This window comes from Trachinotus anak, unplaced genomic scaffold, assembly GCF_046630095.1.
Source record: "Trachinotus anak isolate AG129_WGS33_773 ecotype Australia unplaced genomic scaffold, CSIRO_AGI_Tana_v1 ptg000012l, whole genome shotgun sequence".
In the NCBI taxonomy this organism is placed as follows: Eukaryota; Metazoa; Chordata; class Actinopteri; order Carangiformes; family Carangidae; genus Trachinotus; species Trachinotus anak.
The window spans coordinates 1,409,728-1,553,906 of NW_027273863.1; the positions used below are offsets into that span (position 1 = coordinate 1,409,728).

At 42.1% G+C, this 144,179-nt stretch overlaps 1 protein-coding gene and 1 long non-coding RNA gene across 2 annotated transcripts; one reads left to right on the forward strand and one right to left on the reverse strand.

Annotated features, from left to right (window-relative positions):
• The first annotated feature begins 42,382 nt into the window (after window positions 1-42,382).
• On the forward strand, window positions 42,383-116,857 carry cdh6 (cadherin 6). The gene is made up of 12 exons (XM_071491828.1): window positions 42,383-42,500; window positions 66,741-67,069; window positions 84,241-84,535; window positions 84,696-84,815; window positions 87,909-88,082; window positions 98,053-98,240; window positions 99,886-100,136; window positions 103,850-103,986; window positions 105,298-105,419; window positions 110,875-110,992; window positions 111,895-112,146; window positions 115,215-116,857. Exons 2-12 carry the CDS (start codon window positions 66,851-66,853, stop codon window positions 115,760-115,762), a joined length of 2,424 nt encoding a protein of 807 aa, XP_071347929.1. The 5' UTR covers window positions 42,383-42,500; window positions 66,741-66,850; the 3' UTR covers window positions 115,763-116,857.
• Window positions 116,858-121,231: 4,374 nt separating this feature from the next.
• On the reverse strand, window positions 121,232-125,212 carry LOC139629418 (uncharacterized). Its single transcript, XR_011692969.1, has 3 exons — window positions 124,740-125,212; window positions 124,080-124,158; window positions 121,232-121,804 (listed from the first exon to the last, which is right to left on the reverse strand). It is a non-coding gene; the product is annotated as an uncharacterized lncRNA (long non-coding RNA).
• Window positions 125,213-144,179: the final 18,967 nt, after the last annotated feature.

Sequence of the window (144,179 nt, forward strand, 5' to 3'; positions counted from 1 at the left end):
ATAAAGACCTACCTCTAATAAATGTCTGTTAGGTTCTGGAGTTGAGGTAAATAAAGACTAAACTGTTGTGGATCCAGAGGCTGTGCTCCGTGTGTGAGACAAAAGAAGAGACACATTCTGTCTCCTCTGAGTGATCATTTTGAGTAAATATACTTGAAATCAAAGCTCAGGCTTTGTCCTTAATTTGTGTTTGGTGATTTCGTCAGATGACTTCCTGGTTATAAAATCAGGATTTGACCATAGCCAGTCCAGCCAGTAGGTTTTGACCTAAACTTGTTTGATCAAGTTGAAATTAACATTTTATTTACTTGTTGAGATACTCTACAGTCTTACCACAGCCACCTTGGAAACTTCAGAAGTACCCCTGTAACAAGGGCAAAATCTTCAATATCACATTAACTGCTCATTAAATGTGATCTGATCCTCATGCAAAGTATGGAGACACACAGTGTGCTGAAGATAATAATTACTTACAGAATTGGTAGGATGTCTGGTGTGAGCGGCTCTCCTCAGCTCATTCCACAGCTTCTCTACTGGATAAAGGTCTGTGTACTGACTGGACCACTCCAGAAGGTGGATCGTCTTTGTTTGAAGTCATTCTGTAGTAGATTTACTTTGATGTTCAGGATCATTGTCCTGCTGCATCAGTAGCTTCTCCTGAGCTTCACCAGGTGTTCAGCCACCCTGATATTATCCTGGAAGAGGCCTTGATAAACTTGAAGATGTGGAGCTGTCCAGAACCAGAGGCAGCAAAGCCCCAGTCATGGTGCTCCCTCCACTGTATTCCAGCACTAGGATTTTTCACGTTGGTGTGCAGCATTTACACTATACAGAGGGCTGCGTGATCTTCCCAAACAATACAACCTAGTTTCATCAGTCCATAAAACATTTCACCAGTAGCATCATGGAGTGTCAAGATACTAAGATTCAGGTACACAGGGTGTTTTTGGAGAGTGGTGATTTGTGAGTGAAAGCAACATTGAACACTAACCCTGTCATCTCAGCTCAGGGTGCCCATCTGGGATGGAAGCTGGAAGCACTGGCAAAGGACCTTCTACAAAACAATCACCTAATAAGTTTGAAAACAAGTTTGCAGGGCAGGTCTGGCAGACGGGTTGACAAAAAAAAAATTTTTCAGTGTCAGCATTTGTCAACTTTCCAGACAAAGTGCACATGGTCATGTAAGGCCAGTGCAAATTCCATGTTCCAGTGGGCTGATTCAAAACCGCTGGCAAACTTTCCACAGTCTATCACGCTTTTTCAAGCAATAGTGATGCGATCAGTGGGAACTTTGCTGAGTTGCATCTGAGTTGCTTGACAATAAAATTTAAATCCAGCAAAGTGAAGTTTCTCATCACTTTACTGAAATAGTGACTGTAAAATATATTGGCTTTCTTTTGGTGGACATTCTGCTCTGCTGTAACTACAAGTCTTGTAGGAAGAAATCATTTTATTGAACAGCCTCTGAAGTTGCCATGAAAGGCTTTGGTTCATTATTTATGCTCTTAGTGGGAACCAGGCATCTTACTTAAGCTGTGATCAGTAATAAATAGAAAACAGGCACCACCAGCCCTGACATCTAAGATCTGAGAGTTAGATGACAGAGAGCTTTACATTCAATGATTTCAATTAATGTAATGCTCTCTGAATTTAAGCCTGCAAGACAAACAATAAGAATCAGAATCAGAATCAGAATCAGAATCAGAATCAATTTTATTACCAAGTATGTTTCCACATACAAGGAATTTGTGCTGGTGATTGGTGCAATTGGGGATCGGGGGGATCAGTGACAGTGGGGCTCTCTAGCCTTGTTGATAAGGCTGATAGCAGACGGGAAGAAGCTGTTTTTGTGGCGAGAGGTTTTGGTCCTGAAGGACCGCAGCCTCCTGCCAGAGGGGAGTGTCACAAAAAGTTTGTGTCCAGAGTGGGAGGAGTCAGCTACAATCTTCCCTGCACGCCTCAGGGTCCTTGATGGTAGATTGCAGCCAATCACCTTCTCAGCAGTGGATGATACGCTGCAGTCTGCTTTTGTCCTAAGCAAACACTCTGCAAATAGGGGTGGTATGAAAGGTTTGTGTCAATTCAGATGCTTTTCGCTAAAGATGTTTGCAGCCACCTCTGAAAGCTCAGGTGTAAGAGAGTCCTTGAAGGCACCGACAGAAAAATAAAAATTCAAAATGGACCCTCTCCTTTTGAAAATGGCTTGCAGTGATGTATTTTTCACAGTGTGTATTTTTTTTTTTATTCCAAAAGAGGGAAGACAGATGCATGAACTTCAGCAAAACTGGCAACTACAGACAAAGATGCCAGTTTAGTTTTTTGTTTAAAGACAATGTAACTTTAGCTGAACAATGGCAACAGCGGCCTCCGTGGCTACAGGTGGTAGTCGGGGAAGCTGGCAAACTAAATGCTGTTGGGCTCTGAGTCATTTCCAGTATTGAAAGCGTAGCCTGCAAACTACTGATTACTTTATAGTGGAAGAAACTGAACTTCAGCAAAGCCATCCAAGAGAGAAATCTAACTGGATTAACCGAAGCTGCTTGGAAAAACGTAGTGCAAGCTACTTTGTAAAAAAAGTTATCAATGCGCATGTGATACGAAATTATAACAAAATAATACAAAAAAGTCACATTCAAGCAAAAAATGACACTGAATTGAGTTCATTGCAAAAAGTGTCTCCTTGTTCACAGGTCATAACATAACCCCTCAAAAAAAATAAATAAAACCCATTTCATTGGCTATGTTGATGCTGATATTCTGGAGGTTTATCCAGGATGATGATACTGTGTAACCATGGTGATGATGTCACTGTGTAACCATGGTGATGATGTCACTGTGTAACCATCGACCAATGCCCACTAGGGGTGGGAATTGATAAGTTTCTATCAATATCAATGCCATTGTCGATTCTGCCTATCAATACAATTCCTTATCAATTCTCTTAACAATTCCTGAGTAGCTCATTGAGTGGCATTGAGTTCTACACAGTCTTCTGCTCGAAAAGCAACACTTTAATGTTTTCTCATTCAAACATTTTTATGTAGCTCGGATCACAAACTGATCATTACAAACTGCGCATGCTACTTGCATTTGCAAAGCAACAGCGCGCTAATGCAGGATATTTTATGTGAACGTTACGTTACCGTCGTGACCGGAGGAGCTTGTTTGGCACTCAGCAACACCAGCAGCAGCAGCAGGACCCGTCCGCAAACGGTCAAACACATGGCACTCTTGTTTAACACCGTGCTTCATGTACAAATACTTCTGCATGTTGGAGGTATTTGCACCTTTGCACGATATCACTGTCTTGCACTGATTGCATATGGCAGCATTTTCGTCGCGCTTTGTGAAGTACAGCCAGACTTTCGAGCGCTTCTTCCTCTCCATGTTGCCGCTCTGTTTGTCCGTCGCAGAGTATGACGTAAATGTACCGCGATGCGGAAAAAACCGGCATGCTGGAGGTGGGAAATGAGAGAATCGTTAAGAGAATTGATAACGTTTGCAGTGTACGATTCCAATGGAATTGATTAGTTGGAACCGGCGCTGAGTCAAAACCGGTTCTCGATTCCCATCCCTAATGCCCACCCTTGGTTGTGCACATGCATAACTAGGTCATGTGGCTGCCTGATGAAGGCCTTGCCTGGGCATAACTTCGCAGTGGGAAAAGGGGGAGGGGCTGGTCAAAGGGGGTTCAATTACAGTAGAGAAGGACTTATTATATAATATATAAAATTCGTTACATAAATGTATTATAATAAAATAAGAAAATCATCCCTTTCCTTTTATGGCCTAAAGTTGTTTGTGAGTTTCAGTAGTAAACTAAACAAAAATGACAAAAAAAGTAACTGAACTACGTGAATCACTATGCACCTATGAATGCGGCTGAATTACCAGCAAGATACTGCAAATTGTAGTTAAACTACTAGTTTAATGACGTGTAGTTCACTACCCAACACTGGTTATTTCATACACAGATACTGACGAGATAACGAGCTAGGAAGCAACCATATGACTTCAATAATTCATCAAAGAGTTGATGAGGAAAGCCGTCTGGCAATGAGTGTGCTTACTATTAGAGGTAACGTTATGACAAAGATAAACCCGGTCATGCTCGACTGTGAGCTTGTTTGGGTTACTTAGTATGTGCGTATGCTTTTGCTGAATAAACCTCTTAACATTAGTTTACTTTGTAGCAGTCACCCTTCAAACATTAGGCCACAGACAGAAATCAGAGTAACGTGTTAATCCCACACCATACTGCCACTTCAACACATGAAACAATATTTCCTAAAAGCCAGTGTTTGGAGGTGTGTAACAAAAACATTAACAAATAAAATTGTTTTTATCAGTGTATAATATCTGTAAGAATCAGTAAACTTCTTACTTGGCAGACTGTACTTAAAAAAAATCATGAATTCTTTTGTTATAACAGCATGAAAGACATGAAAGGGTTAAATCAGGAACCTTACCAGCCAATGAGAATTTGTTTCTGAGTTTAAACCAGGTGCATACAAGGGGCAATCATCAGGGCAACTTCAAAGGCAACAGACTTTCATGTCCGCGAAGACATGGTGGAGAAACAGCCGTTATGAGACAAGCAGGTTTTAGGACCCTGGAGAAGCGACTGTGAATCTCTGCTCTGAACTGTGAACCTTCCCAGTCAGAGTGATGGCTGTGACTGTAAACTGTCTGTGGGTGCTTTGCAGTTTGGCTCACAGCTACAGACTGCCAGTCTGAGGCAGCCGGTGAGGTGTCTGTCAGAAAGATCATTTTCATCTGTGAAAACACCATTTCACGGAGGAAAGTGGATCCAAAGGAGGCACTCAATCTTAGTGCACACACGGTGTAGAGAGGAAAGTTCTGTCTGCTGACAAGTCCCCAGAAGTCGCTGTCCCTTGATCCGGGTTTCAGCTGTCATTTTGCAAATCAACCGTTTCCATGTCAGCTCCACTTGGAAGAGGAAACACTTGCTGGAATTCGCTGGCTGCTACCTGTTCTGTATCAATGGACAGGAATGGATTTGAGACGAATGCAGCAATAAGTTCTGTGACGTCTAACTCACCACACGCAGATTGAACCCTGCTGCAACTTTGTCCAGGTGAGCACAGGGTGAAAAGCATCTTGGTCTTTGATGGCCTGTGACATTTTCACCAGGCTGAGGATGTGTGTCAGCCCCCCACTCTTTAGACGTGTGGAACAAACACTGAGCTTGGCCTTGAAGGCATTCACTGTGCTTATCATGTGGGGCAGATATCGGTGTTTTCCCTGGAAATAATTGCTGAGTGTGTTTTGCTGCTTGGTCTGTCAGAAACTCCAGGGCCAGTAGCCACGCATCATCTAACAAATCCTCTTGCACCATGTTCCCTGTTGACATAAAAGTCTGTATCTCATGCAACAAGTCAACAAAACCTGCAGTATGGAGAAGTAGGTCTCTGCAAGAGACGTCGAGCTCATCCAAATACACCTTGAATAAGCAGAGCTGAAACATCCATCCATCCATTTTCTATACCGCTTATCCGAAACCGAAAGCTGGTGAATCACATGCTGATAATTGATTGATAATGGAAGTCAGGAAAATTAGGGTCATTACAGCACATTGCTGGTTTAAGAATGGGATGTCATTTTCACTGACATTTCTTTTTTAAACTCATTGTAAATATCCTCATGTCTCATTCTCTCCTTTAAGCGCAAAAGACTGAGAAAAGACTTCCTTCGTTGCAGAATCCTGGAAAACCATTCTGACAAATACAAGCTCGGCTGTGTCCATTACAGCCACTGTAGTGGAAAATATTCACTCATAAATATTCAGTCCTTTTAAACACTTGTCAACCTATGGTCCTCTGACACCACGTACACCACCGAGTGCAGTTTTGATGTCGTAGCTGTTTTTGAAGTGACTGAAAACAGTCTCTGCAGTAATGTTCATTGTTTCCTTGAATAAATCAGCATCTGTTGAAGACGATTTTTACAGATGTTTAGCCAAAGGCGATTTACACAAAATGATGCTTCAGTAGCAATCTGATTTTGAACAGCTGTTTCTTGTGAAAAGCGATTGCTGGGCCTTCAACTCCAATTTGATTGCTTTCCTCTTTCCTCTTTCAGACAGTGCTTGTGTTTGGTGGCACAACATACATACACACACTTGTCTTTTACAAAGGAAAAAAAAAAGTTCTTCCTCCCATTCTGGATGGACATTGTACATTTATGTCTTCTTTTGTGGTGCCCCCACCATGCTAGGTAACAGTTAGCTACCTCGCAGGCTATCTAGCAAGTGCCATATATTTTACATCTGTGTATTTATTTTTCTATTATTATTATTATAAAAATGTATTATTATTTTTCTATTATGTTTGAGAGCTACAGGGAAAGATTCACCAGTTGACTGAGAACTACAACATTAAAATGTTGCTTACAGCAATCTATACTTTTATTTTCCCAATAATATTGCCTAAAGGAAGCATATATAGGGTGAAAAGTATTGGTCCTAGCACAGAACCATGTGGAACTCCATCACTTATTTTTGTTTGCATGGAAGAGTCATTGTTAACGTGAGCAAACTGGAATCTATAAACCAGGCTAATGTGGTTCCTGTTATCCCAATGACATGTTAATAAAATCTTGTGATCAATGGTACCACCAAAACACCGAGGCAGCCATCTGCGGCGCCATTTAAAAAGGAGGAATGGGGAAAAACAAGTGGAGAGGAGAGGAGAAAAAATAACAGAACCCAAACTATACTCCTGGGGGGGAGGGGGGGGGGGTACAGTGTGGGATTCGGGAAAAAAACCTCAGCAACATAGGCATATATAAACAAACACATCTTACAACACAGTGACTCAAGACAATTTGCTCCAGGGGAGGGGGTAGAGGGGGGAGGAGGTGATTCCAGTGCAGACAGGCAGCCAGCCGCAGCCACTGCCATTAAGGCGCAGCTATCGGACCCCGCCCGCCGCGCTGGATGGGAGGAAGCGGCGAAGGCGTGGGATGGGGTTGGGTTGTGAGTTGCATGTGTACATGTAAGAGGTGTCCGTGAATGTGTGTGTGTGCATAGGCCTGGGGAGTCGCTTCGTCTAGTTCACAATCAGTGCCTCAGGTCGCAGGGTGTCATCGCGATAACACAGCAAGTTGCCATGGAGACATCCTTGATCGGTTCCTGGACGGAGTCAACAATCCACAGGTGTCCGTGGAGGAGGGGGGGGGGGTAGGAGTAGAAGCGTCTCACTGCAGCGATCTCGTGGGGGAGTTGTTCCAGCACCGGGGGCCGGAACGCAGATTAGATTATGATTGTTTGGGTTAGGGTGAGCAGTCGTATTTCAATAGACATGGCTTACTCTGTTAGTCCATTCTGGTCATCTTCATCCATTCTCCTTTCCAAAGCTGAAAGCTTCTCCAAGATGTTGCCCATATTGCGATTTATGACCACAGTCTGAGCATTAACAGCTCTATCTGTACCACAGACAGGGTGTTGACAGCTCCTTCCAAGGTGGTTCCCAAGTTGCGGTTCACAATCACAGTCTGAGTGCTTACAGCTTTACTCACTTCATCAATTATGTCGGGCAGCGTGGGGATTTGGACTGCTGTCACCGTCTTCCGAATTTTCCGATACACCAGGGCAATGCCTAATCCAATCAGCAGAAAGCCTGATATCACAGTTCCGAATATATAGAGATCTTCGATGTCCTCAATGGAAAGAATCGCCAGGCACACGACCCTCCACTCCTCCCAGGAGTCCCTCATGTAACCAGCGGCGTACGTTCCGCCAGGGCAGACAGGTTCCCCCGAACCCGGGCTTCTCGTCGAGAAGATCCTGTCAATTGCGTTGAGAAACCAGTTGACCAATTCCATGATTTTAGATTTAGAGAGCAGTGCGGAGAGAGGCTTCCAAGGTTTAGACAAGACAGGACGAGATGTGAGATGCAAAGCAGGGAAAAAAAGGGAGAGGAGAGAGGGGGAAGATGCGTCCGCCTTCGTTGGGAGCCGGAAGAAGAAGATAATATTATTATTGATAACTTTTACCAGAGCTGTTTCTATGCTATGATGGACTCTAAATCCTGGTTGAAACCCTTCAAACAAACCATTCCTGTGCAAATAAACACAAAATTGGTTTGCAACAACTCAGAAATAACTAAGAAATAACAAAGAGGTTGGATACAAGTGTGTAGTTGCTTTAATGTGGTTCATGGTATTGTTTTTGTTTCAGGCTACATCCACACTACTACATTTTCGTTTTAATTTTGTTTTACGAATGGGGAAATCAAAGGCAGTTATAGCATTAACATGAAGAATTTAACTTAACAATAGCTGCTAGTAAGGACAACAAGGTCAGTAACACTTGTAATTCATGTTTTCATTGCTGGTAGTCGAGGCTGATAAGAACCAATCAGGGAGTGCCCTGGTGTGTCTATGTCATTATTTCCAAAGGTCTCCGTTTTTGTCCATCCAGACTACAACGTAGCGCCGGGGTTTCCAAAGTAAAACGGGGCCAGCAGTGTTTCCAAAACACTCCATTTTCACGGCTGGAAAACTCCAGAGTGGTGTGGACTGGAGCTGAAAATGTAGCAAAAGAGATGCGTTTTAAATACGGCTGTCAGCATTAACACGTTAATCGCAATTACTAAGGACCAAGCATAAGACTTTTTTTTTTATCGTGTTAATCTCGTGCCACCAAAGATTCTTTATTTTACATCATCGTGCTACGTTCTAGAATCTTTGGCTGCTGCTATTTTCACCCTTTGATGCACCCTTACTTGTTGTCAAGCTGCCACAGACACTTCCTACAAAGATTTTACATGGCGGAGCAAGATACTTCATGGCAAGTCATGTCTACGGGAGCAAAAGGGGGACGGTCTGTATAAAGGGGCGTGTCAGGAGACCTAAAGTGTTTAAATCCAACGCCTGAATCATCGTTGGTGAAGATCGAATGAGTTGGAAAATAAAAATATAACTTACCCAGAGCTGGTCTACAGATAAATAACTGATCAGACATCTTCATAACAACACGTCAGACATGCTAATGTTAGCTTCTAGTTCAGACAGACTGACAGTTATGTGTTGTCAAGCAAGAGCGTATGTAGCAACAGGCCAGCACACCTGAAATAAACTTGTTTTTAGTAGTAGTAGTAAATCAAAAAATGTCTAAATTTGTCTCAATGAGTCACAATCAAATAAATCCAAACGAAAAGCTCATAAAGTAACTTTCTTTGCATTCATTTGATTCCCAATTAAGATACACGGGTAAGAATTGCTTTACATTGTTAATGTGGACTTCTGTTCTGAAATGCAAAAAGAAATAAAAGAATTTTAATAATGCGAAAAAACATGCCATTAATCACGATTAACTATTGAAATTTAGTGATTAATTTTGAGCCCTTGGACAGCCCTAGTTTTAAAATGAAAACGTAGTAGTGTGGACGTAGCCTCACCCTCACTGCTCTGAAAAATCTCCTGAAAGCCACTCTAAACTGTCTGCCCAGCACCAAACAGCAGATAAAGTTAGAAACTAGCTGGTGAGCATAGTGGAGCATTTAGCACCTGAAGAGCCTGATTCCTCAGGGGTTAATTAGTTGATACTCTTTAAATGAAGTCAAATCCTGCAAAATTTCATTTTCAAATAACAACCCAAATACTATGAAGTTAACATATTGCAACTTGTGTGCATGTTTTTGCCATGTGGTAAGAACACAGCCATCACACTTTGTCTCCCTCAGTCCTGATTACAATAAACTCTGTACCAATCCAGTGTCACGGGTTGTAAAAGTTTTTACTGTTTTGTTATTACAATGACTAGTATAATTAAATATAAGACTCTTTATAGACATCTATACCATTAATATGGTTGATTCCATTGAAATTATTTGACTGTGTGCAGTTTTATTTTTTTTATTTTTATTTTTTTTATATGAAATCAAATGAATCAGTGCACTTCTTTTTGACCAGGATCAGACCACTCAACAGTCTGAGATGTTTAAGAATGTCATAAATCAGACATGAGGATCCACTCCTGACATGTTGACACGTTAGACACAACCATACAAAGTAGATGAGAGAAGACGGAGGAAGTGGGAGGAATGAACAGTGTCAAGGAGGATGAACACTGTCAGTTTGCAGAGTTTTCCTGGAGAGAAAAAACTCAGAAACCAGACAGCGAGAAAGCTAAAAACACACCTCACTTTCTTCCCCTTTTGTTTTCTCACTTTCTCTCTCTCTCTCTCTCTCTCTCTCTCTCTCTCTCTCTCTCTCTCGCTCTCTCTTTTCATTGTTCGGTTTTTCTCTCCTGCCCACCCAGCACAGTCTAGTGACACATCTTTCACATTCTCTTTTCTGCTTCTTATCTGTGACCTTAAACACCCGCCATCCACCCACACATGCAGACACAGGCACACAAATACAATAGGTGTGTTTGAATAAAGGTAGATTGTTCTGCTCTTCATTGTTGTGGCCAAGGTGGGGGGACACGGTAGAACTGTTCTCGTCAATCCACCATCAAAAACAGGGAAAAACTGCATTCATGTTGTTTTTAGGTGGACTTTCATTCAGCCATTGACTGATTAAGCTAAAAATGGCAGGTTGACTCTTCTTGATAATGAATAGTGATGAAATGATAAAGTAATCTTTCTAAACAATGTGACAAAATGCTTAAACAAAGAACCAAAAGAGGCAGTAATGGTCTGCCAAGGGGGATGAAGCGTTTTTCGACCAACCCAGGAGTTAGCATCACCTTGGTTCCCTTGACAGAAAGCCAGTGGGATTTTTACACCATCTTTGTTTTACTGCAGAAAATAAACTCTGTGACAAACAACAGGACTTGAACCTGACAGGTTTTGTTCAGCAGGATGATCTTCACTAATGCAGACCAGTTCATGATGTTTGAAGCCTAAATACAATCAGCAGAGGTAAAAAGCTAATGTCAGGCTATGAACCAACTACACCACAACTCCACAAACTCTGAAGAATTCACTTCAGCAGTCCTCTTGGCTATGACATCATGGGTCTGCAAGTGGGGAAGAAACAGCCTGCTAAAACTAAAAACTAAACAAACTGCATCACATTTTAGCAGTGGTGTGTGGTGACTTTTATAGATAGAAAAGCAAGCAGAACCAGGCAGCCAAAACAATAGGTACAACTGCTGGGAGGCAAGCCAGCTTGCAGGGACAGTAGTATGCTGCCACCACATGATGAATGCAAACAGGCATCAAATCATTTATGGGACAGATACTGTATATAAAAAGGACAGAAAGCTTTTCTGAGATCTGATGTAAGGAGAGATATCACTTCAACTTCTGTATCGTTCTCACTAATGTACTTCTTTAGCTTTGCTCGCCCTGATGGCACACCACTGCATTTTAGCTTTGCCTAGCATCAAGACTGCTGAAAGTGGTGAAGAAGGAGGAGGAGGTGTGTGTGTGTGTGTGTGTGTGTGTGTGTGTGTGTGTGTGTGTGTGTGTGTGTGTGTGTGTGTGTGTGTGTGTGTGTATGTGTGTGCGTGATACAGTGATCCTAAGACCTCAATACACTGCAACTGAAGAAAGCACAGGTAATTAGACAAAACACAAATTCAGGAAACATCTTCATCAGTTCGACGACATATGTGCTGCTAATACTCACAACACCACCAAGTACACATGCACACTGCAAATACTGACAACACAACAGAAGTGTCTCCAGCAGACAACAAAAAAGTGATGAGGGAGTCGTCCCTGTGGCTCATTTGGTGTAGGGGGTCCTAACTGCAGTGGCTCTTTGCTGTAGGTCATCATCACTTTATAACGTACCCTGGACACACTTTTGTGCTGTTGTGAGTATTTGCAGCAAATGTGTTGCCAAACTGATGGAAGATGTTTTTCTGAATTTGCTTATGTTTTGTCCATTTGCACGTGTTTTCTTAAGTTGCAGTGTGAGCTCTCGGGGTCACTGTAGTGCGGAGACTGGAACATTGTCAGAAAGGAAGAACTCACACACCTCCCTGCAATTACACAAGATTAATGAGAAGAAATGCTCCCCCTTGTTTCAGCCTGGGCAAGAACCCCGGCAAGTCTCCTGCCAACATTTTCTTTCCCTTGATTTGATGATCTCAAGGAAACATGGGGTGTGGCAGTTCAAGGACTCAAAGAAGTTTCGTTCAAGGTTTTCACTTGCCACAACTCTGAATTCTTCAAAAAACAGAACACAAACACAGCAACATTTTGTATGAAGTTACTGTAAGAGATGACCACAATTCACTTCCATTTCGGTATCATTCTAAGGGATGTCTGCGTTTGACTTTAACTGGTCAAGTACTGCTTGCCTTGCCCTGAAAACACGCCACTGGGTTAGACAGACTGATCAGACTAAGTTGTGCATGACCAAAGACTTTACCACCAGATTGCTGCATCTAGTTAAAATAAAAGCTTAACATTAACACTGAGAATGAGCGTTCTGATTAAAAGCTGTATATTATTTATTAGACTTGCCAGCACCACCATTGTGAATTGAGCTCATAGAAGATTTCTGGTCAGATGTCACTGGTTGGAATATTTACTCACAAACACACAATGAGTATTTTAGCTGCTGTGCTGTTGGGGGGGCAGATTTAAAAGGGCCTGGATAACATCCTGCTGACAGTCTGACTCCTCTTCATCGCACTTCATGCTGCCTACAGTGAACTTACATCTCTCTCAGTTTGCCTCTGTCCATTGAATTTGCATATAATCAGCCAAACAGAGAGTTGTTTATGCATTCTGTCAGAGAACAGGGTAAAAGGGCATCATATACGAGCCAGCATACAAAGACTTAACTAGAAAGTCCTGCTGTGTGTCAAAGCTGTTGCCAACAGAGATGCTGCTTTTCAGACTGTTGCACCGATTCCAGTGATGAAACCTGTTTCAATATTTTCTTTTCTATCAGGGCGTCTCCTGTATCTGTTGTATTTATCCTCTCCTGCTAGCTGTATTACACACTGACAGCTAAGCTTTACTGATGCTTGTGCGGTAATATGAAACACTGAAAGATATCAGTTCAATTAACAGTCCTCAGAAATATATATATTTTAAAAAACAATAAAAAAAACCAATCTACAGTAGTGTTGTGGTGTTAATTTTGTTGGTCCGTCCGTCAGTCCATCACATTTTTGTACATCTTGGACCTTCATGGTTCCCTGAGGATGAATCATTATGACGTCAGTGATCCCCTCACCACACTGAGGTTGTCAGTGAGATATTTCAGCAAGTGTCAGATCAAATGCCCTAAATGTTGTACATACAGTAAGATTCCTAAGGTGACCCTGGAATAGGAAAAAGGAATAGTTTGACATTTTGAGAAATTTGTTTCTTTGCTTTTTTTTTTTTTTTTTTTGCCCTGCTTCAGACATTCAGACTCAGAGCGCTCCAACTTAGCATATCCAATTTATAAAACTTAATATCATCATCATCATCAGAGTGAAAAGCAGCTGTGATGGTGTGTGAACCAGTGACAAGTCACATCTCATTTGTTGGTGTATACGTTTGGATTTAATGATGACCATGTGAGGCAGTTGTGTGTAACTACGCCACTTTGGTTGTGCAATAATGAAACTTTCCTATCAGTCCAAACCACTTGGATTTGCCTCTGTCCCTCAGTCACCTTGAACGAGTATGACCAGTATTTCCCCTTCCTGCTCCCAACATCCTGTCTGCTTGTCTTTACTGCCGCACCCTGTCACTCATCCTTTCTGAGCGCACACTGTGTTCTCACAAAACAACACACTTGGGGGGGGGGTATATGTGGGTTGCCTTCACATAAACCACCACCTTAAAACCACAAATATACCTTCTTATGGATATCATAACTTCAAAAAAACACACAAAGAGTCAAATATGGGGCCTTTAAATTCATTAGTAGTTTCAGTTTCAGGGCCCTGGTGTTGTTCATACTGGCTCGCTGTCACGCTGTCATGACTTACTGGGACACTTGCTTTTACTTGTTATATTTTTTACATCTGTCTTTTTCCTACCGTGACAAGTCAAAATGCCTGCAGGGAAAAGAGCAACCACACAGTCATTTTCAGTTTCCTGTCTTTTACACTAGAATCAGTTTGTATAAGTTTTGACTGGAAACGTCTTTCTAGGTCTTGACTGAGACTCAGACTTAAGTGTTTACAAAGTTTCCTCCACCCCATGTGTTTGTGTACTGTCTTTTTTTCCCCCTGGTGCACTATGGTGGATGGGGATGGCTAAAATCAATGAATCAATACGTAAAATCAATGCTTTCCTCTTGGTGTGTACCTCAGGTAGTATAAACTTGGCTGGAAACATGTTTTTGCCCAGTAAATTTCGGGTATAACCCACTGAGACTGACATTTCTGACTGGTGAAGACAGTATGGTTGGGCGCTGTCCTCCCAGCTCATTGGGAGCTGTGTGGCTGACAGGACAGCTACTTCTGAGGACAGTGTTTGCCGAACAGAGGTCAGAATTGATGTGGATCGTGGATTCAGTTGCACTGTGGACCAAGAGTCTACAGCCATGCTCTTTGAGTGGCTCTTGGACACTATCAGCAAGCATAGCCACGCACTGAGCTAAATGCTAATGTGCAGATTAGGTAGCAGGTATAATTTTTACCTTGTTCACCGCCTTAGTTTAGCTTTGGCTTGGAATATCAAATAAAATGGAATAAACTACACACTCACTGCACTCAGGAGAAAAGACCATAGAGAGGACTGAGGCCTGTACTACAAAGCAGGATTTGGAGTCAGCGGGCTAAGTTCAGGTTTAACTCTGGGTTTTCAGGATTCCCACTGGTGGTTCACTTTTGGTTTCAGCTGCACATCTAACCTCGTCCAGAGCAGATTATGTTTGAGATACCAGATCAACATGTAGAAAAAAGCACTGCCTACTGACCAATCAGTTCTCTTGGAAAATCAACATTCGTATCTCGTGGAGCTTGGTGCATGGATCATGTTCAGAGACCAGCAAACGCTGACGATTTCTTTTATATGAGTAACCCTCATCCTTGCAGAGGGCCAGCTCCTCAACAGGAGCACACCATACGAATTCATCTACGCAACATATGAATTTAATGGAATACACAAATAGAATCTGATCTGCTTGTGTTCTGATGACGGAGCAGTGATACTATAAGCCACTAACTTACACATTCAGCCAGCTGTAGCCTGGATTACGAGTTCATATTTGTCTAATATTATAGTTTGCTCTTCATTTGCTGCCATGTGCATGTTTGCAAATAACCTTATATGTCAAATGCTCAGGAAGACCTGGGTCGACTGACTGGGTTGATAACCACAGTCATGTGGCTGCTCGGCGTGATTGCAGTTGTTAGGCTTAGTGAGGCCAGATAAGGAGAAGATATCCTGGGTTTGTTGAACTTGCTTCATCACAGAGGCCCCAGCTCAACCGATGTGCAACTGGTGAATGAACTCAGGACACTCAATGCACCATTTGTGAAGCGCTTTGTAACTTTTTGCTTGTGTCATGTGCCCAATTAGCACAACTGGGCCTGCTTCCTGGGAGTGTGCTGTTGTGCCCCCAGTCCATCAGTCATGTGACCTCCACTTCCAATACTAGTCTATATAAGGCCTCACAGATGACAAACCATATCAGAGCAAAAACCAACCAATGAGGAAGAAGGAACTGCCTACAAAGCTCAGAGACAGGCTCAGAGATGGGGCAGGCTACAAACACATTTCTGCTGCATAGAAAGTTCTTAAGAGCGCAGTGGCCTCCATAACTTAAGGTTATTTACTGTAAAAACTTGCAAAGTTGGCAGAGGCTGGGTTGGTGGGGATGAGGGGCTGAAGGCAGAGATCAGGCAGGTGGAGTGGGCCGAGCAGCTGGCGGAGAAAACAGCAGTCCAAACCTGGCAGACAGATAAGAACGTGGCTGGACCTGACAGGCAACAGGAGATGACTGAGTGGGGACAAACATACCACATAAGGGGAAACAGCAAGAAAACATGGGGAGTGGAGGGAGATAACAATGTGACCCTAGCACCACACAATTCATCTGAGCAACTGGGGAGGAAGGGCCTTGGTATGAGAGGTGACTAGGAACCTAATGGGTACCTACACTGAGATCCTGTGTGGAGATGGCAGAAACTTACAAACGCCTTAAAGAAATGAGATTCTCAGTTCTGAGGAAACCAAGATCATCTGTTTGGCCTCAGTCCTCAGTGTCATGTTTGAGAGAACCAGGTGCTGCTCGTCACCTGCCCCACAACATCCGTGTGTGGGAGGGATTTTCAGTGGCAGGGACAGGGATGCTGGTCAGGGATTTCCATTAATGAAAACCTTGTGCAGAGTAGTCAGGACCTCAGACCGGGCTGTAGCTTCACCTTCCAACATGTCAGTGACCCTGAGCACATAGCCAAGACAACACAGGAGTGAACAATTCTGGAAATATCCCGAAAACATCTGTCCACAGATGGTCCCCACCCAACCTGACTGAGTCTGAGAGGATCTGAAGAAAATGCCAAAAACAGGCATGCAAAGTTTGTCAAGTCAGACCCACAATAACTCAAGGGTGTAATTGCTGCCAGTGCTGGGTACTGAGTACAGAAACTGAATACTTATTCAATGTGAAAGTTCAGTTTTGATTAAATTTGTTAAAATTTCTAAAATTCTGTTTCCACTTTGTCATTATGGGGTACTGTTGGGGGGGCAACATAACATGTGAAAAACTGAAGGTGTCTTATACTTTCTGAATACATTGTAACAACATTCTTAAAATATTTGATCCCTGCCTTGATTTCTTTCGGCAAAACCGTTAAATATCCAAAAGATACAATAGATTACATTGTCCAGTGGCTCTTTTATTGTTTAGAGTTGATAAATAGAATAAATAAAAGCACTCAGCCACTTTAAGGGCTGTGTCACAGTGCTGTCAGTGTGGTGACTCATGTTAATTTCCTCTGTCCTGTGTCTGCTAATTGTGTGGCCTGCTGTGATACTGAGTGCACTACAGGGAGGTATCAGTGCAAAATGGACAGTGCAGTGCAATTATGATTCTAATGTGATCAAGACAGAAGCTCTGTCCCAGTTAAATTCCACTCAGTGTGGACAATGTACTACAGTATGTATTACTGCAGTAATACGCTCATTTTGCAGTTAGCATATCAGAAATCAGTGTATCTAACCATTTTCTAGCAAATCCACTGCCAATTAAACTTCACAAAGAGAATTAATTTTAACAACATTGGTATTAGATAATAATAAGACACCAGTTCAATTCAATTCAATTCAATTTTATTTGTATAGCGCCAAATCATAATATACATTATCTCAAGGCACTTTACAGGGAAAGGTCAAGACTTTACTTTGTTACAGAGAAAAACCCAACAGTTCCCACAACCAAGCAAGCGCTTGGCGACAGGGGGGAGGAAAAACTCCTTTTAATAGTGTAACGGAGGACTGCTGTGTCTGCTCTGCGGGGCGAAATATGCTGCCGGGGGATTGTCCGAAAATCAAGCAGGAGGAGGGAGCTGACAAACCAGATCGTTATGGTGCTGCTGAGGCTTGGAGAGCGGCGGAGCACAGAGAGCAGGTGAGAGAGATGACTGTCAAAATGGCCGGTTTTGGATGCTCTAACCGCTCTGACAACAAACGTGTCGCCTGTGAGGAAACGGCAGCGGCCAGGATTACAGTTATTAAGCCCCACGGTGAAATGGGACCGCCCTCAATAAAGACTCCCAGGTACGATGGCAAGGCTGACTGGGAGGCATTTTATGCCCAGTTTGAGCTGTTAGCTCAGGCCAGCAAGTGGCCTACTGAAGTGAAAGTCCTCCAGCTAGCAATGTGCCTTACTGGTGATGCTCTGTCAAGCCTGCTGCTACTAAGCCCTGACGATAGGAGTGACTATGATGCTTTAGGGGGGGGCGCTTAAGAGGCGGTTTGGACAATGTTCAGCGGCTAGCCTGCTCAGGTCCGAGTTGTGCAGCTGACAGCGACGAGCGGGTGAGCCGCTGAGGGATCTGGCTAATGACATTGAGGGGCTAGTTCAGTGCTCATATGCTCACATGCCCCCCGCCATTCAGAGTGAATTAGCCCAGGACCATTTCCTCCAGGCATTGCTACCGGCCGACCTGCGTATCCAGACGCTGCTGGCCCATCCCAGGTCTCTCCTGGAAGCTTTGGAGTTAGCGACAGAGAGAGAGATGTTGTGCGCTGGTCTCTGGGGGCCCCTGTTGGACAGTTCACCAAAGGTGAGGGCTGAAAGTGGGACTGATCTGGATGCAGCAGCACCTGCCTGGGCGGAGGAACTGACACAGCTTGTGCGCGCTGCCTCACTTCGGGAGGAGCAGCGGGCCAGGCCGCGCTCAAGGACCTGCTGGGGATGTGGACAGCCTGGCCACCTGGTACGGCAGTGCCCCAATGCCCCCACGGAACAGGGAAAAGGAACGGGGACCGCATAATCAGGACGATGCGGATCCCTGGGGTGGCGTCCCGACTCTGCACAGGCGGGGATGCAGCACAGCACAAGCAGATGAGGGCGGCACAACCAGCAGAAAAGGTAGATGGCCAGCTTGAGTGACTTGTGATACTAGGCCAAACTTGGATAGGGGACTGCTGTTACGCCCTAGTGACTATCGGGGGGACACGCTGCTTTGCACTGGTGGACACAGGCTCTTCAGCAACCCTGGTGAAACCCGATGTGGTGAACAAAGAGACGACGGTTTTCCCCACCATAGTGAGACTTCAGACAGTTACTGGAGAGCGGGCCCCCATGGTGGGAGAGGCATTGGTGACCCTGGGGGTAGGGAAAAAGATAATTCGCTGCCCGGTGTGGGTCGCGAATCTGGAGGACTGGGACTGGATGTTCTTGGGGCATTGGACTGTGTCATTAACACCAGGAGAGGAACACTCACTTTTCCAGGGGGGCACCGTGCCCCACACCATTACAGTGCCAGCAGCCGAGACAACAACCGACATGGCCGCCCAATACATCTCCCCCAATGAACCACCTGCACCGCCCTCCACCCTACCTGCCGCTGGTCCACAGCCACATCCAACTCTTCCAGCTACCTGCTGCACCCCTGCCAACGAACTACCTGCTCTACCCTCCACCCTGTCCACCGAGGGCCTACAACCCCACCCCGTGTACGCTGCGCTGCCTGACCTGGAAAAGAGAGTTGTGGCCATGAGGGAGGTCTGGCAGAGAAACTGCGATGGTCTGACTCCCAGCAAACAGGGCCTGCTCTGGCAGCTCCTACTGGAGTTCAAGGACTGTTTTTCACTGTCAGAAGATGACGTTGGCCAGACAGATCTCATCCAACACAACATCGAAACTGGGAATGCAACACCCATCAGGATGAGACCTCAACGTCTCCCACTGGCCAGGCAGGCAGCGGCAGACAAAGCCCTACAGGAGATGCAACAGGCTGGACTCATTGAGCCTTCCACCAGCTCCTGGGCCTCCCCAGTCGTCATGGTCCCCAAAAAGTTAAAACATGACTGGCGGTTCTGTGTGGACTTCACGCCCCTCAACAAGGTGACCAAAAAGGACCCATACCCTCTTCCGCGCATCGATGAAGCCCTGGACACAGTGGCGGGGTCTTCCTGGTTCTCTTCCCTGGACCTACGCAGCGGATACTGGCAGGTTCCCCTTGCCCCAGAGGCCAGACCCAAGACTGCCTTCATCACCAGCGGGGGCTTGTGGCAGTTCAAGGTCCTCCCTTTTGGCCTCTGTAATGCCCCCGCCACATTTGAGAGACTGATGGATAGGGTGCTGGCTGGCATCCCCCACCAAGAATGTGTTGTGTATCTGGACGACATTCTTGTTCATGGTGGGTCCTTCGAGTTGGCCTTCAAGGCCCTCAGGTGGGTGCTGGAGAGGGTGGCAGCAGCAGGACTGAAACTGCACCCCCAGAAATGCTGCTTTTTGAGGCGGGAGGTCACGTTCCTGGTTAGCACCATGGACGTCAAGGTGCAGGCTGTAAAGGACTGGCCCATCCCCAGCTCTGTGCAGGATCTGAAGAGCTTCCTGGGCCTGTCATCCTACTACAGGAGGTTCGTGAGGGGGTTCTCCTGCATAGCTGCACCCTTGTTCCACTTGCTGCAGAAAGGGGAGACGTTTGTGTGGTCAGAGGAGTGTCAGACAGCATTCACCACACTACAGAGAGCCCTCGTGGAGGCCCCAGTCCTGTCATGGCCTGACCCCGCCCTGCCTTTTGTCCTCGACACTGACGCCAGCAGCGTCGGCTCAGGGGCTGTGCTGGCCCAGGTGACATCCGGAGGGGAGAGAGTGGTGGCATATCACAGCAAGACATTCAGCAAAGCCGAACGTCGCTACTGTGTCACCAGGTGGGAGCTGCTCGCGGTGATCAGTGCCATCCAGCAGTTTAAATATTACCTCGGGGGTCTCCACTTCACGGTCAGGACTGATCACTCAGCCCTGCAGTGGCTCATGTCATTCAGAGAGCCGGAGGGCCAGCTGGCACGCTGGATCGAAGAGATGCAGGCATATGACTTCACCGTGGTCCACAGGCCAGGCACAGAACATAGAAATGCGGATGCACTGTCCCGCCGACCCTGCGCCGCTGATGACTGCCGCTACTGTGAGAGGAAAGAGGCACAGGAGGCTGAGCAGCTGCAAACGGAGGTGAAGTGTGCAGCCGTGGGGCCAGAGGGGCAGCTGGCTGAGCACGAACTAACAGCCGTGGACGCAGCAGAGTGGAAACACCAACAGGAGGAGGACGTCGACATCAGGCCAGTGATCAGGTGGGTGGCAACGCAGTTCCGACCGGCATGGGAAGAGGTCGGAATGTGCTCTCAAGCCACAGAAGGACTCTGGTCAATGTTTGAAGCTTTGCGCCTGTGCGACGGGGTCCTGCAGAGGGGGTGGAAAGAACCAGCTACAGGAAAGACACGTTGGCAGGTGGTGGTGCTCCAGGCGGTGCATGGAGCCCCAGGATCTGGTCACTTTGGAGTCGGCAAAACGCTCCACCGCCTCCGTCAGGGATTCTACTGGGGCCAACATAAACGAGACGTGGAGGACTATTGCCGCCGCTGTGACAGCTGCATGGCCCGTAAAGGGCCCACAGACAAATCTCATGCCCCACTCCAGCAGTTTCCAGCAGGGTGCCCGATGGAGAGAGTGGGGATTGATGTCCTTGGTCCGTTTCCACACACAGAGGGAGGTAACCGCTACATCCTCACTGCCATGGACTAGTTCACTAAGTGGCCCGAGGCATACTGCCTGCCGGATCAGGAAGCAGAGACCATAGTGGAGGCGCTGGTGGAGGGAATGCTCAGCAGGTTTGGTGTGCCCGAAATCATTCACACTGATCAGGGCAGGAACTTTGAGTCCTGTGTGTTTGCACCCATATGTGAAAAACTGGGCTCTCACAAGACACGCACCACACCCCTCCACCCTCAGAGCGATGGGCTGGTCGAGAGATTTAACCGTACGCTGGCACAACAGCTGGCCATTGTGACAGCTAAACACCAACGGGACTGGAATACCCATTTGCCCCTTGTGCTAATGGTGTACTGGTCTGCTGCTCAGGACTCCCCCTCCTGCTCCCCCGCCCTTCTCATGCTTGGCAGGGAGATTCGGACTCCGGCTGAGATGATGGTGGGTAAACCACCCGACACCCAGGGGGATCCTCCTGGGCCCGACTATGCCAGGAAGCTCCAGGACCGCTTGGAGTCCGCTCACGAACTCGCCAGAGACCAGCTACGGAGCGCAGGGGCAAAACAAAAGAGGAACTACGACGTGCGGACCAGAGGACGGCATTTCAAGGCCGGGGAGTTACAGACTGTCAGTGAACATGTTGTTGTCAGCTTAGACGCTGTGAAGCCTGTCCATCATGTGAGCTACCTGTAACAGTGATCAGCGGGAGATAGCACACCTGTAATTGGCTAGAAGTGAGGGGGGGTGGTCCTTGTCTTCCTGCTTTGGCGCTCAGCAGTTAGTTGATTTTCGAGAGGCTAAGTGAGAGGCTAGTATACAATTTACGGCAACTCTGTCTGTTATTTTGGCGTTGGCTACGGCCCACAGTAGCCTGTGTTATTGGGTGCAATAAAGTTACAGCAGAAACCGACTAACGTCTCATCGTCTGCTTAACGAGGGACGTTACAATAGGAAGAAACCTCCAACAGAACCGGGCTCAGGGTGGGCGGCTGTCTGTCTCGACCGGTTGGGTTTAGGAGGAGATAAAACAGGGGGGGAGGGGGGAGGAGAGAGGAGAAAAGAGAGAGAGAAAGACTAGGAACAGCTGTGTAGGTAATGGTGTTATCAATAATAATGACAGGTAACAGTGGTTAATAGTAAAGATGAGTAGTGGTGGATCTGGATCCTGCTGCTCCAGAGGCAGAGATACCTGCAGAATGAGGACAGAGAGAGGGAGAGAGAGGAGAAGCACAAACTGTTGTTATGTTTATGTTATGAAAAGTTTTGCTAAATTGTCCAATTGAAACATTGTTGGCTCTAGTGATTTTGTTTGGTCAGTCAGTATCTCCACTTTGATCCACTCTGAAATATGTCCACAGTTACTGGATATTGCTGGTTAATATATGTTGTCATGCTAACTAAACTCAGTTGGTAAACATTATATTTGCTAAAGGCAGCATTTAGACCTTCTTCACCTGTGCATCCCTCTCATTCATTTGAATAGAATCAGTCCATCGCTGAGTGCTCCAGCAAAACAATGTTGGATTGTTGGCAAAAAAAGTTGAAACGGGCTCAGGTTTTGCTGCAGCATATTGCAACATTCACAGTCCAGGGGTACTACTTCCTAATGGGAACAAATTGTTTCCACTATTTACCATTTGAGTGTCTGCGTTACCACACAGATATTAGCATTCAGCTCAAAGCACCACTTTGTCTGGGCACAGCTTCACAGAGCATAGCTGTAGATGGTTAGGGTGGATTTGTGTCATGTATGTTGAGTTTTCTTAAATCAGATTTACAGTATGAGAACCACTCTCTAAACTAATGTTTAGAAAGTGGCTCAGAATGGAGACAAAGCATCTAAGCCTCTCAAAGCCAAAGGCCCCGTTCAGACCTGGTATTAACACCCGCCCTGGGTGATCCTATCACAGGTGGACAGAAGTGAACAGAAGTGAACAGAAGGCCGCATTTAGGATGCATTTGAGATCCGATCATAGAGCTGTGCGCAGGGCATTGATTCGCTCAACCCCTCATTTTGCTTGCTCTCTCACCCACTCGCACAGACACTCACACATACACAGAAGCACATTGACAATGGACCCGTCCATCTGATCGGCTAAAAACCACAACACATACCTGTTTATTTGCATAATAAGAGGGGAAGTGAGATCCGATCACAAGAGGTCACTGGAAACGCATTTCTCAGGACGCTTGTTAATAAAAGGTCTGAACAGGGCCAAAGTCTCTCACTGGAAATATTAAAGAAAATCACAAGTGGTTGAACTGGTTAGAATCATGTGATGGTGAATCACTGGACTTCCCAGGATCAGAATGAGGTCAGCATGAGCAGGGCTTTAACCTTTTCTAACCTCATCAGCATGGCTGGGAGTGTTAATATGTCTGTTGGGCTTCCCTGTTAGGGTCTTTAAAAAAGATGTGGTAAGTATTCCTGTCGCTCCCCAGTCTGTCCAGTGACACAGTGACCAAAGAATGGGAAGAAAGGGGTAAAAGCAGGAAGGGAATCAGTAGGAGGGCAGCTGGGGAGAGGGATGACTGGAGGGCATCACAGAGGGGGCAGAAAAGTGGGGAAAGCTCTGGTGAGGGAAGAGGAAAGGAAATGAGGGCTGGAGGAAAAAGAAGGTAGTTAATGGCAGGGTCTGAAAAGGGGATTAACCCCCTGCAGACCCACAAACACACACATACTGGATTAAGGCTGCACACCTGAATGGCTCCACATAAGACAAACTGTTAACGACACACACCGCTGTTCTCGTGCTCCCTCTGTACTTTCAGGAATCTATTCTTTACTATATTCACTATATTACATGTCATAAATCGAATCCCATGCTTGTCTGTGTGAGAGGATTTTCCAAAGATGGACAAGGAAGAGAAATAGAGAGGATTCTCCTCAGTCCCTCATCAACTGGCAGTCATGGAAATGGTGGCAGGCAGCTCCGTGTTTGGTGACAAGCATGACTGGATTTTCATTCTTTCTGTGTTTTTTTTTTTCCCTCAGTGCTTTTTGTTTTTAAGACATGTCCAAGGTAATCTGTCCTTGGCGGGGCTGAGCGCCCAGAGATTATTAGCTGAAGCCCAGATATTGGACAGTCTCTCTACTGCCAAAAATACTAAATACCAGAGAATGAAATTACTGGTCAACAAAATGTAACAAACTGTAATATCTATAATGATGAGAATCTGGATGATGTAATAAAAGACTGGGTAGCATGCAGGATGTGGTTACTTCTTTGATTTTTTTTTTCTGTGTAGCTGCCAGAACTGTAATGATAATAATTTTAATGTATTAATTAAAATTATTATCCAAATCATCTAGAAAATGTTATCTGAAAGTGATTCAGAAATATTCAGCAGTCAGCCAGTGGCTGCTCAGACAAAGAACAGAAGGTAAAAGAAATGAAATATGCTGCTGCTGTAATCAGGCCACACTGAATGAAAAATGTGTTCACATTAAACCATTACTGATGCTGTAACCTTTTACATAGACTTGCTTCTTGATAGATTCAGGTGCATTCATTCTCTGACTACACTGTGCACAGTCCCTGTCCCATGACAAAATACTCCAGCTGAAGCTAAGATGAGGCTTCAGCTGTCTGAAGATAGCATACACGAGTCCTACATGTGACCTCTTGGACAGACATGATTAGCTGAGACCTGAAACCTCATGTTAGCTTCAGCTTTCATTTTTTAAGAGGACTCACTCCCCATCTCTTCATGACCAGTAACAAAGTGAAGACCAAAACCTTCTGGACACATTGCACAACTGGCGAAATGGCTTCAGGTTGTGTAACCAAGTCAGGAACACACACTGGTGGGCTTGGGTATGGAGGGGCTAACATGGGGTGACTGTTCTGTAACAGTTAGTATAATGTTACTGTATAGTTAAAGGAGAATTGCCATTGTGCTTCATATCAGGTATAAACACAACAGGGACATTTAATTAATGCAGGGCCTATCTGCCTATATTCGCACGCAAACAATGCATTGTACACAATGTTTGTGTGTTAACTGACAAAAGATGCACTTGTACCCTTGTAAAGCAGCAGGTATAAGCAGGTTTTTTATATGCAGGTAAACCTGCTAATAAAAGTCAATCGACCCCTTTTCCACTAACAGTTGAGTTTGTCTTTCTGCTCAACTGAGGAAACACACAACTGCAAGGAGCGATGTCATCACGTGAACTTAGAGCACACACACAGAAGCAGTGGAGGGAGAGTGAGCTGCTAGCCGCCCTGCAAACTGGTGAAAGCCTGATTAAGCATCGGAGCCTCTGTATGAGATGTTTCCATTGGTGATTGTGTGTTTTTAAAACTTTCAGAGCTGCAGCTCTCTCATGTATTTCCAAGGTCAGTGTGGCTGCAGAGTTTCTGGTGTAACAGCACTGACCTGGACAAGTGACAGGCCTGTGTCTGTGTGCTCAGTCATTGACCCTGTGTGAATGTAGATTAAACCCCTTTCCATTGCAAAAGCCCAATATTAGCAGGTCTGAACAGGGTTTTTTTGACCAGTGGTAAAAGGGGCTTTGGTGTCATGATTGCAAAGACTGCTGACACATACACAATCAACTGCAAATGTACAATCAGTTAACAAACTAACTGTCATGTTTATTTTGCTTTTGTTGTCACAGCTTTCTTATGTGAAGCAAATGACCAAGTGTCAAAACATTTCAATTTGTTTCAGTAAATTTACTGTGAGGGTTTATATCAAATATGCCACCACGCTCGTTTTGATAATATTTAACTGTTATTTGATAAAATTGCATTAGTCAGTCACAGTTTATTCTCAAAATACTACCTCCATATTTTGAGCTTAATATTCTATAATATTTATGAAATAATACAAACTCATCCATATTGACCTGACTGCAGATCTGATCTATCAGCTGCACATTCATGCTGCCAATCTCCTGCTCTATCACAAGGTCTACTGGATCCAGGTCTGGAGACTGAACTGGACTCACTGTCATGTTGATGAAACCAGTTTGTGACATGGAGCATTATCCTGCAGGGAGTAGCCATTAGAAGATGGTGAACTGTGGCCATGAAGGATGAACATGGTCAGCAACAACACTCAGATAGACTGAGACATCCAGACCAGGACTGGCTGGTTCTCAGACCCAAAGTGAGTCCAGAAAAACATCCCCACACCATCACACCACCACCACCACCACCTGGACAGGTTGGGTCCATGGAGCCAGACTCTGATTCTACCATCTGCTGCCTCAGCAGAAATCCAGATCCATCAGACCTGGTCTTCATCAGTCCAGTGTTGGTGAACCTGTGTCCACTGCAGCCTCAGGTTTCTGGTCTTGCTGTCAGGAAGTGGAACCTGATGTGGTCTCTGCTGTTGCAGTCTGTGCACCTCAGGGTTGGACATGTTGTTCACTCTGAAGCTTCTCTGCTCACCACAGTCATAAAGAGTGGTTATCTGAGTGACCGTAATAGTAGACAGTAGCAGTATTTAAACCCCAACTCTTCACTCCAGTTTTCATCACATCTGCTTCATCCACCTTTGCTGCTCCCCTGACATCTCCTGGTTGAGTTCCCATCTCTGCTAATGCAGGAGTCAGGAGCTTGCTAGCCTGTGAGTCAGATGTATCGACATCTTCCAGGAGCTAACGTCTCTGCACTGCTTGAAGGCTGCTGAATGAGTCCGGCCTGAAGCCTTTGACAGCACATCACCATGTTAACATATGTCTTGAAGGATATTTCAGCGACAGTTGAGGGTGGGTAGAACTTTGATTTTGGTAAAGAATTTGATGGAAATGAAAAACACGGCCAATGTTTATTTTTAAAAGTTAAGATGACGAATAGGACAATTTATCTAAAATGTGATTTATTCCATAAATTCAGAATTAAAATAACATTTATTGACAAAGAGGTATTTTTTTCCCACTGGATAGCAGCTGTAATGTGGCCATACTACAGACCACTGTGGAGTGCTTTACAACTCTACTTTATGGACAAAAAGAGTAGTGTGTGATCTGAGAGGAATTTAATGGCAGGGGGGTGGCACCATCCATCTGTGGAGTCAGAGGGGGGTCTCTAATCTCTGTCTGTGAACCCCCTGCACCACAGCAGAGATGGACAGAGGAAATACTGTAAAATGGGAAGAATAGAGGGGGCTATTATACTCCAGCAGAGAGGCTGTTTTGATGGCTCAGAGTTTTTATGAGGGCTTAAGGATCAGGGTGGGGGTGTTTCTGGATGTCTGGCTGGTGTGCAGAGAACAGAATATTATAGTTCTATTATGGTTTTCTTTTAGGCTGGATTTTTTTTTCTACTTTTACGATTTACTTTTACTTTTATATTTCTGTCACTTTCTCAAGAAATAATGTTTGGATCTTGATGTAAAAAGATCAGACATGTTGAGATTTATGAGTTTGTACAGTTTGGGTGCAGAGCTGGACACACATGTGGGGTTGTTTGGCCTTGGAGGAGGCACTGTATGTGCTCTGCTGGGTGCCACGCCAGTTCTCACTTTATTCTGGCACCATCCTGGCAATGCATGCTGGGAGGAATAGTTGTATTAAGTTCTAACACTTTATCATTTTATCATTTACATTCTGATCAACATGAAGATGCAAAAAACTTTTTTTTTTCACTTATTCACACTTGTTTGCATGACATGTATTTTATAACAATCATCATGAGTCTAATTTACAACAGTAACAAACTTCCAGCTGTGCGCAGCGTGATCAAGTCATCTATAAATAGCTGTATCCAACATGAAATGCTATGCAAGTTAATGAATATATGCCAGACTGTCAGTAGAAAGTAAATACCTACTGTGCATTTGTAGTTCCATACACATGATTAGAGCTTCACATAAAGCTGTCTGCATGTCTTCTTGTGAAAACAATTTGCATCCGTGTTAGTATTTTCAGGTCATTTCTACAGAGACCTCTGTCCACAGTGAAATACCCGAGCCACAGGGAAAATGACAAAACCTCTTCTTCATGCTGCGAACAACAAAACTGCATCGCCTGGTGTGGAGTGGGAGAGACAGCTCAGCAAAACAAAGTCATTATTTCATCGTCTGGTCAGATAAACATAAATACAGGTTAGCGACAGCAGTGCTGTATCATAGGTTATATCAACCTTTAAAATGCGTGATTGTTAGAGAAAACAAAACTTCTCAACTTGCCACACAGCTGAGTACACACCTCCTGCTCTTCATGATCACATATGATGTTACTGTGCACTTTGTTGCTACCAAATTCACAATGTGGTCATTCCTGATTCATATCTATTTTGTTTCTGTTGGTGAGGTACAGTGTGGTTGCTTCTTGCTTTATTTATGTGATAAAAACTGTGCAGATATTAGCTGCAATAGCTAGCAGGCGTCCTACACACTGACTGTGTGTTGAGTGTGCGTGTGTTTGCGTGACACCTCCGTACTGAATGAACTAAGACGTCGTCTCGGAATACATTTCTCATAAAGCTTTGGGGTCGTTGCAATTCCTTTGCTCAAGTTGGAACATCTTCAGCTCCTGCAGGTGAGTGTTTTTTCACGCTGCACGGAGCAAATATAAGTCTGTACACACCCTCTCACATTATTGCATTGACTTCACACCACCTCTGAAATTTTTGGCGTGGTCAGTTTGAACAACAGTGGCATAAGCAGAGAAGAGTCACGAAGACAGCAGCCTGACTCATGCTTTCAGTGCTTTTCCATCTGTGAGCGATGGGTAAAAATGTCTTACGGGACTACGAGCTGGAAACAAACAAACATGTCTTCTGGTGGCAGAGTGTGTTTTAAATTTTGTTTATCCAAAAACTATTGAAATATTTAACTCTGGCTGTGTGTTATTACGTGTCATGTTACCATGTTACCTCAAACTAGGCCCTCTCTGCTCGAGAGGTGTCAGTTAATCTGGAGTCTGAGACCACGTTCCTATTATCTCACTGTACAGTAACACCGTGCACAGTACATGGAGAAGGACAAAGGATATATTGCTAATCAGCAGTTGGGCCAAATAAGTGTGTACTTTAAATTTTGATGAGATGCAAAAACATAATTTCCCATGAAACCCCAAACTACGGTGCATTTCCATTGAGAAAAGCAGTTTGAAGGGTGAGACATTAAACCTGTTGTATCATTCAACCATCGGAGTGTAAACACTCATGTATTTAAACTGTTTTCTCTCAGGAGAAACAGAGATGAGGCTTGAAGCACAACACAAAGGAGTTTCTCTCTTCTTCTTCTCCCATGGCCTCAGGCAGCTCAGCTCCACTGGACTCCGTGTGTGTGTGTGTGTGTGTGTGTGTGTGTGCCAGTGCCTGTGTGTGTTTGCTGGAAATCTCTCAGGACATCACAGGGCTCCAAGATGCTCCACTCAGTGATTAGCTGTGCTCAGCAAGCTCCACAGAGAGCTACTCAGACACACTCAGTCTCCCACATACACACACACACACACACACACACACACAAACACAAACACACAAACACATTCAATATAGTTTATCAGGCAGACTGGTGGGCCCACTTGTCACTGGCTAAGCTGGTGAACTGACAAGTGTGTATGTGTGGTGTGTATGAGAGCGGGTGGATGCATTTTTTTGTCTCCACTATATATGTTTTATGTATGTACATATTTCAGTGTGTGCATCTGACTGCGTGGATAATGGTGTATTTGCATGCATTTAAGTGTGTGTGTCTGTGTGTCTGTGTGGACATAAACAACAGGAGTCTGGTGTTGACTAAGCCGTAGCCTCAGCAGCATCTCAGTGTGATGACTGATGCTGACAGACAGACCGAGGACATGATGAAAGTCTCAGTATCACAGTCCAACATTTCGACATGAATATTCTGTCACAGGACCAGCACAAGCCTTTTCAGAGTCCTAAACAGGATTTGATGTGAGTGACCCCCTTTACCCATCCCCCACCCCCCTGAAAAACATATCAGTGACATGCTCTCAGAGCTGGGTGAATCCTTCTCTTGTTGCAGGAGTCATCAAAAAGCTTGCTGCTGTATTTTCTGTAATTTCAGCAGATGACAAACATCAAAGGAATTAAACTGCCAGTATTCAACATAAAATCACTCTTTATGTTGACATCGTCTTACTCTCTTTGCAAAGGCCCTTATAAATCCCTGCAAGAGGATATTAAACTTACCAACACAATCTCCACTCTTCCAAGAAATCACAGACTACACATGGCTCCTCCAGAGGAACCTCGAGGTATTTAAAATACTCCCACCAAAGCTGTTGGATCCTGGCTCGATATTCACAGTGACACAAACTGTTTTAGGCCCTGTTCACACCCTGCATTATCGTGCAGCTTGGGTAATCTAATCACAAATGGTCACCTCTCAATATGTCAGTTCTCACCTGGCATTATAACGTCACAAATGACCACACATGTCTCTTTGAAAACACCATAGGCACTGTTGTTTTTAGCTCATGTGAGGCAGAAAAGCACTTCCTGTAACTGTGTCTGGCCAGAAATTAAAAGAAGAAAAGACAAAACATAGTGGATGTATTTCTTGGCGCGTTCCAAGCAAAACAAATCACCCAAGGTGTTTGATGCACTCGTAATATGAGCTTTTCAAAATATTCAGACGTTGCAGATGTAGCCAGCCTATGGGATTGGTGTACATGCACAACATGGTTTGCCATGAAAACATTCATGGTCCACAGAAAGTGAATCCTAAAGACTTTGGAGGTCCTCTGACTTTAAGCGCCACCAGCACTTAAGAGTTTTTAATTATCCAATGAAATAGTTCAGCATCTATGGATTCTCACAATACTGTACAGACCGTTATGGTTTCCAGAGGATGTAGTCTGATGTTGGTTGTTAGCACTGTATGTGCTAAATGTTATCATGTTTATGTTGTCATTGTAAGCATGTTAACATGCTGACATTAGCATTAGCATTAGCAACCTCACAGAGCTACTAGCAAACTGGCCCACACATTATACCAAATGATAAACCACGTGCTACTTTGTGTGGATTCACATTATTAATGACCATGTTAGACTGAGAGTTCATAACAATGTGGACTTCCAGCACATGTCGACACTTAAACTATTAATGTTTTAGTTTTTACTGGGTTTATTTTGCCCTGAATAAGAACCAAATCCAAATTAGAAGGTGGTGGAGTGTTTTGTTGTTTTTTTACTTCACATTAGAAACTGTACACTGCTTCGTACCTACATGTCATTCTTGTTTTTGACAGTCACTACACAAGAATGAAATGCATGAAATGAAACGCTCCGGGGGTTGAAGGGAAGTTAATTTTGCAATATTTTTGAAAAAAAATACATGTGTATGAAGAATGAGAATACAAGTGCGGATGCTTTGTGAATAATGCTTGAATAGTCAAACTCTAGATGACAAGGTGTCTCTGCGTGTCCACTGTGAAAACAAAGACAAATGACTGTGAAGGGACTCATGACCATAAATCACACAAGCACGAGCAGTGTGTGTGGAAAAAGACGGTAGATTATATCTGCACAACAACCTCCAAAGAGTCAGATGCCTAGAAGAAAACTTTATAGTTACTTATTGATTAAGTAGTCTGCAATTAAATATGCCCACAATTTGAATAGAACAGAAAATCAGCATAAAATTTGCATTTGACATTTTGTGAGTGAGACAAAAATAGCCTAAAAAGAAAAACATCACTGCCCAGCTGCCAAATGATTGGCGCTTGTTTTCCAGTCTGTCTTGAACAGTGGAATGAAAAGTCCCACCGGGCAGGTGACAATATTAAGAATGATTTAAGTGTTGGTGTTGGAAACGTCAGTGCAGAGACTATGAATTCATTTCTGCCCGGTAATAAGATATGAGCTGTTTCCTGATAGCTCACCTGGATAAGGGAAATCACTTTTCCAACACATATCCACAGCTGCATGCAGTCAAGACTCCAGTCAAACAAAAATCTAAATGAATGCCAACGTTGCTCTTTTTCTGCTCCAAGTTTGAAAAGGCCACTGTTTGCTAACACGTTGGCCACTTCATATAGTCAACATACAGTATATCAATACAGTGGCCAGAAAAATCAATTATAAAGGGGTTTTAGGGGCCGTTCAGATGTAGCACATTTTGCAAAACCAAATTCATTATTTTCTATACAGACGCACAAAGCGCCCTCACAACCAAAAGTGACACTGTTGCAACCCGCATTCGTTACATCAGGCCTGTTTTTTTCTGGTGCAACCGCAGCACACAGAGAGGAAAAAATCTCAACTTTTTCAAATGCAGCGAGCACACTGCAGGTCACGTGACAAGAATCAACCAATCAGCACCACAGGACTTGCTTCGTTCTTTCTGTCCATGAAGTTCACAACATGAAAAGTTTTGTCTGTTTAGTAACAGCTAGCAAATGGATAGTTTGCAAAACATGCACCCAACTTCTTGATATAGAATTATATATTGTATATAATGTCATATATATTTTATATATATATAAAATGCATGCAGTCAAGACTCCAGTCAAACAAGAATCTAAATGAATGCCAACGTTGCTCTTTTTCTGCTCCAAGTTTGAAAACGCCATATTTTATATATATATAAAATATATATGTTGTGTCAGAAAACAAGGTCCTAAAAGCAGCACTGGGCTGTGAAGCAACTTTGGTAGTTGCTTCACAGCCCAGTGCTGTATTGCAGGAGAACATGAGACATTGGCCCAAAAAGACTTTTCCCATAGTCTTTAGAACAAGAGCGGCTTTAAAATGGCAAGTCATTTGTCAGAGCATTACAAACCCAACAAAATGTTTCCAGTGTTATCAGAATTGATCCATGGTTCAGTCAAATTAGGAAAGTATAGAGCTGTATCATACTACTCAACTCCTGACACAAGCTGTGGTCATCTCAAAACTAGGCTACTGTAATGCCCTCCTGACGGGCCTCCCAGCCCGCACAGTGCAACCACTTCGGATGATCCAGAACGCGGCGGCGCGCCTGGTCTACAACCAACCCAAAAGGTCACATGTCACCCCGCTGCTCATCGAGCTCCACTGGCTACCTGTTGCAGCCTGCATTAAGTTCAAATCTCTAATGCTTGCCTACAAAGTTGTCTCTGGTACTGCACCTACCTACTTGAACGCCCTGGTACAGGAATATGCTTCCTCGCGACCATTGTGCTCCTCTAACGAACGACGCCTGGCTCTGCCACCCATCCGTCCAAGGCAATCCAAACTCTTCTCTCACGTTGTCCCCCGTTGGTGGAACGCACTACCACTTCCTACCAGAGCAGGGGCGTCCCTCTCTACCTTTAAAAGACTCCTGAAGACCCAGCTCTTCAGAGAGCACCTTCTCTCCTAGCACTACATGACAAATCTACAAATCTACACTTAAAGAATCGTCACTAGCACTTATTGCTGCGCTAACACTTCTTATCGCACTTAACCTTGATTGTTCCCCTTTCTGTAAGTCGCTTTGGATAAAAGCATCTGCTAAATGACTAAATGAAATGAAATGAAATAATTTGATGCCATTCATGAGTGGAGAGAGCTGACCAGCAGTCAGCTGGCTCAGCCTTAGGTCAGGTCTGGAACATGCACACTCTCAACTGGCCTGGCGGGAGAGCAACGCTAGTGAACATACTCAATGGCACAAAAATGCAGAAGCCTGTGGAGATTTTTTCAATGTATGTGCCCACTGAGCTTTCATAGGATTGAATCTGGCATCATCTTGGAACATGGGATCCAGATTTTCTTAACAGTCAAAACAATCAGAGGCATATGACCATTGGAGGTGGCTGTGTCAGCGCCAGTTCAAGCAGCTTTCTCCACTGGCTCTGATTTTTGTTTGGTTTGGTGTGGTTTGGTTTTACTGACAATGTACTGATGCATTTAAAATACAACATATATCAGACCCTTTCAGGGATATAATGTTAAGGTTCCGAACTTACTGCCATTCTTGTCCCTGATGTTTTCACAACGTAATCTAGCGAAGCTACTAAAACGAAGCTTATACTCTTTTTACACCAAAATTGGCATGTATAAGTGTTTTTGGTTTTTTTTATGCATTTTTTAATCTCATCCATGGTTTGGTGCTCAGTGTTGCAGCCTCCACGTGAGGCACAGCTCACTCTCAGTGGAAGGTGTAGCCACGGTGCTTCAGGTGTAACAGCACCATGCTGGGCAGGTGACAGGTCTGTTTACAGTGTTTGTTTGATGAGGGGCAAAAATCACCATGGTCGCCCAGGTGTCTTGTTTACATCACTGCCAATCAGTGCTGGAGCAGATAAATACTAGTGACTACAGCAGAGTCATGTGACCCAGGAGTAAATGCTGATAGTTCCCCTTTACACTGATGACAAAAGCCAGATGTTACCAAGTGTTAGTAGGTTTTTCTTGTGCAGTGTTAAAGGAGCTTTACAGAGGGTCACCACATGTGACCCATGCACGCCATAGCAATCCTTGCATAGCAGTATCCCACACTGCTCTCCTTGACCTGAGACATAATATGTCTCTCAGTATGCAACTTCCAATCACAACACCAACAAAATTGGTAACCCTTTAAAATACAGGCCATTAATTATATAGTAATTTGAAGAAATTACCAAGAAATAACTTCAACTCAAATCGGTAAAATGACAAATTGTAGTAGTGTAATTACTGGGAATTAGTGTAAAATACTGGGTAATTACAGAGTGAACCTGAAGCAGAATTAAAAGTTGGTCTGTAATAATATGAGAATGAATCGTTATGGTAAGTAGTATAGCCCTAATACAGGGTAGGACAGGAGGGTCCTTTCTCTATAGGCTACCATTGATATCTATAGCATTAATAACCCTTGCTGCATTGTGAAGACAGGCTGTTAGCAGGTAATACCAGGTACCCATCAGCATGTCAACATTGTTGTCACCCAAAATAAACACAGCAGCCAGTTTCGTCCATATAGCCAAGTGCTTTCAGTGTAAATTCTCTGGACCTCAGTGAGGTGTGAGGAAGGTATTTCATCATTTTACCGACTTCCTTTTCCAAACTCCAACAATAATCGGCCCATCTGCCCATGCACTAGATTGCTCCAGTAGAGGAGAATGTGAACTCCAACAATGTTCCTGATTAAATAAGGATGGGTATTGATGGATACCAACAGTAACGCAATTCTCAATGTCATTTTTAAGAAAAAAAAAGATTTACTGAATTTGCCATGCTGTGGAAAATGTCCACCCCCGTGTTTATGTAGCCACAGAAAGAGCCTAAATGAAAAGCTAATTTCCCTGCTTCCATCCCAGCATCTTGATTCAGTCAGAGCTCCAGTTTTTCACTTTGTCTTGGCAAGGCAAAGTAAACAGCACTGCCAGAGCCAGTCAGCCAATATGGTGTAACTGATTTAAGGCGGATTAGAGATTCCTGTGCTAAGCCTGAGAGAATCCTCTCAAATATTCACAGACGAACTGAATTAGTGAAAGAAACAATAGCCATTTTCAATGCATCTTATGTAAAATGTTTGCATCCTGTGATACTTGCAGCCATCGTAGGTGGCTGGCTTTAAGTCTCAAGAACATGTGACATGATTATATTCTAAAGCCACTCAAAGCCTGACATTTCATATTGTTTTAACAGGGACAGAATTTTAAAATATACATCACAAAAAAATAATAATAATACTAAAGTAAAAACAAAAAGAAAATCCCCACTGTTTTCCTCAAGTCTGAAGTTGTTTTTTGGGTTTGTTCTTGGTTGCCCCCTGACTGTGACTTCAACTAATTCCAGGAAAAGCTTATTATACAGAAGACAAATGCTGGTCATCTCTGAAAGCAATATGCAGTTGCTTGTAATTGAGAGAGATGAGTAAAGAAGAAATAAGAAGAAATTAAAAATATCCTATATTTTTACTGCATCAGTGAATCAATCACATACATCAATCCACATACTTCATTGAACACACTGAATTCATTAACATGAGCAACAAGAACAGACTCTGAGGGAACCAGAGGAAAAGCCGTATCTTGAATATATCTCTAATAAACCACAGTGACAACTGTGATTTCCAGGAATTCCCTTGCTTCATGTTGTAGAATGAAACCACAGAAGGAAAACAAGACTCACTGACAAAACGAGCATTTGAACTTGAACTAAGTGCATTTACCATCAAGCTCCCATTCTGTTGTGTTGATTCCACACATCCCAGTGTTGTCTGCTGCCACAGACCTGGACAGGATATCCCTGAAGAAGCCAGGTGACTGTTTACTGTACATCAGTCCTAAAGGATACCTTTTCTTGACATGATGGACTTTCTTCAGAGGAGTTAAGGCAAGTTTGTACTTTCCATTTCCACAAACAGAGAGGTTCACTGCAATGTGTGAAAAATAATTTTGACTATTTAAAAAAGTTTTCACTGTTGATCATGTACCTCAGGTGTAGCAGGTCCTGAGAAGTTTCCACACATGGAGCAGAGCCATGGGGAGCAGAAGGCACACAGAAGGTAGCATGAGCAGGAGCAGCAGCTCTGGTACAGCAGCTCTGGTGCATGTCTGCACAGGCTGCATTCAGGCACAGTATTATGTTGCAGGTCTCAAAAGGTATTAATATGGATTATTAATTATTAGTTTTTGTGGAGCCCAAGTAAAATATGAGCCATTACACAGTCTGTGTTGACAGCTGGGTTGATTTAAAATAGGAGTGTGTCTGTTCAGACACATGTGCATCAAGAAAACACACAGCACCGCAGCATGTCGCACAACATGCATCGAGTGCCGCCTCTAGCACCAATAGGAATCGTCACGCTGCAGTGCGCCAACACAAACACTGATCATATTATATTGATAAAATGTGTGCCATAAAAATGTTCTCAACAACGTGCAGACTTTAACTTAAAATCATGTGCAGACACCCACCACTTCATTTTTGTGCCTCGGTGCTGGCAACAGCCAGAGCCGGAAGCTTGTTGTTTTCAGGGTGTCTGTGCGTCTGTCCCATTCTCATGGACGCCACATCTCAGCAACACCTTGACGGAACTTCATCAAATTTGGCACAAACATTCACTTGGACCCAAGGTAGAACTGATCAGATTTTGGTGGTCAAAGGTACCTCAGAAATACATTATCTGATAGTATAGTTATTCCAGATGTCATTACCTGAGCCTCCAGTGCTACAGTAAGAAACCCTGGAGTCATTTTTGACCAGGACATGTTTTTTACCTCACACATAAAACAAGATTATATCTGTTGTGACCAGTGCAGGCTTTTCAGATGGTTTCTTACAGCGTTGTGCAGTAATTTCTCTGTAAGCCTACTGACTGTCCATGCATACATCTTTTAAGCAACAATATTACATTAAAGAAAATACTGTGAATCTTCCATGAGGACCATAGTGAACTAATTCATCAATCCATGACTGAATTCCATCAAACAATATACTGCACCATGCTTAATCCACCAAAGCATGGTGCACTAGAACATAATTATGTTTTTATGATCTGGTTTTGCTGGACTTGCACTGAAACCCACGCTGGTCTGCACTTTGCTGTATGTGTGTCAAAACATCAAAACAGTTAACATCCTTCTATGCATAATCATATGCACGCCCGCTGTCCGCACAGGCTTCTACTGCTATCCACATCTACTGCTGTGCACATCTGTCTGTAGCTGTATGGGAAAGCACCTTATTCTCAGGACCGCAAAGTGCCAAAGTCTGCTCCTCCTGTTCACAATAAATCTAATTTTACTTCAAATTTCTTATTCTCTTTCATTCTCTCCTGACTGAAATAATTCAGAAGATACTGAAGGTACTGTTTTGAATCCAGGTTGTTTCAGTGTTTTAGTATTTCTTAGAGTCAAAGCTGGGCAGAATTAATGTTCATTCAGACATATTCAGATAAATTCAGATGCTCAGTACATACTCACAAAGACAGTTTCAGGAATAAATTTTTGACGGACATACCATGGCAACAGGAACGTGACGGTCCTCATGAGAGCAGATGTGTGCCACCTGATGCATCACACAGGTGGAGAGGACTTTAACATATAGCATCGTGTTCATAGTGTCTCAGTGAGGCTGTCTGCACCTTCTCCAGGCCAACAGTGGGAGCTAACGGTGTCAAGGAAATTTCTATTTTTGAAGGTTCATTTAGATCACTTGGGTTTCATAAATGCTCTTTTAAAGGTTGAAATGGTAGAGGTGCAAAAGCTAGCTGACAGGTGAACTTTGAAAAGCTCAAAGGTTCACTCACTAGTTTCTGGAACATTTTACCACATCTCATAATCTGCTAAAAGAGAACTGTAAATAAAAGCTGGAAAGATGACAATGAGATGTGTTTGGAAGCTCTAAAAGCTTTGGAACTTTGATATCATATTCTTTTGTTACATACAATATACTATTCCTAAAGAAAGAACTCCCATGCTCAAATTCTACAAAACTTTTTTCTACAAATATTATTTTATTCCCACTGGACTGTAATTATTAAACTAATACTGTCAAGGATCTTATCAGTCCATTTCCCAACAGAATTATAAGTGATTATGTTTATTCCCCCCCCCCCCCCCCAGTGTCGTTGTTTGATGTTGTTTTATTCCCAAATTTTCTGTGCTATTGTTCACAACCCAGCAGCCCTTTAGGACTCAATAAATGTTAACCTGAATAATTGGTCTTATTCACAAACATTGTCTCTCAGAATATTCTTCACAAAAATTGAAAGAGAAAAAAAGGAAACTTCAGCAGCTTGAGCCCACCTCTGATTTTGCCATACCTAAATAAAAGCTATGTACATTTTGTGAATCAGGATTGTCCATAATTTAAAAGTTTCTTTCAGTTTGACTGTCATTTGCATAAGCAGTTGCCTGAGAAGTCCCTCATAAGGGCGGCAATATCACATTAGTGAACAGACTGAGTAGCTGAACACCCTAACAGGGATACCAAGAAAAAAATAAGACAGTCCTGTAAAAAGCCCATAGGTCATCTGAGCCGCAGGTTATCATGACCTGCTAGGCGACATCTAGTGGCCATAGTAATGATGACAGGAGCAAAGAGAAAAGTGCGGTGACGTAGTTTATATAGCAACAAAGTCCCCATCAGGAGGAGGTTGGGGTGGATGGATGGATGGATATGACGCAGGAAAGCCGTGTTTGATTCCCATGTGGAAGTAGCAGTTTATGTTGCTTCTCTTATCCCTGACCGTTTGTTATTGTTGAAACCATGATGACAAAGATCATTTAATGTTGAGGAAGTACTTAATTTAACCCAAATCACCACCTTTTCCTAAACCAAGTTATGACTGTTATCATAGTAACCATGGCAATGACGGTAAGTTAGTCGCTCTCAGTACAGTCGATGTGTATTATTATAACCATGGCAACCAAGGTCCAGTACACCTGCCTATTCCAGGAGACACTCCTACGGGTCGAATCAGAGGGTGGAAAAATACGACCTATATGGTTGTTCAGGTTGGAGGACTGGTTGAGAAAAAATTACCACAACATGTATATTGTAGGTAGACTGAACTGTAGTAGAAGTATTTTCAGCTTTGCAATTCCAGTGGAAGGAAACTGAAATACTTAACAAGGGGCTTCAAGAGGAACTGATTTGCAATTAAGTCACACAACCTAAAGGATTTAAGTACAACTGGATTAATATCAAGTTCATTTTAATTACAAAATGATCTCAACGTGTCTTCAAGGGCTGATGAGTGTATCAGGGATAAAGGAGGACAGACAGCTGCTAGAGAGCTGCAGTGGAAGAGACCACTCGATCCTTACCTGGAGAGTTTGTTGGTTCAGTTGTGCAGTCTCAAGTTACCCTACACAGTGAACAGGATAACTCATCCAGAAACTCCACACAGGACTGCTGCAGCAATCAGCCTCAAAATCATCATCTCTGTCATTTTCTGTGAAGCATGTTAATCTGTTGAATTTATGGTAGCTGTTTTACACCATGAGACATCTTCATAAGCACATGTCAAACAGATAAAGTAGCATCTAGGTTTGATTTCAAGTAGCTTGCCTGATACAGCGCCTTTAACTTTAATGTTTATTTCCAGCACAAAAGGTTAGTGACACTTTCAGAGGCAGCTGATGCTCGCTGACTCAAGAGGCTGATTAAGAGCAAATACTCACATAAAACTTTATTATAACTTAATATTATTTCAGACCAATGAAACAGTTCACTGCAGGCTTGTAACATAATGGAAAAGAAACACAGTGGAATTCCACGCGCCTGTGCAGAAGAATTTATACATAAAATTCACCTCATGAAGGTGGCACATCGTGCAAACTGTTGAACAAACTAAATTACACTCACCAGCAGGGACTTTGTCTAAAGAGGCTACACTTAAACTATAGTGTAAACCCTATAAACTTAATGGTCCACTTGGTCATTTTGTTGTTAGTGTCAAGGATCAGGCTTGCAGGGAAATGTTGTTAAAGGCTGACTCTGATGATTTAACGTTGCTCCAAAAAGTCTCATAAGAGAAGGTTTTAAAAGGAATTGCCAAATTCCAATAAGCAAAGGCAGAGATCTCCTGATGTTCAGTCCCTAACATCGGATCCTACACATCCTACAGTGCAATGCTACGGTATCTTTTCCTGGACCCTCAGTGGTTGGCAAAAGTCTTTCAAATGCAGCTACTTTTTTAACAGTGGCTTTCTGTTACAAATGTGTGGCCTCCAAACTTAAGCTGAGAAAACCCTGATGGCATCATTAGGGTTAATTTCTGAGACTGACTCTTCAAAATCCACAGAAGAAATCACACCAGTGGCGTGCCATTAGGGCAAGCAGTACAAGCAATGCTAAAGCTAAAAATAGACATCAATTAGAACACTACCAAAGTGGAAGTTATATCTCTCCTTACATCTGATCTCAGAACAGCTTTATGTCCCATTAAAGATCTGTTGCCTGTTTGCATTCATCATGTAATTTACTGCCCACTTGTGCTGGCAGCAGACTATTGTCCCTGCAAGCTAGCTTGCCTCTCAGCCCATTGTACCTGTTGTTTCTGTCATTTTCGTAGGTGTGACTGTTTCCTGTTGACAGAAGCAGGAGCTTGGCAAGCAGAGAGGACAGCAGCTTCATTTGGAGGTTTGTGCAGTCAGGACAATCCTGGAGTCTTTGATTGATGATTAGTGCTTTTGGTGCTTGTCAACCTTCACTCAGCTTCTACTGTTCATCATGTGTATGCGCAGACATGTGTGGAAACTAAACCTGTGCATTCAGCATTGAGGGGCAGCCATGGCAAGAAAAACAAGCAATTTACACTAATTTATCATCTCTGTGCAAGATCTGCAGGAAGTTTAAGAAGTATGAGACAGAATATTGTTACAGGAGCAGAGCAGCTCCTTTCAGGAATAGCTCAGTACGTCGGCTGTGTACTGTACATAGTGGGCAAGAGAGAGAGAGAGAGAGAGCGAGAGAGAGGGAGAGGTGATGTCAGCGACCACAGGAGAATGTTAGCAAGTTATTTAGCAGTTAGCAGTGTAACTGTGAATGTTTGTCAGTACATAAATGCCAAGATGACCTGCTTCAACTGCAGTCCAGATGATGGTTAATGGTATGGTAACTTCGTCAAAGTCAAAGTCAGCTTTATTGTCAATTATGCTACACATACAGGACATACAGCACAATTAAAATTGCGGTCCTCTCAGACCCATGGTGCAAACAAAAATATAAAATATTCTGTAAATGTAAACAAAAACACATTGAAGATAACCACTCTCCCAGCACTGTATGTATCCCAGCCGATATATATGTATATATATATATATATATATGTATATATATATATATATATATATGGCTTTGTTTATTAGTCACATTCAATTGTGTTATATTATATATATATATATATATATATATATATATATATATATATATATATATATATATATATATATATATATAATATTGATTTGTGCGGCTTTAAGTTTCTAAATTCCAACAGTGAGCTTAGGGGATATTTGGAGATTTGTTGGCGACTTAATCAGGTAGTACAAAAACATGCTGTGCATCTAGAATACCTTGCCACCTTTTAGAGTGCCATCCAGAATAGCCGCATTCAGTGTGTCATCTGCCAGCTACTGCTTATGAAAGCCCAGTCAGAAACAACACATGCCACTTCATGTGTTCTTGTTGCTGAAAGGTCTCCTCCCTTAAGGAAGCAGACCGTTGGCCTTTCGGAAACACGGGCTCAGGGAAATGTGGCTCCTCAGCCCCCCGTGCGTGTGAGCGTGCGTGTGTCCCTTTAATCGGCACTGTAATGACCCAGCAGCAGCAGCCATTTCAACTCCTCAATTTGCTGATTTGGTGAGGGGGGGGCTGTGGGACAGGCGGTTGGTCGAGCGAGGTAGGGACTACACGGGAGAGAGAGAGAGAGAGAGAGAGAGCGGTAGAGAGTGAGAGGGAGGCAGAGGGAGGCAGAGGGAGGACAGGATAGAGGGGACAGAGAGCAGCGATCAGTCTCCCGTGCATTCAGCGTGGGTCGCCGTGGGTACAGCACGGTCCTCGGCACACGGCGGTAAGTGGACCCTGCTTCAGACATTCATTTACACTGTCACTCTCATGTTGTTGGGTCATTAGAAGTTTGAAGATGTTCTTGTTGGATTTGCGTTTTTTTTTACTTCATTTTTTATTTAGTTATGAGCAGCCGGTCACTGGCACCGTGGTGATGGGGGGGGGGGGGGGGGGGGGCGCGGACAGTGATTTCGTCTATAAATGGTAAAAGTGAGGGAATAATTTTGCACTAAGATAGTTAACATCTGAAATCAAATAAAGCTTTATTGATCAGTTTCTTGGAAACACATAAAAACCTGTGTTTTTTGGTTTTTTTCTTGAAAGTATTCCGTTTTCATCCTTACTCACAGTGGGTGGAAGTTGGAATCTCGTTATAACGTGGAGTGCAAAATGATAACTTGTATTGAAGTTATCATGTGTGATATATGAATTACAAAAAAAAACCAAAAAACGTTGTGACATTTTTTATGAATTACTTGCTTGTGGTAAAACGCGCGTCCAGGGGCCGCCCACACCCGCGGCCCCTGCTCCGGCGGAGGGGACAGAAGACCTGCGCCACGCCGCAAACGCGACTCTGCCTCCTGAACGTGCTGCGCGTTGTTGGCGCAGTGTTTCTGCTCAGCGGTCAGAGGAGTCAGAGGCGGGCAAGCGCAGGGGCTGCAAAAGTAGATGTGGGCTGACTGAAGGACATGTTATAGCTCTGGGGGGACCAGATTTTAGAGTTTATCGCTGAGAAAGAGCCTGAAACACGAATTACACGGCGCTAGTTTCGTGTGTGGGTCACTGTGGTTTGTTCAGTGGGCGACAGAGAAAGTGAGAGAGTCGGAGAGACGGAGACTGGAGTGATGCTGATGCGCTCCGACTCATTTTCTTTTCTCCCTCTCTCTCCCTCTCTCTCTCTCTGACTCCATCTTGGTCCTTCCATCGTGACGTTAGTATCTAATTAGAAGCTGTAGTTTTAAAAGAGATTTTTTTAATTATTATTTTACATCTGCGTCATCATTCAGATGAAATATCTTTTTCATTTTCTGAAACCACATCACATTGAAATGGTAAAACATTCAGTGGCTGCCTCTCTGCGTTGTCTTGTGTCTAACTGTTCTTTGATGTGCTTGGCCTTGTTGACTCACTGTGTTAAGTGGCTGGTGATGAGAGTGTCAGTGAGACTGGGTTACATTCAGCTGTTAAATGTGTGAGCTCCCTCAGACTGGACAGCTTAAATGGTCATGGTTGCAGGTTTAGGGCAAACGGTGGCAGCAGATCAGGCGTGTTGGATTTAACCTGCTTGAAGAGCCAGATGGGTGGGGTTTGTAATGTCTGGAATAGCTGTGGCAGTAGCGTTGATTATAAAATTAGTGTAATAAATGTAATCTAACTGCATGGATTTGTGGAATTTTGGCTTTGAACCAGCTGAAATCTGGTTTTCCATGTTTGTGTTTGACTGTGACCATTTGAAAGCTTGATAGATAATAAAAGTCTCCGCTGAAAGACACTAATGAAATAGTTCAGGTGAGGTAGTTGAGTCAGAAGCTTTTAAAGCAGAATGGAGCAGGTTTTCGTTTTACAGCTGAGTCCAAACAGTCAAAAAATATATATTTTATGACTCAACTGACTTTTCATAAAACACCAAAATTAGCCAGCTATATTTGCAAACTGGTACGGGAAGATTTTTGTTGTTAAATTGTTCGTATTCATTCTGTAAAACAGTTGTAATATAGGGAAATTTACGTCTCAGTTAAACTGTGGAAACCCTGGACAGACCGCTGGAATTCCCAGCTCTGCTTGGTCATTCAGACCCCTCACTGAGATCCATTGATTTAGACTTTATAGGAATTTGGGGGTGTCCCAGCATGCACCCAAGTCTGGAGGTGCCTGGAGAAATGCACTGACATCCTTCGTCCTGTAAGTGGCCTGAGTCAGTCCTCACATTAGACATTCCTCAGTGACTCACATGACCTCCACGCAACCTAACGGCCCATCACTTACATTTTTCAAAGAACGAGAGCCAGAAGTGGGCACATAATGAGTTCACTATTACTATTAGCCTGACTGACGACTCAGAGGTTAGGTATGCACCCAATCCACTGAGCTAGATGAATTTTTTTTCCAATTGTGTTTTACTCCTCCGCCACCTGTGGACTTTTCCAGACAGCAGCGACCAGTGTGAATTTATTCTATAAAATTATAACTGAATAAAAAAAACTGGGGTGGATACACTGTAAAACAATATACGACTGTGTAGTGTAGGAATCAACTGACCTTTTCTCATGAACTTAGATCAAGTTAATTCAACGTAGAATATGTTGTTTACAGCTGATGAACATGAGATGTTCTAATTTAAGGTCTTGAATTAAAGATTTTCTGATAGTTCACTGAACTCATTAAATTAAGTTTTTAAAGAACCAGCGGATCAGACTTCCCAGGGTGCATTGTTGCATTTTTTAAAGTTTAAAGAATTGGGTTGTTGTGTTTTTATTGACTCTGGTAAAAAAAAAAAAAAAAAAAAAAAAAAAAAATATGGCTTGAACAGGCAAGCCTCAAGTTTTTTCATGTCAAATGAAGAACTGAACCTTAAAATGTCAACTTCATGTCTTAAGTTTCTTGAATTTGTTTTCTCAAGTCCAGTTACTTAATTTTACATTTTCATAAAACTCACATTTTTAAGGCAGCAGGGGAACGAAGTTAAAATGATTTACAGTGTAGTATGTGTTCTACATTTATCACAAGACACCAAAAAGCGACCAGTGTGAATTTATTCTATAAAATTATAACTGAATAAAAAAAAACTGGGGTGGATACACTGTAAAACAGTGTAGTAACAAATAACAAATAAGTAAACAGGAAATACAGAATATTAGTAGATTATTTTCCTGCTGGACATCCAGTCAGTGTAAGTCATCTGTGTGGTCCAGGGAAAGCACTAGATGACATTGACATATACTGGGAGACATGCTCAGAAAGCCTGCCGGCACAGTACCTGCATGTACCAAGATGTATTTCTGTGACCATAATGGACGACTCTCAAAAGCACAATGGGGGACATTGTTCTGTGAAGCTTATCCTCTAAGGCAAAACTGCTTTTCACACTGGATGGAAATCCCAGGGAGGTCCTGACTCTAACCTTAATCATAACGTGACACCGTTTACAGTTGAACAAGATGCCAAAAACAATATCAGAGCAGGAGAAAAACAGCAGAACTAAGAAAACCAAAATAAATATCATAAAATATCTTTTGGAAACTTGGGACATGAAATAATAAAGCAAACAGTTAAAATAAGTGGGTTCTAAAGCAATTCACCGTAAAATTGGTTCTGCTTTTTATTCATGTTTGTGTGCAAATTTATCAGTTCAAACATGCTTCATCTATTTAATTAGTGAGCAAAAAAAAGTTCACTTTGACCTTGGAAATAGTTTGACAAAAAAAATCTTAAATTAAGGTTCATTTTCTGTACTTGAATTACACACTGTTTTCATCAGAAGATGAAGAGGCAACCATTTTCACTGCTTTAATAAGAGAAACAAAAGAGCAACAGGATGAATACAGGGTGCAGTGATAAAAATAATATAGCCAATGAAAAAACAGCAGGAGGACAAAATAAAGTAGTATAAAAGGTAACTCAAATAACAAATAAGTAAACAGGAAATACAGATTAATTCAAGTGTCAGAACACGCTTGATGGAGGAAGATAGCGACACTGCCGGTCTCTGCTGTCGAGGCGTGCTGCCTCCGAGCCACAGAGCCATGATGGCAGAAGCTCAGTCACCCTCAGTCTTTAGCCTGAGAGCCACAGTCAGGTCAGTCATGCAGTATGGAGCCTGTTAAGCAGTCAAAAGTTCAGCGAGATAACCCGGAGCCAGGCCAGGAAAACATTTGCACATAATCACCACAAAAATCAGTGAAGCCATCAGTGAGGAGAGGGAGATATTTGGCCCCTCTCTTTGTCGAAGGGAAAAGCCCTGCTTCAGCACTCTCGCCACTGCAGCAGTGAAGGCAAGAGAAGATAAAAGCACATAAACCTATGTGTTGCTGAAGCTCAGCATGGATCTAAGTATAGCAATGCTCCTGAGATGACCAGAAAAAGCCTCAATGAACAAGTATTTTAGTGTGTCATTTCAAATTAGGGCTTGGAAGCTGGCCTAATGTGTTTATTAAGCAGACTGAGGGCAGCTTCAGTTTGGCTGCAAACACAGATATTTATTCTTTTTTTTTTTTGGAAGAGTTTATTCTTGGGTTTCTCAGCTATGCAGAGAGGACAGTTTATTAAGCTGACTCGACAGGACCAGCTGGGTCCCTGCAGTCACCTAATTTCTTAAATGTCATGTAAACACTCATATGAATGTCTCCACATTCCAACAGGTTTTTTTTTTCTTTTGGTGGACACTTAAGATAGGAAAAGGTCAGTTTCTACAGCTGAAGGGTTGAACTGTTAATGCCGTTGTTATTCAGATTCCTTTGACTGACCAAAAAAAAAAATCAGAAACTATGGAGAGAATATGGGAGATGTATCAGTGAACAACAGTCTCAGCTTGTCCCTAACAAGCACTTGCACTGTAATTTGGTGTGTGCTGTATAAGAGGCTGAGCACTGGCAGGAGGAGACAGTTTGCTGGTAAGATCATGTAAACTGATCAATATAATGATGGGATAAGAAAGTGCAGTGATGGGATGAGCTTGATTTTATCAGCAGTCAACTTTCCAGAAGACAGAGGCTCTGTCCACATGACTACATTTCAGTTTTAAAACTCATCTCTCCAGCTACATTTCCTCCTCCGTCCACCCTGCTCCAGAGTCTTCAGCCCCTAAAACAGAGACTTTCAGAAACGCTGCTGGACCCATTTTAGTTTGAAAACTTCAGGGTTGTGTTGTAGTCGTCGTTGTAGAAACTATGACATATGGTCGCTTCCTGACTGGGTCTTATCAGCCTTGACTACAGTGGTGAAAACAACATGGATAATGAACTATAAAGCTCCTTTTCCACTGGTCAAAAAAAACTGCTAAGACAGGTTAACATCAGGCTTTTGTCAGCAATGGAAAAGGGTTCAATCGGCATTCACACCTGACTGAATGCCGATTGAACCCTTTTCCATTACTGATAAAACCCTAATGTTAGCAGGTCTTACCGGGTTTTTTTGACCAGTGGAAACGGGCCTTACAGAGCTAGTTGTCTATGCTAGCAGCTGTTGTTCACTTAAATTCTGAATTTTAACTCTACAGCTGTCTTTGCTGTTCTGTGTTTGTATTATTTTCTGCAACTAATCAACTGCAGAGGAGACAATCTGCGTCCTGTTTACACAGGCCCCTGAGCAGCTTAATCCAGCAGTTTTATCATACAATACATTGTATTTGAGGGAAAAGTGAAGAAAGTAAGAGCTTATGGCCAGTGAGGCTGTCAGGCTGATTTATAAAACTGATGGAGCAGATAATAACATTCAACCTTTGACTGTGAGCTTCTTCCCTCAAGGCTTCGAGTGTAAATTGTATTCAGCGTCGTACAGAAAAGCTGGTTGCTTAGGAGAACTGCCAGTTGGCCCTGATCACTTACCGTATGCAAGATCATGAGGGGAGTTCAGCAGACAGAGCTGCTGTCAGAGCCACCAACAGAGAAACGCTGCTATCAGATATCAGATGTAATGGAGAGTCTTATTAAAGCGATGCGGATTAAAAACACTGAGTACATGATGTCATCTGACAGAGGAGCCACTCACACACATTTAATTATAGAAGCTGTGCATTCTAATGAAGCCTGGAAACTGCTCTGTGTGCTAATTCACACTGACGGCTAATAACTGCCCTGACAATGGTCTTTGTGCTCTGTATGCGTGTGTGTGTGTGTGTATGTGTGTGTGTAAAAGGTGATAACACTGATTCGGTTCAGGTGCATCCTCAAGTACATTAAGTGGATTAAGTAGCAGAGGTGTGGCTGGAGTAAAGGTGTGTGTGTGTGTGTGTGTGTGTGTGTGTGTGTGTGTGTGTGTGTGTGTGTTCCTTTGATCATTTTCCATGGGAAGCACGCTTCCCATCCACCTTTTCCGAGACAATTAGCTGATTCAAACAGGGCTCACAGTTGTGATATTAAGGCAACCAGCTTCCTCCCTCCCTCCTGTCCACAACATGAGTGGCGTGCATGTGAATGGCAGTAGCCTCTAACACACTGCAGAGAGCGTTCACATCACAGGAACAGTTTTCCTCTGACAGGTGTTGAACTGCGTCTGTCTGGAAGAGAGACGCTATATAGTTTGAAGACGATGTCAGCCTTCCTCTCGACCAGCCTTGACAGCTCCAATTACAGCTCTCTAGGCCCAGTGTGTTGTGCAAATACACTGCATTGCTGTGTATCAAAGCCGGGTCAGAATGAAGGAGAAGACGTGGCATCGTGTCAGAATTCTTACAGCTGCTTTGCTGTTTTGACTGCGATTGGACGAGACGCTTGTTTTAATCCTGCTAGCAACCTGCAATCTACCTAATTAGCGTCTGTTACCTGAGGTAGCGCAGAGGAGAAATTTGTGAAACATCGAAAATAGAACAGAGAACATACACAACAAAATGTGTAATCTCACTCCGGAGCTTTGCCAAGGTAGTCCCTGGCTCAAAGGCTGTTTTCACACTGACACATACACCACACCACTGAAGTGAGGGCAGCAAACCTCTGAGAGTAACTGGAAAACCATTGCAAGTGGCTTCAAAACTGGGATTTTAATTTTAATTTTATTTTGTAACTGCAGTGCGGTGCACTTTGTTGAAACAGAGAGTAGCAGACTAGCATGTCTGTTGATGATGTTACTTATAGCTGTGTCATTACCACCTGCAACAGTGTGCGGATGGCAGTGTTTTCATCTCGTGAGTCTGTGTTTGTGGCAAAATGTGGTGCTGGAGAAACCTCCTTTAACAGGAACTCTCATCGTTAACTTTGTCAGGTGTGAATATGTTTGTGTGGCTGTGGAGAGATTTTATCACTGTGATCACATCACAACCTGTAAGATGCAGTTACTTTACACAACTGCTGTGGCTGGGATCAAAGTGGGCGTGGTCCGACCCATGAGTCCTGAACAAAAATGTACTAATGATTAGTAGTTGTGGTCTTGGGTTGGAACTTTAGAAGACGGTCTGTAGTTTTCAGTGTGTTCATTATGTGCCTTAGTCCAGAAATCGCTAAGTATCAGAAACTTGTCACTTGAAAGGTGAAACCTTCGGTTCACCTCTGATGGGTTAGGGTTGGTCAGGTTAGCTCAGTCGCTCCACAGAGGAGGGAGGCATTTCAGGCCCACAAGTGGTGAGGATATGTAACTCAAATGATAGATTTTGTGTGGTTTTCCTTGAAAGTCTTGTCATGTTTATGTGATAAGTCACCCTCACGTCTTAAAATCACAGTACATCACAGCTGTTAGAGAAAAATGAAAAAATGGCAGTCTCTGTCCAGCGTCACTGTCGTTCTCCATCACCAGTCTCTGCTTCCATCACAGTTCATTTAATATAGAGGCTGAAGTATAGCCAGTAAAGCTGGAGGTGTGAGAACCTGACATCACACCTGGGATAGCTTCTGGACGGTGGAAAGCTAAAAAGAGGTGCTTAGTACTCGCAGAAACACAACATACATAACATGGAGGAGAATGTAGAGCCTCTTGAAACATGTTTACCGACATGTTGTTTCACAGGCTGTAAAAAGCACAAAGGCAAACACACTTGGAAACACTCTCTTTTCATGTGAGGGCCTCGTGTGTTTGGTGTGAAGTGCTGGTCATCACCAGGCTTTGTCTGCTTTAACTGGAGGTGAAAGTAGAAGCAGAAGCAAGTGAGACGCAGCAGATTCGTTGGCTACAAGTACTTTGAAACGGAATCGTTAATAAACTTCCTCTCAAAACAGCCCCAGCTGTTGATAACTGTATTTCCCCAGTATCTGTCTTCAGGGGGCTGTGGAGAACAGCTGGACGGTGTAAGAGCAGAAAGACAGAGGTTATGTCGTTCAATTTTATTCCTTTTGATTATGGCTGACTTTCATTGGATTGGACTGGACAGGACATGCTGCTGCAGTAAAACAGTATAATAAAACCGGCTGTATTTCAAAGAGCTTTTATTGCTGATGGACTGTCACTGTCCGTTTTTTTTTTTTTTTTTTTTTTTTACGTTTTCTGGTTCAGTTTTTATCTTTGGTGTATTTCTTTGTGTCATTCTTTAAATAGAAGATATTACATATTAGGTAGAAAATGAACCATGAACCTTATTCATGTGTCAGCATTACGCTTGGGCTGATATGTGATAATATTGAATAACATCGAAATTCATAGTATTTCCTGCAATATGCAATATTTCAAACCTCTTTTTTTGCAGTTTTACAGTCTGCCATGCTGCAGAGTCCCCCCCTCACCTAACTGCTTTGCTTATTGTACACTGTACTTTGGCACATGACAAGTAAAACTTTGATTTAGTATATAGTTTATAGTATAGTATAGTTTATAGTTTAGTGGCAGCATCACTTATGCCAGAAAGATAAAATACAATCGTGTAATTATATATTATTAGAAAATCTGAAACATAATAATATTACAGTAATATACAATATAATTCTGAAAAGAAACAAATCCCCCCACCCCCCAAATATCATGATATTTGAGCTGCATTGAGATATTAAATCTTGGATATTGCCTAGTCAGTAATATGTTAATTACTCATTAGATGGATATGGTTAAAGTGATAGTTTGGTTATTTGATGTGGGGTTGTATGAGGTACTTATCCATGGTCAGTGTATTGACTGTAGTACGTCACAGTCGGCAGAAGTACCCGTGATGCACTGCTACTGCGAGCCACTTAAAAGCCAATATCAGTGTTTGCTATATCCTGAATCTTTTCACCTCTGTATCTTGCACGACAGTCAGGCTGAGTGAATCACGAGGCTTTAATCCCTGAGGACAGTCGACCACCACAGAGAGTCAAGTGCTCTCCACTTGCCAAGGCCTTGTACGAAATATGTTCTGCACCTCTCCATGATATAATATCCTGTAAATTATACTCTTCTTTTAGCTACTGCCCACATCCAAGGCAGTGAACTGCTCACGCACTGATTTTCAATTCATCCATCCATTTTCCCCACCTATGACTTACATGGCTGCAGGAGCTTGTCCCAGCATGGCTCGGGGAAGGGGTGGGGTACACGCCGTACAGGAAGCCGGGGAGCACTTGATTTCTTAAGAGCTCAAACCTGTCTATGACTTGATACAGCTCTGTTCTGAAATATGTGAACGACAAGAGGAGTCACAAAATTTTATCTCACTCAAAGAACCATAGAGATAAAACCTCACTGAGGACGGCGGGTGTGGCTCCCATAACCAGTCATGAGTTGAATTTTTCAGGCGATCTTTTTCTTGTGAAAATTCATAAAGCCAGCACACACTAAACCCTAACCTAATACAGTTGAGCCACAAGCTATCGCCTCCATATTGTCAGCAAGTTGAATAAGCGCCTCTCAAACACTCTTTCAACAGATTCTTGAACCTGCACGACAGCATGAGTTTAGCTGTTTGCATTTCTCTGGTGCTCTGTAGTTAAAGGTTAGTTGGTGAATAGGGACCAACAGTCCCTCCATTGTTATCAGCTGGTGCTGAGCCTGACTGGTCACCGGTGGGGGCCTAATATCTGTCATTTTTGGACGTGATATAGAAACGAGCCAGCTGAATATGAATATTTGATTGTGATTTCTGGAACAAGTCGATTTTTTCTCACTAGCCCTCTAAACTGCCTCCAAATTGGATTCATCCCATGTCAAAGAGATTAAGATAAGAGGGAAGCGCGCTGATCTCCGCGGCAAGAGGAAGGGTGTAATGTATAGAAAAAACCTGCGATGGGATAGTTGCATGTTACTGCTGAAGTTGGGGGAATTAAGTGCGTGACTGGACCTCATATAATAGATGTTCATCTCATTCTTTCTTTAAACTGAGCCGAGTCTGTCTGTAGGTTTTTACTCTTAAACATATCTTTGCTCCTTGCACACTCATGTAAACACACACAGTGGTTTACAAGCTCATTTGCATAGTAATGGTCTGCTGCATTCCACAGGAGAGTGACAAAAGCATTGTCTCTGTGTATGTGTGTGTGTGTGTCCCTGCTGTTTCCTGACTCTGTGGCAGCCATAAAACAAGGTTCTCATGATAAAATGTCCTGGTGGATGAATGAAGTGCAAACAAAGCGCCACTACAGACCCTCGTAAACACAGTCACACACAAAGCATGCTTTTATACTATCAGACAAAGTCAGACCAAAGCCTTCTACCTGTCTACCTGCAGCCACCTTAACAAGTAAATGTTAGTTTTCCTTAGGAAAATCTTTGCTCCTCGTCTTCTCCAGCAGTAAGAGTGCCCCCTCCATCTCCAGTTCAGTTTCCAAAACTTCACTCTGAGCTGGAAGGAAATTCTATTTATTTACTGTCACTGAAACAAAATCAGCAAGTGTGTCTAATGATCCCTGCTGCAGTCAGCTCCTACTAGTAGTGTGGGACTAAAGCCAGGGAAAAGTAATAAGAATAAGGCTTACATAAACATTATGTAAACACAACCAACAGTTGCAACAGCAGAGCATGTGAAGTGTAGCTGGAAGAGACTTGTATGAGTGGCAAGGACAGTCTGAGCAGCTCCTCCGCCTCTGAGCTGCAGCACATTCAGTTTGATATCAGCTTTACATCAGTGCAGAAAGAACTGTGGGACATACGCTACAGCCTTTTAACATATAGTGCCCACTGTCACACAGCTTGTTTATTCCACCTCACTGTTCTGTATAAATGGTGCACAGGATGGGGGGGGTCTGGCATTAACATACATCCCCACACGTCTCCAGTGTCCACTTGTGTCATACTATGACAGACAGATTCATTGTCAATGTGTTTATGAGAGAGAGAGAGATGCCAATGAAGAACTGGACGTGCTCTGATGCAAAATAACTAATATTCACCTGTTTGAACAGCCATGAAATATCAGGGCGCCGCCACCCGACACACTGCTGCTGAAAACACAGTCACTGACAAGTGTGTGTGTGTGTGTGGTCATGAGAGCAGTTTTTATTCTTTAAAATGTCCTTTTCACAAATCTGTCAGAACCAAATTCACAGGATTCTTATCAGAAATGTTTGTGAATGTTTTTTTTTCTGTAAAAATAGAATATAGCCCAGTGTTTCATTATTAAATAGTTTTCATTTTCAAATACAGGCGTCTGCCTCCATGATCCACCATCAGGTGAACTTAAGCAGCAGCACTGCACTCATCTGGTAGAGGTGATTTCATTGAAATGAAAAGATTTCACTCTGAACTTTTATTGGTATCATTGCCGTCGTGAATTATGATTTCAAGGTTTCTTGTATCAACAAGCATTTACAGGCAAGCTCTTCATGTAGATTTTCACCCACTGCCACTGTTTGTGGTTGATTTTACCCGGTTTGTCTCATTAAAGTCTGGCATTGGTTTGACCCCTGTTCTGGGAGTAAAATCTAGTGCCACAGCAATTGCTTGTTCTGGTTCCACTGGAAAAAATACCAAATATTTACTGCTTGTCTTTGTTTCATCTGTTTGTAAATTCCACATCTTTGGGTTTTAGGCTGTCGTTCAGGTAAAACAATCACAATGACGCTGTCAGGACAGTAGAAATCTTTGAGCAAGCCAAAGGTCGTCCCCTCGACAAATTTTAATTAGACTTTTTAGACAAAAATATTACATATCATCGATAAATGGAAACAATAATGAACAGATGAATCAATAATAAAGGTCATGGTTAGCAGTTGTAGCACTGGTGCACTCCACCCCAGCAGAGGAACACACTGTGATGTCACCTCACAGGATTTCAGGTCAATGATTTTCCATTCTGTCCCCCTGCTGTGTTTGGGGTCTGCTGGTGTGTGATAAAGGCTGTTCGCGATGTGTCAGGTCTCTCATCTTCATCATTTCTGCTGACCCCCCCCCCCCCCCCCCCCCCCGCTAAATATCCCCTCCCAGGCCCCCTCCCCAGGCCTGCACTGTGGTTATGTAACACTGTAAATCCTGAAGTACCATATGGCACCAACAACACTATCCATCACTAATTGTTGTTGATGCACATGGCAGCAGTCATCAGAGCTCTCACAACACACACACACACACACACACACACACACACACACATACACACACACTCCCTTATACACACACTCCAATATATCCCTTTGAGGACCCTGCTGCTTATAGGTTTAATCCAAAGATACAAACTGTAACACTGTTCACTCTGCAAAGGTGTAAAACATGGACTGGGTCTTGGATGGATAGCAAAACCATTCAAACACACACACACACACACACACACACACACACACACATACATTTCAACATCTATTATCTCCCCTTTGCTAAGATTAAAGCAGCTCAGGTTGCATGGGGGATTAGGTTGGTTGGGACTTTGTAATTGCTGGGAAAGGGTCACCCAGAGAGTGCGTTTGTGTGTATGTGTGTGTGTGTTGGGGTCAAGCACAGGGGGCAGGGATTACATGACCATCAATTTGCACGTGCTTTGTCAGTTCCTGTGAAACCGTTGCACTCCACTAAAAGCTGACTTTAGATCAGATGTTTACGTCCCGCTCTCATCACAGCCTTTTTTAGTTTACATGCGATAAAGATCTCAATGTCCATTCACTTTTTATTGTCCAAAGTACCACACTAAATACCACATATGTAGGTCATTTTATGGATGCACGCGGCTCAAAGCTTTTGAATGTACAGCCCCTCCCCCACACACCCGCTACATGTTTGCACCAGAGGGGGACGATACAGAAGACGGAGGGTCTGCAGGTTCCTAAGAAGATGCTAATAGTGCCATGCTGTGTGCTTTGGGTAGAGACACTAATTACAAACAGCGCTAAATAAAACCACATTCAGTCTCATCCCAGTAGCTGCTTTTGAAACAAGGTATAAGTGCCAGTTGACTGACTCCGGTCACTGACCCCGCTGTCACATTGTGAGAAACCCCATCAACAATTTCATTGATCTCCTAAAACACTGAGTGACCTCAAAACTGGGGCCTGAACTCGTCATGGTGATGTGGTTTTTGTGGAACGGTGGTTTTATCTGGCATGAGCCAAATGAATGAGTTGTGCGTTGAAGCCGTTCAAAGACAAGCTATGTTTACACCTGCCGTCCACTCTCCCCCAGAGTCTTCGAGTGTCTTCTTTCAGAAACACTGCTGGACCCGTTTTAGTCTGAAAACTCCAGGATTGTGTTAAAGTCTGGACAGACACAAACAGAGACCTTTGGATACAATGATGTAGACACCCACGGTGGCTCCTGATTGGCTCTCATCAGCCTGGATTACCAGTGGTGAAACAACATGGATAATGAATTAAAGTGTTAGTGACCTTGTTGTCTTTGCAGCAGCTGTTGTTCAGTTCAGTTCAGCCCCATCACTGTTTGCACACTCTATTGTGTTTCCGGTTTGATTTCAAATGGATGAAATTGCCATTTTGCTCATCAGTCTACCCTCATTGGCATCACAACAAAGCAAAAACTTGTTTTTATAGAATCTTTTTTTTTTTTTTTTTTTTTTTGCAAATGTATTAAAATCACTCATTTACAAAAGTATTCAGACCCTTTGCTGCGGTACACAAAAGAAGCACAATAACAGTGAAATGGAAGACACTTGTTTGTGAGGTGTGGAAGCATTGAAATGAAAGAGCAGTTTGGCTGTGAGGACTTTACAAATGACTATTTTACTACTAGAAATGTGTCCTGGCTTAAGAATCGAGCTGTCCCCTCAGCTTACACAGTGCTGGATTCTGGCCTCTGGACAGTGAGCTGGAGCTGAGTATGAGCTACCATGAACTCAATGTCAAGGTAATGTCAGAGGAAAGAGGAATATAGTGTTGCAGCATTCAGCTTTTTGAAGTACTTTGAACAATCTGAATCTGGAATAAGCCATGCGCGTTTAATAACATGATGACACCAGAATCACCGTCACTGACTTGAACACGGAGGCAGAGGATTCAAATTAGTTTCAGTGTTTCTACTTGTACAACAGAAACCCATTCATTCGAATAAATATTGCAGTGAACAGTCAGTGACAGTGGTCAAAGCAGAGCCACATCATAAAAAGTCAGTGAGTATAGATAACCAGTAGTATGCCTTTTACAGGACTGTCTGTGTGCAGTGACGCTTTAATGACTTCACTGATGGTCTGTGCTAAAGACAATGAAGCAGTTTTCTCTTTCTCTCTGTTCTTCAGTAACATCAAGTACATGAATCCAGTTTCAGCGTTCTTCTTTGTGACTTTTTAAGTGATATTTTAGTGATTCTGGGTCATTCACCAAAGTTGTTCTCACATATAAACACTGTTTTCTTGGAGATAACTGAAGTAACAGTGGTCATTTCTGAGGAGCGTCCAATGATACATCCAGCCTGTATTAGCACTTCAGACCTGAGCAGAAAACACCTTCAGGTGAAAAGCAACAGTGCGGCAGAAATGAGACATCTACACCTTCTAGATGTTACTTTGAAGTAGGCAATTGTGTTTTTCAGTGTGGAGGTGTTTTTTCTCTTTGCCTACTCTGATGTGCCAGAATGAATCAATGATGAAGTTAGGCTGTGATTTGCACAATTAGTGGAAATATGATCAAAATCACAATATCCAAATCGCAGGAGCTGCAACATTTTGAGAAAGATAAAATATATCTCAGCATAAATAAAGCAAAGAAGCTGAGTGGATGTGCTGCTGTGGACGGGACCATCAGCGAAAATGTATATAGTATGTCTGCAGTCAGTGTATTACCTTTGGAAGATTCAGATCAGCTCAACTGTTTCTCAACTGTTGAACTACTTTATTCCTACACACAAACGCTTGGCTCTGTCTGACTCAGTAGTCGATGGGCGGAGCAACACAGTGCACACTGTAGTTGCGCTTGTGTGTACTAATACTGTACCACAGCTCACAACTTGTAGTTCCACAGGAAGCTGTTCCACGGCAAAATAAAGCAGTGAAAATATTCAAAATAAAGCATACACTTCAGCTGGTATTGGTTTTTTATCTGTGGGCATGTGTGGATAAAACACTTTTTTTGCTGATGGTCCCGTCCACAGCAGCACATCCACTCAGCTCCTGCCGCTTCTCTAAACTGGTACCTCACACAACCCCATGTAACCACTATCACTCTGGGGCTGAGGTTCAATGTGAGCAGTTTGAAGGTTGTCTGCCTGTGTCTTTTCCTGCTCTACCTCTTTGGTAAAACAGTGTGAAGGAGTCATACTCCCGGCTAGAAGAGGTATTTCTGTCAGTTTCGTGGACGCATCATGTTATTTCCATTCGAAACCTCCTTGTTCTCCCACAAAACGCAGTGGGACTGCGCTGCTGAAAATAATGTGGACTCATGAGAGGTGCAGTTCTGTGCTTGAGAACTTTTGCACTGCTCTTCACAGCTTATTAAACCTGGTGTTCTTTTTTAACAAAAGAACTGATGTGTTGATTTAGTCTTCTTTGTATTTTGAACGGCAGAAAGGTGGCTGATGATGATCACAGCAGGAGACTTGTGAACCGAGTCAGGATAAAAAGTGATGGCCTGAGGACCACACACTGTCTACACACTAGTTGCCCTTCAAACGCAAAGATCATTGCTACTGTGTGTGCATGTATGTGTGTGTGTGTGTGTGTGTGTGTGTATAATATGTCTCTATATTGATGTGTTGGTGTTATTGATCTGTGCTTTGTAACAAAAGGACTGTAAAGCCTGTATGGGCAGCTGATGAGCTGACTACCTGGACACAGTGAATGCTGAATCTCATGATTTCATTATCTAGGGTTAGGGTTACTGGCACATTTTAAGGTGGGATGTTTTCTTGTCTGTCCCTCAGCTAATGTAAATCAATCAGTACACCTTAAATGTCAACTTGACCATTCCATGTATTTTTATTTGCCCTCTTACATGATGTACACTTTAGCGATGATTGGATCGTCACACAATTTCATGTCTTAGTGTACATGAATTTCAACTAGGTTACACAACTTATATTTTATTTCCTCATTTGGAGAAAAAAGAGGGAAAAAAATTGTCAGTCTATCTTTACAGTGTAGGTACAATCACTAACTATGAGAGAAAATTCATCCCCATAGTCCGTTCCTGCCCTCTACACAGGACATGTTTCTCTCAGTAGAAACAGTGGCAGTTACACAGGATACAGGAGGCAAAAGCTGGAAGACGCTTTGCTGCCAAAGTGACTTGTTTTAAATGAGAGTTTTCTGGGTTCCTCATAATCATAACCCAGTTATGATGTTTACATACTGCAAGCCAAAATAAATCTGGGTTACTGAGTTTTCTCTGCCTGTTCCCTCACGCTGAATATCTAACAAGATGAGTGACTGACAGACTGACTGGTGGATTAGAGAGACATACATGTTTTAACTGTGAACTGACCACCAGACTGACTGAGCAGCTTAACGTCCTAGTAGACATTACAGAGAATGCTTCATGGCGTTCAGTGTCATATGGATCACAGAAAAGTTGCTGGAAAAGTTCACTCTTTAAAAACTTGTAGTCAAGTGTCTAAAGTCAAGGTGCAGCTCGTTTATGGTTTATTCATAATGAGACTTCACACCCCCAACTACCAGGGACTGGACTATCTGACGGCTCTGTGAATGTGTTTGTCAGCGTGTGTGTGTGTGTGTGTGTGTGTGTGTGTGTGTGTGTGTCTGAGGGAGAGACAGCGAGAGAGTGTGTGAGTTAAAACTGGACAGGCGGTGTGGATGCTGTTGGCTGCCTTCAGATGGCTGGTGTATTCTGATGGAAAGGGGTGGCTGGGTTTGTACTTGTCACACACACACAGACACACACACACACAAAAGCTGCTCGCTGGCTGACATTCACCTTTTTTCACCTCTAATTGGTCCTCTGGGAGTTGTCAGAGGTCTCAGTGGCTGTCTGCAAGGTGGCAACACACACACACACGCACACATACACACACACACACACACACACACACACACACACACACACGCACACACACACACACATTCACGCACACACACACAAACACAGCCATGCATCAGTAGAAGTAGGAGATGGAGGCGACAGAGCAGGAGAGGCGCTGTGATTGTCACCTGAAGGTCACAAACATTTATCACTGCGTGTAAAGACAAAGAAGGAGAGATTAGAGAGGAAATATCACTTGGGCCTGGACCGCTGTTCTAAACTGGGTAAGAGTGTTGCAGGAGCCCTGACTGGCTTAATAATAGCCTCACTGTGGTTTTGGGGCGTATCAGCTCATATATGCCACCAAATAATGAGCCTGCTTAGTTGAACAGGCCGTGGAGGTCTGACTGTATTGTGTTGTTTGTGCTGTGTCTCTGTGATTCAGTGACTGCTGTTCTAATTGTAAAGCCTGAGTCTCAGCGTAATTGAACAGACTGAGGAGCTCATTCCTGTGCTGCACCTGAAGTGGAGGTCACCATGTCATCCCGTGGTGATTGTTGTGGAAAGGCTCAGTAGATATTTCCTCTGGGCAGATGCCATTTAAAGTAGGTTGTAGATTTATGACTCACAGCGCTCCCTGATACTCAGTCTCAGACTAGTTTGCCCAGACTCCAACAGTTTGGGCAAATGCATCGCTTGCATGGCAGAATGTGGCAGTGTTTCTGGGATGCTAAGCTATTCATGCTGCTGTTGTGCAGTGCAGCGCAGCAGCAGGTGGTTGTACTCTTAAGCTACACACCAACATCAGTGTCTGAATAAATTTCAGGTACAAACAAGGCCATGCAAACATGTGATATATGTTCGCATCAACCAGATGTTCCCAAGCGTTTTCCCTCTGGACCCCTGCTTGCCTGGTATTTAAAATAAAAAAACACTGCTGGGAGAATTTTAATGAAGACTTTTTTATCTAGAGTTGCTGCTGTGTTGCTGGATATTCTGAACTTTCTAGATCAGATTTCATGTCTCGTTGGTATCTTAAAGCCCCAGACAGTGCAGGGCTGTTTTCAGAGTGGTGAAGCTCAATACGATACCACTGACGCTGATATCATCAGGTGTGAGGATGGTTGTGATTAATGGAAGTACATGTTTTGAAGTGTGCACGACCGCCTTTTAATACTCTCTGGCTCCAAACTTCAACTTCTCGTAGCATTAGCTAAATCAACATAAATCACATGAATGTGTAGGCAAGGTTCATGAAGTTCAAGGGTCATGTTGATTAGGGGAGGGCGATCTGACTATCCCATGACGTGGATGACTTTTCAGATGAATCATACACATCGCCTCATTAATAGCTGCTATATTCAGATATTTCATTTTAAAGAGTTCAGTCACTGCAGACATGGATAAATAGCAGTGCTGTCCAAACGAATACTCCATATGCACTCAGCAAAAAGTGTGATTGGTTGTGACACAATTTATAAAGAGAAATCATTGAGGACAAAGGGCGAAAAAAAAGCAGGGAGCGGACAAACACCGGAAAGAAGAATCAAAGGACTTTCACAATTAGAGTGGAAACAGGATGCAGATTATAATTCTACCCAGAGCATTGTTGCCGGATAGAATCAGTGTCAGAAACGGAAACAGGTTTATTGCCAAGTAGGTTTTCGTATACAAAGAACTAGCTTGAGGTTTTTTTTTGGTACTTAACTATAAACACAGTAAGTGGAAAAGATACAAAATTATATGGTGGAGCTACTCTGAATTTTCCAACATATATAAGCCCGAATACTTTTCTTTAGGTGAAGGTTAGACATGTACATATTCATCATCCTGTGTAGCATATGATGGATACATGAGAAAATGGCAGTAACAGTGTGCTGGACCTAGGTCACTGCTACTATTTACTACTTTTCTAGTAGATTTTCATACCCTTCTAAAAGTATTTGAAGTCCTTGGATGCCTGAAAAGACACTCTCAATTCTGAGTACACTGAGCAGTGGTCTGCAATGAAGCAAAATACATCAGATTTTTAGTAACTCAGCCGAAACTTGAAGAAAATAACGATGCAGTCCTTTACAATGGTCAGCTGCTGGAATGATTCTGTGAGGCTGTATGTCGAGGCTTTCTCTTTACGGACGCTGCAGACAGCAGCTGGAGCTCCTCCCTCCCACATAAAAAACATGGAAAAGGGGGGGGTTCAAGTTGGTTTGCATCAGTAATGATACATTTTGATGAAGAATACGTTACAAATATTCATTACAGATGAGAGAGAGACCCCAATGTTTGCATCAGATAAGAGAGAGACCACCGTGATCCTCACAGCTTCCACAACCTGTGTCCACTGCTCTAAAGTTGTGTGATAGATTCTGTTGTGCATTTGAAAATGATAAGTATCCTCAATATGAAATGGTGAAAATTCACCTGCTGTTTGCTACAGGAAGGGGCCCTCTTCAATATTAACTGCTACTCTGTTATTTGGCTGCTGAAAATTAAACACACAAACAACCAAGACATTAGAAAGAGCAGAGCGTCACCGGTGAGTTTCACTGATGAGCAGACAATAAAGTATCTGCCGACATGAGAGGTAATCTGCTGTGATTCTGGAGGGCTTGGACTCAGGCCAGTATAGCAGTGCTTTTCAGGAGCATTTTGGTGACTTGACACACACTCAGACACACACTAGAATAACGGGGTGAAGGAGGAAAATCCCTTTGAAACCAGAAAACTTGACGGCTCCAGTCTCTTTCACAGTGATAATGGAGCAGCGAGGCTCGTTAAAAACAGAGGGAAGGCGTCCAGCCAGAATCAATTAGTCTCCTGTGTGGTCTTCATCTGATTCAATTAAAGCCTTTTTCATAAAGCACCGACTTAATGGGACTAATGCTGCACAGACACGGAGCAGGATGGAGATGAGGAAGGGCAAGAGACAGGGGGAGAATGAGCAGCGATGAGCTTTGTAATTCATTAGAAGCTCAAAGAACGGCAATGACTTACTTAAATATCTAGTAGGTGATTTATTGTTGGGGCATGTGTTAATGTGATGATTCTGTTCAATGCAACCGCAGAGATTTGGTGACACTGTTGCCATGTTTGTTTGTTAGTTTTGTTTGGATCTGTTTTAGCCTCACTGGGCTGTTCCTTCACACCCATGTTGAAAACCACTGTTGCATGTCAGGGCTGCACCCTAGTGCTGAAAATGTGAACTGATGTGGTGGATTATGCCTCAAATGAAGCGCTGCAGGCCCAGTGCACAATAAGCCCAATTATTTGATTAGTCAATTAGTCCCTTTAATCAGTCTGCTCAGGATCAGGTCTGTGTTCCAGCTCCTCCCCCAAGTCTTTCTGAATCCTGAACATGTGACAGATCTGCTGTGAACTAAGTGTTGCCATGTCTGTCAACAGAATGAAGTAGCTTACATTTGTATGGAAAGTAGCTCAGATAAAAAAAAAAAAAAAAAAAAAACACAATTTTTTGCTTGTTGTAGCAAGACAGTGACAGAGCTCTGCATGGGAAGATAAAAGCACGTTTCCCCTCAGTGTTGTAATTGCTGTGTAAGCGTTTTTTCCATATCCATCAACATGAATGTGTATGGCTTTATTGATCCAGTGCAGTTTTTAAGTGCACAAAGGGAGAATCTGGATGTTATTTTTTCAGGTGTTACAACCATTAAGTCAGTGGACAATTTGATTTGTTTATTTAGACCCCAAAAAAATGATGCAAGCAGGAGAGAGAAGAAAACGTGTCCAAACGTGCAGAGCGAAGGATCTGTGTTGTTGAATATTTTACATGAACCTCTATATAATATATCTAATATTTACATTAACCTTAACTACTGTTGTCAGGCCTGTGTGTATTCCTCACAACTGCAGACAGCCTCTGCACAGCAGTATGCAGATGACCTGCAGAAAGCTCTGCTCTGTTCCACTGACATCGACCTCCGTCATGAAGGAGAGGTGAAAGAGAACGCTCTGTGAGGCTAAAACCTCTCTGGAAAAATCAGTAATGATTAAACATTTAAATCCGAATTGAATCCAAACCAAAGAAAACTTAACGACAGACACTTTAAACTGAGACTTCGATGTGTCTGTTGAGGTTGAGCCAGAGATTACAGCTTTCATCAGTCCCTACATTTACCAAGAACTGAAAATTCAGCCAGTCCCTTCTACGTCTGCAAAAATCCAAACTTTTTAAACTCCAAACTTAAAGCATCTAAAACTGTTCTCTAGTTTCACTAATCAATGTAATTATCTGCATTTAAAAATATAACTCACAAGCACATTCATGAGCACAATCAATTCTCTGTATTTGACGATGAAGAGGCCATCGTTACTCAGGAAGTAAATAATGTTGGTACTGTATAACCTTCCACCTGAAACTTTGGTTTATGGACCTTTATCGCAGTCACATGACCAGTGCGTATAAATATGACCAGTATAGTATAAATATTCCTTGTCAGGGAGATAGAAGTCGTACAGTTTCATGTCCCCGTGTTACTGCTTCTGTCTGGGACACAAAAACAAAACAATGAGCTAAAACAAGTGAAGTGGCTCTGGAGCCTTACGCCCAGGACACACTGCCTGCGTTGCATTGCGCTGCATTGCGTTATGTTGCGTTGCATTGTGTTACGTTGCATTGCATTACGTTGCTTTGCGTTACGTTGCTTTGCGTTACGTTGCTTTGCATTGCGTTGCATGTGCATTTCAGCGTTCATTTCGGTGCTAATGTAAACACGCAGCCTGTGTGAGCCTTATGGCTGAAGCTCATAAAGAGCGATTGAGGAGAAAGTCAGGGAGAGCTTGAACAACAAGGTTTAGGTCCTCAGACAGCAGAGACGGTGCAGTAAGGAGGGATTCATTATTATCTTCATCTTTATATGTAACAACGGTGAAAGAGCTTCCATTCAGGAAGGGCTCTCTCCTCTCACTGTGTAAACACGTCTTAATAAAAGGCCTTTTCAAACCTGAGCCTTCAGTGGTAACAGATAGTGAAGATTAGATGCCACTTACTTATCTTTCATGGTTTTTAACCTTGCCAGGATCTTCTCACTTGCTTCAGTGATGCCCAGTGTCTCCACTGTTACTCTAGCCTCTCTGTGGCCTTTTCAGTGGATTTCTGCCTTTGTTGTGTTAATGTGAAATGATTGGGCTTTTTTTTTTTTTTTTTTTTTCTCATCTTTCTCATCTCTGTGTGGCTGCGCGGTGGGAGTGTTGATTGCATTTATGTGTCATCCTCTTTACGCCAGGGAAAGATATATCTTGTTTTCAGAGACACAGCCGAGGTGAATGAGAAGAGAAGGTTCAGCCACGTGCATTGCAGTCTTTTCTACTGCAATGTATACCGCAATATGAAAAATCTCACCAGATACATGCAGCGTTTTATTCATGTACATACAAGCTTACAACATTTGCATACTTTACAAGTCTATCCCATTATAACAACATAAGCCCCCCCTCCTTCTTGGACCCCACCTGGTTCAGCCCTCTGCCACCCCTCCAGAAATCAGCTTGGTCTCCTCCACTTTCAATTTCACATTTACAACTGACACCAGAATAGGTGAAAAGAGAACAGGTGGAGAGATATTTGGGAAACATGCAGGTTTCCTAATAAGCGTGCATATCACAGTTGTGCTATTTACGTGTAATCGACCATTTCTAACAATGTTCAAATGTCAGCTCAATCTGCGAGGTGGAAACAGGAAACAGATTTATCTATATGCCAGACTGATGTAGACACAGATGCTGGAGGTGTGTGTGTGTGTGTGTGCGTGTGTTCTTGTGTGTGTGTTTTAAGCATTTCTGACATTACAGGGACAGTAAGTTTTAAACTTTTAACCAGCACCAGGTGCTGCTGATACTCAGAGGCCTCCTGGCATCACTGAACACCTGCCTCTGAGCAACTGCTGTTGAAATCAGTTCCTTATGTGCTCTGGTGCAGGGGGGGCACTTGATCCATTTATCAAACAACCACAGGTAGTGCACATTTTCAGGAGGTGGTAGGCGACTAGTGGGGCCTGCTTCGCTTGTTTGATAAACTGATGAAGTGCAGCCCTTCACCAGGGCACGCTGGGGACAGATCAAACTGTGTACCCAAGAACCCTAAACCTTTTTTTAGGATAGTTCTTCCAAGGTGCTTAGGCTGTTTGATTTACTGTAATTGTCTGGGATCAAATTATATCCGGACTAGAGATGTCCCGACCATACTGCCGCTGATAACGGTCACATGAGTGAGATCAGCTGATTCACAGCCAATACGCATCATTTTTTGTATGTGATACTTAATTAATTATATGTGTTAATTTATGTGAATTGACACAATTATTAACAAACTGAAAAAAATTATTATGAAACCTATTCAAACATAGTGCAAATAAAATAAATAAAAGGCTTAGTTGCATTCTGCAAACTAAAGAATAACAGGATTTCAAGTCAAGTACAGGCTGCATTCAAACTGTGACAAAGAAAATAAAGATACATTGCAGACAGCGTACGTTTTATATGTCTTGCACACTTTGTAAAAGTTCCACACGGCCTCCCAAGGTGGGAGGCGGGACCACACTACACTGCTTTACACAGCACACAGCACAGCAGGCACCAGAGTGTTACCCACAGGTGATCGGTTTGAAGGTGATCGGTGACTAGAACGATTCAATCCGATCTGCTGGTCGTTTATTTTTAATGAAAATCAGCCGATCGTGATTAGTGGCCAATCAGTTGGGGCGTCATTACACATGTGTCATTTCCCCCTGAAATGCTAATTACACAGAAATGAAAGAGAAATGATTAAATAATATCAATGTGTTCAAACACATGTGTGAATGCAAAGATGTTAAACAGAGCTGGTCAGAAAATAACAGCTCTCATCTTGTGAACCTTTATAAATAAACATAATCCAACAGCAATCAGCAACACTTACCTATTTTTTATATATATATATTTCTATCACACACAAGGAGAAGGGCACATAAACAACCCCATAGGTTGTTTGTGAAAGTAACCATGACGACAAACTTCCTCTAACCTTAAAGAGGTGCTTATTTTAACCAAGGTCAAAGATCTTCCTGATCTTTACTGTAGCAGTGTCACATCACACAGTGGACGGTTTGTTGCGTTTTCCAGCAGTTTGTCTGCAGCATCTCTCTGCTGCTGTAGTGGCTCTACTTCAGGAAATACTCTGGGTCACATCAAACATCTGTATGGTCATTTAGACTTTTGTTTCTGCAGTGTTTCTATTCACCACAGCTTGATTTGTCCACCTCTACAAATCAATAAGACGAAAATTCTGAAACCCATAAACTGCCCTCACAATGCAATCTCATTAAACCTGGACCTCATCTCTTTTTCTCTTACAGCCACTTTCTCCAGTCAGTCAAAACCTGAAGGACTATGACCGGTACATCCACCTCCCAGCTGGGAAGATAGAACGTGTGTGACCTACAGATCCTACACCTCCACCAGGAAAATGAGGACTACCTTGCTGGGCGTGGTATGGCTCTGTCTCGGCCTGTCCCTGGATGCATTTTCTTTGAGTGGACCGAGGATAGAGACAGTGGATGGGGAGGGAAGTCAGGCAGCGATCACAGGACAGAAGCTGCTCAAACGAGTGAGACGAGGCTGGATGTGGAACCAGTTTTTCCTGCAGGAGGAGTTTACAGGCAGTGAATATCAGTACATCGGCAAGGTAGGAGCCGTCCTGGTTTCTGGTTACCCATGAATGTTGATGTAGTCCCAAATGTCATAAAATCAAATTCCCTTGATTAGCTGGAAAGACTCTCATCAGTTTGCTCTTCTTTCTTAAAACTACTAGCTTTATTAATATGAATTTATGCAAAGGTTAATTACTATTTGCACATTTTGCTCATGACCTCTTTGTCTGCAAGCATAATGAATTGCCCCTGCTGATGATCATTACAAGGGTATTAAAGAGTTGGGGCGCATTTACCATTTAATATCCTTTTTCATATGAAGATTTACACACAAACAATAAACTGGTGGGTTTTAGGCAAATACAAAAACAAATAAAAACAGAAAGAAAGACTATTTAAAGTGAGATAACGTCACTTTTGTCTGTCTCTTACACATGAAACGTTGAATTCTTAAGCAATAAAAAAAAAATCCCCTTGCTTGATTGACAACCCTCAGGGGTTTTGTTAGCCAACATTAGCAAAATTTAGATAGATACTATGTTGTAATGGACGTCACAGATTTGGTTTGCTTTGTGATTCCTCCCTACTTGTGCTGTTGGTTGGATGTTTTAGCATTAACATTAGCATTACACCACTTGCACAGCTAATGAATAGTTTATATGAACAGTCAGGTAGTGTTGCTTGTCAAGTCCAAAGTCCAAGGTGATCCCAAAAAAAAAAAGTCATACAGCTTTCAAATTTGATTCCCCCCACCGCGTCCCTGTTAGAGCATGGCTGCAAAAACAAGCGCTCCTGCTGGCCGTCCACGGCTTGTCAACACCACCATGAATTATTTATTTTATTTAATTACCATTGTTTGCACCAAGGGAGCAGCGCTCAAATTTCGTTGTACTATGTATAATGACAATAAAGGCAATTCTGATTCTGATTCTGATTCTGATGAAATATGGCAGTATTTCACTTACATAGACAACGGTCAGGGCGAGCCCGCAGACACCTCAAAGATGTTTTAAACCTACACAGACCAAAAGGAGCCAGGAGCCAGTGAAGGATCTTGTTGACAGGTTAGCAAATGTGACAGATAACATGACATCACATGACATCATGTCGAGTTTCACAAGGTCATGAAGGGCAATGATTTAATTTGGCTTCATCTTTTTGACTCAATGTTGCAGATTTTTCTACACAAACACAACATTCACACTTGTAACAGTAACTTTACCATATGCAACAAGCTGCCAGATATCAGATCAACACCAGTTATAAATAATCAGTATCTGGTTGTAAATATAAAGTTAACTATCGAAGAGATCTCATGAACTCAGGTACAGAAGACATCAGATCACAGCCTGCCATGCAAAAAGCTTGAATGACATTTACAATAATCTAAATTATTAATGTTATAAATGAGGGCTGTCAGCATTAATGCGTTAATCGCAATGAGATCATGGACCGAGCGTAATCCGTTTTTTTTTTTTTTTTTAAATCATGTCAATCGTGTGCCACCAAAGATTCTTTATTTTACACCGTCACTGGTGCTGGTGCTGATGCTGCTGCTATTTTCACCCTTTGATGCACCCTTACTTGTTGTCAAGCTGCCACAGACACTTCCTACAAAGATTTTACATGGCGGAGCAAGATACTTCATGGCAAGTCATGTCTACGGGAGCAAAAGGGGGACGGTCTGTATAAAGGGGCGTGTCAGGAGACCTAAAGTGTTTAAATCCAACGCCTGAATCATCGTTGGTGAAGATCGAATAAGCTGGAAAATAAAAATATAACTTATCCAGAGCTCGTCTACGGATAAATAACTGATCAGACATTTTCATAACAACACGTCAGACATGCTAATGTTAGCTTCTAGTTCAGACAGACTATGTGTTGTCAAGCAAGAGAAAACAGTTCTTTAATGCAAAATAAGAGAATTTTAATAATGTGATTAAACATGCGATTAATCGTGATTAACTATTGAAGTTCAGCGATTAATCACAATTGTTTGACAGCCCTGTTATAAAGGTATTAATTTGTTGTCACATGTATAAAAACTAATAAGCAAGAAAACACTTAACAGCACATGAACTACAATTTGACTGGGCATGAAACTTAAATCTGCCTTGTCTATGCTCTACTGAGCTCATTTCATAGCTTTGTATTTCATCAAATTAGATTTAAAAATGACAACTAACAAGAACAGCCCCTCTTTCAAAAGTAGTTCTCAAGCTACATGCTGTCAAACTGAAGAGAGAAGCATTCAAGCACTGACACATCAGCACAAAGAGTTTCCACTTCCATGTTCTGTCATCTATTATTATTATGATTGGCGTGGTATCATTTCAGTATGGCAGACATTTAGGCAGGTGTCATATCGAAGTCATAGATTAGATGTGGTGACAACACCATTGTAGCACAGAGGAGACTGAGCACAGAACACAAACTCACTGTGGAGCAGGTATTTTAGGGGACTGTGAACGTGCGTCAGAGCTGCTGTGGAGCAGTGAAGGCACTGCAGCAGCTGCTGCAGCCCTGTTTCCCAGACTGTCACTGTAAGAGGCTTTCACAGCACAAATAATGGATCTCTAAAACTCAAACAGTGTCATATTTCTGCTCATCCAAACCGTGAAGACTTGTGTTGATGTTTGCCCAGCGACTGTACTTTGCAAAGGCAGGGAGGGCGACAAGAGGAAAACAGCGGGAGAGGCGTGAAGCTGGGATGTGCAGAGTGGAGTGAATACATCAGGAGGGTGTAGAGTTCTCTTCACCTCTGTCCACTCCTGCACTGGATGTGTTAATGTCAGTGCCCTCAGTATCCTCACACCCCTTCACTTCTTCCACGTTGTGTTGCAGCCTCATGCTAAAAATCGATTTAATTAATTTTCTCATCAGAGTTTTTCATTTTTGAATTTAGTTTCGACTGATGAGGAAAACAATGAGTTTAAACAATAAATGTGAAAAAAGTGAACGGATCTGAACACTTTGTGAATGTACTGTGTATATATATATATATATATATATATATATATATATATATATATATATATATATATATATGCGTGTGTGTGTGTATGTGTGTGGGTGTGTAGTATATACCCGTGTATTTATAGACAGAAAAGAAGCTCCTTGGCGTTGATCCTCTGAACTCTAGTGGAGGGATGAACAACATTCTTCCTAAACACTGATGGTGGTGGAGAGTGAGTGTCTGACATGTCAGTCCAAAATCTGCCATAGGTGTTCAAGTGGATTGAGGTCTGGTTACTGTGGTTACCACAGCATATGATTCACATCATTTTCATTCTCATCAAACCGTTCAGTGACCCCCCTCATCAAGTGTAGATGGAGGCAGTGTCATCTCGTTTCTCCAGTCATTTTTCAGGTTCTTCCTTTCATAATCATTTTTTAAAAATGATACATTTGGCCCCAAGATAATAGTTTCATCGTCATGTGATCAGTTTGTGATGTTTTGAGGAAATTATCAGCCTATAACCTGGTTTTTTTTAAGAATCTGTTGAAGCTTGGTCCTAGTTTCAGGTGTTTCCGCTTTATTTTTACAAATCTCAACATTGAACGTTAACATAATAAAGAAAAAAAAAAAAAAAAGAAGAGAAAGGAGAAGAAATGCCACAGAGTTTGTTTGTTTACATGAACACAAGCAAAAACTGACCCTGGGTGTGCCTCATGTTTTCTTAAGTCCCTGAAGTGGAAGAGTGAAGGAGTTCATGCAGCTCCAGCGTGTGTGGCTGTGCACGTGTTCCCCACAGTGACCAACAGGGCTGCAGTAAACGAGAGGAGAGACATAAAAGATTCAGATGCCTCCACACAGGGCCCGAGGTCTGACTGGCTCAACACCTCACTGAGACGTCTCTGTTGGCTTCTCATTTTATTTGTGTCTGTATTTCTTGCAACATATTAGTAGGTTTTACACTATTGTAAGAAAAGTACTTTTTGTACATGCTGTGCATAAACAATAAGTGACTGTTCTGCAAAATTATTATCTAGACCTTTTTTTTTTTTGCTTGTCAGATTGTAAACGTGGATGTTCTGCTTTACTGAATGTAAATCGGAGACAGCGGTGTGATATGATTACCGGCGACGACAATGAATGTCTGGCATCTGTCAACATACACAAGTGAATGAACACAACGTACTTCATGCAAAGTGTATGAAGAAAAAAAACCAAAAGAACACCAGTGTTGTTTAAGACCCTCAGGGCCAAGAAGGATTTCATCTATTCATTCATAAGTAAGACCCTCTGTGAGTCTGTACATGAAACGTACTGTTTGATGATGTGTTATTGCACTTTTAATGAGGTGTGTAATGTTCACTCACCTTGTGCAGAGATAGCAGGGTTATGTAGGGATTTTCCATCTAACTGGCTGCTGTGTTTAACATCCAGAGGAGACTCTCGCTCGTAGGCCCATTAGTGAAATTAGAACACAGTAATGATAGTTGGTGCTGTGCTGTTTGATCAGTAGCCAGATGCCGGGAGGTGTTGTGCTGCTCTGTATGGAGCCTGCCGTCTGATAGCACAAAAACAAAGTCAGTGTTGAAACAAAGGCGAGTTCACCGTGATTGAGGTAAACACAGAAAGAAGCGGAATAGAGTCAGCAGAGCTCCAGCTGAGTGTCTGGGAGCTAAACCCCAGTACTCATCACTGGGGTACATGTGGTCAGATAAGGATGATGCTGCTCTGTGACAGTATGGGTCTTATTTTCATAGTTTCGTCCATAGTTCCTGTGGGTAATTATTTACATTGTACTCATCCAGTTAATTACTGCCTCTGGGTTAGCCACACTAACTTCCATCAGAGTTTACAGACTGACTTCCTGCTTCACCTTCCTGCACACACACACACAAACACACACACACAATTTTCCAGTGCAATGAGGGATCATTACTACATTATACCTCCATTATTACCGTTATTACCTCCAATAAACCTATTTACATAACCTGGGTAAACTGTCAGATCATCTGACTGCTCATGTTTCTCGACCTGTTGCTGGCTCACAGATCTCAACAGTCAGATTTGTGAGTACGGTGTTGTCATGCAAACAATGGCCTGGAATTGTCCTTTAACCAGTGTTTGCTTAAATTGAATGTGATCATAAGCTATGTCAATTAAATCTAATGAAATAACACCTGGAAAACAAACTAAATAAATAAATGAATAAATGAGCAGTCATGCTCAAATTTGGCATTATGAGTAATTTGCGAAACAATAAAATTATGATGAAAAGATGAAAACGAAATCTTTTTTTAAAAGATTCCTTTTTTGATCTTTAAAAATGTTTCATTGCATCTGTTTTATAATCAGATTACAATTTTTAAATATTTTATTAACATAACTTTCTTGTCTATCATCCCATAATTCCAGTGCATGTCCTGCAGCCCTCAGACAGACAGGTCTTCATTCTTACTTCTTAAGTGAGATGTCATTGTCATTTAGTCATTTAGCAGACGCTTTTATCCAAAGCGACTTACAGAGGTGGGGAGAGGGCCGCGGGATTCAAATCGGGGCTGCCTGCAGTGAGGACTATAGCCTCAACAGATGGGGCGGGGGCTCTACCCACTGAGCTAAACACCCCACCCGAGATGTTTGGTTTATGTCTATTTATGGATGTTGTTGTTATTGTTGTTTTTGATTGTGTAAGAAGAACATTACCCACTTTGACAAAAATATTTTCAATACACAAAGACTCCTGAATGGGTTTTTTCGATAAAGTTTGAAATAGCAATACGCAGAAAAAAAAATCTCTGTGTGGCACCTAATAAATGTGGCACCATTGTCAGCATGAATACGAAATGTGGAAAAAGCAGGAGAGATGGTGGAGATATGGTAGCGGAGACAGTGATCTGGGACACGTTAGGACTCCAGAAAGCATACTCTGCTCTGAGAATGTGCTGTAGTGAAATGTCCGCAGGCTTCGTCAGCTCGTGTTAGGTGAAAGCACGGAGGTGTTGCAGTCCTGCAGACTGACAGATCAAATCAGACTGAACACTGCTGGAGAGAAAAGGCGGTAAGGATCAAAAGGAGAGAGGCAGGCAGAGAGAGAAAGAAGGTCAGAGAGGAGGGTGGGGGGCAGAGGAAATGGGGAAAGAGGAGAAGAAACAGGGGGAAAGGTGGGTTTTGTAATGTGGGAGAAATTCACCAGAAAAAAAAGGTGATGTTGAAAGAAAACTTGAGCAGATGAGGACAGGTGAAACAAAGGAAGAACAGGAAAGAAACAGAAAAATTCAGGCGATGAGCAGCAGAAAGGAAAAGTGGAACAGTGCAGGTCCAATGTGGAAGTTTAGCTGCTGCTCACAGCGAAATACAAACAGCAACATTCAGTAGTTTCCTCTGTGCTGGACTCGTTTTAACAGCAGAATGTGTGCGAGACTAAAACAATGGATGTGACAGTGAATAGTGATGTAGAATCAATAAATGCTGAATGAACTGTTCACTTTGTGCAGTCACTGAATAGCTGTTATGTGAAATGTTGTCTGTGATATATCAGAGCAGCATAACCTCAAATCAAGGACAAACTGTGGAGTGGGTCATTTGGATAAAATACTCTCCTCTATTGCAACTCTCTGTTTACCACTCTATTATCTATATATATATATATATATATATATATATATTTTTTTTTTTTTAAACTGCACATTATAGTGAACTTTTATTGTGACCAGCCCCAGACACACCAGTGCAGTAATCATGCTGTGTAATCAGCATCTGCATATGGCACATCTGTCAGGTGGATGGAAGGATCTTGGCAAAGGAAGAAATGGTCACAGATTTAAATGTAACTGCACAAAGACTTTGAGAGAAAGAACCTTTTTGTGTGCTCAGAAGAAATCTTTTAATTTCAACTCGTGAAAAATGGGAGCAAAAACAAAAGTGCTGTAATTTTCTGAACTTTCTACTTTCTACTTTCTAAAATTTCTACTGTTTCCAAGGTCAAGAATGAACTGTGATGCTTATCATGGATGCTGGTTTTATGTAGTTTGTCTCCACTGTATTTAGCAACGGAGCTATGACGGTACAGAGAAGTAGGAAAGTAGTAATGTAGCAACTCCAGTATAACAGTACACAGTATAAGCAGTATGAACAGAGTAAATATTGCAGTTGTGCAAGTAAATACAACGTCTTTATAAAACCCCAGTGTGGGTAAATGTGAATGTATTGTTCCTGTACACTGAGGTCATTAATCACAGCTGAACCATAGTTATGGATAAGAGCACAATACCCAAGCCAGCACTCAGTGTAGCTCATATGGTGGCATAGGGCAGTGTTTGTGTATGTGAGGTCAGCTGTGTCAGACACTTAGGGGGGTAATTGGACAGATTATGGGGGGCACTTGGTGGACTGATTCAAAGCAGCTACAGCTCTGGGGAAAAGGCTGTTTCTCAGTGTGGATGTGGCCTTGTAACGTCTGCAGAAGGCAGGGGGGGGTAAACCGATGATGTCCCGGGTGTGTGCGGTCCTCTCAGGTGTTGGTAGCTTTCCTGGGGCAGTGTGAGCTGTACATGTCCTCCAGAGCTGGAAGCTGTATCCTAATGATCTTCAGTGCACTGGGGGCGACCCTCCGAAGAGCTTTCCTGTGTGCTGCTGTGCAGCTGAGACACCTCGTAGAGAGGCAGCATGTTTGTGTGCTCTCTGTGGTGCAGCGGTAGAAAGTCACCAGCATCTGTTGGGGCAGACCAGCTTTCCTCAGTGTCCTCAGGAAAAATAGCAATTACGTCATATTCAGGGCATTTACAGGCAGTGCTGCCAACTTAGATTTACCGATTCACCCTGTCGTGACCTCTTCTCAAAGAAGCACTAAGCAACTAATCAAGTGACTTTTTGGACAAACCTTAGATACATTCTGTAGAAGACAGTTGCCAGTTATGCCCCGTGAGCTGGAGGTCAGGCTTTTCCTCCAGAGGCACTCTTCTAATTCACGTCTCATTCAACTGACCACAGAACGTGCAATTAATGCAATTAAATATTTTAATCGACTGACAGCTCTTAAGACATGAGGCACTGTTTTCTTTCTTCCTTCCAATAAGGACTCGTTTCATTAGGATTTGAATAACATATTGTCTGTAAGAGACTCAGCAGGTCTCACGTTCACCAGTGACCAGCTGCTGAGCCAGCAGGGGCCTCTACACCGGGTGATGCTTTGATCGTACAGGCTACATGTGGACCACTGTAATGAAGCTCCACACTCACCGAGCAGAGAGAGGAGCCGAGGCTACCTGACACTCACAGACAAGCCAACGTTATGAGACACTGTTACAGCAAAGGTCGGCTTACAGGGAAGTGGCTTTTGAACGAATCAAAAACAAAGATAAATCTGTTAGGCATCGCCAATTGTACTCGTGAAAAATGGGAGCAAAAACAAAAGTGCTGTAATTTTCTGAACTTTCTACTTTCTACTTTCTAAAATTTCTACTGTTTCCAAGGTCAAGAATGAACTGTGATGCTTATCATGGATGCTGGTTTTATGTAGTTTGTCTCCACTGTATTTAGCAACGGAGCTATGACGGTACAGAGAAGTAGGAAAGTAGTAATGTAGCAACTCCAGTATAACAGTACACAGTATAAGCAGTATGAACAGAGTAAATATTGCAGTTGTGCAAGTAAATACAACGTCTTTATAAAACCCCAGTGTGGGTAAATGTGAATGTATTGTTCCTGTACACTGAGGTCATTAATCACAGCTGAACCATAGTTATGGATAAGAGCACAATACCCAAGCCAGCACTCAGTGTAGCTCATATGGTGGCATAGGGCAGTGTTTGTGTATGTGAGGTCAGCTGTGTCAGACACTTAGGGGGGTAATTGGACAGATTATGGGGGGCACTTGGTGGACTGATTCAAAGCAGCTACAGCTCTGGGGAAAAGGCTGTTTCTCAGTGTGGATGTGGCCTTGTAACGTCTGCAGAAGGCAGGGGGGGGTAAACCGATGATGTCCCGGGTGTGTGCGGTCCTCTCAGGTGTTGGTAGCTTTCCTGGGGCAGTGTGAGCTGTACATGTCCTCCAGAGCTGGAAGCTGTATCCTAATGATCTTCAGTGCACTGGGGGCGACCCTCCGAAGAGCTTTCCTGTGTGCTGCTGTGCAGCTGAGACACCTCGTAGAGAGGCAGCATGTTTGTGTGCTCTCTGTGGTGCAGCGGTAGAAAGTCACCAGCATCTGTTGGGGCAGACCAGCTTTCCTCAGTGTCCTCAGGAAAAATAGCAATTACGTCATATTCAGGGCATTTACAGGCAGTGCTGCCAACTTAGATTTACCGATTCACCCTGTCGTGACCTCTTCTCAAAGAAGCACTAAGCAACTAATCAAGTGACTTTTTGGACAAACCTTAGATACATTCTGTAGAAGACAGTTGCCAGTTATGCCCCGTGAGCTGGAGGTCAGGCTTTTCCTCCAGAGGCACTCTTCTAATTCACGTCTCATTCAACTGACCACAGAACGTGCAATTAATGCAATTAAATATTTTAATCGACTGACAGCTCTTAAGACATGAGGCACTGTTTTCTTTCTTCCTTCCAATAAGGACTCGTTTCATTAGGATTTGAATAACATATTGTCTGTAAGAGACTCAGCAGGTCTCACGTTCACCAGTGACCAGCTGCTGAGCCAGCAGGGGCCTCTACACCGGGTGATGCTTTGATCGTACAGGCTACATGTGGACCACTGTAATGAAGCTCCACACTCACCGAGCAGAGAGAGGAGCCGAGGCTACCTGACACTCACAGACAAGCCAACGTTATGAGACACTGTTACAGCAAAGGTCGGCTTACAGGGAAGTGGCTTTTGAACGAATCAAAAACAAAGATAAATCTGTTAGGCATCGCCAATTGTACTGGGCAGCCATCAATATACCTGGGCAGCCACACACACACACACATACATACTTGGTTTTGGCCTTGTCTTGTTTTCTTACTAAGTCCCAGGGATCCTGTATCTTCCCTTGCAGACAGTTTTGGTTTCATGTGCAAAGCTTTTTTGAAGAAATACAGTATAGTATAGTATAGTACAGTATAGTGTGGTCCAAAAGCCTGGGACCACTTTAGACCACACTATATGTATCTTAGTTTTTCTGATGGCACCCAGTACAAAGGAAATTTAGATGTGCTCAAAGCATCAAAAAATGACTTTTAACAAACTCCACAACAACATTTCTTTCCATCTCTATCCAGAGTAACTGGGATAATGCACAGAATGAAATAAGTTTGATCTCTAACCAGGACATTGTTTCCAGAATGACACTATTTTGGCTCTGTGCTTTGCTTCATATAAAAACCACATGCTGGTTTCAAACACCTGGTTAAATATGTTCAGTTTTGAGAAAGCTGAAAAATCTACCTGAAATACTTCAGTAGAAACTGGGTTACAGGGCGTCCTGGTGGTCCCATTATCTGTGAACTCTCCCTCGACTACTGTCCAGTAAAGGTAAAATGCCCCCAGAATACTTCTCTTTCTCATATTGGTCCTCCATCACATTTCTGTCTGATCTGATTGAGATAAATGTCATATCATATTAATCACAAAAAATGTCTTCCTTCTCCTTTTGGAGCGTGGATTGTCTCAACTGAATCATTTACTGAACTAATTTGATTATCTGAACTATTCACTGGGATTCTGGTGTGTCTGCTGATGTTTTTTGTTTTCTTTCTTATATATTTTCTTTTGTGTTTAACATGTTCAAAATAAATCAAATCAATCAAAAATAAAAAAAAATAAATAAAAAAAGACGCTAAACCCAGCAGAGTGAGTCCACACAGCCAGAGGAGGAAACTCAGCTGGTAAACAATGACACTGATTTAAAATAACATGAGATTCACTGAATCTGGAGGAGACAAAGACACACCTGCACCACCACAGACGTTCAGGAAGTATTATTAGAATCATGTATTCGGAGATCTGAATAAACAGGTTTGGCTGCTCCGTGTGAAACATGTCCTGAATATGACACTCCTTTCACCTCTGATGTAGTGGTGGCTCACCAAAGTCTTCAAAGACTGAAAAACTGAGACTCTGAGCAGTGAGAATGTCTTTGCATTGATGCTTTAACTGAAAGCCAATACCTGAGAGCTGGGGCAATAAGGAGAGAAGTAAAGAGGGAATACGAATTTTAAAAATGATGTTGGCAACATCGGGCTCTATCGTACATAAAGCACAACACAAGTGTCTTTGCTAGTTTCTGACTGGCGCAGTTTCATTTCCCCTTCCAGTGTCCACGTTCTTTAAACAGCAAATACACTTGTCCCCAAGGGTGTGTTGGTCTTAAAATGAGGTGTGGTCAGGTGCATTGATATCTTGAGACAGTAGGAAAGTGACTGACCAACAATAACCTGGCCTGAAGTCAATGATGCAGTATTTCACTGTTATTTTCAGGATGCATTAGCAAGAGAGTAATACGCGCCCGCACAGGTGGGCACACAACTCACATACACATAAATGTGGTGCATAAGTGTGGCGCAAATGCACGTGCGCCACATGCTTTAGACCGTGCGCTTTGGACTGTTAAGATAGAGCCCATTATCACCTTTGTCCTTATTGCTAAAGTTAAAGTTTTCACGGGAAACTCACCTTCCATTTCTGCTGCATCTGCTCAACAATCAGTTGAACAACAGACTCGGGAAAATATAACATCTAAAGTTTCTATAATAATAAAATACTGCACAGAGCGGGAGTAGCTGGAACTAAGTGAAGTGTGTTTTCATTGCACATCACTGGTTTGTGAAGACACAGAGGATTATCTGTATGTTTGACTCTTCTTCCTGTTCAAACACCAGGACCAGGCAGATAAAGCGTGACCCATCCGTCCACACAACTGATTTGCAGTGTTGTCTTGTTTGTGTGTGTGTGTGTGTGGTTAAGTGGGGGGGTTATCGGCAGTGAACCAAGAAGACCCTGAGGGGAAGAGTAGCTTTTTGTTGTCTTTGAAAAGTAGTGTAATTGTAGGAGAATCTAATTAACCCCACAGTCTGGGGCTGAACAGTTCATGGAAGTATCATCAAAATCTCAACATCTCCAAGTGCAACATCCAAATCCCAGGAGCCGCAGTTTTTTTTGATAAAGGTAAAATGTGTCGACATTCTAAATCATATTCAAACATCAAAATAATCACAACATGATTGTTTTTTTTCATTCATCCTCAGTCTCATCAGAGTTGTGCAGAATTCTGTTTAGGTGGTTAAATCATCCATCATCCACCAAAACAGCATATCCACCCCAACCAGAGACTTAAGTTCTATTAAAGGAATCATTTTAATTCAGTTTAGAGCAGCAGCCCAATATTTGTTTTATACATGTAATTATAAGCACTCCATTCACATAGGATTTTAATGCTTGAGAAGAAGGTTCTTTGGCCACTGCTGCTGAAATCTGCTGTCGTTTCTGTAATAGCAGAAAAGAATGGAGAGTAGTGGAAGTGAACAGGGTGCTTGAACAAACCAATGGGCGGGGAGTTTTTGAACCACATCTGTAAGGATGCTTTAAAACAAATTAAATTGCGACTATGTAATTTTAGTTGAAAAGCAATGCTGCTGCAGCCACAAGTGATAATTATGGGATAATACAAAATAATAAAATCGTACTTTTAGTCCACTGTCCTCATTTTGTAGGCCCACACTAACACTCCAAGAAGAACAGGTCATCAAGGCCTCATATTGTTGGATAATGGTTAATTAATTAGTTTCTAGTATAACCGATAGGCCCTGTTCAGACCTGGTATTAACGTCCATCTCAGGTGACAAGTGGACAGCTCTATGTTCAGGTGTGAACACACCCAAAACGCATTGAGGACGCGTTTGAGATCCACATTAGGAGGTGGTCTGAGCCACGTGTGGCCACACTCTTTGAGCAGAGTGACTGCAGATGTGTCCTGGGCCACACTGAAGGACCGCCTCCTCTACTGACGTCCTGTCAGTCCCAACACAGTTTCATAATGAACAGAAAATATTATACTATTTCAAATGGCTGAGACCTTATTTCACTGTGGAGCTGATTCGCTCAACTCCTCCATGCCCCGCTCTTTCTCTCTCTCTCACTCACTCACACACACATGCATAGGCTACAGATAAGCACATTGACAACAGACCCATCTGTCGCATTGATTAAAGACAACAATGCATAAGTGTTTATTTGCATATAAAGCGGCGAAGCGAGCTCCAATCACAAGTGGTCACTGGAGATACACAGAGATACCCCCCCCCCAATACAGCTCAACCAGTGACTGTTTTAAACTGCATTAGATGTTCCCCACCACTGCAGTGCTACATATACAAAATATAAATTAATAATACATAAATTAATGTTTGCGTCTTTTTCATGATACATCTTTTGTCTTTGTCACTGGCTGATGGCTCCTGCAAAGCTCTGATTGGCTCAGACTTTTTTTTTTTTTCAAACACAGAAACAGAACATCACCAGAGCTATTTATATTGCTGAAAAAAACTGGACATATGGATAGCTTTACAGAGACCAGGACCCTTGCCGCGTGGAATAAATGCTAAGCTGTACTGAAGCATGTGGTGCCCAACATCTCTGACATTCTGTTGGTTTCAACTTTTATTTGTTACCCATCTGCTGGGCACTTGGGCATAAACCAATTAAAATCAATGTCAGCCCAAGCAGAAGAACCTGCAGAACAGCAAGGCCCAAACTACTGAAATTCAACACCCAGAAAGGTGAAGAGGGGCAAGACCCTCAGTATGTTTGGATAGATCATATATTAAGCTCAGCTTTTCTAAGAAAGGTGGAATTTGGCTACATTTCAGAGTATTGCATTGTAGGACACATCAATAGCTTAAGCAGACCTTGGACATTTTTTTTTCCTCGCTTCAGAGGCATAGGACTTCTGTGGGGACAGAGATATTAAGTTGAAAGGAAAATCCTCTCATTGACAACCCAGCAAAACTCCAACAGGCCAAGTCTGCAGATTTTGATTTTATTTTATTTATTTTTTTTTATGAGTCAGCACTCTTGTTTCCCATCAAGGTTCATTGGTATGGGCAGGAAAGTGAGTTCTGAAGGCCAGAAAGCACAGGAGCAGACCCAGCCATTGAGTTAGTGGTTGTGATAACACCCCATGCCATGAGGGCAGAGCAGAGCTCACTTATTTCTCTTTTTAACAGTCTCACATAATGAACTGCAGATTGCTCCACATGTAAAGCCAGTGGAAGAATGAAACATGAGTCTGGTAGTTTTTGTTGCGTTAGCGGATGATGATCGTGCAATCCATGACAACTGACAAATCTATGATCTCTTGTGTTTTAGTGATTACTGATTCCAAATACAACCAACCACTATCACAGGATGGTGTAGAGCTACAGTATTGGCCAAGTCTCTGTACACATACAGAACTATAGAGCTGTAGTGTTTTGCCAGCTTGATGCTGCTGAATGATGTCTATTGTTAAGGTTTTGTAGAACAGACAAGTCCTCTGCTGCCTCTTCCTGCAGAGGTGAATCCTCTTTGTCATAATCATTGTGTTAAAGGAGAATTTCAACATGTGCCTTAAGATGTCCATCAAAATCACAGGCAGAAAATAATTTACATCTATGTGTCTATACATGTCTATACAGAAAATATATGTCTATATTTTTTAGTTAAAATATTAGGTTTAAGGTCCGTGCACAGGTTTGAGAAGGTTGCAATAAAAAGGGTACGGCTGTGGCCCTGGTAGTTCACTAAGCATCCTCCAGTCTGCATGTCAAAGTGTCCTTGGGCTGCTCTCCAAACTCCCCAGGTGTATGGATGTGATGTGTATGAATGGGTGAATGTGGCTTTGAGCGGTCTCTGAGATTAGTTTACCAATATTGAAGCAGATAAATTGAAGCAGATAAATTGAAGCAGATAAATACAGGATTCTGCACTCACTCAGTTAACAGTAAACATTTTGGTATGATTACAAAATGTCAAATGCTTTGGATTTGGAATAGACCTGTGAAAATGTCTGACCAGAGATTCCCTATGAAGATGTTTAATTGGGACACTTAGCATGGCCATCCCTAGGCTAATGTGTTAAAATGCTTAATTTAATCATTTATTTTCATAACAGGTTACTTTGTGATTTAGGAGATTAGAAGCAGGTGTTTCTCATGTGTAGAGAAGAATGGTTTGTTGATATATGGTATAAACAGAATATTTTGTTTAGGACTGAGCAGTAAAATATCCTGTAGTTCTGTAATGTAACATTTGACCACTGCGACTGTACTTTCAGTGTTTTTTTTAAACCCATGAAGGTTGGACACTTTGTGTTCATGACACTAAAATAAAATAAAGTACAAATACATAACATAGAAGTGATATCTTTTTAGATATTTGTTCTCTATACTGCACATTTGATATGTTTACTTCAAGTTGAAAAGAATAATCCTAATTCTTCTTCAACCAGGAAGGAGTGCAGAAAGGTAGTGATGTCCTTCGCTCTGCTCGCTTATATGTAAAAGTCACTGCACACCACTGAGTTACAGTACATGTTACTGTATATGTTGTTACCTGTTTGGCTATTATGGCTCTCACACACAAATAATCAAAGGTGTCAGCCCAGCACCTGACCTGAAGGAGTAAAGCGGGGATGAAGGGATGAAAGGTGAACAGTGAACCACTTGAGGTTGAGGGATACAGACAAAGACGAGAGCGAGAGAGAGAGAACCAGGTTATTGCTGCAGGTGTCAGAGTAAAAGCAGCAGATCTCATAGCAGATCCAATAGATGTTTACTCCCTCAGGCACAACACAAACTCTGGCTCTCTGCCACTCTCTCTTCATTCCCAACCACTGTTTTGCCTTCAGAAGATCCTTTTTTTATTTATACTTATATAAACTGTCACTATCATCCACTGACTTTTTCTTTCTCCTTTCCCTCCATCCATGTACCAGCAATAAGCACTCTCTCTTCATAAAAGGAAGGAAATTATTTTGGAGAGTTTCACAGGACAGGAAACTGAAATGTTCATAGATATTTCTAATGAGCATTGGCTCATCTCACTGCATTAATTATTTTCATTCCAATGAGGAAGTACAATGCAATCAAAGTACTCTGAGCAGCAGTGGTTATATAATGTGTATCATAAAGTGGGACGTAACATATGGTGCAGAGCAGCCACACATTCAGTAACATTTATTAAGTCATTGCCTTCCAAAGCAACTGGTCTGAGTGCTAGAGACAACTCTATTAGCAAGAGGATAAGGCTGTTAATATTCCATTATGCTATTGGACTCAAATCCCATAATAACAACTCAGAAAGCAACAATGTGTCACTCCAACTCTCAATACTGTCTGACTTCACTACCCTGTCTGTGGCACAGTCCCAAAACCCCGGGGGGCCCCCCTGACATGAGTCATCTCACAAATATATAGTTTTATTTTAAAAGAAAAGGCTCAGTAATTGCCTTAAACAGGAGGAAGTAGTTTGTTGGGGACTATTCAATCTATATTTGGTGTTATTGTGAGTATTTGTGGGACGGTGTACTAGTTAGTAGGACATATAGGAGAATATCATCCTTATGCTTTAAGGTCAAGAAAAGATCTCGGCCAAGTTACCAACATTAACTGTAAGAGTGAAACATGAAACAAAACCACAGTTTCTGTTCAACCAGCAAAAACTATTTCTGCTTTTGCAATAGCAAGAGCAAAAAGAGGACACTTGTTGGTGCCTGTTGGAGGCCCATAAATACTGTGAGGGAAACCTTTTCAAGAATAAATGCTTATATTGATTAAGTCACAATTTTGAAGGGAAAAAAATAATAAAATAGTATAACTTTTTCTCATAAAATTGCAATTTTAAAATCTTCCTTTCCCAACGGTGTTCCTTTTACTCATACATAAGTGACATGGCAACAGTAATTAATAAGTATATGTGCAATAATAATAATAATGAATGGGCACAGGTAAATCTAAATAAATTGACATTATACTGCATCATTACGCTGCAGTCTTTTGCCCCAGCCATTATTGGATGCAATTGAATTTTTTTTCTGTTAAAACTGGGAAGCTTAAAAACAGACTGGGAGTATAACTTCCACATAATTGACATACTGTAGACTAAATCTTGGGATGTATAATTACCTTTGAATTAGGTGGAAATGAGGTTCAGAGATTGCAGGACTGAAGTCTTTGAAGTAATAAATAGTATGCTGAAGCTCTGAAATTCTGAGGTCTGTTATGTAACAGTCACTCAGTGGATGATAATGAGGCACTTAAATATGTGTGTGTGTCACTCTGCAGCTCCAGTCAGACCAAGACCACGGCAATGGCTTAGTCAAATACGTTCTGTCTGGTGAAGGGGCCGGCACAATCTTTGTCATCGACGAGAATAACGGTGACCTGCATGCCACCCGCCGCCTGGATCGTGAAGAAAAGGCTTTTTATATCCTCAGAGCCACAGTGGTCAACAAACGGACGGGTCAAAAGCTGGAACCAGAGACCGAGTTCATCATCAAACTCCATGACATCAACGACAACGAGCCTCAGTTCAGTAAAGAGGTCTACACTGGGAGCGTACCTGAGAGGTCTGATATTGGTAGGGGCTCCGACTGGACATTTTTATGAATTGGATGTCTTTACTTTGTGTTCTTCTAACTGGAAAATAATGTCATCTTCTAAATTGTTGAACCATCAGAGGAGTGGACCAGATCTTGTGATGTTTGTCAATCATAATCCTGTAAATGTGTATCTCTCAGGTACATCAGTCATCCAGGTGACAGCTACAGATGCTGATGACAGTATGTATGGGAACAGTGCCAAACTGGTCTACAGCATCAGCCAGGGACACCCATACTTCTCTGTGGACCCAAACACAGGTATTTTAACCATCCTTTAAATCCCAACCTTGGTGTTGTATTTAATGTGTTTGTACAGTATTTGATAAATAGCAAAAAACATCCTAGTACCAGATATTGATCCAGATGAACAAAGGTATAAAGTTTCCGCACTGGTACTAAAGTGATTATTTTTTATTCTTATACTGACCTTGATTTTGAGGAATAAATATGTTAGCAGTTGGATGCTAACCTCAAGTCAACACTTCCTTTAGCTGCCTCAAAGTAAACCAGCAACAAAAGGGTCAACTAATACTCTGACCACAACCTACATTAAGCATGAGCTACAGGAACTACAAAGCTGAAAAAAAAGGTGAAGCACTAACATTCAGACACTGTGTCTCATTTACAGCTGGATTGCTGACTTTAAATTCCACCTTTCTCTTATTACTGCCATTTTTTGATCTCACTCCTTCACATTCATTTCATCGGATCAGACATAGCAGATCCTCCATGGAGGATATTTTCCAGCAGTATTTGTACCAACAGCAGAATTTAATTTTAATGGGTAAAAAGTGTGTATCAGGTAGCAGGAATAGGATGCTCTTGTTGCAGCCCCATATCTCATTTTAAGTCAATACACCTGTTACACACACTTAGTGCATCTTCACCCTGCACATTTATGCTTGTACCACACTGAAAAAAGCAAGGAAAAACAGAGAATAGGTTTGTTGTAATGTCTCCTATCATAAAATAGAAATACAACTCAGCTCAGCCCTTTGCTGATCTTATGTACTTTCGCTGTAAATAAAAAAAGTCAGCCATCCATTTAGATAATCAGCACACTAATCTCCCTGTCTCTGCTCATCTGTTTGTTTCTAACAAATAGAGGAGTCAGGGCCATGGTCAGATTACTGCTGGCTGTGGATTAAGCTGATAGACCATGTTCTCTGATGCAAAAAGTGTAAAGGCAAACAAAAATGTTGAAGCAAACAGCAAATCTGTGGCTCAGCTGCGAGCTCTTGAAGCACTCCTTTAACATACTCCTGCTAGCTCTCCTTTTCTTGCTTAGTGAGAGCAACATCAAAAGACTGATACAAATCTCATGTTTATGCATGAAAGATTTTCTCCTTAAATGACCTATTTGTAAGTTTTGCTATTGCTACGTAGCCAGCATTAGCATTAACAGCTTTTTACTTACCCATCGAGACAACAATCAAGCAAGAAAAGTTCAGCATCAAACTTCATTCCTTTACTCACACAAGAGCTGTCTCCGGTGGTGAAAAGCAAGCCCCCTGTTTTGCTTCTATTTCTTCCACTGAAGTTAGCATGCTAACCCGCTAGCCCCTGTCCAGTCAGGCCATCTTTTCACTTTTTGATAGCAAGTCACTATAGGGTCCAGTCTGCCCTGAGGAAGTAGCACCTCTCAACCTCTTGTATTGTAAATGGCTGTAAGTAAACACCTGTTAATGCTAACGTTGGCTATGTAGCAATAGGAAAACTTATGAATTGCTCCTTTAAAATTTCAGTCCCAATTGATTGGGCAGCCTCCATGGTTATCCAGATATCACCAAGTGGGATTTAATACTACAGCATACACTTTTTTAGCAGATACTTTGTAATTAATCCAACAGAAGAACAAGGGACAAATCTACTTTAGCACAGCCAAACAAACTCATATACAGCACTCAGTCTGTAATAATTACAACCTTAATCTGATTTAATACTGCAAACAGTGTGGGTACTTTTCCATACAGCAGCACAGCGCACAGGACACAGTCGGGTTGGTTACCCCACTGAAGAGTTGGAGGGGTGTAGCCTGTGACCTCCAGCTCTTCGTCTAACAGCTCACTGTGGATGCTCCTGTCTCTTATTTTTCTCCCTGACATGTTTAAAACTCACCAACAAAAAAATGCAGAAAATAGATGCTGTTGTGTTGTATACAGGGCTATTTCTGATTAACACTAACACCTACTGCAGTTACAAAAACAATCTTTTTCCTCTTGCTTCTTCAAAATAAAAGCCACCCTATGTTTTCCCAGTTAAACACTTTTAATGCTAAACAACAGTAGTGTGAGATTGGCATGCATCATTGCCTCGTAATCTCCTGTGTGTGTGTGTGTGTGTGTGTGTGTGTGTGTGTGTGTGTGTGTGTGTGTGTGTGTGTGTGTGTGTGTGGATGTGCGTGCGTGTGCGTGTGTGTGTGTGTGTGTGTGTGTGTGTGTGTGTGTGTGAACGCAATGTGAATCCAGCATGGTGGTGGAGTAGTGGATCATAAATACTATGCTAATTTCATGAAAATCTGAAGGATTTAAATTTAAAGTAGGGAAGTATACTGAATAATCACCTTAACAGGAAAAAATTAATCTTAGTTTTGATTAACTGAGAATGTAATATGTGTGTCAGTCATTGCTTGCTGAATGCCAGGCTTGGTCAGGTTCAAGAGGGGCCAATTCATTCCAATAGAGCCAAACCTTTCATTGAGAAACCACACAAATGATCCAAATTGTCATAAGTCACCCAAAACAAAAAGATTTTACCCACCCAAACATAAAAAGTAACCCAGGCTAGCACATAATTTAATTTTGATAAAACTGCAAATTGTTTTTAATGAATGGGTTAAATGACATCCAGTGTGTTAATCCGTGAGCTTTATAGGTGTTTGTAGTCAAATTTTTTTACTTTGGAGAGTGCCAACTTAAGCTGTTTGTCCATGTTTCCACTCTTTATGCTAAGCTAAGATAAACATGTCCAAAATCTGGCTCTGTACTTAACCCAGGAATCCTTTTGGCAGCCTTAGCAGTTGATTTGGAACACCATTGTAGATGTGCCTGACTTTATCTGCAGAACAAGAGTGTAACAAGCTCTGTATTGATTGAGGAAAAATATCAGTATAACAGATGGCAGGTTCTTCTCTGAACCTCCCACAAAAGGTGGTTTACTAGAGAAAGACAGGTTCATCTCACCTGAAGAAATACATTCTGTTTGGAAACAGCAAAACTGTGATTCTTCTAGAGTGTGTGAGCTTTAGCATAATGTGGGATTCTTGTAAAAGGGGGCTGAAGATGAAGACAGAGCGACACGAGAAGAGAAACTGAAGCGCAAAACAAAAGCATGTTTGTTATTTTTGTTCAGGTGTGATCCGGACAGCCCTGGGTCCTGGTGATATGGACCGCGAGCAGAGGGAGCACTATCAGGTGGTGATCGAAGCCAAAGATATGGCCGGACAGAGAGGAGGGCTGACTGGGACCACGGTGGTTAACATCACCCTCACCGATGTCAATGACAACCCTCCCCGCTTCACTCAGAGTAAGTCAATGACAAAGCACCAAGTCACACACACACAGATTAATTATGAACTTCAGATTCAAAAATAAGGAATGATAACTGTGATGTCTTTCCATACCTTTGTTGAATCTGAACAATTTTCATTTTTTTTGTCTGTAATCAAGCCTGATAAAGTTTCTGTCTTCACCTCTAACATCGATTGTTAACTTTAAATTGAACAGCACTTACTTGGCTGCAAAAAGAACACACAGAATGTGGAAACCCAAGTCACAGAACGAAATGTCACAGAGTTTGTATCCACACATCAAATCTCTCCCCGAGAATCAATAAGGTGCTGCATTCAAATGGCTGCACAGGCTTCATTATATTAAAAATGCGCACTAGAGGCAAAGCCACAAAAACACCTCAACACAACAGGCCACCCCTGAAAACATTCGATATCTTAATATTTAATGAGAAAAAAACACGATTCTATGGATCTTTCGAGAGCAGCACAATTTGTGAACTGTAATGGAAATCTCAGTGACTGAAGGAGAAGCAGCAGCTGTAACAAGGGACAGTCACACGCTGCTATGTAAGTGGAACAAACGTTGTTAAGATAACGGTCCATAAGGGAAAAGCATCAGGTGACTCTTTACCCCTGGCTAGCGATGACACTGGCTCTCATTTGCCTGAAAGGGTTAAGGGTTGAGAGGCTTCAGACAGTGACCGGTTGCCAGTCGGCAGCAGCAGTAAGGAGACAGGGGGTGGCCACTATTTGCCAATAAATATATTTTTTTAATATTAATATGTTTTAACAAAAGTTACTATATTAATTTTGTCATATTGTTAACCAGCAACAAGGTGTGTGATAAAGTGTCAGAGTCAGTACAGCCCTTGGTGTCTGAAAGTACATTTAGGGTTAGGTTACAGATTCTCTATGCTGGGGTGGGAAAAGCTGTTGCGATGAAGGTGGTTAAGGTTAGGCATTGAGGATGAATGGCTGGGGTTGGGATAACCTGTTGGTCAAGGGAAAAGGATCCAGAGGTGCTGAAGTAGTGTGAAGGTGAAAGAGTTGAAAAGGCACTGAGCTTCTCAAGAAACTGTCAGACAGCTTTCCTGATGTGTAGTTCCTGGTTAGGAAGGTCCAAATAATGAACTGTTCACAGTGACTGCTCACAGCATCGCTGTGCATCGGTAAATCACTGTGCTCAGCTCATACGTCAGAAATTGCTGTGAAATACACATAGCAGCAGACTAATGAAGTTTCCAACTAGCTCCGTAACTCCTGTCCATCACAGCGGGGGCACCCCTCCCTCCCAGCATGTTAATCCATTCAAAGTCCAGCCCTTTCTGCTGGTGAAATGAAACACCTCTTCTCTGGGAAATGATTTCACCAGCTGTGTGTTTCCTCCCAGGGAAATTAGTCCAAGTAACATTAATTCTCCTTGAAAGCCTTCCTAATTAATTAAACTTAATTAATCCTTAATCACAGGAACGTTCTCACTGTAAACATGTGGGCTTTGTACCAGGGAGCCCAAACTCTCCTAAGACCCCTGTTGTAGTGTGTTAGTTAGAGACGGACATGATCTATTAATAATAGGCTCTCCAAATCTGGCTTCAAATTAAAGTTTGGACTGTTCCAGTTTAGGGCTGCAAGTCGCATGTATTTTCATTATTGCTTAATCTGTAGATTATGGTCTAGAATAATCATCCAATCATTTCGTCTATAACATATAGTCTATAATAAATAGCAAAAGATTACTGTCCCAGTTCAGTCCAAAGCTCAAAGATATTCAGTTTACAGTCATATAACACAAAGAGCAAAACACAGGTTTACTAACAGAATGGCTTTATCTTGCTGGATGCTGTGCCAGGTAACTTTACCTTCCTTGTTTTCTCAGCTACAACCCCCAGTCTTTTCTTCTGTCACTGTAGTTTGGTAAAAAATCAACACAACTAACTCTTACTCGGCCATGAAGGATTAACCAACTGGATCCCAACCTACCCCAAGGTTCATGGTGTGCCAGTAATGAAAATCATATGGCACGTCTTCATAGGCCGCGTCCTCCGAAGGATGCGGCCCGTGAACTGAGACACGGTTAGAGCATCCATAAGACACTCTGGACTCAGCCATTGTGTTGCCGCCTTGCCAGTGTGTGTCCATGAGGGTTAGGGTTAGGGGTTAGGGTTAGGGGGTGGAGTCTGGGGGTGGAGCTTCTGAAGGAGCACAGAAGGGAGGGGGCTTATTTTTTTCTGTTGAGTTCAAATATCAATGTCTCTCTCCAGCATTGCTTACTCCACATTTAAATTGGGGATCTTGATTAAAAAAGAAGTCAAAGCAGCACAGGGTGGGGTATAATGACCTTTAACCTCTAGTAAAGGTCATACCCAAAAAACACTGCATCCTACATTTCCATAAAGGTATCTTGATATCTTTCAGTGGTCTATCTGGTAAGTGCCTGCACTTATCACATTTATTCTAATGCAGCCTGTTTATAATCAGGTGAGACAACCCTGGTCACATCATCAGGGAATCTTTCTCAGTGCACTACATAAGACATTCTACAGCTGTTTTCAAAGGCTGATGGGTAATCATCATGACTAGTGCACTGAACTTGATGTACAATGTCTTAACAATAAATTAACTGTGCCATCCTCCCCTCACCTGTGAGAGACATTTCTCAAGGAGACTAGAAACAGCTCCAGGGATGGAGAGACTAATCATTTGAATACCAATTCTGCCGCTGATTCCCATGGCAACAGATCCACTGTGGTCAGAGCTAGTATGTAAATAATTGATACATTTATGAACCTGTACCTGTGCTAAGAGTTCAAGCAGATTAGTCTGTCCAGTTTTAAAATCTAATTTTCATGATTTGAACTTTGCTAAACGTAGGATTCATTGTTAAGGCCAAGTACAAGGAAAAAGTCAGTTTTATTAAGTGAGCAACAGCTACACCAATAAAGCTGATACAATGCTGCACACAGTAGGATTGTCAATGGTGGGCAACTGTCAAGATGTAGAATGTCACTTCATCCCGGTCAACAGTGTTTTCTCCAAATAATGAAATAGTGAATTTCACCAAAAATCACAAATGTCTTTACGGACTGTACCTCCATAGTTTTGGTTGTGCTTGGTTCAGAATAATCCTGACCTTGCGGAAACAAGTTTCAGTGAAACTTCTTCCAGCTGAAGAGGCAGAGGTTCTGTGGATTATCCAGAGTAACAGGACTCAGGAAAAAGATGTTGCTGCTGAATTTTGTAAATGTCACTGTTCAGTGCTGTGTGCAAAGACAGGATCAGGGCAGAGCAGGCAGCTGCCCAGAGGGCCCCAGACCCTCTGGGGTTCCAAAAGTTCACTGTGTAGTATATGCTCTTCGAAAGCACAATATAACCTGAAGTGACAGGGACCCTAAGGCTAGACCTGCATTTTTAAATAATGTTAAGGGTATGTCTAGTTATAATACTTTTATTACTACAGTTATTATTCAGTTGCATAAAAAAACTATTTCTTTTGATTATGTGTTAATCATATTACCACATCTCACTGGTCCAGAATATATGGTCCCAGTCTGGACCAGTCCCAGCCTGGTCAGATGCGAGCATGAACTGATGAAGCCTCTTGGATGAGAGGTGAAACGTTTTCCTAGACAAATAACCAAGTCCAGTTGTTTTTGCTTTAAAATTCCTTTGAGATACTATGATCTGAACAAATGAGAATATTCACAGCCATATTACCACATATTGTACCATGGCCCCTAGCAGATCTCAGGTTTGACTGGCTGGTAAGTGTATAAGGTTCTATAAATATAACCACGCAGTATAAGCAGTGCAACCTCACACCTCTGACCTCTGAGTTTGCCCAGTTGTCAAGGAATTGCTGATGTTCAAGTTTCCACTTTTTTCCAAACATGTCTCATCACTGTCAGTTTACAGACTAAGGTCCAAAGTTAATGTTGATTATGTACTGATGAATATCATGTGATGGGACTGAAAGCTCTACAACACTGTGGTGAAATTGCTCTAAGATGCTGTTTCTGAGATTAGGAATGAACCCTGGACCTCAGCTGTTTAATTTAACAAGCAGAATATATGTCTTTAAACTGCTCAGAAAAAAATGAAATGGCGTTGCCATTGTTCCTAGTTGTCAAGGCAACAGCATTTTAATGGCTGTTTTACATTACTCAGCAGCGCAGAGATTACATCTGTCGGAACTAGTTTGTGTGATGCAGTTTACTTTAACTTAGCAGCAGCTGGTGTAAATGTGGCAGCTTTTCATCAAGAGGATGCACTCCACGTGTGTGTGTGTGTGTGTGTGTGTGTGTGTGTGTGTGTGTGTGTGTGTGTGTGTGTGTGTGTGTGTGTGTGTGTGTGTGTGTGTGTGTGTGCGTATCCATCCATCAGCTGTGTTGTAGTGTAAAAGAAATGAGGAAATTGCTGTTCTGTTGACCATGATCACATCATTCTCTCGTCTAATCCCCAAGAACGGACACGAAGGCAGAACTTCCCCCTTCTTTCTCTGGATCTCTTTTCTAATTGTTTTCCCTCTCTCTCTCTCTCTCTCTCTCTCTCTCTCTCTCTCTCTCTCTCTCTCTCTCTCTAGCTACCTCTGCCTTGGTAGCTTGGTCAATCACAGTCACTATATCAGTGCATCAGTATTTCCCTGCTCCTCTCCACCAAGCACTAGCACCCATTCAGCCACTGCTTCCTACTCCAGTGCAGGGTGCAGAACGAGATCACCCTTGAATCTGCTGAACAGATTGCATGTGGCATTATCATTCTGTTTAAGTAACCACATTTAGCACACACACACACACACAGACACACACAAACACACACACACTTGTATTTCTATCAATGTGAGGAACATCCACTGATTACTATATATGATGCTGTATATTTACTGTCTGCTTAGCTAAAACCCTGTCCTCAGTCTAAAGGTCAGAAACTGGTTCTCACAAAGGTAGAACACGCTCACAGGCATACACACACATACACACATACACACATGCATGTCAATTCATTTCACTTCACACCATGACTCCAATCAGTGTTGTCGGCATCAGAGCCAAGAGGCAACACAATCTCCAATCAGCCAGAAAGAAAACTGAGTGGAGATGAATTCTGCTTCTTCTCTTGTTACCTTTGAGCTCTCCGTGGTCTCACCAGGCTCCCACTTGTTTGTCGTTGTATTTTTGCTAAGACATGGTTAGATAGATAGACTACCAAAGGTATTGGAATAGTTAAGTCAAATTGTTTTTGTGGTTATAGTGTTTCAGTATGAGAATGTATGTTTGCAGGGTCTAAATATGTCATGTTGCATGTGCAACATATGCAACATATGCTGGCCAGTAATAACATCTGGCCCGTCTAATTATTTTGACAATCTGATTTTTAATTTTTTTTTTTCAAAATCATTACCTCTTAGTGATTTTACTTACAAAATAAAAGCATGAGAAAGTTATTTTTTTTCAGCAATTCTTTAGTTCAAGCTATTGTGAGTTTTTATTCTGAAAAGTTCTGACAGGAAGTTCCAAAGGTTCTGTTGCTTGCCTGACAAACCTCTGAATTAGCAGACATATAATGCGTGATATGAAAAAAATTACATCAGTTCAGTAAATCAGTCAAACAGATGAGACTGTGAACAGTAACAAAGTAAATTCCACTCTGATTTTTATCAGTCAGTTTCTTAAAAAAGAACAAAAACTGACCCGAGGCCAAACTTTCTTGCCAACCACTGGTCTATAGTCTTTTTGCTTGTCTATTATATGCATATATATAACCATCCCATATATCATCCTACATGAATCAGCCATCTATTTCATGTTGCACGAGAGTGAAATCCCTCAGTCCTTCCTTATCAGTCCTTTTCCTATTGATGTGGTAATTTTGGTCATAGTTATTCAGTTATTGATAGTATCAATTTGAAAATGAATCAGTGAGATGGCTATGCTGTCCCTGTTGAGTGTGGTGCCCCAGGGAACTAATTAATATAAGTTATTACTATTACTTATTAGCTTTTTTATATATATGTTTGTTTATTATTTACTTTATTATTTAGATTAAATAATTTACAATGAATTTAAATATAAAATATATTAAATAAGATTTTATCAGTTTGATATTTAGTATAGACATTTTATTTGAGCTTCTCTTTTAAAAGCAGTTAGGACAAAACACTCTGTGTATTTATTCTTAGTGTACCACTTCTTACCACACCATTACACTGAAACACAGTTTTCATGAGGCCACCGTTGCTGTGCTTTAGTTTGTCACTGTGGGCAGTCAGCTGGACACCTGGCCTCATTCAGACGTGTGGAATGAAGGTTATGAAATCAGCCTTTGTGAAATAAGTGGATGTTGGCAGCTGTAGCCATGGCAGTGTGTGGGCCCCCTCTCCTGATAATGTGTGTGAACAGTGCATAAACATGAGTATATCCTTTATCTCATTCTTCTTCGGCCACCCACACACACACGCACACACACACACACATACTTGTACTTCTATCTTTGTGAGGACGCTCATTGACATAATGCATTCCCTAGCCCCTTACCCTAACCTTAACCATCACACCTGAGTGCCTAACCCTAACCCTGACCCTAACCTTAACCTAAACCTAATTCTAACCATAACTCTAAAACCAAGTCTTAACCCTCAAAATGTGATCTGAAGGTGTCTCAAAAAGTGAGGACCGGCCAAAATGTCCTCACTCTGTTAGTAAAATACTTTTTTTGGTCATTACTATGTAGTAAGCACAAGTATACACACACACACACACACACACACACACACACACACACACACACACACATACACACACATACACACACACAGCCTCAGTAAAAGACGTAAGCTGACGTGAAACTGCCTCCGTTTCATGAAGTACAGTGACATCTCATTTTCGTGCATTTAGGTGTGTTTGTGTGTTCACACCCTGCTCAGTGACTCAGACGAGCAGCCTTTTTAATACAGTAACATAGGCACATGGTGAGGGCACCTGGGGTCTAAGAACAAAAACAGACTGACCAGGATTACAGACATGGCCACTAAAATAATTGGGAAAGAGCAGAAACAACTGGAGTGTACGTACAGAATGCAGGTGAAACAGAGAGCTCGACAAATTGTGTCTGTCACAAAATTGCCTTTGGGAAGACGCTATAGAGCTGCAACAGCAACCAAGAATATTTACAGGAAGTCCTTCATACCAAACACAATAACTTTGTTGAACTCGTAAACATCATTCACACTGAACCATGTTCGTTCTTGTTCTTTGTACTGTGCATGTTGTGCTAATTTTATCATTGTATTTATTGTTTGTGAGTCACAATGATGTGTTGTAACCAGCCTGCAAAGCCAAAGGCAAATTTCCACATCTGTGGCCAATAAAGATTATTATTATCATTATTATTATTATTATACAGGCTGAGGCTGTTTTTGTTTTACAATGTGGAGGAGAAAGCTTAGTCTCAGTCTGCTCTCCTCATCGACAAACTGATGGCGAAAGACAGTGGTAGCACTTGTTCCAGAGAACAAAAGGATGCACCACACTCACGAAAAATACATTGAAATGCTTTTTTTAATGATTGTCAGCAGTCTGGCAGAGAGACATTGTTCCAGCACCCGGCTTCCATCAGCATTTATACTACTTTTTCTGGACCGAGAATGCTTCTTTTGTTCCTGCCGTCTACCTGTCTAACCTTCTTTATGAAGTTCGAAGACAACAGAGAGATGTTTCTCCGCTCAGCATTTATGCTATCATATGATTTTTTTTTTTTTAAGGAGAGACAAACTTTCTCAATGTCTTTTGTTTGAGTATACGTGGTGTTTCTATTTTCTTGTCACTGGTATTATTCCACCTTAACAGTGTCAGACTGTGTCAGTGGCTCACACCATATGAAAGGGTGGATTAATAGGGTTCTTTGTCAATACCAGTCATCTATTTAATTACTCAGGTGGTGATGTTCTGGCTGTCATGTTAAGTCAGGTTTATTTATGCAGCTCTTAATCCCAGTTACAGTCTGAAAGGGCCTCACAGGGCCACATTAGGCACAAGAAACACAAACACCTGCCGAAGTGGACAACAGCAAAAATCCCCCCGAAAATCCCCAAAGGGAAAAATGAAAGAAGCCTTGAGAGGGATTACATAAAACAAAACTCCTTTCCAGGGTTAAAATATAACAGTGAGCAAATGACAAAGTGGTGGATCATTGATAAAATTACATATTGTAATACAGCACAAATATAAAATCTGCTATGTGTAAGAACAAAAGTCTGAAAGGGGGAAAAGACTCACACCTCAACAGCAACCCAGGAGTAAGTCTAATGGAAGATGCTCCCTGTAGGTGCGTTTCCATTAACCTGCTTAATGGAAACGAGTAATGGAGATGTGAATTTCGGGAAAAAAAACTCTCAAATGTTGTAAAAAATGCATATGCTTGCATGAGGTGTTTTTTCAACGAAGCAATATTTTTGCAAAAGTGAAATGGCAGCACTTTATTGCATTCAAGTGGTGGCGCCTGCTCTGTGAGGCCCCAGGGAGCTAGTTCCAACTGAGAGGCAGACTGCTGGAAATCTGTTGTCATGCTTAATTGGAACAACACCACGAGAGAAGAGAACCCAGCTTTATTCACATTACATCACTCAATGGAAACACAGACTGGTCGCAACTGTGTTTTGTCGACTTCTCTAAAAAAACATTGCTTCTGTTTAGTGCAAAGCTACAATGGAAACCTGGCTTGTTTCTTTTTCTTTGTCATGATCAAGACTTCCACACATAATATAATATTCCTGTTACTTTGCTCCCATCTAACAGGAATAAAGGAGACTCTTAATGTAGACTCAAATTCAGAGGACTGCTTTAGAGATTTAGCATCAGATCAGATTAACTATATTTGAGCTTCTGTTTGTAGCTGTAACAGCAGGACAGCCGCTGGTTCAGCAGAGCCGCTAACATCCCTGCCACTGATATTGTGTCCTGACTTTTTGGGGTCGACATCTGTCCGTCTTGTTGGAAGACTTTTATTGCATTTAACATAACGAGCTGACAACCTGTCTCTCCTCTAGGGCTAAGGGTGAAAGCACACACACACAGTGAAAGTGTGTGGTAGGAAGGTTATGAAATGATCCTTTGTTAAACAGGATAGTGGATGTAGCCATGGCAGTGCGTTTCCCCCTCCCCTGATGATATGCGTGCACTGCATATATACACGAACACATCCTGCTCGGGAGCAACTGCTGTGAAATAGCTTTTGAAAAGGTATTCATTAGATATTAGTATCTCATATGGCTCAGTTGAGTCTCCATTTAGAAGCGCTGCTTCCCCCACCTCTATACATGAAGTTTATACACTACTGACAGAGTTTAATTCTGCAAATTACACTGAGAGCTTGCCACTCAAATCAGCAGCCACAAAATCTGAATATGAAAACAAAGCAAGTGCTTGTGCACCAGCTTTGTCAGCCAGTAGTGTCATGACAGACAGCTCATTCAAACATCTGATCCAGCAGCTCAAAAGAATCTGAAGCTGCACCATACACTTGATCGGTGTATCCACATTGTAGCCAGTCATCATGTCATCATAACTGATGCACCTCTTATTGATAGACAGTTCACTAAGACCATACATGTGTTCTTATCTGGGAGGGGGGGCTGGTTCAGATCAATTCCCAAATAAAGAACTGTATCAAGAAGCTTCTCCCTTCAGTGATTGACATTAATGAATCATGTGACTCTCTCACTGATCCAAACTGTCACACAGAATTTGACACCCTATGTCATAATAAAGGACTAAGTGCACTGATTGGGTGAGTGAAGTCTTAACCCAAACAATTTTTTTATTTCTAAAGAAAACGCTCATGAAATGTGTGATGAAAAACTGTGGTTTTGATGATTTGTTATATCTATGTATATACAGTGTTGAAATTAAAAACCACCTCAGTTACACTTCGTCCAGTGGATGTAGGAAATATGGCCGATATCACGCAGCTGACTGTCAGTGTTGTTTTCAGGTATTTACCAGTTCAGAGTTCCTGAGTCCGCCAAGTCTGGCACTCCGGTCGGGAGAATTCAAGCCACTGACAGAGACGTCGGGAAGAACGCTGAGATGTATTTCACCATCGTGAGTGGAGACGGCATGGACATGTTTGAGATTTCCACAGACAAAGACACCCAGGAGGGGGTCATCACTGTGAGCAAGGTGAGAGGCAGCAGGACTGACCTGTGATCTCAGAGTGCTAATCACATCTGTAGCACTAATCCGAAAACCAGATTTACAAACGACTTTGAATGTAACACAATGCATTAATAATATAAAAAAAGCTGGTGAAATAAACAGCAGAGTAGATTTCAGTAGCTGAACACATCAGAGGATGAAACGCACAAGTCTGCATCTGTTGTTGATAACGTGAAATCCATTGCTGTCCTGATGCTCACGTTCCAATGAGGCTGGCTTTTAATTATCTTGATATTTTTCTCACAGCATCAGTTAAATCAAATTAATTCTAAAGCAGTGATTCAGCAGATCCCACACTTTCCACTCATACGGATCCTGCCCACGTAGTCGGTTTTACACGTACTGTTAAATATGCAAAGCCTGGGCATGCTTGACAGATGAAAGAAACCAAATTAAACTTATTCATCTTCACTTTCACAACCCTCAGCAGCCACTAATGCAGTGGACTGGAGCTTTTTATGCTGCTGAATTTCTTTGATTCGGTGTCCTCAAAGTGTGTGTTTACTGATGTACAATCAAAATTGATATTTAGACATTCTTTTGTTCCTCTTGCTGACACAACCTAAGAAAGTCTGCAAGGCTTCAACAAAGAGGTAATGATACTCTGTCAGCACGATACGAGATGAGGAACAATATCCAGGATTTCTTGAAGAGAGGCAAAGGCAAATCAAGTAAATCTGCTGCAAACCACAACCACGCAGCATTGTCACAGCTGATGTTAAGGAACAGATTTCATCAACATTATTTGCGCTTTTGAAAAACTGTTATCATTTGTCTTCAGATCGAATGTGTCAGCTGCTTCATATCACAGTTTTATTAATGTCAGATTTTCCACTGGAGCAGCTTCTGCTGTTCTTTTCTTGCTTTCCAGCCAGCGATGTAAGAACAGGCATGTTTATTCATCTCCCATAATGCTGCCTCTGGTGCTCAGCTACTCAGCTATCAAATTAAATAATAGATTTTCCGTACAAGTGAATGTGGTGTTCCAAGTGGTATCTATTACCATGACTATGTATCGTATAAAAACTCTTCTCCTACGTAAGAAATATAAATAATATAATAGGGTTCCAGTCTAGTCTGGTTCATTGTTTAACATGTTTTATCATAAAACCACAAAAAATCTGTTCTATTGTACATCCCATGAATCAGGTCCAAAATGACCTCATCAAGTGGAAAATGCAGCAGCATTTGCATTTACTGGCTAAAGCTCAATATGGGTCAATGATATTTAAAGCTGCACTAATCAATAATTTTAATAATATATTTAATATTTTTTTTTACTAACACATCAGAGTTATGTGTTGTTCTGCTGCCCCCAAGTGGCCAGAAAGTCACTTAATGCAGTTCACTGGCTGGGATAGCTTGTGCCAAACTACAGATTTCTTATGAATAATGATATATATATATATATATATATATATATATATATATATATATATATATATATATATATATAATGTCAAAGGCATACAAGCTTTCAACCCTTAATATACTGTATATACAATAAGTTCAACCTTGCCATGTTACCTTGATACCATTACTGTACCAACAGAATCTGTCCTCCTAAATCCCCCCTGTGTTTCCGATGTTTCACCCTATCCCTCTGCAGCCCCTGGATTATGAGAAGAAGCCGTCGTACACGGTAGAGATCCAGGTCCAGAACACCCAGGTGGACCCTCGCTACATGTCCGCAGGCTCCAAAGACATGGCCACAGTCCGGATTGGTGTGGAGGACGTGGATGAGCCACCGCTGTTTGACAAAGCCAGCTATCTGATGGAGGTGAAAGAAGATGCTGAGGTGGGCGTGGCCGTCGGCTCTGTCAGCGCCATGGACCCTGATGGAGTTCGCAGCATGGTCAAGTAAGGCCAAACCTCAGTCTAATTAGTTCAATTTTTTAAAATAATCTTAAAATAGGTAATAAACTTTCCACTGAAAGACTACAGTCTGACAACTTCTAACATCTGAAGGCAACATGTCATACTATAAGAGACAGAGAGCAGGATTCATTTAGAGAAACTGTGAGGACAGACACTCGGGAACTGAAGTTGGTACAAGAACTAACTGGAACATAGCTTTACTGACTGTAGCAGATCTGGCTTGATTATTGTGAGGAGATGCAGCTGGAGGAGCACAGCACACATACATACACACACACACACAAATCCACAGAGAGAGAGAGAGAGAGGAGGACAGAGGAGAGAGTCACTCAGGGAGTGGTCAAGGATTAGCAGGAGGCAGAGTAGGAGGAGGATGTCCTGCCATGCAACTGACATCAGGATCTAGATAAATCTGGACCAATAAGGCGACTCCATGGTGTGTTAGTTTGTCAGGATGGGACTTTGCCACTGTAAAATCCAACTGAAAATAAATGGTATGGTAATTTTTTTTTTTTTTGCTAGAGCCTACACATCTGCTCAGTAAACAACATGTTTTGTGCTCTGCTTAAGTGTCTCCAGATGGACAACTGTTTTAGCCTATAGCCAATCAAATCTTTTCATTTTAAACTGAATTTGCATAAAGCTGTAAGTGTTCTGTCATAGGCAGATGGTCAGAATGACCAACAGCAGCCTGAGACTCAGAGCTGAACAGCCTCCATTAGCTTTTTAATTAATGCCTCCCTCTTATCTACATCGTGTCCTGGGCCTTAGCTCGTTGAACAAGCTTCCAAAGAAACATCCACCAGGTAAAGCTGAGCGTCAACACGCTGCCAATGAACTTTAATACACTGAACATCTTCAAAACTTACCAGCAAACGTCAGCATCAGTCAGCATTTTCTTAAGTAATTCTGCAAACAGAATGCAGTCTGGAAAGCTTGTTTCTTCATTTCAACAACAAGACATTACATCTGAAAACATCTGAAAATCCCTTTTTGAATAAGTGTGTTGCAGTCGGATTTTAAAGCGATCACTCTTCATATCAGTGAAAACAGGAGGCGTGCTTCTGCAGCGCAGAGCTGTCATATTGAAAAGTTTGCATATCTGTCCTTCCTACTCCGCTGTTTTATAAATCTCTGCAAAACTACACTGAAGTTGGATGAAGTCTGACTTCAAATGGACCTCGGTTCTCTGAAGGCCTGCGAGGAGTTCTGATCAGAGTCTGAAAAGAGGGGCAACAGAAGAGAAATATGAAGTAGGTTAAAAGATAGTTGGTGTAACGATCAGTGTTCAGATTATATACCCAGCTGTCTGCGGACTGTACAGCTGTGTGTGAAAGCTGCTGAGTGCATACACAACAGAAACCTGCACCTACAGGCTATGTTGAAACCCCACTGCCTCACTCACAGTCCTGTTCATTATTGATGCTTGCGATGGGGATGGTTTGAGCTCTGTTGCTCTCCTGTTAGTGATTGTCCATTACTCACACGGCATCAGTACATCCTGGGAATTTTCTGATGTTTACAAAATAAAATGCCTTAATCCCTCAGTAATTTGCTCTGTTGCAGTGGCTGTTGATCAGGAGTTACAAGACTGTGGAGATACGTTGAAACTTTCCTCATCTCGGAAGGAAATTTGAGTAACATGACACAGACGTGGAAGTCTGACTTCAGAGAGGAGGATGAGTTAGGATTAAACAATCAGAGTGGAGGACAGTGTCGAGTAGTGTTGTGCAGGATGAGTCAAAAAGAAATCATCATGAGTTAAAGTGGCAGGAGATGAGCTGTGGCAGACAGGACAGAGCACAGCTGGAGACTGGAACTGAGTCTTTATTTCTCTCCACTTAAAGCAGGTGAACTGATGAGGAACTTATTCCAATTAAAACAAGCAAGGGACCATGGAGTGCTCTTAAAATGATGTGTCACAAGGGGGCACACACACACACACACACACACACTCAGGCACAATTCCAATTATTCCTGTGTTTGTGCATTTGTGTGTGTGTGTATCATCTGTTCACACTGTGTCGGTGAACTATTATTTTACTGTTGAGTGCTTTCTAATTACAATCAAGCCTTGATGTACTGAGGCAATGTTTTCTTTTTAGACTCATACATCTCTTTATTGAAAACAAGAACTGAGATTAAATGGTGAACAATAAACAGCTGATAGCAGTTTGATGCTATGTTTTTGAGTGGATAGCAAAACTAGCCTTGATCCAGGCACTGACGATGTTCACATCCAGTACAATGTGCAGTTCCTGTTCACAGAGCGCTTCGCCTCCACTTTGACAGGCAGTGGAAAAAGACAGAAGCAAAGGCATCTCAGTTCTATTATCTGTGGAGTGCTGTGAAGCTGTGAATAGCCGTATTCAGCAACTACTTAAAAAATAGCAAATGCTCTGTGAGCAATCTGCAGACATTGGCAGGAGATCTTCAAGTAGCTGTGATGTTTTGAACTGGCTATGGTGAGATTAAACCGGAGGAGAGGACAGAATGCAGCAGCTTCCAGTGCAACACCATTGTTCCAGCTGTTAGAATATCAAGGTTGGCTACACAGTCTGCAGTTGACTGCAGACTGTACAGATCAAAGTTTGTGCATCAATATTCACTTGAGAGCTGAAAAAGTGTAGAAATTCTAGTAGGGGTATGAGGAAAATATCGATACGCTTGCAGTATTATGTGTTGTGATACTGTATTGATTCTGAAAATTGATAGAAAAACTATCAATTTTTGTTTACATGCAAAGATTGTAATGTAAACAGGACAGGAAGTAGTGTAAGAGTGCACCGCTAGCGTTAGCATTAACAAACCCAGCTGACTGGTAACATTACCACTGATGTAGGGTGACCAGGCGTCCGGCTTTAGGCCGGACAGTCCGGATTTTCAATGCCCTGTCCGGCCGCTGTGTGTTTGTGTAGCGTATTCAGCGACACAAACATCATCTTTAAACCACTCACAATTGTACTATAAATGAGAGTATACTAGAGTCCTATGTACACCATAGTAATTTACTGATATGCCGCATAATGTCCTCCTTTTTGGTGTTATGGAAATGGTCACCCTACACTGATGGCTGAATCTGAAAGCGTTAGACTGGCTTCCATGGCATACACTTCCACACTAATGAAGGCACTGAGGAGATCAACAAAATGTGCTGTGCCAAAACCAAATATTATGCTGATACTCTGAGAGCACACTTAGCAAGACACTGGGCTGATCCCTCTCATCTCGCTCTGCACAAAGTTCACACACCAAAGTTACCACAGACCTCAGTCAACACTTTATTTCATTTGCAAAGACAGCTTTTCCCATACATGAGCTCTACTTGGGAGAGCAGAGAACAGGGACTTCCAGAGACTGAGATCAGGAGCTCAATCTCATGTCTAAAGCAGGAGCCAGGGGAGCTAGCCAGCTAACCATGAAGACTGAACGCAGGGGGACCAGGGAGCCTGGCTCTGATGAATGTACAAAATTCACCTGAGGAGTGGTTGTTTCCACACTACTGTTAGTTTACAGGTTAAATAAATGTGACCATGTGTTAACCAGCTTGGTAGGTTGGTGTATTTTTGAACTAGTTTTGGTTATTCTTCTTACTTTGGTGACTTCCTGGTGGCTCCAAAACTTTCTTGTAGCTGATCCCACCCACCGGCTCAACTTAACCCTGTCTCATCTTCTCGCTCTCTCGCTTGTTACAGATACTCGATCGACCGTCGCACTGACATGGACCGTCTGTTCAACATCCATCCGGGGAATGGGTCGGTGTTTCTGCTCAAAAGAATGGACAGAGAGGAGACTGCCTGGCATAATATTTCAGTCATTGCCACTGAGTTCAGTAAGTCCAGCAGCTGTTGATGTGGAGTACAAATGCATGAAGCCGGGCAGAGTGTCTGGTGCCACAGTGCATCAGTCACAGTCACTTATCAGGGAGGGAAGTCAGCGACACAGTGGCACCCCACCACCACCAGGACAGGCTGAAACAGTAAAGAATCTGTTCACCTTCAGTTACAAAAACTCATGTGGCCAACTCACGTGTTTTAGTCCAGGTTCTGAAACATCCTCCTGCAAGATTTCTGCTGCCTGTCCGAAAAATGGGAGTAATGGGATTCCACCCCACTCCTCAGAGAAACTGGAAATGATTTTTAAAGCTGCTCGCCTTCTACAAACAGTGCCCTGGTTACTGTAGATAATCTGCACACCTGAGCATTTGTTAAAGTAATTTTTTTGGGGTGGGGGGGGGCAGATTGCCTTCAATGTGATAGATACAGTGAAAGGAAAGTTTGGGGATGACGTGCAGTAAAGGCCCGAGGCTGGATCTGAACCCAGCCCGCAGCAGTAAGGTCTGAGCCTCTGTGGTACATGAGCTCTACCAGATGAGCCACCGGAGCACCTCAGCATGTACAGTTTTCTCTGGAACTAATTTCTACAGATGAAATAATTACTATTAAATCAAGCAGGGGCACTGCTCTGGAAAAGACACTTTCCTGTCAGGTTTAACAAAAGTCACTTTTCAGTGATGTCAGGAGCAGAAACAAAATTCCAATTTAAAGAAAAAAAACAAAACAAAAAAAGCAAATCTGTTGAAACTGATGAAGCCATGTAATTTTCAGTCATGCTGTGCTGCTAAGTACTGAATCATTGTTGCACACTGAATTTCTGGTAATTAATGAGAAAACATTAAGCCTTTAATAATATAAATTAATTAATTAAATTTAAAAAAGGAAGCCCTCAGAAAATTGTTTTGCTCAGTTTTTATTGTATTAAGACTTTTTCCAGTTTCAGGTTTCATTAACATCAAATAACCTCAACTTCCACAAACAATCTGACTCAGGCTCGAGTGTGAAATAGAAGCCTGATTGGTTTCTGAGCTTGAGCTGAGGCATGCTGTGAAAATTACAGGACTCTATGAACTAACCGCTCGGACACGGGCTCAAAAACATGGGCATTATTTTATGCACTCTATCTCGAGAACATTTTAGTTTTCTTTCTTTTCTTCATTTTTCATCTTTAATGTTTATGCGTGCATCAGCAGAACAGCTGAGGTTGTGCTGGAGAGCCGGCAGTGTGAATGTGTGGAGGTGGGAGAGAGTGGGGCAGGGTGTTCAGTTTCCCCAAGCTTTCAGCCTCTCCTTGTGTCTGCCCTCAGATAACCCCCGTCAGAGCAGCCACGTTCCCGTCTACATCCGCCTGCTGGACATCAACGACAACGCTCCCACCTTTGCCACCGTTTATGAAACCTTCGTCTGTGAGAGAACCAAGGCTGGCCAGGTACTACAGCTTCATCACTTCACATTCATGGAGAGAAAAAATACCGCATTAGTTCGACAGTAGCAGTGATGTTTGGATTGAAGTTGACTGGGATGAAGCAGCATCAGGCTCAGTTGTCCTTTGGGTAATCAAAGCCTGGACTTCCAGTTGTAGAGCATTGTGTTGGCTAAAAAGGTGGATGCACTTCCTTGTTGAGGGGTAACCTAATTAATTTAATTCACACCAGCTACAACCTGAAAATGAGCTGAGAAGCCGAGGATATTAAGTGTTGATTAGCAGCCGACTAACTTCAGCACATCTCATTTTTACATGAGATTCTTGCTCCAAACAAACTATGAAGTTGATCATCTTGAATTAATAATGTGGTGCACATGAAGGTTTAACTGGAGGATTCTGACTCCTGCAGATGACAAGAAGCAAACAGCCTTCACCGGAGAAAAGTCTCCACTCCGTCCGTTTTGCAGAGCTGCAAGATCGCGCAGGACACTCACGATCACGGAGAGTGTGGGAGAGCGGTGCTACTTCGTCTTGCTCACAGAGAGCACGTTAACCAAGCAGCAGCGTTTCAATTTCATGAGGCTACTCGCAGAATTAACATTAATTAGTGACATCTGATGTGACCTGTCATTAAAAACTGGCTGTCCTCAGAGCATAGCAAATCCAAGCATTATACCTAGAACTGAGCCGAAGCAGATCAGACATGTCGTTTCCTCAGCAGTTACCTGATTAATGTTGCAGTGGCTGCTGAGGGTTTGTGGAGAAGCTGCTGATTTTTACCTCGGCTCAACCAGCAGGGGTTCTCTGTGGGGAGAAATGACAGGCAGGCACAGAGAGCAACAGGACAGGACTGCACTGTCTGGAAAAAGTATATTAGATCTTAAATGAACATAACGATGCCGTACAAGAAACACTGACACGGACTTAAAGACCCTAAAATAGCTTCCAGCTCTATAAGCCCTGCGCTGCTGTAAGTCTGGATGTAGGGACGCACTTGTTTTAGGCAGTTTCCATTTGAGGGTGTTCCCTGCTATTTAATTAAACTTGTCCTTCATAGCAACTATCATGTACAGACAGTGGCAAGAAAAAGTAGTTCATCAATTTCATTCATCCACAAGACATTTTCCCAGAAGCGTTAAGTGTCAAGTTGCTCCATGACTCTGCGTACGGGAGAATCATGACCAGAGATGTTTAAGCCTTTCGCTGTTTCTCCTCGGTTCTCTTTGATTATCCTGCACCGTGCTTTTGGACTGTTCTTAGCTGGTTGCTACGACTTGTCAGGAGTCTATCCACAGAGCTAAACCATCTCCATTTATTACCGATAAAGACTGAGACGACTCTGTGACCCTTTCAGCTTGATGCAAATCAACATTTCTGGATCCTAATTCCTCTGAGATCGTGGTTCACATCAGCAGACGCCTCTCGTGAATAACAAACCTAAAATGTTTGGGTGGTTGTTTTTGTTATTAGTTTAAGTGGAATGTTTGTTCATGATTGTAATTTGGAAACACCTCTTTACATGAACACTTGCTCTTTCTTGTCACTACAGGGGTACTGGGGTATTTTATTTGTCACATGCCAAGTGTAGTTACAAAGCAGTGAAGTCAGAGTCGGACTCGGCAGCAGGGCAGACTGTGCAAAACTGCAAAAAAAACGTATATATTTTTTTTAATATACTGATATTTTGAAAAATATCTCACATGTTGAAAAATGTCACAATATTCAATATCATCAAATCTAAGTCCAAAAAAAGTGAGAAAAGAAAGAGAGAATGGATAAACTGTTTCAGATTTTGATGTAATAATGTTCAGTGAATACAGTGTTATTGTAACTGATGTAACCGATGGATAGAACATTGAGAATGACACCTAAGTTGCAGGTTCATGGTCTGGAGTTTAGAAAAACTGACAACATGAGTCCCTCAAAACATCCACCACCACCTTAGAAAACACATAGAAGTCTCTGCATCTTTTCACTTATTTCAATTTTTTGTATTTTATTTGTTCAGTTAAGTGATCGGCCGTCATGTTTTCCTAGTATGACTAAATTTAATTCATTTATTATTATTTTATAGTCACAGAATGAGTCAAATGTGACTGTATTGAGTCTATATATACTGGAACGTATAGGTTTTTATTTGCAGGATGTAAACATCCATCAGGTTCCTAAAATGCTCAAATTTGCCAAGAAAACTAAACTATAAATTGAAATACAAATGGAGGAGCTGAGCTCAGTCATAGCAACAAGGAAGAGGACAGTTCTCTGCACTCCTCATGAACACACAAATCCAGTACACACACACACACACACACACAGTGGTGACCTGCTGTTTACTACTGATTCATAAGGGGTTTCTTCTTCTGCAGCATTATTTCAGTGAGGAGCAGTGAACCCGAACGACTCGACAGCCTGCTCATAGCAGGTGGTACTGTAGTTATTGTGCTGTGATGCTTTTATGAATCACTTATGGGATGTGCTGAGTCCAAGAGGCTAAACTGAGCTGGTAATCCCCTCTTGTGAACAGAAAAACACAGCGTTAGCCTGGAATCATCCTGACACTGACCCTGGTGCCAGGTCTGATGAATATAGGCCAACATGCATCCTGCTTTTATTTGTCACATTAAAAACATAAAAGTGAATCACTGCAATCTGTTTTTCTAACCTTAACCAAACTGCTTCATGAATCAGAAATTATTTCTGGGTTGTTTTTTTAATATATATTTTTGACACAAGTGACTTTTATATCCAGCTTTTTTTTTTTTATTTCACAGCCAATTAACCAATTAAAATCCTGACATATAGCAAATCATTTTTAATTAGCTTCCCCTCCAGCTTCCTAATTGACTGACTTCACAGTCCTAAGGGAAATGGTGCTGACTTCGTTAGACCTCTGTAATACTGAATATTTTATCGGTCAGAAATCTGAATTTGAATGTTTTAAACAGCACTGACAGCACTGACATTGTACTCTGCTGTAGTACCACTTGATATGATTCAATGCATTACTCTATTGGATTCAACTAATGTGATTAAAGTGCCATACACACACACACACACACACACACACACACACACACACACACACACACACACACACACACACACACACACTTGTACTTCTATCTTTGTGAGGACACTCATTGACATAATGCATTCCCTAGCCCCTTACCCTAACCTTAACCATCACACCTGAGAGCCTAACCCTAACCCTGACCCTAACCTTAACCTAAACCTAATTCTAACCATAACTCTAAAACCAAGTCTTAACCCTCAAAATGTGATCTGAAGGTGTCTCAAAAAGTGAGGACTGGCCAAAATGTCCTCACTTTCCCAAAATGTCCTCACTCTGTTAGTAAAATACTTTTTTTGGTCCTTACTATGTAGCAAGTACAAGTACACACACACACACACATATATATACACATGGTCCTTGAGACCACTTGGGGTTCTTCTTTTGTTGTGGCTGATGAGCTAATCTGTCCTGGACCCTGACAAGAGCTTCCACACATCAAATATGGTAGATAGGGTTTTACACACACACACACACACACACACACACTAATGTCATGCAACAATTAATAGGATAGGAACACAAATCTGTATGTGTGGTCACACACAGATTAAATATAACACAACAAAACACAATTAGGTGCATCTACACTGCTGAAGCCACACACACACTTGCTGCAATTGATCTCCACACATCCCTGCCATCCTTTCATCCTTTAATTCCTCTGCCCTTTCATCTGTCCATCAATGTTAATCATCAGTGTTTGTTGACTGGATATCCTCCACTGCTTCCCCCAGGTTCCAGATCAGCTCAGTGTGTGTGTGTGTGTGTGTGTGTGTGTGTGTGTGTGTGTGTGTGTGTGTGTGTGTGTCACTGGCACACATCATTCTTAAAACCTTTAATCTCTCAGCTAGTTTCTCCTATTCAATTAAATAAGACTGTAGTTAGAAAGTGCAACAGCAAAATAATAAAACATGTACGGCCACCAGCTGAGAAATAACAGGAACATACAGCTACAGCTCAGCAGGGTCCAGCAGCAGTCACATGAACAGAGGTCATTATGACTGCAGTTTAAACAGTTACAGCCTATTTACACATCCAGCAGACACAGAGCAACATGACCAGCTCCTTGTACTCCAGAGAATGAAAAATATCTGGCTCTTCAGCTGCTAAATACGGCTCTGTGTTCACAGCTCATCCCTGACGTTGTGTGTCTGCTGTGTGCTGCTGTGCAGCAGGTTAACAGCTGCTGCTGCTGCTGCTGTTGCTGTGGATCCGTCTGTATGGGCTCGTCACTCAGAGTGACCCTTGTCACATTCAATATACAAGAAACATGCAATAAATACATAAATATACAAGTATTGAATAATATTGACTATCCAGTGATCAGTGCAACTGTGTGGAGATGCATCATTCAGAATGAGGTTTTAATAGTATGAAGGTATAAAGGTTGTGTATCACTTTTTGATAGCTACTCTTTGCTGCTCTTTGGAGTGAAACAAGAAGCTTGTGAATAAACTTAAGTGAAAGGCCTTTTATCAAAAACATACACACATATACAGTATGTCAAAGATACTCTGGACTGGTATTGATACCTATGCATATCTGGACACCTAATGTTTGTTTCATAACTGAAGCCCATATTAGCAATTCTGTACGCTCATGGTTTCTAAATCTGAATCCATCCAACGCCCAGAAATCCATCGAGATTCCACATCATCAGTTCCTGTTAGATAAAAGCGATTCGCCTCCTAAAGTCTATCTTTGGAGTGTGAAGCTCTCACCCTCCGCAGATGTGACAGGTAGCTGTAAAAAAGTTCACAGCATGCTTCTTCACAGAGAGCGGCATCTGCTCTGCTTGAGTTTAGTCAGCTACAATGGAGACAAGTTTACACTGTGGGTGTATCAAAACCTCTCTAACCACTGTATTAGCATAATCCACTTCTCCTCTGTCAGGGCTGTTTAGTCACATTTTAAGGGAAGGAAATACTGAATGGTAGCGAAAGAAATTAGAATGTCAAAAAGAAAACAGCTCTGATATGATTACGTAACCATTTCAAACTGATAATTGTGTAGAACAGCAAAATGACAACTGTAATTATAACTCTAATGACACAGAAAAGAGAAAAGCAGCAGCGCGGGAGCTTGGTTAACAGAAATAACAGGTACTGTAAATCAGAAACTTCTATGTAGTCAGTGAAGAATCAAATATTAAGTTTGATTGAAGTGGTTGTTGATGTGTATGATTCGGTTTCATATCCTGTTTCAGTGTCACTTCTGAGCTGCGGTGTTGACAGAGACACTAATGATCCTAATAATAAGCTTCTCTGCTGGACAGTAGTGTGTGGAGGCTCTGACCCTGCCATTCTTCTTCCACTCGCTGACTGCTCTCAGTTCACTGAACTCCACTGAGACGTTAGTTTTAATGGGTCTCTGTGTCTCCGGCAGCGTATCCAGACGGTCAGCGCTGTCGATGCCGATGAGCCGTCGACGGGACACAAGTTTTTCTTCAGCCTGGCTCCCGAGGGGGCACACCGCAGCAACTTCACCGTCCGAGACAATGGCGGTAGGCAAACACCAGACACCAGGCAACATGCTCTTCCACAGTGGAAGCTTCCCCTCTGATATGCATCAAAACAATAAAATAACAAGATGGTGGAGGGGAAAAAAAGCTCTGACTCCCTGCCACCCCACACCCAACAAATGTATTAGCTGCACCACTACATATTTAGTGATTATGATTCAGAGACTTGGGACTGTCTGTAGTTCCATACAACACATGGGAGTGATCTCAACCCTCTTACCTACGTCTCTACAAGGTGACGAACACATGTATCTCCCAAGTGTGGAACTGGTCCTTTAAGGTAACAAAGTAAAAAAAAAAAAAAAGTTAATTATAACTGAGTATCAATCTCATAACTGATCATCTTAAATGCTGCTTTTGCTGCATGCTCTGTTAGCATGTGGCTAACTCACGGAGGCTGCTCCTGAAGAGGAAGTTAGCACCAAATGCACTCTCTCGACAGAGACGTACAGAGGCCATCTTTCTCTCTCCCTGATCACCACAGAGCCTGTATATCCAGGTGTTACGTACAGTTTCTGGCAGTCATTCAGAATCCATAGAACCATAGTTACATACTGTAAATCTGAAAGTTGCTCTTTTCTACATGATTGGTGAGAAATAGCTTTGTTTTTGTGATGTGATTGGCTGTCTGTGTGTTGTCAAGCAATGCACACAGACAACAGATCAGATAAGTGAAGATATATATTGTTCCTGTTGGCCTTTTCCTGAGTTGTAAAACAGATTTACCCCAAGGCTTCGGCTCCTCACTGAGGTAGAATCAGTGCTTCCAACCTGCTAATAAAGTGATTTTTTATTCGCCCCTCTGCTGTGTCACAATGTGTCAGACACACCATGCACTCCAGGTATGCTACAGCATTCCTCTAACAGGACTTTTTCTGCCTCAGATAACACTGCCGGCATCCTGACACGTCGAGCCAGCTACAGCCGCCTGCACCAGAGTGTCTACCTGGTTCCCGTGGTGATCACTGATGGTGACTACCCCATGCAGAGCAGCACCGGGACCCTCACTGTGAGAGTGTGCACCTGCGACCGCCAAGGCAACATAGAGCTGTGTAACACTGAGGCTCTGAGCAGCTCTCCTGGCCTCAGCACCGGAGCGCTCATCGCCATCCTCCTGTGTGCCATCATACTGCTGAGTGAGTATGGGAAAATGTGTGTGTCTGTGTGCGTCTGTATCCGCTGCAGTACAGTACAGCTCAACCAGTACAGGGTTACACCAGTCTGATAATGATTAGACCCAGTTATAGTATTAAGTATTTGTCAGGTAATGTGGAAAAAAAGGATTTTATATCAGGTAACACACTACAAACTGAGCTGTGACTGAATACATGTCAGTGCTACAGTAGCAAAAACAGTGCGCTTCATAAAGGCATTGGCTAAGAAATTGTAGTTTATGTGGAGGTCAGTATTGGCCCTGATGTGTCCCTGTCTTCCTCAGCAGATGGAGTTTTTTTTTTCCAGAAAAAATCTAATGTGATGGAACTGTTGTGTCATTTTGTATGATGTGGTAGCCTTTTATGAACCACAAGTCAATAAATGTAACATATACATATAAATATAATGTAGTACAAAAAATGTCATGCCGTTATGTTTTAAAGTGTTTTCATCATGAAGAATAATACAAATAATTAACTTGTGCAGGACCTTTGATAAAAGAAATGCAGCACAAAGTGGTTTACAACAAAGAAATTATAAGCACTAAGTGCCTTTTATTTAAAATGTTGATTTTTGATTTTAAAATTGTTCAATTGGAGGAGCTATAATGTCCGCCTCAGTTTTTAGGTGCCATTTTTAATAAAAAAAAAAAAAGAAAAAAAAGAATTAAGGATAAATCTGAAAGAAAAAGAAACAATGCACATTAATAAACATGTTATAAAGACAGAAAATAAAAATGTGAAGATATTTTATATAATATCAAATAGCAGAAAAACTAGGATGACAGATATGAAATGAAGTGCGCGCACACAACATGGAGCCTGTGTGATCGCGCCTGCAGTGCTTCCATTTGTACAGCGCTGTAAACACACGCCACCGTTGTACTTTCTCATTTGCTGTAATGGAAAACAATGTTGGCTCAGAGCTCCAGTCTGCTGCTGCTGCTCATCAGAATCAAACCTTGTATGGAAATGAGTTCATCTCATCTGCCACCACATCCCCACTTATCCTCTTATTCATGCAGTGGTCACAGTCCAGCGGGCTGCTGGGAAAATGAATACATATTTATGCCCCTGAAGGTGCAGTCATTGCAGACTTAGTGGACACACACACACACACACAGCAAGACACAAAAAAGTATGGAGACACACACATAGTGCTTTAATGCAGTGTCCACACTTACATGAGTGCAGAAAGATGAGAGCAGCCAGCCGTCAACAGCCCCACACACACGCACACGCACACGCACACGCACACACGCACACACACACACACACACACACACACACACACACACACATCCACTACACTGTAATAACTCATCTTTAACCTGGTTAAAGAAGTTGAGTATTTTAGTCAGACAGATGTTCCCAATGACCACACTCCAGGTTCCATTCACAACATGGTTCAGTTTAATGTGTAAAGCTGATGTCACAGCTCATCACAGTCTTATCCCAACAACAGAAGTGTCTCCTATCATTTCCATTTTGACCTCATAATGTGCAACAAACAGAAAATATCAGGTTTAAAAGCATTAATGGACAGAGACAGTGAGAACTAACAGACATGGTGACAGATGCATCACACTGCACTGATCTGTACAAGCAGCGCAGGTAAAGTGCCACACAGTTACACACTGCAGTACAGTATGACTCAGTACAACACAGGACAATACAGTACAATACAGCACAGTACAACACAACACAATATAGACATACAATATGATACAACAGCTTTGCCTACCAGTGTCTCCCAAGAAAAAGCCCAGCAGAGGAAAGACAGGTTCAAATCTGTACATTAAGTGCAATAGAAGTTTTCCAACAGGAGACAAATGTAAACATCTGAAAGTCAGGACCAAAGATCAGTGTTTGAATGTGACAGTGGTGAAGATGTCTCTGTACATTCTGCACCGTCCCTTCCCTCTTTATCCATGCAAATATTTGTTGGTCAGTGTTTGTGCATCAACCTTTACTTTTTTAGTGTCTGATAAAGTCTGATTCCCATCACAGCTCACACCGTCATGCTCCCTCGTGGACATCTCATGCTTGCTTGATTTGCGGTTCTCCTGTTCCTCCACCTGAACTCCGCCTCTGCTCTTTCTTGTTGCCACTGTGAACTTGCTCTCACTTGATTTAAATTCAAACTATCCTGCATGAGCTTAGCCAATCAAATGTTCTGCATGATTATTTATGGCTGGGCTCTCTCTGAAATCAAAGGCTTCTGTCTGCTCTGCCTGCCTGTGAGCAGCCTGTGCAGCCTTTGTGTTTTTACACTCACTTTGGGATATAATGCTGTAATCATCTTCCATGTATCTGTCTGTATGAAGCTGAGCTGTGACACACATCTTCACACAAATCTCTCTGTTTGACTTGATCATCTTCACATGACAGAACACTGCTGCGTTCTCCGTGACTCAGATTAGAAGATCATTCAGGTTTGTTACAGAATGAAGCTGAGCTGATGAAGTCCAGTCTGCTGCTGTACCCCCGCGGCAATATTCCTCTCACTGCAGCAATGTATCCAACTCACCCTTTAAATGTACTTAAGCTGTCAGCTCTGTTCATGTAGCATTTGAAAAGCTCCCAGCATTCACCTGTAGGCTTGAAATCTTTGTTCCTCAAAGGGGGAAGTTATTACCGTCACTCCCTGATGCGCTCAGCTTGGTGCTACCTTGTGGGGAGTGATGATTCCATAATCACTTCATCCATTCATCTATGACCGGAAACACTTCAGCTTATTTGTGCACTGGCAACGCAGGGAAATCCTGGTCCAGTCCAAGCTGAGGATGTGAAATAAAATGTGTGCTGGGTGGAAACTCTCACAAGCTTATAGACGAGATGTCCTATCAAACAGTCTGCTTCATGCCATGACTTCATCATAGTGATGTCACCAATGTTCCCAGACCTCAGCAACTGCATGTCATCATAACCAATGAAAACAGAGCCAGCACCACAGAGAGCAGGGAAAGAAACCTGTGTGGATACTCTGATCACAGCTGATTGCTGTGAAACTGTCTAATCCTGCACCTCTCTGCTCTTGTCTCCTGCAGTGATCGTGGTTCTCTTCACAGCATTAAAACGCCAACGAAAGCAGGAACCTCTCATCATCTCCAAGGAGGACGTCCGGGACAACGTGGTGAGTTACAACGACGAAGGCGGCGGTGAGGAGGACACGCAAGCTTTTGACATCGGAGCACTGCGACACCCGGATGCTGCCGCCGCCCTGGAGGAGTCCGCCAAACAGAGGCGTGACATCATCCCCACTGACACCCTGCTGTACCCGCCGCACCGCCGCCCTGCCCCCGCTGCCTCTGGCCTCATCCTGCCGCCGGTCGGCCTGGCGTCGCGGGATAACGGGGACGTACGTGAATTCATCAACCAGAGAGTTCTGGAGAACGACTGTAACCCGACCGCACCACCATATGATTCGCTGGCCACCTACGCCTACGAGGGCGCAGGATCAGTGGCCGAGTCGCTGAGCTCGCTGGGCTCAGCTTCATCCGAGGCTGAGCAGGACTATCACTACCTGAGTGACTGGGGGCCCAGGTTCAGGAAACTAGCTGACCTGTATGGGGCCGAGGACAGTGACTTCTCCTAACAAACAAACAAACACACACACACACACACAGACACACACACACACACACACACACACCACACTCCATGTCAAAGACAGGTTCAGTAACACTGACCAATGCAGGGCCGGGGACAGCCACGTCGCTCTACAAACTCAATATTAGAGATTGTAAAACGTTGCTGATAAGCTTTAAGAACACATGAGAACTTTCAAAAATAGACAAACACACGCAGAACCAACAGATGTGCTGGCAGATGTTAATCCCATTTAATGGGATTTTCAAGCACAGCTCCTGACCTTTGACCTGCCCTCACTGCACATGGATCCAAACTTATCAAGTCTTTTTCAAAAGGGGACACAAGTCCTAAATGTCTGTTTTTAGGAACAGTAATGTAACTCAACCAGCACAACGGTGGATCCAAAGATCCTCAGTTTCACCAGTGTGAGCCTCTTCAAAGACTCATTTCAGGCCTGAAGATGAAAAGTGAAATTGGACGGCATTTCGAATTTAGAATTGGACTTTCAGCTTCTGCTTTAATCCCTCCTGGGTTACCTAACAACCAGTTTGGTAGTTTGAGTTTTTCTCGTGGCTTTAAATGTGCCATTCAAGGCAGACTGAACGGAGTGTGTGGAGCCAGGTCAGTCAGCAAAACCCAGACAAAAAAGTGTAGTTATTTCAGTGTGGGGAAGACAATTTTTTTTTTTCTTCTTTGACTAAGTGCCCTTCTGCTGCCCTTCCAGCTGAACTGTGGACGCCTGTAGGCTGGTTGAGACTGGGGGGGGGCTAACAACTCTTACATGATTGCTTTTTGTCGTTGTTGCTGTCTTGTACAAAATTGACCATTCCAGAGGAGCAGTTCTGAAGGGTCCTCGCTTGAAAATCGCCTTCTTCGGGACACAGAGTAAAACATAACTCGTATGACTAAATGCACTGATTTCTTTATGTTTACGTGGGTTTTTCCTTTTTTTTTTCTTTTTTTTTCTGCTGCGCACAGAACAAAGATATATGTTAACATCATTTCTAGATTTTTAGCATCTTGATTAACTGTATATTGTGTCACAACTGTGGTTGACCTGAGTTATACTGGAAGTAAACAAGGTTCTATAAAACTTTCATTTTACTGGAGTCTTTTCCCGAAAAAAAAAAAATACAATGTCAGATGCAGACAGCTGTGCCATTTGGGATATGCTTTACATTTACATGAAGGACCTTCGCAGTATGGCTGTCACTTTTCATTCAAAAATCCAGACTGAGCGTGAATTAAGAAAGACAAAGATTGTAGTTATGATCAAATATTAAAGCTCCACTAATCACTGTTTTTATTACAACAATGGATGAAATGAGTAATATGAGAGGGTTCACTCATGGTGACGACCCCCCAGAGAATAATCATCAACTCTGCAAGTCTCCTCAGTTCTATAAAGCGTTTTAGTGACTTTCAGCCCGTTGTTTTGGTTTTCAGGACCACAACTGCACTGTTCTGGTTCAGCCTATCAAACTCTCATCAGCCTCATTTGCAGCAGCAGCAGCAGCAGCTGATTTCAGTGTCCATCACCTGACTAGTGTCAAACAGCAGTCAGACAAACACTATTCAATTCAATTCAGTTTTATTTGTATAGCGCCAAATCATAATATACATTATCTCAAGGCACTTTACAGGGTAAACAGTTCCCACAAAGAGCAAGTGCTTGGCGACAGGGGGGAGGAAAAACTCCCTTTTAACAGGAAGAAACCTCCAACAGAACCGGGCTCAGGGTGGGCGGCCGTCTGCCTCGACCGGTTGGGTTTAGGAGGAGATAAAAAAGGGGGGGTGGGGGGAGGAGAGAGGAGAAAAGAGAGAGAGAGAGAGAGAGACCAGGAACTGCTGCTTGAGATGTGCAGGTCAGGGTTTTTTAATACCCTAACTGCACCCACCCAACCCAAACATGAGAGCCAAACAGCACCACCCATCAACCACCTGAACCCAACCTGACCCACAAACCAGCACCTTGTAACTGTCTCTCTCTCTCTCTCTTTCACACACACACACACACACACACACACAGACAATGTATCCTTCACATCTTAACAGCGGACCTTAACAACACTGGCAGTCTGTGCTGTCTCTTTTAGCTCGGCCTAATGCATTATAAATTATAGTCTGGATGCAGAGAGATGTGTGATAGATGTTTGTTTGAGAGAGTGAGTGGTAGAGAGAGAGGAAGAGAAAGTGGACTAGTAATCACAGCCTGTTGCAGACAGCGTTTCTGTGAGTTATTTATAAATTTGTGGGAACACTGCTTTGTCCATTTTTGACCCAACCGGCTCAAAACTCCGATATTTACCACTAAGATCACCTACACGTGCCCTGGGTTATGGATCAACCCGTGCATCACCACTAGCTGGTGAACATATCATACCAATACCATTAAAATGATATCCATCAGATGGACAAAGACATAACCCTGAATGGATGTTAACATTACTGCTTATCTGCTAAACAGAAGCAGCTGATTGCTAACACATTAGCCATGACGACAATGACATGATAAAATGTCAATGTTTTATTTAATCAGTAGTTGAACATTTTGGGATTCAAGGTTATTTGCTTCTTGCTGAGAAGAAGATGGAGACCACATAAAGACTGGAAAAGGGACAAACAGCTCGTCCGGTTCTGCCAACTTGTGACTAAATCCACCTGTAGCACCTCGAACACTTTCAATATAAAAAGCAATGTGTAAAAACTCTTATCGTGACTGGATGATAAAACTTCCTGCTGGTTGCCTGACGACAGCCTTAGTTAAAAACAGAGTTAGTAAGTGGTAAGGCATGCTGATCAGCCAATCATGACTCAAACCAGCAGAGATGTACTGTGCAGAAGCATTCTGGGTTCAACTGCGCAGATTGAGAAACTGGGGATAAACATGAAGCTGTTGATGCAACTGCAGAGTAACATTACCACGGCGACGACAAACGGAGAGTCACCTGTTCAGTCAAGAGACAGCAGAGACACTGCACATGAAGAGAGCCCTGTCAGTTTGACAGTGTAACATTAAGATTAGGATATGTGGGTTACATTCAAATGAATTAAATGAATATGAATGTGAATCAATGGATGCAGCAGACAAATGAATAAATTACCTTTCCTTATTGGATCAAAGTAGGTTTTTTGAAAAAGTGACAGACCTACTTCATAGCCAGCCTTTCATCCTGAATGTCTTTCAGTGACTGGTAACCTCATTTTCAGCTTCAGACGATTTCCCCACTCAAAGCCGTTTTTCACCCACATGCTCCACCGTTTGACGATATGATCCAGATGTTTCCTGGCGCAGAATTCACTCACTGCTTTTGTTTGAGACGAGGAAAAAGAAGCTACCGTCCTTATTTACTGGTGCATTTGCTTCGTTTTATTCAGCCCACCTTGTGTCTAATTCAGAGACGTGAGGTTTGTTAAATGTTGTAATTAAGCAGCACTGGGCAGCAGCGTATTCATCATTTGCTTTGATGTCACACTAAGTACTGAAGCAAAAAGTCAAAAATCACAACAGTCAACCTCAGTGCCATGTAAAGAAAAAAAAGAAAAAAACATTAGTTTGAGGGATGAATCTGTGAAGTCAGGATCATTGTGTCATTCGGACTTGATAGCAGGCGTTTGTATCGTGTTTTGGCAGTTTCAGTAAGTTTGTTCCAGTTGTGTTTTGTGACTGTGATCTGCTCTGGAGGCTTAAAACAATGTCCACATATTTTTCTTTATATTGTAATTCATTCTTTTTTGTACCAAATATTTATAGGACACAATGATGACATTCCTGGAGGGGAAAAAAAATCAAAATAACCTCCAGCTTCGCTGTTTTTTAATGTAATTTTGGAGGTGTGAAACTTGATGTAGGCAGTCTACCATCTGTATATAATGATGTATTATCAAGTTGTTTAATTTTGTCAAAATAAACTTTTACAGAATTTTTTTTTTTATTCTGTTTGATGACTAACAGCCACATGAAACCATTTTCATCCTCGCCACATCTGTCTCATATACGAAGCTGGCACATTAAAAGTGCCTTTTGTTGAAAATTATTCTCCACTGAGAAGGAAAAGTACAGAAAATATCATGTTACACCACTTATTTCCTCCAACTGAGTATTTTCCAGATCCCATCTTTTTACAGTAAAGTAAAGTAACATGTAACAGTTACAGAAACTCCTGTAAATATGAGGATTCACTGGTGTGAAGGATTTAGGGGATGTATTGGCAGACACAGAATATAATATTGATAATTAAGAATTATGAATCAATGCCTGCAAACATTGCACTCCTCTTGATTGCTCTTTTACGACATCAGCATGATTTGCCCCTTCTTTTCCAAGAGGCAGCTCAGGTGCTGCCCAGGACCACTGCAACTCCCTCCTGCCTGGACCCCTGTATCTGCCATCGGAGCTCTTCCGTTCATCCAGAATGCTGCTGCCTAATCCTGGATTTCAACTTTCCCAAGTTTTCCAGCACCACACCTCTTCTCCTTTTACGACAGCAACTCTCTCTGGGTGTTGAGTCATTTCATCAGAGGACCTTGTGGTCACTCATCTCAGTCAAGACTCTTCTTTGTTCTTTCTCCACATTGGTGGATGGTCAAGCTAAGAACCCACCTTTTCAGGTCGCATCTCAACAACCCTTGCTAGCCGTTGTCTCGTATCTTAAAAAAATATTTTACAATATATTTTACACTTTTTGATTTGAAGTTTTGATATCCATAAAAGATATATTAGTAGTTTTTAGTAGCAAAAGTCATCTCAGTGTAGGTTTTTCAGGCTTCTCTCTGGAATTCTAGTAACAACAGGTCAGTGAGCCAATCAGAAGAGAGGATCTGAGCCTCCTTTCTGATTGGCTGACTGTTTTTTGAGTGCTGGGGGTATAGCTGAATGTGTTGTTATGACATCACAACATTACTAAAGTCCTGGCGGCTCATTTTAAGACAGTTTTTGAATAGTGTGTTCTGTGATACTTTGACAGTATTTATATGGACTCAAGACTTGCTTTATAATCAAAAAAGACCCGCACATCTCACTTTCTACAAAATGGGACCTTTAAACACTCATATGGTAGCACTGAGCATATGTTTAGTCATTTCTTTAAAGGGGATATGCTCCCAGTTTTGGATGAAATCAAGCTCTTGTTCCTACATGATTTGGATGCAGTGTAATGTATTGCAGCTCTCCCAGTCATGCTTGATTCTCATGACACACTGGACATTTATCTATTTATCTAAACGTGAGGATACATACCTCTGTCTGACAGTGAGCTGTTGAGACATTACTTATGTGCTGTTTTATTATGGTTGTTCTTTTTTTTTGTCACCACAAATTCTGAACAATATCATCTTTCAAAAATGGGCCAGTGTTGCCTTCACATGAATTTTTAACTGTGACCATGTGTTTCTCATTAAATGAAACAGAGAAATGAATAAATAACCTACATAGCTAGATAAAACAGAATCATATAAAAGATTCACACTCTTTATTGTGGTCCAAAGTCAGAGAGAAAAGATGTGGTAACATAGCAGAGATCTTAGACAGTGATTTTCTTTTTTTTGGGGGGTGGGGTGGGGTGGGATGGGGGGTATCTGCCCCTATCTGCACTTTTTTTTTAATTGGAACGGGCAGATTTTAAACCTTTAACCCTGTTCTACTCTGTGCACCATCTGTCAGGAGCCGATGGAGGAGAGCACATCAGCATTACTGATGACAGCTGTAACTTTACCCTGCTGTTAGTACACCGCGTGCCTCCATTAGTGCTTCATATTTTTTCTCACTGTTAATCTTTGATGAGGATGTCATGTAAGGAGATAAAAAAATGGCTGTCAAACTAACTAAGCCCACCCCCGCACAAAGAGTGCCCCACACACACACACACACACATACACACACACAAAAAAACACACACTCACAGATTCACACGAATAATGCATGACCATTCAATCTTAAAGGCGCGGATTGAACAAGGTGCTGAGCTTCTTCACTGGGATGTTGTGCTCTGCCTGCGGGGCCAGGCTTCTCCCTCCACCACAGGCTGAACACAGCTGGAGACAGCTGCTGCTGACAGAGGCGGATAACAAGACAAGGCATCAGTTCTTATAGCAACAAAGTAACTCTGGGAAATGTCTTTACTGTCATCTGGCATTAAAAAAAAGTTGTAGAACACAGGAGAAGCTAACAAGGATTCATAACCCAATATGGCATTTTATTTTTTCACTGGGACAGTCAGCCAGGGGAACATAGGAGGAAGAGGAGGAAAAAGCTTTAGTCCAGGAGGGCTGGGACACATCATCACGAGACATCAAAACAGGTTTGGTCCTAGTTCTGCTAAGGGGTCAGAAAGAGCTGTCTTATCCTTAATAATCAACCGTGTGGCCCAACGTACCCCTCGTATTAAGCAAGAAAAACTTAATTTACAAAACCAGGGTTGCAAAGTGTTTAACAGTTACAGAAAGATGATTTCTGAATGTACCTGTACCCCTGGCTGATGTTAGCAAGCCAGCTAAGAACACACAACATTTAAATAACAATGCTTTCATATGTGCACTGCAACCCTGAATTTATCTAGAGCTGTACAGTTGTGTAAGTGAGAACACAGCTGTCTGCATCACTGGGACCGTTCATTAAACAGGTTTTAACCTGCAGGCAGAGCAGGTCATTGTCCCAAGAACTCACAGTCAGCGAACATGATGACGACGTTTCTATCAAATAACTGCCATGAAACCAGAAGAATACAAACACCTGAGAAGAGGAAGGAGTCACTTACACAAAGACGCCTAAAAGAATGTGTAACTAACAAGGTTCAGGAATAAGTGTCTGTGAAGGGCTGACGCTGATATCATCAGACAAATTCAAGGAACAGCAAGAGACTCGATTGTTTATGATGTAAACCAAACACTGTGATTTCCACAGTGTACTCTCTGTGTCATGCCCTGCCTCCTGCTGGACTTTACCCAGGTGCCCCCGCCCTCGCCCAAACCAACCAGAGCCTTTTCAGCAGGTGACACGTCCGACATGAACAATGTCCTGTTGTGTGCTACATGTGTGAAAGGGCAACTCTGGCTGTCTGGAGCTGAAAACTAACAATTGTGTTTTTGTGACCTTAGAACGAGATTGTTGTGTAACCCCTTATGTTCTGGCTCACTCCAGTAGAATGACGAGACTGGCTTTGATCAGGTTCACAGCATTTAATTGTCATCCTCTGTGTAAACAGATAAACAACAAAAGTGTGGTTGGCGTTTGTCCTCACACACACACAGCTCCTGCCCCATAACTTGGAAGTCCAAGCAGCAAAAGGAACGAGCTGCTGGCTTCTGGTAACTAAACCAACCACGTCCGTCAAAATAAAATATCTCTCCAAAATAAAATAAAACGGAGCCTTGCATAAATATACCATCTATCAATCAACATCCATCAATATTAAAATAAGAACAAAATTAAAGAAACAGTCTGCGAATTTTGACGAACTTCAAACAAACAAAACAGCCTTGTTACAGTTGCAGGGCTCCTTGTTCTTCTGGTCTCTGAAGACAGTTCTCTGTCTGTCTGAGCTCGTTGTCCTGCTGCAGAATGAACCTGATGTTATTGTGTTGGTGGAGAAGAATCTGAACATCTACAGTGGCTAAAACGTTTCCATAGTGCTGCATGTCACTATTATGTTATACTTATTTTCAAGGCTGTGTCTCAGGCCACGTTATCTGTATAATGACATTCGCTGCATTTACACCTGGTATTAAGACTCTGTGACTGGTTACTTATTTCTAAAATCACTTTTTTGAGAGATGACTTTAGTGCTGCTACTTGTAGCTTGTTGCTTGCAAACTTGAGCTTTCAGGAAGAGGTGGCATCTCCACCCGCTGTCACGCAGTACACCAGGTGAAGGTTTAACAGTAGGCCAGTTTTTTTACAACACTGCTCACTGACTAACTTCATACAAACACAATGGAAATGCAGGTCTACATGTCTCTGTTTGTTTCTGTTGGTTCATTTAAATGAAGAGAGATGAAATGTATTTCTTATCTGTATCTACAGTGCACGTCATTTCTCCAGCGGTGAGGGCTAACAGAGTAACAGCAGTTTATGATAATATTCATATTCACAAACTTATGCTCCATGTTGCACTACAAGACTACACATGTAATTGCTGGGTTATCATCACACAATGGAAAACTGCTTCATTCATATTGGAATGAAAATGTTTTGTTACCAAATCATTTCTGTTAGACGGCAACCTGTTGGTGTTTGTAGAAAACAAATCTGGTCTGGCAAAACATTGAAAGCATCAGCGATAGTTGGGGTTGTGTGAGGTAGTCATGCATAGTCAGTGTGTTACCTGCAGGAGATTCAGATCAGCACGCTGCCAGTGAGGAGAGGCAGCAGGGAATGTGGCACACCAGCAGAGTGATGTGCTGCTGTACATGGGGACAGCAGAACTTTTAAAGGACGCCCACAGAAACAATCCAATATCCGTTTAAATCTACATTTCATTTAGAATATTTCCAGCGCTTTAGGTGCACTTGTGCGCAGGAATACAGTAGTTCAGCTGCTGAGAAACCAAAGGAAAGTGTTATTTTGATGGGAAGATAAAGCGCTGAAAATATTGTGGTTTCTTTTTAGGTCATTTGCATCGATGGATGTAGCATTTTCCATACAAAGAGTTCTAAATTCATAGTTTTTTACACTCAATATCAATCTTATCATAAAAAAATATATATAATGTCTTTTTTCTAAATGAATTGTTGAACCAGACAGCATCTGAAAAAATTATTCTATATCGAACCAAAACAATTGAATAGATAGGTATTCTGTTTTTTTTTTTCAAACTGAACAAATTTAAAATTCTTACAAAATAAAAAAGTAGCGTCTTTTTTCAGCAGATCTCTGATGCCCCCATCAGCAAATGAACATATTGATCGAGACAACCTCTTACTCTGAGAAAACAGAGTAGAGAAAGATTATCGACACCCTATAACACAAATAGTCAAATGTCTACCTGTTCATATGCATTAGATTAGTGTTCAATGTTCTGCTCCATCAGACGTTGTCGCGCTGTCATCTTTGGGACCACAGCTCTTTTCCATCCATTACTGCTTTGGCTAAAATTCCTTGCGTGCTGCTTCTAATCGGGGCCACAATCTGTCACCAAACCTCAGCTGAGGTATTCCGATCCTTCAGCATTCTTCCATATTAATTCTTTGGTTAATCTGGATGTAAATTTAATGATCACTTGTCGAACCTTGTCTCTGTTCCTCCTTCCAATCCTGTGGCAGACGTGGGCGTGGAAGCGCAGGTTACCTCTAGCCTCTGGAGTGATGGCACAGCAAATGTCGATCACCTGATGTTTGACATCCTCTCCTTCTTTTTCTTGTAATCCACAGAGCCTCAGGTTCCATCTCCTTTGCTCAGCCTCATTTACCTTGTTTTCCAACTCAGCCTTCTCTTCCAGACCATGAGCTCCCTCGTTCATGTTTTCCACCAGCAAGCCTCGCAATATTGTTACATACCTCAAGGGATGGCTCAGATTTACCTCTCTTCGGAGCAGAACTGGGTGTAGAGTCAGGTAATGGCATATGATCAGGACTTGTTGAGTGTGCTTGACTTCCACCTCCGGACCAGCGGAGGACATCATTGCTTAAAACGATTTTTATCTGTCTTGTTTGTTTTGTCCTTTCCTTTGTCACTTCCTCTTTTTTTCAGACATCGTCATGTTCTCAGTCAGTGCAAAGTTACTGATCACCATGCTAGCCAGTTAGCTACAGTAAGACAAATGAAAGTCTATTCTGCTAAACGTGAGCGTTAGAGATTGCTCGCTCTTCTATTTCCTACCTCAGTACAACATTGCATCACTGTTTTTGTTTAGGTGTTGATTTAAAATCAGGTGTGAAAATCAAAGCTATATCTTCAGGAGTGGCCGCCATCTTGACCCCTTCCTCACACAGCCTGCCCACAGCCCTCATTCACATGGTGCAACATGTTTGTTTCTGACAGTGAGAATAACCTCCATGGATATCCGTCATGGTTTCCAATCAACAAGAACAATTGGCCATGATCTGGGGCGTAACTGCTTAGTGTCTGTTGGGTCACAACGAATAGATGAGAAATATTATCAGATGCAATCCAGCAGAGGTGAAGGACGAGGATGTGGAAGAAAGAAATAGAAATATTCAAACTACAAAGGCAGTAAAGTCAGAGCAGAAGAGAGACAGAGGAAACATGAGATGAATGAAAGACAGATGGCAGAGGGAGAGAGAGCAAATCACACCCTTAATCTTAATGTTTAATACTCAATATTTAATCAGATATCTCCTAATTAATTACAAACTGTTTAATAATGTTTCCCAATGATTAAAGGGTTATCCCCTGCTTTGATTATTATAACCTCCAAACATGTACACGATTAGATTTTTTAAATTAATCTTCTTCCTCCTGTCTTTGTCTTAGCTCAAAGACACACTTTGAATGATTAAAGTCAGTCGGAGCTTTTCTAAATGTGGCCGATCCACTTCACTTCCAAGTTCAAACAAAGAGCTGCAAGTCAGGCTCCTTGAACTTTTAAATTCAGGACATTTAACCAAGCACTTGAAATCTCAAATTTTCATTTATTCATCTGTTTGTGCAGCCCACAGCCTTGGCTCCCCCACCTCCCATTACCATATTACCAGAAGGTCCATCCTGTCTGCTACTACTTCTGTCTAATTTTCCTCCTTTTTTCCCTTCATTAGTTCATGTTCTAGCTCATGTTTTTTTTATCGTCTGTTTTCCAGTCAGACTCTATCCCTAAGTTGTTGTTAATTCAGGAATTCAATATCTGTAAGCTTTTCACTGAAGAAGATGATTGAGATATGTCTTGATTATCTGATAGATTATAAAGTGAAAGGCCATTCATGCACCTGGTTGTAGTTTCTATAAGAACCTGTTGCCGAAAATCATATGCAAATAATTTTAAGCTGCATTCCATTTGTTTTTCTTTTCTTTTTTTAACAGTGGTATTTAACAGTAATACACACACACACACACACACACACACACATATATATATATATATATATATATATGCGCTCTGGTCCGCTCTGAAGGGAATCCTTCTTTCAATTCTTTATGTACTTTATGTTTAATTTTTGTTTATTTCCTGTTTTACTTTGAAACCACTTAACTTTTGTGCCCATGTATGTTGTATTACTTCCTGTCTTTGTCTGGTTTTCCCTTGTGATTGTCTGCCCCGCCCTAATGTGTTTCACCTGTGTCCAATCATCTCTACCTTCCTTGTCCTTGTCAGTTTGTCTCCCCCAGTTCCAGTGCCCCCCCTCACATCTCAAGCCCTGAGCCCTTAATTGACATCAGCTGGTAAGTGACTGTGTGTCAGAGGTGGCAGGGGCTCAGAATGGTATAAACAGGAATGCGACAACACTTGGCAACTTATCACGTTACCTTGACAACGTGAAAACGACACCATGCTCCTTTCTACTGTAGGTTTAGGACTTTTAACTGCTAAATTATAAAACCACGTTCTTGGAATATCCCCTGATGTAATGAAAAGATATTTGGAATTTATTATGTTATCATGGAACAACAACTGTTCTATTCATGAATCACCAAACTATGCATTAACACTTACATGCAACTTCTTTTTTCTTGAAGGCTCCATGTTTGAATTGGATGTCCCCTCCATGGTCATTTGTCTGTCTATGTGTCGTCTTCAATTTTTCTTAAATTGGTATTTCTGTTTTGTGGCATTTGTTTACCTTTTATATTTCCAGGCTTCCCTTGGTAACATCATATTTCACGTCACAATGCTATGAATTGTGGGCAATTCCCTCAGGCAAAGTCGGCAAAGATGCCCACTTACAGAAAGGGCGCAGGAAGAAGGCACACTCTCGAGCCCTCAGCCACTTAATGATTTGTCAGTCAGCCAGCACAGACTTAGCAAGAACGTGCATCAAAGCGACTGAGCCTGAGTCTTCGGTTTGGAACTGGGGGTCTGTTTTGCTCCTGCTGGGTTTTCCTCGTGTTTCCTATGCCTCTCTTTTGGTTCCTGAGCTTTTTATTTTCTAAGCTCTGCTTCACCAGTCTGTAAAGCCACTTTTTGTTATTAAATGACCCTTTTTCCCACCAGCACCCCTTTTTGTGTTGTCCGCATTTGAGTTCAGATTTCCCTCAAAATAACGACCATGTTAGAAAACTGCTGCTCATTTACACATTCAGCACACAAAGAGCAACATTATCATCTATTTAGACCCGTGTTTGTCTACTCAACAAAAAAACATGCATGGTGGTAAGTCCAGGTGTTTTGGTGCTTATATGTACAGCGGTGCAAAGATGACTAGAATTACCACCTACCACTAACCAGCCAAGGTGCATGAAATATGGTCACAATCTCCCCTTTCTAAGTTACAGCATTGAATAATGCACAGAAGTGTTTTTACAGAACATTATGATGTCACAGTGAAGTTGACCTTTGACCGTTTGGATATTAAACGTGTTAACCTGTGTCATAATTAGTGCATGAAGTTATCAGCAAAAATGTATTTTGTGAGACCACATTGACCTTGACCTTTGACCTTCAAAATCAAATCAGTTCACCCTTGAGTCCAAGTGAATGCTGGTGCCAAAGTTCCCACCACGTTATAACGAGAATGGGACTGGCAGACCACCTGAAACCGAGCCCTGGCTGTGGCCGGTGCGGATCGGAGGCTGTGGTGATAAATAAATACGTTTTCAGCCACTTTGAAACAGCTGAGCCAGTCACAGGGAAGCATCACAACAGCTCAACAAATAGAAAGATGAGTCTTCACAAAATCATGTTGTTGTCTGGATGACGTCATAGGCACATGGTGTGGGTTGTTATTTACTTTGTACCATGACAATAGAAATAAGTAATAACTATTGTTAAGGGAATAATTCACAAAATTACATCAATTGACAGCATTTCAGTTTGAATCACACTCTAGCCTTCTTAGAATCTGACAGGAGCCTTTGTACTATAATAAATCTTTGCCAAAAACAAAGTTCGAAAGAAGATACTGACACACATGCACATAAACAACCGCAGGAACAGCACAACACAACACAACACTGATGTGTGCAGAGGTGTGTGTGTGGTTATTTTGTAACAGCTCGGTGTCATTTTCAGATGATTTAATCAGAGTAAACACAGTGGGTGCCACCATGGACAGCTGTGTATAATGACACTGTGCTCTGGTGCAGCACTTCTCAAATCTGGGGCCACGGATTCATCAACATGTGTCCTGCTGCCTTCAGACGGCTGCAGGGATTTAATGACCTGAAGGAGAAACTGTCACACAGTCGTAAAGCAGCTGTGGACAGGAAATACTGTAAGAATGATAAACACAGACTGCTTTTCAAACATTCCTGCTTTAGCCTCACTAATCACTGGTTGGCGATTTCAACATGTCCACTGGTTAAAGAGTGTTTAAATAGATTATTTACTTTTTAAACTGCACATATACTCCAGGAGGTTAGTTCATCCCCAACACCTCCTCTTCTACCTGTGCGCCGTGGACACCAAAGCTTAAGAGAATTTCAATGTCAGGACCAGCACAAACAGTCAGAGCACAAATCGTCTCTAACTTAATGATAAGAGCCAAGTTTGTTTTGTAAAACCAGAGTGAACTAAAAAGTTAAAGACCTGTAGAGCTGGGGATCATTTTCTGTCCTCATATTGCCAATACATTGTTACTGCAGCTGTAATTTATGCAGCTCAACATTAGTTCAGTGCAGCTTACCACAACACGGGTTTGCATCAGACTCTTAACGTATAATGATTATGCAACTAAAATGTGTGAACTCAATTTACATCAGCCAGTTCCCTACATCCCTGCTCGTTAACAACACGGCACCTTAAAGCACACATGAGCTCACAGATTATCAATCAATCAGGGCACATTTGCGTAATCAAACAGTGGAATGGAGCGTGGAGCGTGTTGCTCAGTCAGACAGCTCTCCATCTATCTTCACAGCCTCTGTCTGAGGGCTCTCCAGGAAGTGAAAGAGAGGAAATGAAGAACAGAAGGGAGGGTCAGGTGCTCGTAAGTGCTTTCTGGGAAATGGAGAAGTGGTGTTTTCAGGTGTGAGGGGGTGTGCTGAAATTCTTAATGGATTCCGGTAAAGATGTCAAGAGCAAAAGTCTTGAAGCGATGCAGGTTTGAAGAGTTTCTCTTTGTGAGTGAAATTGTCAAGTTGAGGAGAGAATGTCAGAGTGACAGAACCGAGGAGCTGTTACCACAAAGAAGACAGAAGCTGAGCTTCCTGGAGGAAGAGGAACCTGCTCAGCTGCACTGTTGATTTATTTGTTGATATGATTTTACAGAATCATAATTAACATGAAATTCATCAGTTATTAAAGGACAATAACATGAAACAATTACACTTAGAAATCACTTACATCTGGTATTAAAATTTGATCTCTACAGTGTATCCATTAGTGTTGTCATGACTATCAAAAATGCATGAAATTAAAGTGTTAAATAATATTATAAGTAGTTTACGCCTGATTGTCCAGATAACACACAGTGACTGACAGTTGATGGGATTTGGTAAAGCCTGACATCAGAGTGGCAGAATTCTCCTCCTGACTGTGGAGATAAATACAGAGAACAGATGATTCAATCATTTAGTTAAGAGCAGAGTCACTGGATCTTCCTCTGTTCAGTGAGATCCTTGTTGAATCAGATACACCACAGATTACCTGAGAAAAAAAACCCACCACAGTCAGACAGAAGCAGCAGAGGCTGATTGAAGAGGCTGCTGTTACTGGCACCAGATAAAGACAAGAGGATGACGAGCGACGTCTCTCTCTCATATCCCATCTTGGTTCTGTTCAGCTGCTCTTCCAGGATCCTCAAAGTGAACTGATGTTGAAGACTTCATTACTTTAGACAAACTATATATGACTACTAGAGGTGGGCAGCTGAAAACTGCACTCCAGTGAAATACTGTTACTTTGGAAAAGCAAGTAAATAAAGAACTAAAAGTAAGTCGAGTTAATACTGAACTTGGACTTGCTTTTATCTTTTTTGCACCATCCATTTGGAACTCATCACAAAACACTTTCAAAATGAATGCATTGGTAACTTTTGATCATTTTAAAGATAAGATAAGATAACATTGTAAGCCTTTATTAGCCCCACAGTGGGGAAATTCACAGTGTTACAGCAGCAAAGTGGCAGTGCAGAGAAAAGAAATCTGCAAAGAAACTGCAATAACAGATATTTAAGAAAGATAAATAATAAGAATACAATAATAAACAAACTATATATAGTGTACAAAAATGACATATTGACAAGAAAATACAACAGTAACAGCGTAACAACAGTAGCAGCAGCAGCAAATGTAGATCCATAATTTCTAACCTTTTAACTTCTGTTTGTACCTGTTTTAATTGATTTCCTGTACATTATTTATTAACAGTATTTATGTGTTTGTTTGAATTGATTGTTTCTGTTTTACCTTGTATCTCTTTATTATTTGGATTTGCTTGACGTCATTGTAAATGAGGGTCTTGCCCTCAGTGATCCTCGAGTTTACATAAAGATAATATAAAAGAAGTCATCTAAATAACCACAATTCAAAACTATCTACTGAGAAATGATTCAGTATCAAGTAACTTCAAAATATAAATAAAACCATTAAACACAGGGCCTGATAAATTAGATCATAAGCAACAGATTCACTAGAAGAGCCTTCCTGGAAGTAAGTTTTTGAGGACTGGTTTTAAAGAGGGCACTGATTCTGCTGCTCCGACTCTGAGGCCTGCGTGACGTGTGTGTGTAGCAGCTGTGTAGCAGGTTTTTATTTTAACACCCATGTTAACAGGATAGAGTGGACACACCATCTGTACTAATCTAGAGATTCAGCATCACTCCTGTTTTTCAAGTGTGTTGACATCTGTTGATAAAGATATTCATATCATACCAGAAACATAAAACTGACACCCATCACTACAGTTTCTGTTTCTGAAAATAAAACAGACATGAAAAAATATAAAGATATTTTTAACCATTTCAGAAACTGCACGTGGCGACAGTGGAGGCCACGCGTCTGTATGGTCGTAGCAGAAACCTGACGTAGGTTAGGTGTGTTTCTTGCTGTTCTAGTCTAAATAAGTGTCTAACAGTGCAGTGTTGCAGTGAAACTAAATGACCGGTGAGAAAGTGAAACTATGTTAAATAAAGGCCAAATAATATATGCTCAATATTATATGGCCTTACATGAATCTAATTACAGCCTGTGTTGTCTAAAGAAGCTGTCGTAGGTCCATGACAGAGGTATTCAGTGTCTATTTCAGCATCATTTGTAGAATATTTTGGATCTGATATAAGTATTTGATTTCTTACTATGACCTTGTAAAATGGCACCTAACAGTGTATTAGGGTCCTCTGTTTGGTTTCTTATTAGAGGGTCATTTGGTGTAATAGTGTTTAAGTTTGTTTATTTTGAATCTAACATGGAATTTGTGACTTTTCTAATAGCAGCCTAATTTAGGTGTATGATGTCTAATTAGGGTGCAACTGTGTTTGTTTACTGTCTAATAAAAGACATTATTTATAGATTTGACATGATACAAAGTGTGTCTTGTTACATCTTTGTGAACTGTAAGATAAAGTGCAATCATCTTATCTGTTTGTCTCACCCATTTTAGCAGTGATGCTACATTTAAAGACTTCAGCAGTTCACTTGTTGAGTACAGTGTCAGCAAGTGATAGAACCAATGAGGAGAAAATAAAACCAGAGCAAAACCGAATGCACCGGATCATCACTGTCACCAGATGAACAGCCTATAGCAGGACCTGCAGCCACAGAAACAACTATGATTGTTACTGTCTGGTTACTGGTTACAGTCAGAAACAGCACCATGACATCGTTCCATGATGAACGGTGATGTGATGAGATAGTCTTGCTTAAAAAAATAAAAGATCAAACTACATCATCTGTGACTGAATCTTTTAACTGAACAAAACTCTTTGAATTAGCAAGTGATTCGCAATTTCCACCTCTGCTTGCCTCTGTTCATGAGAGGAAAGTTAGACAACAATGTGATGTTCCTCTGTGTCTGCAGAAAAAACTGCCGTTATTGAAGGTGTAGTGTATGAAACAGAAATTTATAATAAAAAAACAAATCAAGCAGCCAAACTCCAGGAAATATGGTCACAACCTCTCCTTCCTGAGTGACAGCACTGGGTAATGGCAAGAGTTTTTTTTGCAGAACGTTATGATGTCACAGTGAAGTTGACCTTTGACCTTTTGGATATAAAACATGATCATTTCATTTTATCCATGTAGACATTTGTGTTCAATTGTGTCATAATTAGTGTATGAATTTGTGAGTTATGGCCAAAAACGTGTTTTAAGAGGTCACAGTGACCTATGACCTTCGACCACCAAAATCTAACCAGTTCATCTTCGAGTTTGTGCCCAATTTGAAGAAGTTCCCTCAAGGTGTTGCCGAGATATCGAGAGAATGGGGGCAGATAAACCTCCGTCTCTGACTGTAGGAGGCGTGGAGGCATAAAAATACAGTTGAAAGTGTTTTTTCAGTCAAACTAAATTCCTGCTCTCATTTTGAACTGCTTATCTCAGGACAATGTGGAGCAGCACTGCAGCCCTCTCATAGACTTGTGACCGCTGCTTTCATTTGAAGAGAATTTAATGCTGCTATCACAGCCACTTTGTGCATGGGATGTGACGGCTGCACTCAAACTCTGATCACCTGTATGCAGGACACAGAGGAGAGCATTTCACGAAGCTGCTGTGACTTTTTTTATTTTGATGGTGGCAAATACATCTTGTCACATCCACTCTCCTCGCCCAGCTCAAACACACCTTTATGCTCCACTCCCGTCGTCCCATTGATTGAGACCCACTGAATGCATGTGGCTGTCAGAGGCAGAGTGTCCAAAAATAGGTTGTTTTTTTTCACTGCCAAAAAGGCACCACTCTAACCTGATCGTTACACCACTTAAAGTAAAATGTTAGTGAAGCAGACTTATCCGCTTCTGTCACCCTCACAACACCGAGGACGAGACCCTTCCACTGTACACAGTGTACAGTGGAAGGGTCTCACTGAATGTGATTATTCCTGTGCCCTCTTTCCTTACTTCACAGAATACATTCAGTACATTCAAACCGTATGATATTTTTGTTTTTTGAGCTCGTACGTAAGCCCTCAATCTGATTCTGATACAATGCAACAAGATCTGAGGTTTGTAATGGGATAAGATTCATGCTATTTATGCCTAAAAGCCACAGCAGCACGTGATTCTTCATTCAGCACAACACAGCTCTCAATGTTTTACATGCTGCTGCTGCTGCTGCTGCTGCTAAATTAGATTTGGGATGAACTGTTCTCCTGTAATTCTCTGTATTTGTCTTTGTGCCACATGTGAATAAAACCCACAAACATCAAGGTACATTCACAAGACAGTTTTAACTCATCTCTCCCTCCACACACAACCAGAAACACATGTACCACAAAACATCATGACAAAATTACATAAAATACAAACAATTTTATCTTTATTTCAGGCTGGTGTATTGAAATTGTAATCAGAATTTAAAGCACCTTAATGTGCCATGTAGCGTGTAGCAACCACCCTCCTAGCTAGCAGTTAGATACAGTGGACACAGACACAGTCGTATCGGCAATCAAAGGGAACCCGCTGATAAAAGCCGACTGATGCCTTTTCCACTGCAAGTTGAGTTTGCCTTTCTGTTCAGACTGAGGACACACACCACTGCTCAACAGTCAGGAGAGACGGACACACTGTAGAGATCATTTTAACCTGTCTGCACGTCCACAGCTTTGGAACACATCTGTTCCTACCTGCAGTGTTTGGACACCAAGATTAGCACCAGTGAGGTGGAGACTCGACTTTCACAGCTGCCCTGCACCTTCAGACAGGAGGTGCCCAGGGTCAGAGCCCGTCTGGAGAAACCCTGAAACGTCTGCAGCTTCCACGACTGAGCTGTGCTTCACAGGCTTCTCTCAGCACCGCTACGCCCGGGGGCACACTAGATGTGTGTGTGTGTGTGTTCATCGCTGGGCAGGAAAAGCAATAAATTAAATAATGAGGCAAAAGGCAAAACCGATTTGTTTTTAAATGGTAATGCTTTAAATTAAACTTGTTTTCTAAATTTTCTGGACTGTAGAATTTTCCTTGAATGACCTTGATCATTTCTGCAAAGACTCATACATAATACATTATAATGAATATAATAAAATACAATGTAACATAACGTACACTTTTCAAAGCACAATTCTCAAAGACTAACAAGAATTAATTGGTGTGTTTAACTTGATATAATAATTACATTATAACGAACCTATTAAAAAGTTGTGGGAATTTACTTTCAGGAGGACACAGGTGTTTCAGATAAAGTCCTCAGCCATGAGGCTGGAACAATAAAACAAGCCCCTGATTCAAGTCTGGACCTCAGAGACAACTAATGCTCTCTGCTGTTAGATTCCCCCCCAGAGGACCCACTATTCTCTGCTGTACTACTACTGTGTGTGTGTGTGTGTGTGTGTGTGTGTGTGTGTGTGTGCATGTGAGAGAGAGAGAGAGAGAGAGAGAGAGTGAAAGAGAAGGAGGCCAGTGGCTTCCCCTCCTCCTGTACCTCTGAATTCTTCAAACCTCCTCACGCTTCCCTGTGCTCCTGTTAAATAATAGATAGTAGCTGCCGCACTGACTCTCCCAGCTCTCTCTACGGCTGTGCAGACACACAACCATTATCCATTTACTCCTATGGAGCCTGGGAGTCCTGTCAGGGGACATGTTTTGATGTAAAGCAGTGCGTTCTGTGCAAAATCAGGCGTGTTGAGCTTGTTGCCTTATTGTGCACAGTCTTCACCATCCCTCGTACAGCAGAGCACTTCAGCCTCTGTGCTAAATGAAGGAAAGTCTCTGAGCTACGTCAGTGGTGTTGTGCTCTGGATCAGCTGATATAACACCAACATTTACTTCATTCACACTCACTGCTTCAGTCTTTCATGAGTTGCCTTGCTTTTGTCTGCAACCCACCAACAATGCAGCATCTCCTCATGAACTCTGTTTCCTCATGGCCACTCCAAGGAATCTCGTTTACTACAAAATGTGTCTGTACATGAGGTTCAAGGTTTAATTTATTCATCCATAAAGACATGTAAATTACTAAGACTCCTGTAAAAAAACAAAAAACAAAAGGTGGTCTGCACCAGCGACTTATTAACACCCATAGTTACATTTCATTGTTCAACAACCTCTAATGGGTGTCATAGCTATGACGGGAGTAAAGGAGGAGGTCAGAAGACATAATGTAGAGACAAAACACAGGACTCTTACTTTTATTTTTGTGCTTTTATTTTTGCACTTTCACTTTTATTTTTGAACGTTTACTTTTATTTTTGCTCTTTACCTTGCACTTTAGGATGCAAACCTTGAATGTATTTTTATATCATGTGTTGTATGTGTATTGTTTTTATAACGTATGTATGTATTTATTTAATGCACCATGTAGGAGTAGCACTCCTAATTTCACTGTACTCAGTACAACGACAGTAAAGGCATTCAGAGTCCTGCTGCGTGAAAGGAACTATTCATGTATATTTAAAAAATTCCACACACTGTGCGAGTACGTTAACAACACACTGAGCCAACTGTGGACATCCCTGGGCCCCCAGTTAAAAAGTCCTAAAACAGCATCTGCTGCTTCTGCATCTGAAAATTTGCACCACTAGCTGTTTAACTCCCAGCATCAGTGGATGGCGACTTGCATCAATTTACATTTTCTTTTATAGATTTTCCTTAAATTCTGTTAAAATATGCATTGTGTTTGGATGAAAATTCAATGATTGCCTCCCTGCAGCCATGTCGTTGGCATGACTACAAACAGCTCTCACATCATGCTCACATGCACCAGCATTCAATTCAATTCAATTCAATTTTATTTGTATAGCGCCAAATCATAATATACATTATCTCAAGACACTTTACAGGGTCAGGTCAAGACCTTACTTTGTTACAGAGAAAAACCCAACAGTTCCCACAAAGAGCAAGCGCTTGGCGACAGGGGGGAGGAAAAACTCCCTTTAACAGGAAGAAACCTCCAACAGAACCGGGCTCGGGGTGGGCGGCCGTCTGCCTCGACCGGTTGGGTTTAGGAGAAGATAGAAAGAGGGGGAGGGGGAGGAGAGGGGAGAGAAGAGAGAGAGAGAGAGACCAGGAACAGCTGTGTAGGTAATGATGTTATCAATAATAATGACAGGTAACAGTGGTTAATAGTAAAGATGAGTAGTGGTGGATCTGGATCCTGCTGCTCCAGAGGCAGAGAGACCTGCAGAATGAGGACAGAGAGAGGGAGAGAGAGGAGAAGCACAAACTACGAGAGAGAAAAAATACAAAGTTAATGGCATGAAGTCATCGAGAGAGAGAGAGGGAGAGAGACAGAAATAGAGAGAGAGCGCCCAGTGAATCATGGGAATCCCCCAGCAGTCTAGCTCTATAGCAGCATAACTAAGGGATGGGTCAGGACATACCCGAGCCAGCCCTAACTATAAGCTTTACTAAACAAGACAGTTTTAAGCCTGATCTTAAAGGTAGAGAGGGGGTCTGCCTCCCGAACCCACACTGGGAGCTGGTTCCACAGGAGAGGAGCCTGATAGCTGAAGGCTCTGCCCCCCATTCTACTCTTACAAACTCTGGGAACCACAAGTTGACCTGCATTTAGAGAGCGAAGTATCCTATTGGGAAAATAGGGAACTATAAGCTCTCCAAGGTACGATGGTGCCTGACCATTAATGGCTTTGTAGGTGAGGAGGAGGATTTTAAATTCTATCCTGGATTTTACAGGGAGCCAATGCAGAGAAGCTAACACAGGAGAGATGTGATCTCGTTTCCTAGTTCCTGTCAGTACTCGTGCTGCCGCATTCTGGATCAGTTGGAGGCTTTTTACTGAATTTTTGGGACATCCTGACAATAAAGAGTTACAGTAGTCCAGTCTTGAGGTAACAAATGCATGAACTAGTTTTTCAGCATCCTTTAGACACAGAATAGGTCTGATTTTAGCAATATTGCGCAGGTGGAAGAAGGCTGTCCTAGAGACTTGCTTTATATGTGAAGTAAAGGACAAGTCCTGGTCAAAAATGACACCAAGGTTTCTGACTGTAGCACTGGAGGCCAAGGTGATGTCATCCAGAGTCAGTATATTATCACATAGTGTATCTCTGAGGTGTTTTGGGCCAATTACAATAACTTCAGTTTTGTCTGAATTTAAGAGTAAGAAATTACTGCTCATCCAGATTTTTATGTCCTTAAGACACACCTGAAGCTTGGCTACCTGGTTAGTCTCACCTGGCTTCATGGATAAGTACAGCTGGGTGTCATCTGCGTAACAATGGAAATTTATCTGGTGCCTCCTAATAATGTTTCCCAGAGGGAGCATATATTGACTGAAGAGCATTGGTCCTAGCACAGAACCTTGTGGAACTCCATGACTGACTTCTGTGATGATAGAGGAGTCATTATTAACATGAACAAACTGGAGTCTATCTGACAGATATGAACTAAACCAGCTTAGTGCAGTTCCTTTGATGCCGACCATATGCTCTGATCTCTGTAATAAAATCTTATGATCGATGGTGTCAAATGCAGCACTAAGATCTAGTAGGACAAGTACAGAGACAAGTCCATTGTCTGAGGCTATGAGGAGATCATTGGTAACCTTAACCAGAGCTGTTTCTGTGCTATGATGGACTCTAAAACCTGACTGAAAATCTTCAAACAAACCATTTCTGTGCAAATAATCACATAACTGGTTTGCAACAACCTTCACAAGGATTTTGGAAATAAAGGGGAGGTTGGCTATAGGTCTATAATTGGCTAAAACATCTGGATCAAGAGTAGGCTTTTTAAGTAGAGGTTTAATTACTGCAACTTTAAAAGCCTGCGGTACATAACCAGTTGATAAAGATAAGTTAATCAGACTTAATATAGAGGTGTCAATTAAAGGAAAAACTTCCTTGAACAGCCTTGTTGGAACAGGGTCTAGAAGACAAGTCGATGGTTTAGATGAAGAAACTGTTGAAGCGAGCTCAGAGAGATGTACAGGAGAGAGACAGTCAAAATATAAACCAGTTACAGTGGACTCTGAGGCTGCTGAACTGGACAGTACATCTGAGCCAGCTGTGGGGAGGAGATGGTGAATTTTTTCTCTAACAGAGACAATTTTATCTGTAAAGAAGCTCATAAAGTCATTACAGCTGAGGGCTAAAGGAATAGATGGGTCAACAGAGCTGTGGCTGTCTGTCAGCCTGGCTACAGTGCTGAACAGAAACCTGGGATTGTTCTTGTTTTCTTCTATCAATGATGAATAATAGGATGTTCTGGCTTCACGGAGGCTTTTTTTATACGCCAATAGGCTGTCTTTCCAAGCCTTTAGAGATTCTTCCAGGTTAGTAGAACGCCACCTTCTTTCTAGCTTCCTTGAATTTTGCTTTAAAGCTCGTGTTTCTGAGTTGTACCATGGAGCTAGCCTTCTCTGACTCACTACCTTCTTCCTCAAAGGGGCCACAGTATCTAGAGTTGCACGCAGTGAGGCTACAGTACTGTGAACAAGATCATCAACCTGTGTGGATGTGAAGTTAAGAGAGCTGTCCCCTACTGCATTGATACATGGCAGTGGGCTAAGTACTGATGGGATCCTTTCTTTAAATTTGCTGATGGTATTGTCAGAGAGACCCCTGCTGTAATAGATTTTTTCCCCAGATGCTGTGTAGTCCATGACTGAAAACTCAAATGTTAACAGAGAATGGTCAGATAAAAGAGGGTTTCTGGGAGAAACTGTTAGATATTCAATGTCATTACACATTACACTGGAAAAACATGCCTTGGCTCCCAGTTACAGCAAAGGTGCCTGGTACAGGAGAAATGAAAATTGCAGCTGAAACGAGTATGAAAAGGACTCGTTATTTTGTGGATCCTCCTGTTATGATACTTGTGATGCTGTTTGCTAATAGTGCAGCACTGGGAAAACAGTCAGAGGAAACTGACCTTCAAATCCATATATTTCCTCACAACACAGAAGAAATAATTAATTCTGAAAAGTAGCATTAACGGAAACCATGAACTGAAATGCATTCCATTTGAGTTCTCCATTAAAGTAATCGATGATTTAATTTAACGGCGTAGAAGGCTGCTTCTGTCTGACAGCTTATTGTGCTGACTATAAATGAATTTAATCTCTGTCTAATGTTATTCATTTCCTCTTTGCTTCCTCTTTTTAGTAACAACAAACACTTCCTTTATTTGTCCTCATATTTTTGCTGCAGGGTTTCATTCGTGGAAACCTTCGCTCAGCGATACACAGGAGCAGAAGGTAGACTCAGCAAAAACACTCATTTGTCCTTGTTGTCATTAGTGCAGAGTTGTGTAACAGGAATGCAAAGTGAACAGAACGGTAAACAGTGTCAACCTACTAATAAGGTTGAGGTTAACTACAAATCAGAATCAGAAGCTTTTTTCGTTGAAGCTGTGGCTGCCTTCCTCACAGGTGCTTGGGGGGGGTCATTATAAGGGGCTCTGGCACACTGGATGCGTCGTGTGTATGTGGTGACTGCGGAACATTTTGTTTTATGTTCTGCTGCCCACGGTAACGGATTATTGCGAACGCACTTGCCCATGTGACAGTGCGTCACACACCTCGTGGCTGCATCACGAGACCTTGAAGTTCAGCGTCTGGCCTAGATTTCATGCATCTAACAGCAAAACTACAGGAAAGACCTGCTGATGACATCATACCACCAATATTACACAAAACTCACACTCCCGACTATAGTCTCTACATCTAGGCTGAATCTGAACATGACACAGACATGGAAAATATATATATTTAAACCTTTTCAGCAGATAAATCAGAAATGACTTAAAAATGAAGAGAAATCCAACATTCAAGTGTCCTGCAAACTTTCTGTAGAAATAGCAGATGTGAACACGCTCCTCTTCCACAGCACAGTGTCTCTGGAGTCAGGGTGACAGCACCAGGAGACGAGGAGAGTTTGTGATCAACTTCGGGCACGGATTATATCCAATTCAAAGAACCGTTCACACAGTTCATTAATAGTTGAGACCCGCTGAAGTCCTACAGATGTGCATGCAGTGGGAAAAGGGCTAAAATGCTGACATATATCTCAAGGTTCAGGCTGTTTTCTTCACAGATGAATGGGACAACAACCAGGAGGAAGGTTGTTTAAAAAAAAAGCTCTAATTTTAAAGGAAGGTTGGCAACATCTTTGATTTATAAAGCAGCTTAATTTAACCAACAGCCAATTTAGTTAATTGATGAAGCCTTTGGCTCATACTCACCTGTACACTTCACTGTACATGGTGTGATTATTTTTAATTGACATGGTGCAATGGCCAACCAATTTCCCACTGTAGCCATCTATGGCTATGACATATGTCAGTCCAAACACAGCCAACTTCTCACTTGGATCTCTGTGGGTTTATGACCCGTGTGTGCTGCATCACGGGACACGGGATTCAGGTTTTCTCCACCCCTGAGACAGAAGAGAGATGGACAGACACAGAGAGGGTGAGGTTGCAACGCTGAACGAGAAGTTTGCTGAAAATACAATGAGATCTATTTGTGTCACTCACACAGCATGTTATCTAGCCATCAAAAGAGTTTCCGCAGAATTTGATCAAGTGTCTACATATTTGCTGTTGCTCTCTCTTGGGGAAACATTTGTTGTACTCACAGCATTTAAAAGTCATGTTTGAAAAAAAACAAAACTTTAACTTCTCTTTCCAAATATTATGACCCAGTTACTCAAAAAACTCCACAGACTTGGTACTGCACTACTGAGGGAGAAAATAGTTCAGCTTTGTCTTTCAGCTAAGGTAAAACCCTTCCTTAACAGACATGACCTAGAGAGGGCCATTCATGCCTTTATTAGCTCGAGGCTAGATTATTGTAATGCACTTCATGTTGCCTGCCTCCAACTGCTACAAAACGCTGCTGCTCGCCTTTTAACAAACGGTTCCCGACGTGAACATATAACCTCCCCATACTCTATTCACTCCATTAGCTTCCAGTTAATTTTAGAATTGATTTCAAGATTTTAATGTGAATGTTTTTAAAGCCATTAATGGCCTTGCCCCCACCTTAATTATCTGAGATTTTAACTTTCTGCAGGCACATTAAGGCAGTGAAGTCTTCTGGTCAACATCTTCTCAAGGCCCCAAGGTCAAGATATGAGTTGCAGAGCTGCACCCAAACACATGTTGTACTAAAACATTTTCAAGCCAGACAAAAGTTTATATTAGATTTTTGACACATGAAATTAAATCTAGGGATTTAAAATCCACCCTGGCCGCCCTCACGATCACTACTTTGCCCAACCAGCCTTTTTGTTGATCTAACAGGTTAGACTGGTTATACATTTCCGACCCAGATCTGACCAACAAAGATGAAAATTATGTTCAATTATTAATATTCTTTTTTAATCGCTTTACCAATTACATGTTATTACAGGAGAAACAGGAGGCTACATGTGCACTATAAAGCCATAGCAGGGACCCCATATAGGCTGTAATTATATTTGATAATGTCAGTAAGTTCATAAAATATTAGGTGAAGGCCAGTAGCTTTCTAGTATGCTATTGCTCTCTCTCTCTCTCTCTCTCTCTCTCTCTCTGAACAAGGGTAAACAAACTGCTTTCTGGTTACAGAAACTGTGTGGACACACCACAGTCGCAGCAGTTCAGCGCTGCAGCCTTCATGCACAGGTAAGGTGACACAAGGTCGACTCATCGCTGCTTGTTATATTATCGCTGGTCAGGTCGACACAGCAGCCCTCAGGCTACTGGGAAATGTCTCCACGCTCTGCCACTGCAGCTGACAGAAAACTAGCCGCTACACGTAGCAGAGCATTTAGCAGCTAGAGAGCCAGGTGTTCATGTCAACTGTTGGTAGAGACCAAAAACGGAACTCAAAGGACAATGAATATTACATCCATCAGGTGCACACAAACGCAACCTCAAATGAATAATAATGCTGCTCTGTAATTAGTCACCTTTGAGCCCAAGTTCATCGGATCAACTTCAATGAAACTTCAGTGTTGTGTTAAAAACTTTCCACTGCTCCCAAGTGGCCAAACAAAATGTGTGACTGCAGCTCAGAGCGAAACCTTTCAAATCAGCGAAGTGATTCATAATTTTCACCTCTCATAGAGATGAAGACAGAGCAGATTTTTTCATAATGTCTCTACTACTTCATTATCACCTTTACTCAACACAAGGAGACTGTATGTGTGATGTAGCCTTTCACTGACACCCAGCTGATCCCTCTGTCAAACAAGGCTCAATTCTACCCATTATCTAACTGTACTACCTGACAGGTGTCACACAAAGACAGCACTGCGGTCGAGAATTTGTTGCACTGAAATGGTGAAATAAAAACATTTCTGTCCCAAGTGCTTGTTTTGTGTTTGCAGTTCCCTGAATAGGTTTTCCTCCAGTCCTTGGTCCCCTAAGATCTGTGACAGCCTGTTGTGTGGCTAGGACTGCTGCCCTCTGATCCACTGGCTAAACACGTTCACACATCCAATGTGCTGTGTTCACAGCTGCTCTTGTGTAGCCACATAGAAAATTGGCTCTGACCAGCCAGGCCTGAAAAGGTTCAGGAGTTGAGATGTTTCCAAAAACGCAGGTTTCCTTGAGGCTGTCTGTCACCATCCAGGTCAAGCTCTTATTGATTTGTGGTATTATCTGTCATGCTTCACTTGACATTTGTGGGGCATGGTCAAGTGTAAAACACAAAAACTAAAACTGACTGAGATACACATTCAGACACACACAACTCCACTTAAAGAGACCATGCACCCTGATCCTCTGTTTTCATACTACTGCAAGGAGTCCACACGGCAGATAAGGATACTGCCCTCACACATATACAACCTCGTGTCAGTTACTGCCTAATACAAAGATACACGTATGTCTATACGCACCAACCCACCCACTCACATTTTTCAGAAGCCTTGTGTGGGCCGTGCAGCCTAAAGCCGCAGAGTCCAATCCTCAGCCTTTCCTTCCAACTGCTGCATCCATCCAACACTGAGAACTCAAACCGAGCCAGGCCACTCCATATACTCGCCACACAAGCTGAACAGGGCCTGTGCAATTACACAAGGCCATGCCTCCCCTCATGTCAGGGCGGGTGTCAGTGTTTACTGACAGATGAGAGGATGAAGCAGAACAGTCGTTCTCACAAAGAGAAAAAAAACACCCTGAGAGAGAAGTGCTAGTACAACAAACAGGTAAACATGTGTTGTGTTCTCTCTTCTTCAAGTCTGATGTCAGTAGATAATAGTGACGTTACGCTGACGTGCTAGCTTGCAGTGCATCTTTCTCTAGCCTGTGGTAAATTTTATTTATTTATTTAT

Bases quoted from the DNA above. Each gene is read 5' to 3' on its own strand.
- cdh6 (XM_071491828.1), top strand. From the start codon at position 66,851: ATGAGGACTACCTTGCTGGGCGTGGTATGGCTCTGTCTCGGCCTGTCC. The intron at 84,816-87,908 runs GTATTTTAACCA...ATTTTTGTTCAG, and splicing joins CTCTGTGGACCCAAACACAG to GTGTGATCCGGACAGCCCTG. The intron at 88,083-98,052 runs GTAAGTCAATGA...TGTTGTTTTCAG, and splicing joins CCCTCCCCGCTTCACTCAGA to GTATTTACCAGTTCAGAGTT.